Here is a 144,179-nt window from a genome sequence, read left to right on the forward strand (position 1 = left end):
TTTTTTTTCAGGCAAAAGAGCTGAATTCTTTAGGGCATGCCCCGCAAAGGGCCCTGTTCAGGGCTGGTAAGGTAAAAGAGCTTTGAACTTTAGTAATTTAGAATAGGGTAGGGCATTTTTTTATTTTGGGGGGCTTTGTTATTTTATTAGGGGGCTTAGAGTAGGTGTAATTAGTTTAAAATTGTTGAAATATTTTTCTTATGTTTGTATATATTTTTTTATTTTTTGTAACTTAGTTCTTTTTTATTTTTTGTACTTTAGCTAGTTTGTTTAATTGTATTTATTTGTAGGAATTGTATTTAATTAATTTATTGATAGTGTAGTGTTAGGTTAATTGTAGGTAATTGTAGGTAGTTTATTTAATTAATTTATTGATAGTGTAGTGTTAGGTTTAATTGTAACTTAGGTTAGGATTTATTTTACAGGTAAATTTGTAATTATTTTAACTATTTTAGCTATTAAATAGTTCTTAACTATTTAATAGCTATTGTACCTGGTTAAAATAAATACAAAGTTGCCTGTAAAATAAATATTAATCCTAAAATAGCTATAATATAATTATAATTTATATTGTAGCTATATTAGGATTTATTTTACAGGTAAGTATTTAGCTTTAAATAGGAATAAGTTATTTAATAAGAGTTAATTAATTTTGTTAGATGTAAATTATATTTAACTTAGGGGGGTGTTAGTGTTAGGGTTAGACTTAGCTTTAGGGGTTAATACATTTATTAGAATAGCGGTGAGCTCCGGTCGGCAGATTAGGGGTTAATAATTTAAGTTAGGTGTTGGCGATGTTAGGGAGGGCAGATTAGGGGTTAATACTATTTATTATAGGGTTAGTGAGGCAGATTAGGGGTTAATAACTTTATTATAGTAGCGCTCAGGTCCGGTCGGCAGATTAGGGGTTAATAAGTGTAGGCAGTTGGAGGCGACATTGTGGGGGGCAGATTAGGGGTTAATAAATATAACATAGGGGTCGGCGATGTTAGGGCAGCAGATTAGGGGTACAGAGGGATAATGTAAGTAGTGGCGGTTTACGGAGCGGCAGATTAGGGGTTAATAATAATATACAGGGGTCAGCGATAGCGGGGGCGGCAGATTAGGGTTTAATAAGTGTAAGGTTAGGGGTGTTTAGACTCGGGGTACATGTTAGAGTGTTAGGTGCAGACGTAGGAAGGGTTACCACATAGCAAACAATGGGGCTGCGTTAAGAGCTGAACGCGGCTTTTTTGCAGGTGTTAGGTTTTTTTTCAGCTCAAACAGCCCCATTGTTTCCTATGGGAGAATCGTGCACGAGCACGTTTTTGAGGCTGGCCGCTTGCGTAAGCAACTCTGGTATCGAGAGTTGAAGCTGCGTTAAAAATGCTCTACGCTCCTTTTTTGGAGCCTAACGCAGCCTTTATGTGGACTCTCAATACCAGAGTTATTTTTATGGTGCGGCCAGAAAAAAGCCGGCGTTAGTTTTTCGGGTCGTTACCGACAAAACTCCAAATCTAGCCGATAATGTTTATAGTAGTTTGTTAGTTTGTAAGTCACAATTATCACCTGTATCCATGTTAATGACATCCATTCTTGACACCTGCGTTTTGCAGTTAATAAATATGAGAGCTATTTTGTCTCTCTAAAAAGTTTTTATGTGCTACTTTCGCTTTCTTTAAAGTGATAGTATTGTATATCACCTTTCTTTCTATAACTAAAAGTGTGTATATTATTTAAAAGAGTTGCACTTTAAACTAATTATTTATTAATAGTATTAACTCCTCCCTCCTACCCCAATACATATATATATATATATATATATATATATATATATATTAATAAAAAAGTAGAATCCTAGAAAAAAATCCAGGAAGCTCTGGGTCCACTAGCGCTCCAGAAAAAAAGGGGGTTTAAACCAAAATGACCCTTAAAATAAAAACAGATGATTAAAAATGTAAATGCAAATGGCTGCAGCTAACCTAGATCGCGGGGCGATTCTCTATATCACCCTTCTATGTAAAAAACAAATAATAAAGAATAAAAGGTAAGCGCTGCCTAGCATAAAAATACAGATGTAAAAAGAAAGTACATACAATACAATAAATCAGGGTAAATAATGTACAAAATAAAAAACAAAATTCATAAGTACATAGATAAAAACAAGAATAAAGTTCATGAAGTTCTTAATAATCTTAATTCATCCAGTCCCCATAAGGATGTGCACTTACTTGAATTTACCTCAATCAATATGAGGTAAGTAAAGATGTAATCACTTGTATGTTTCACACTGTTTGGAACAGCCTCTTGTATGGAGTTAGATAATCTCTTTTAAACCTTGCCGAATTCACAGGTAGAGAAACTTTCAGAACCTCTAATCCTTAGAGTGAGGTAGATACTCGAAAGGATGGCATGCAAGAAAATAAAAGGACACTAATAGTGCATTAACCTTTTATTAAATGTGACAAATAACACATCAGTAGAATATGCCTACTCACAAGTGTACCCTCAATAGATGAGGTAAATCAAGAGCGAAAAACAAGTTAAGGCCGTAGCTGAAAAATCACCTTACGCGTTTCAAAGGCATGTAAGACCTGCGTCAGCCTTCTTCATCATAAAAGGTTAATGCACTATTAGTGTCCTTTTATTTTCTTGCATGCCATCCTTTCGAGTATCTACCTCACTCTAAGGATTAGAGGTTCTGAAAGTTTCTCTACCTGTGAATTCGGCAAGGTTTAAAAGAGATTATCTAACTCCATACAAGAGGCTGTTCCAAACAGTGTGAAACATACAAGTGATTACATCTTTACTTACCTCATATTGATTGAGGTACCTTCAAGTAAGTGCACATCCTTATGGGGACTGGATGAATTAAGAATATTAAGAACTTCATGAACTTTATTCTTGTTTTTATCTATGTACTTATGAATTTTGTTTTTTATTTTGTGCATTATTTACCCTGATTTATTGTATTGTATGTACTTTCTTTTTACATCTGTATTTTTATGCTAGGCAGCGCTTACCTTTTATTCTTTATTATATATATATATATATATATATATATATATATATATATATATATATATATACCTTTGAACCCTTATAACATTTTTTTTTTTATATTTATATGAATAATATTTATCATATAGGCCCTGATATTCAAAACCTCTCCAGTCAGGTGAGATTTTCTAAAATGATCCTTCAGCACTGATTTTGCTTTGTTTCTCTAAGAATTTCTGTATGTGTAGGAAAGACAAGCCCAGTGCAATATAGCACTGCATGACATGACAGTTCTGCTTTATTTCCTTTTGTGGTTTCTATTTTATATTAATTTACACTTCCGATTAAATTTTATTACATTTAAACTTTGCACTTTCTATATGTATGCAGCAGTGTATTTGGGATTTGGATTTTTCCAATTCTGATTATGCCTTCACAGTTTCTATATATTTATATATACTGTATGTATGTATGTGTGTGTGTGTGTTTGTATCTTTTAAAAAATAAGATTGCACTTTACATGTCTTTTATTTAAATGAAAACTGAAAAACTGTCAGCTTCAGTTTCCCAGAGAGCATCATTACTTTCTATGAGAAAGATAATCAAACAGTCTCTAGTTTAAAGAGAGAGCATATAGTGTAAGAACAAAATGCCTTATCAGAGACGAGGGAGGTTTAACAAAATAGACGTGTAAACTTTGAAACAGTGGACATCAGTGGAGGAGATTCCTCTGGGAGTGAAGTCACTGGTGTACAAAATGTGGTACCTTCCACTAGTGGAGTTAGTACAAGATCTTCTCAGAGATTTCCTTTACCCGCAGGGTCAGACACAGACACCATAGGAGGGGTGGTAGGAAACACCAAAAAAAGGGGCACCACACGCAAACAGAAATTATGGTTTTCAACCTTAGCTCCGGAATATTATCTACAGATGAACACTCACTACTCAACAAAGGCCTTACCTTTGTTCCCACCACCAAATGTGATTTCTTTGACTTACAAGTTGACTTGCATCGCTTTCATTGTCAACTTAAACTTTAAGATTTTTTCATCAGGATAGCCTGATGAAACAGCCCTGAGTAGGCTGAGAAACTAGTTGCTGTGTTAATAAAGACTTTTTATACTTTTATACACTTGCTATTGTGTGTATTTTTTTTTCACCTCCTGTGATAAATTATATCGTTGATCCTGGTTCCTGTTGAGGATTGCTGTTTTAAGTCTACTGGGCGACGTTTTGGCTCCAGTTTGCTGAGATTGCACCTGCAGGTGCCCACCATCTTGTAAGTGCAAGCAATTGGTAATATTTTCCCCTTGTCTTGATGATATTGGGCCATGTCGTGTTGCTTTTTCCTTTATCCATAGGCACATATACATTGGAGTGTCAGAGGATTCCTGACTGTCTCTGCGCTTTGGATACAGTGTGCTGAACCACTGAGAAGTGTCAGTCTGCTCTACTAGCACCAGTGGGGTGCTTTATGTTTGTGAGTATTCACATTCTCATATTGCTGCTAATTTTACCTGTACTGGCGATATTAGGCCATGGTGGCGCCTCTGTTTTTTATTCTCTTTTTTTAATATATGTTGTTTAGCAACATTATCTAATAGGATCATTGGACTTATTGAACAGGTTTCTATCAAGTTCAGTATGAGTCTTAGTTTCCTTTTTTTTGTTTTGCATTGTTGAATTATGTTATGAAAACTCCAATGTTGCGATTTACATCTTGTATATATGATACTAATAGTTTGCACATAAAAACTTTACCCGTTTCGCCTTATTTCCAGAATAATTTATACACGCTGAGCATATGCTATTAGATGTTACTATTGGGCCCCTCGTTGCCATGCCAACACACATCAACTATGCTAACATAAGTGGGCGCTATGAACACCAGGAAGCGCGACCGAGTTTGGGCAGCATGTCAGAGTGATGTGTGATGGCGTTGTCATGACAACGGGCGCACTTTGCTGACGCATGTGTGTCTAGACCCGGTACAGCTGTGCACCGGGTTATTTGCGGTTTAATGCGACCAATCAGGAAATTATTAGGGGAATATAGGTAACTACACTCGGGGTATGTTGGATAAATGTTTTGTCTGTACATGTGACCAAGGCCTCTGTGAGGGGCCGAAACGTTATGTGGTTTCTTTGAACACAATAAAGGTGTTGGAACTTTTCTCTGAGTGCCTGCAATTTTGTGAAGATCCAATTGGATATATATGTGTGTGTGTGTGTTTGTATCTTTCATAAATTAGATTGCACGTTGCATGTCTTTTATTTAAATTAAAACTGAAAAACTGTCAGCTTCAGTTTCCCAGAGAGCGTCATTACTTTCTATGGGAAATATAATCAAACATTCTCTAGTTTAAAGGACCAGTAAACACAGCAGATTTGCATAATCAACAAATGCAAGATAACAAGACAATACAATAGCATTTACTCTGAATTTCATATGAGTAGTAGATTTTATTCTAACAAGTTTCAAAGTTATGTATATTTCCACTCCCCCTGTACCATGTGATAGCAATCAGCCAATCACAAATGCATATATGTATAGTCTGAGTTCTTGCACATGCTCAGTAGGAGCTGGTTACTCAAAAAAAAGTGTAAATATAAAAGACTGTGCACATTTTTTTTAATGGAAGTAAATTGGAAAGTTGTTTAAAATTACATGCTGTATCTGAATCATGAAAATTTAATAAAACCTGAGTGTCCCTTTAAAGAGAGAGAATATAGTGCTGATTTCACAGGGGCAGAACTCTATATGAAATTTTGTATCCCAGAGGGCTTCTCTCTGGGATAAAAAAAATTCCAATGGGAGAGAGAAGGTAACTGGAGAACCCCTGGGGCAGATATAAAGGCTCCATTTGCATCAACTCAAATTAAACTGAAATTTTTTCACTACAATTTAATTTGCTTTGTCTATATTTTAGTATATATTACTATTCTGTTAATTAAAATAAGTCTATTGTAAATTTTGAGCAAAACTGAACTGCATAAAGCTGGCGAGACAAATCAGTGAGACCAGTTTGTTTAAAATGCTTAGAAAATTTCACAAGACTTGTAAGAGAGAGCTTCAGATGTATGCTGGGAACTCCCCTGTTAGGCCCAGGGAACTGATCTGTCCCTTCCACTTTCTGAAACTGTCAATTTACCATGGAGAAAATACAAAGTGCAATGTCATTTTATACAAAGTATGATCCTAAGTTATTAAAGTAACACAGAAACTTTAAGAGCATAATCAACATGTGTAAAATAACTGCTAGATCAAAATGTAAATGTATTAAATTTCAAATGAGAAAGTGCAAAGTTTAAATGCAGTAATACTGAAAGGACCCAATCTGAAATGTATAGTAATATAGCATACAATGTACAAAGTATAACTGTAACAAAAATCTCATATCATGAAGAGCTATATTGCACAGGTCTCTGCTTCACATACATAAATGAGAGAGATCTCGCCGTGCTGGAGAGTTCCGCCCTTTTTCTTTTGAAAATTCAGGGAGTTCAACCTTTATTAAAAATTTGTCCAAGCTGGAGAATCTCTTAATATTAAGGCCACCAACCAGCAAGCGCTACTCATGTGAAGAACCAAAAAAGCTGCTTTTTCAAATAAAGATACCAAGAGAAAGATGACAAATTTATAAAGGAGTAAATTACATAGTTGCTTAAAATGGTATGCTCTATCTCAAAGGTTTTCAAACCTGTGCCAAGGCCTCCCTAACATTCCACATTTTGAGATTATCTTAACTGGAGCACAGGTGAAATAATCAGCTGATTAGTAAACCTAGTTATTTTACCTGCTCTCATCCAAGGTAATACTGAAAACCTGGCCTGTTGCGGACGCCTGAGGGCAGGTTTGAAAACCAGAGCTCTATCTGAATCATGAAAGAAAAAATGTGGGTTTCATATCTCTTTAACTAAAATGTATATCTAGGTCATGATTAGGGTTTATTGCACTGGAGATAAAGTCACAGTTAATTATGATACAAGGTTTTTGGTGGTAATTAGGGTTTGTTGATGTGGGTTCATTTTTAGAGATAGATATGGTTGGGGACTAGGTTAACCAGGTGTTAATTATCTGTCATGGGATTGAAATCAATATAATATTTTTTTGGGGGAGGGGGAACCAAGTAATTGTTAGGAGTGATTATAGTTGAGGATATGTCTCTTGCACATTTCTAGGCAATTCATGGTTAGTGATACTGAGCAGTAACTCTGATAACAATATTACAATACTTGAATTATTAGGGGGTGTCCTAGCGCATCACTGCTTTGTTTGTTTGAAACTACATTTCTCATGATGCTTAGGAACTCTGCAGTCTAGCTGAGAATCATGGGGATTGTAGTTCTGAAACATCAGAGGTGCCATGGTTAGCCATCACTGCTCTACGCTATTATAGGTTGATCTTGGGCCCTGATGTTATGGCCTCAATAGATCTCATATCTATTTTATTAATATAAGCTTTAAGCCTGACATCTACTTCGAGCATTACAGGTGTAAGGACCTTGCCCTTACCCAAGATGGCTGCTGTAATAGTTGTATTGAGGAAGAGAAATGCCATCTGGGAAGGGGGAGAAGTTGTTAGTGCTGAGGAGATTTCTTAGGTGTTAAGAGAAGTGTGGAGCTTTGCACAGACTTGGAGATGGGGGAAGAAAGTTGCTGTTTCCAAGCTGAAAGAAGTTATTCAGACTAATGCATGGATTCCAGAGACAGTTCAGACATTGCTACATGTGGCTGCTACAGACAGTAGTTTGAACCTATTATTTGTACTGTGAGTGTCAGCCATTATCTGCTGTTTTAAGATCTCCATAACTTCATGTTAACTAAATGCAAGAGAAAAGATATACTAGTCATATCTGATGTGCTGCAGAGTTGTTGTATATTAAAGCGATAACCCAGAGAATATTCTAGAAGTTATTCTGTTTAAACAGTTTGCATAAATACACTAAATGGATTGCACAGCTGCATTACATAAGGAAGTAACTGAGTGTGATGTGCTGCAGAGTTGTTGTATATTAAAGAGATAACCCAGAGAATATTCTAGAAGTTATTATGCCTAAACAGTTGCATAAATACAGTAAATGGATTGCACAGCTGCATTACATAAGGAAGTAACTGAGTGAGATGTATATTAAAGAGATAACCCAGAGAATATCCTATAAGTTATTCTGCCTGAACAGTTTGCACAAATACACTGACTGGATTTATAAAGCTACATTACATAAGGGCATAACTATGAGATTTCTGCAGCTGTTTGTAGTAAAAGAGTGACTGACTTTGCAGTATAAGGCAAGTGGATTGCTGAAATTCAGTAATAAGGTAGAGACTTATGTTATTCAGTATTTCTGAGGAGAAGTTTTCTTGAGCACTGCATCGATCACAAGCAGCGCTCTCTAGCTTCGTTCACAAGCAGCAAGGGATAATTGCCTCATCTAAATTCTATTTAGTATATGAAATTGCATTGTACAGCACCACCTCAAAGTATTTTACAACAACAGTTATGTTATTATTTCATGAGCTCATGAAGGACTTCTGAGTTAAAAAAAAGGTATACTGATGTCATAAGAAGATATTGTGATTAATATTATTATTTGTATTTGTTGCACTGTATGTTATTGGTTAAACACTTTATAATAATCAAAGCAACATTTTATTTGAAGATTTCTTGTGTGGTTATTACTTGTTTTCTTTTTGTACTAAAATCTTATAGGACCCCACACCCTATTATTCTAGGGTGTCCCCTATAGGTGGAGGCACTGCGTCATACAGGCATCACTTATATACCTGATTTCAACCCCCCTCCTACTCCCACTCTGCGGAGGCTTAGTTCTCATACACGAAACAGGTAGACAGCATTACACTATCACCCACCTCAGGGAAGGTCAGGAAAGGGTGTTACAGATGGAGGCACTGCTGAGATCGAGAGGCGGGGCAAAATCAGAAGAGATGCATCTTTTAAAATTAGAAGAGGTGAGAGAGTGGGCAATGCAGAAAAAGGCACCAATTGAGCAGGCAGTGGCTGTTACTTGGATACAAGTAGGAACCAGTCGAGATAAACTATGTGAGTCACTCCAGAGAGCACTTCAACTAAGAGAGTACCCTAAAATAGTAGCATTCAAAAGAGTACCAGATGACACTTGGGGTAGCATATTAATAGACACCAACCAATGTTTCTTAGAAGTACTCAACCCCTCTGAGCTATAGCTACTAGGGCTACCTTCAGCCAGACTACCCCTCATTTATGCCATAAAATCAGAACTGCATATAGTCAAGGAAAATGAAGTTCAGGGTGTTAGAGGATCTCAAAATGAATCTAATATGGAGTCTAGTCTATCTGAAGTTCTGAAGATGTTGGCTACAAGCATCACAGACAGCTCACATACATACAGTTACCGGAAACTAAAGATATTTTCAGGAAACCTTCCTGTACCCCTAGGAGAGGAGGGTATTGCGGCATGGTGTGATCATGCTAACATGGTGCTGCAAGAATGGAGTTGCCCAGAGACAGTGAAGTGTGTCCGCCTCTTAGAAAGTGTTAGGCCACCAGCACAAGTATTGTTGCAACACCATAGAGAGGAACACCCTGAAGCTACTGCTGTAGAGTTAATCTCTTTCTTAAAGACCTTATATAGTCTATTTGAAGATCCAGAAGATCTCTTGTATAAGTTTTGGTTACTTAAGCAGCGAGAGACAGAGAAGATGTCTGACTTTCTATTAAGATTACAAGAGCAGCTTGTATTATTGGTTCGAAAAGGGGTAGTCACCCGACAAGATATGAATAAATGGAGGCAAGATCAGTTCCTTCGTGGCATTATACCAGACCACCCAATAGCCATCTTTCTTAGAGCCCAATTGCACTCTCAAGCACCAAAAGAATTGGAGGCCCTTATGCCTATGATAAGGACTCAAGAAGAGGAAATGAGTTTCCACACTGTGTGTAAGTCTGGTGAAGCTTGCATAGGTAAAAGTGAGACTAAAAACAATTAGAAGACTCCAGAAATGCAGATTCTTTGTTGAAAGAGCTTATGGAGAATGGACTGCCTGACCAAGTAAAGGCTGAGTTGGAGAGAGCAAAACTACCTGTAAAACTCCAAAATACTACTCGACCAAAAGGGAGTTGTTTCACTTGTGGAGAGATAGGCCATTTCTCAAAGGATTGCCCCAGCAAAATACATTCATATGCTGGTGATTTTTTGGGAAGCCTTACAGTCCCTCAGAAGAAGGGAATGACTGATATTTCCTTTGATTTATCTGAAGATGATGTAGCTGGGCCAAGCGCTTTTATTGGAGTAAAAGTTTGTAACATTTCTACACAGGCGCTGTTGGACACTGGATCTCAGTGCACCATAATCTATCGTAGTTTTTATGATACTTACCTTAAACATCTTAAAATCAAGCCTCCCTCTCAAATTGATTTTAGAGGTGTGGGTGGAAATAGGTGTGCTGTTGATGGAGTTGTCACTGTAGTCATTAGTATAGTCCAGTTACATACTAGTATGATATACCCCATGAAAGTGAAGGCTTTAATCTGCCCAGAAACCTGCAAAGATTCCGAAGCCCCTATAATTCTAGGGACCAACACAAAATATGTACAATCTTTGCTATGGAAATTCATGATGGAGGTTGGGGGGCAAGATATAGACAAGTCATTACACCCAACTTTACGTCAGGAGGTTGAAAAGATATCTTTGAGACAATATGCTGGTCAGTGCTACAACCGTTCTGCCGGAGTGACTTACATTTCCCCAGGAGGGATGAAAGAGTTAAAATGTTTGGTGGTGTACCCTGACGGCAGACCCAAAGAGGACTGTTTTATTCTTGAAACGCCAGATGAAGAAGCAACCAAGCAGGGTTGGATTTTGGTACCTGAAATCTTACACAGAAGAAAGGATGGGCCTCCACCACAGTGGCTAAGTGTTAAGGTCCAAAATTTGGCCCCATACCCTGTTGGTATTGATTTTAATCAGACTTTGGGATATCTTTATCCAGTAGTAGACTCATCATTGGCTATTCGTAAATGTTTCTCTCTCTCAAAAACAGAAACAGAAAAACTACAATTTAACTTTGAAGGATCTACAATGCCTAAGGAGGCATGTGAGCGGTTGCAGAAGGCTATGAAGGCCCGTGCAGGAGTTTTTTCTGCCGCAGAAATGGATGTAGGACGTTCAAAACATATGCTTCATACCATTCGCCTAACAGATTCTGCCCCTTTTACGGAACGCTCTAGGAGATTGCCTCCTCGTGATGTTGAGGATGTTCGTGCCGTTTTGGCTGAGATGGAAAAAGCTGGAATAATTGTTCCTTCTCGCAGTCCATGGGCTTCACCCATTGTAGTGGTTAGAAAGAAGAATGGGTCTATATGTTTGTGCATTGACTATCGGACTCTCAATCGAAGAACTATACCTGACCAATATGACCTACCTCGAATTGAAGAGATTTTACATTGTCTTAATGGCAGCCGCTGGTTCAGTGTTCTGGATCTGAGATCCGGCTATTTTCAGGTAGGGATGACTGAAGAAGACCAAGAGAAGACAGCTTAGATGACCTTATTGTATTCGGTAGTACTTTGGAAGAACATGAGACAAGGTTGCTGAAAGTATTGGATCGTCTTCACGAAGAAGGCCTAAAGTTAAGTCCGGAGAAATGTAGATTTGGGCAATCATCTGTGACCTATGTAGGTCATGTGGTCTCGGCAGAAGGGGTGTCTACAGACCCTGCTAAGGTGGAAGCAGTAACCGCATGGCCACAGCCTAACAACATTGGTGAACTTCGATCATTTCTTGGATTTTGTGGATACTATCGAAGATTTGTGAAAGGATACTCCCAGTTAGCTCGACCCCTAAACGACTTGCTGAAACATAGTGAAGATGATCCTAAAAAGCCACTAAATGCAAAAACTCCTTTGGGAACTCGGTGGACATCAGAGTGCTCCAAAGCGTTTGAGAATTTAAAGAAAAATTTAACTGAGGCACCTGTCTTGGCCTATGCAGATCCCGAGAAACCTTATGTGCTACATATAGATGCTAGCTATGTGGGTTTGGGGGCAGTTTTACACCAAGAGTACCCTAGAGGGTTGAGACCTGTTGTTTATCTAAGTAGGAGTTTGTCTAAGAGTGAACAGAATTATCCAGTCCACAACCTTGAGTTCTTGGCTCTGAAATGGGCAGTAGTGGATAAACTCCACGATTACCTTTATGGAGTAGAATTTGAAGTTCGAACAGATAATAATCCACTTACCTACATCTTGACTACAGCAAAGTTGGATGCAACTGGTCATCGGTGGTTGGCTGCACTATTAAATTACACTTTTAAGTTACATTACAAGCCAGGGCCTAAGAATATAGGGGCTGATGCAATGTCCCGACGACCAGGACTACCAGAACAAACAGGTGATTCTCAATGGGAAGAAATTCCTTCACTTGGTGTGAGAGAATTCTGCCAAACCAGTGTCTTCAAAGACGAAACCTCTGTTTTTTCAGATTTGAGAGCAGTAGATTCATTGGGATGTCATCCACAAGCTCTGCCTGTATATTATTGTAAACCATCTGTAGTGGAATTAGCCAGATGGTCTCGAATACCTCCTGAAGAATTAATAAATGCACAGGAACAAGATCCTTTAATTGGACTACTTCGAAAAGCTGTTCAAACTGATAGCCCACACTTACTGAAGAGAATTCCTAGGGAATGGTCTGGTCCACTAAATAGAGAGTAGGATAAGTTTCAAATTCAAGATGGACTTCTGTTTCGAGTAGTTCAATACCACAATCATCCAGATCGAAGACAGTTGGTGTTACCTGCCAAACTAAGAAAACTTGTTCTGTCATCTTTACATGATCAGCACGGACATCTTGGGATAGAAAAAACGTTTGGCCTCTTGCAGGATAGATGTTATTGGCCAAAGATGAGAGAGTATGTAGAAGACTACATTCATAAATGTTTTAGATGTGTACAGAGGAAAACTCTTCCAACTCGAGCGGCCTCTATGGGTCATCTGAAAAGTGAAGGCCCCATGGATCTTGTTTGCATGGATTTTTTGTGCATTGAGCCAGATTCTCGTGGCATTGGAAATTTTCTTATTGTAACAGATCACTATACCTGTTATGCTCAAGCCTTCCCAACAAAGGACCAGAAGGCTAGTACAGTGGCTAGAGTTCTTTGGGAAAGGTTTTTCATTCATTATGGTCTTCCTAAGAAACTGCATTCTGATCAAGGTAGAGACTTTGAGAGTCGCCTCATTAAAGAAATGATGAATGTTTTGAGAATTAAGAAGACAAGAACTTCTCCCTATCATCCAGAAGGAGATGCTTTGCCTGAGAGGTTTAACAGAACTTTGCTAAATATGTTAGGGACCCTGCCAGAGTCTGAAAAGAGAACTTGGAGTCGTCAAGTAGAAGCACTAGTTCATGCCTACAACTGCACTCGACATGATTCCACAGGTTATTCACCATACTTCCTTATGTTTGGGAGAGAAGCGAGACTACCTATAGATCTCCAGTTAGGGGTGTCATCAGATGGAGTTTCTCATAAGAGTCACTATCAGTATGTCAGGCGATTGCAGGAGAGTTTACAAACAGCTTATAAATTGGCTGAAGAAGCTACTGCTCGATGAAATGAGGCTAATAAGCAACGATATGACAAGAGAATAAAACATCTGGTTTTGCAACCAGGAGACTGTGTCCTTTTACGGAATTTAGGGATACCAGGCAAGCACAAGTTAGCTCCTAGATGGAAGAATAGTATCTATAGAATAGTCAGACAATTGCCAGGTCTTCCAGTTTTTCAGATAGCAGATGAAAATGGTGTTGTGAAGACATGGCATCGGAATCATTTGTTGCCTATACCTCAATTCCAGCATGATGTTACATATCATGAGGACCAAGGCCCAAGCATGTCAATTAATAATGAATATAGTATCCCACATGAAGACTCATCAATTCAATCGGACCCTGAAATGAGATCTCCATTGCAAAGAGAGACCTATAATGATGAGCATGCCTCCTCTGTTGCCCCAACCTCTGAACCTGATATGCCATCCTTCCCTAATAGTCCTATAACAGATAGGGAATCTCCAAACCCTATACATTATGATAGTAGAAGTCCCTATAGAGAGAAAAGACCAGCAAGAAAGAGACATCCCCCAAAGAAATTGACATATGATACACTAGGAAACCCTGGTTATAATGTTGAACCCTTGTTGCCTGCTCTAACATCTGCTGTACGATGTGTTTTGAAAGATGTATACCTTAACCATAATTTGACTCATGATGAATATGTGATTTTGTTAGTAGACTTGCTAAAGAAAATGTATTGATGTGTTGCTCTTGTACCCCTTGCTGGGGACAGCAAGTTTTTTTTTGGGGGGGGGAGTATGTAAGGACCTTGCCCTTACCCAAGATGGCTGCTGTAATAGTTGTATTGAGGAAGAGAAATGCCATCTGGGAAGGGGGAGGAGTTGTTAGTGCTGAGGAGATTTCTTAGGTGTTAAGAGAAGTGTGGAGCTTTGCACAGACTTGGAGATGGGGGAAGAAAGTTGCTGTTTCCAAGCTGAAAGAAGTTATTCAGACTAATGCAAGGATTCCAGAGACAGTTCAGACATTGCTACATGTGGCTGCTACAGACAGAAGTTTGAACCTATTATTTGTACTGTGAGTGTCAGCCATTATCTGCTGTTTTAAGATCTCCATAACTTCATGTTAACTAAATGCAAGAGAAAAGATATACTAGTCATATCTGATGTGCTGCAGAGTTGTTGTATATTAAAGAGATAACCCAGAGAATATTCTAGAAGTTATTCTGTTTAAACAGTTTGCATAAATACACTAAATGGATTGCACAGCTTCATTACATAAGGAAGTAACTGAGTGTGATGTGCTGCAGAGTTGTTGTATATTAAAGAGATAACCCAGAGAATATTCTAGAAGTTATTCTGCCTAAACAGTTGCATAAATACAGTAAATGGATTGCACAGCTGCATTATATAAGGAAGTAACTGAGTGTGATGTATATTAAAGAGATAACCCAGAGAATATCCTATAAGTTATTCTGCCTGAACAGTTTGTACAAATACACTGACTGGATTTATAAAGCTACATTACATAAGGGCATAACTATGAGATTTCTGCAGCTGTTTGTAGTAAAAGAGTGACTGACTTTGCAGTATAAGGCAAGTGGATTGCTGAAATTCAGTAATAAGGTAGAGACTTATGTTATTCAGTATTTCTGAGGAGAAGTTTTCTTGAGCACTGCATCGATCACAAGCAGCGCTCTCTAGCTTCGTTCACAAGCAGCAAGGGATAATTGCCTCAACTAAATTCTATTTAGTATATGAAATTGCATTGTACAGCACCACCTCAAAGTATTTTACAACAGCAGTTATGTTATTATTTCATGAGCTCATGGAGGACTTCTGAGTTAAAAAAAAGGTATACTGATGTCATAAGAAGATATTGTGATTAATATTATTATTTGTATTTGTTGCACTGTATGTTATTGGTTAAACACTTTATAATAATCAAAGCAACATTTTATTTGAAGATTTCTTGTGTGGTTATTACTTGTTTTCTTTTTGTACTAAAATCTTATAGGACCCCACACCCTATTATTCTAGGGTGTCCCCTATAGGTGGAGGCACTGCGTCATACAGGCATCACTTATATACCTGATTTCAACTCCCCTCCTACTCCCACTCTGCGGAGGCTTAGTTCTCATACACGAAACAGGTAGACAGCATTACACTATCACCCACCTCAGGGAAGGTCAGGAAAGGGTGTTACGCAGGGTTTATATTTATGGTACATTTTTCATCAGTTACGAAAAAGAAAACTGAAAGATTTTTTTGGTAAGGGATTGGGTACACACAATTGAAATGTCATTTCTGCAGCCCAGGGGAAATACATATGTACATTTAAATGCAAATTATCTTAGCTATCATCAAGAAATCCATCCAATCAGGGCTAGATATGACATCTTTAAATAAGAAGCCTAATGGAACTGCACATTATGAAAAAGCCAGCCAAGGTGACACTTGTAGATGTGCCCAGTGTATGAGAACTATTGAGAGGAGTAGGTACTTTATGAAAATACCTTATAGGTACTTTATGAAAGACAGTAGAACAAAGTTTACATATACGTGGAGCGCAGTGGACAGTATCGAGTGAGCTATTGAGTTTTCTGTTAAGTCCTGGGCTTGAAGTGGGAGAGACGAGTAACCGTCCTCTATTTATTATTATTATTATTATCAGGTACTTGTAGAGCGCCAACAGGTTCCGCAGCCCTATGAACACAGGTGGTATATAAAAAACAATTACAGGGGTCAAATGGGTAGAGGGTTTTGCACTTTTGTAGTCGGCTCTTATGACGGTGAACTACAAACAGCTGGGCTCATAGGCTTACATGCTATGGAGTGTAAGGGGATAGCAGTGGAGATAGGTTAGTGTAGGTTGTATGTGTCCCTGAATAGTAGAGTCTTCAGGGAGCACTTGAAGATTTTAAAACTAGGGGAAAATCTTGTGGAGCGATGAAGAGAGCTCCATAAGTTGGGAGCCAGTCTGGAGAAATCTTGTAAACGGGAATGTGAGGAGGTAACAAGAGAGGAGGAGAGTAGGAGATTATGAGCAGAGTCAGACATAGACAGTGAAGGGATTGGCAGAGAGGTGTGGCAGATGAAGAGCGACATGTAAGGAAGATGAGCCTAACAGAGGCATTCATTATGGATTCTAAAGGAGGTAGGTGGCAGATAGGGAGACAAGAGAGGATGGAGTTGCAGTAGTCAAGGTGGGAAAGGATGAGAAAGTGGATTCAAATCTTAGTTGTGTCTTGTGTAAGGAAATGTCTAATTTTAGTGATGTTTTAAAGGTGGAAGCAGCAGGCTTTAGCCAAGGACTGAATGTGAGGAGTGAAAGAAAGATCTGAGTCAAGTGTGACCCCAAGAAATCGGGCATATGAGGTTGGGGTAATGATGGAGTTATCAACAGTTATAGAGACATGGGGGGTGGAGATTTTGGAAAAAGGGTGGAAAATAAGGAGCTCAGTTTTGGAGAGATTTAGCTTGAGGTAGTGAGAGGGCATCCAAGATTAGATATGAGAGAGACAGTTAGTGACACAAGTTAGCAAAGAAGGAGATAGTTTTGGTGCAGAGAGGTAGATTTGGGTGTCGTCGGCAAACAAATGATAATGAAACAATATGGTAAATGAGAGGGCGCTAAAAGCTGGGTATACTTAACACACCTAATTGGTTTAGATTTATATAAAAAGTAAGAATTCATCAAAGACAGTATTAATTTTATCAATCATTTACTGGTGGGAATATTCCCTATTCGGTGCAATACATAAATTCATAAAAACAATTTCAGACACATAAAATATTTAACACGATATCTTCAACTTATACTTTATGGAATACCACCCTGATGAAAAATAATAACAAGCGCTTAAAAATGATTAAATGCTTAAAACCTTAAAATCAATTTATTCCAGAATATAAAAGACCGTCTCTATAGTCCATATTATATCTTCAGCAGATGGAATCCCTTTTGTTTGTTAGGGTATATTACGTATGAGACTTGTCTCCGTGATTATAATCAATATAATGGGTAAAAACGACAAAATGTTTCTTATTTTGGATACTTTGTATCTTTACTTTGTTATGTGTGTAGCTTTAACTCACAGATAGTTGCAGCAGCTGTAACCAAATGCTGCTGTAATCCGTCCAAAATTCTGTGGTCCTTTGTCGCAACACGCTCCTTGAGTGTGGGCAGCCTTGTATACTGCAGCTCCTAATGTAACCAAATGCTGCTGTAATCCGTCCAAGATTCTGTGGTCCTTTGTCGCAACACGCTCCTTGCGTGTGGGCAGCCTTGTATACTGCAGCTCCTAATCTCCGGCACAGGATTCACCACTCCCTCCGTGGGGAAGTGACCGGCTAAGGCACGCCGCTCCCTGCGTGTGAGTAACCTGACGGACTGTTGTCTTCGGCTTCCAATACTCACAGCTCCCTGCTTGTGAATAATTATCTGGATCTTCGTCAGTGGTATCGCAAACAGAGGCAATACTGGAGGTGGAATGAGCACCCGCTCTTAGCGTGATATACGCGCGGGCAATTACTAGGTACCTAGTGAGTTTTGTTCTGGTAAACAAGCAACTTCTTACTTCTACGCGTTTCACCCGTGTATGTGGGCTTTTTCAAGATATCAGTTGCTGCCAGAACTTCGATTTAAAAAGTCGTTGCTTACTTCTCATTGGTTAATCTGTTGTTTGGTAATTATTTCTTAAGGTGGATTTCTCAGGTGAATGTCTCTTAAGGTGGAATCACAGTAATGTATTATTTTATTCTTTTGTAAATCATATTTTCCGTGTCTTCTCATTATATTTCATTGGCAATAAGATTGAGGAATGATGTGTTAACAAAAGTCTTTTAAAAATCAAATGAATATTATTGTAAATTATAATTAAAATTAGAAATTGTTATTGTCTCAGGGTGGTAATTCCAAAGGGTGGTATTCCATTTATTTTAGAACAGAAGACAAAAACAAAGAACAAAATACTACATATTCCAAGGAAATACTGCTATTCTGTACTAAATTCTATCTTACTATTGTTACGACTATAGTTTTTTTTTACGTATTTTTGAAGAAAAATATCTACGTATCTAGATAAATTGCATGTAACGGATCCAATTCCTGAGATGATTGGTCTTCCGGGGGTTTTTTCTAAGCTTTTATGTACCTTTGGCAAGAAGTAAAAGATGGGGGTTCGTGGAAATTTTGGATATAGATATTGAAATTCGTTCCACGAACCCCCATCTTTTACTTCTTGCCAAAGGTACATAAAAGCTTAGAAAACCCCCCCGGAAGACCAATCATCTCAGGAATTGGATCCGTTACATTCAATTTATCTAGATACGTAGATATTTTTCTTCAAAAATACGTAAAAAACTTAAACACCTATCTAAGAGATTCAACACAAGTATTGCAACTGATGGAGAACATAGAGTGGGAAGAAAATCTAATTCTCGCAACTAGTGATGTCACATCACTGTACACAGTTATAGACCACACCAAGGGTCTCCAGGCAGTAGAAACAATCCTGAATCAAGATAGTAATATCAACACACAATTAAATAATTTTATTTTGAAGGGGATCAAATTTATTTTAGAAAATAATTATTTTGAATTCAACGGAAAGTACTACTTACAGCTAGAAGGTACCGCGATGGGCACGAGGTTCGCACCAAGTTATGCCAATATATTCATGGGCCACTGGGAAGATAATTTCCTCAGGACACAAGAATTTGGCGCGGACCTCGTGCTCTTTAAACGATACATAGATGACATTCTTATTGTGTGGAGAGGCTCTGAAGAGAGACTGAAGCTATTCTTTGAAACAATGAATATTAATGATAGGGGCTTACACTTTACTTATGAGTATAGTAGAACATCCATTTCTTTTTTAGATCTAGAAATATATGTAGAAGAAGGTAATATAGAAACAAGAACATTCTTCAAAAAAGTAGATTGTAATAACTACATACATAAGAAAAGCTGCCACTATGAAAAATGGAAAGGGAACATACCGACTGGACAGTTCCTTAGAATTAGAAAAAACTGTTCCAAATATACCGACTTCGAAACTCAAGTTAAAGTTCTACAACAAAGATTCTATGATAGAGGTTACTCAGAACAAGAGATCGAAGGGGCTATAAATAGAGCAAGTACAACAGAAAGAAGTTCACTCTTACAATATAGAAACAAAGATATTATGACTACCACTGTGGAAAAGAAAGAATATGATATAGCTCTCATCACAGATTATAGTGAAAACCATCAACTAATAAGGAAAATAGTCAGTAAACATTGGCATATAATTAAAAAGGACCCCATAATAGGAGATCTATTAGCTCATAAACCCAAAATCATATTCAAAAAAGTGAGAAATCTTAAACAAATTTTAGCACCAAGTGAATTAAAGAGGGAGAGTAAAATCCTGGTAGATAAAGATCTAAAAGGCCATTCCCCTAAGGGTTTTTTTCCTTGTAATTTATGTAGAGCGTGCAGATATAGTAATAAAAGTAGCTCTGTACACATAGATGGAATAGGAGAAGATTTCGCCATAAAAGATATTATTAGATGTTCAAACAAGGGGGTCATATACCTCATTAAATGTTCCTGCAATTTAGTTTATATCGGAGAGACCACCCGAATGTTACGTGACAGGATCCGAGAACATTTATGTAACATTGATAAACGCAACCTCAACACCCATTTATACAAGCATTTTAGGGAAACCCATAACAATAACTTACAACATTTTAAGTTTTGGGGGATCTGTATAGTCAGAGGAGATTGGAGGGGGGGGATTTTGAGGCTAAATTCCTTAAAAAAGAATCGGAATTAATATACAAATTGGACACCCTCTATCCTAGAGGTTTAAATTCAGAGTTAGATATATCCCCCTTTTTAGTAGTATAATCCGTTAGAATTTATTTAATTTACTTTACTATTCATTTGTAATATAGAGCACTGAAACAACCCCGTAATAAATAATAGATCCATTTTTAAGGAAATAATCAAAGAGAAACAATGGAACAATAAGAAGCCTACTATATCAGTATAAGAGATAAACTATATACAAACTATAGTCGTAACAATAGTAAGATAGAATTTAGTACAGAATAGCAGTATTTCCTTGGAATATGGCGAATAGTATTTTGTTCTTTGTTTTTGTCTTCTGTTCTAAAATAAATGGAATACCACCCTTTGGAATTACCACCCTGAGACAATAACAATTTCTAATTTTAATTATAATTTACAATAATATTCATTTGATTTTTAAAAGACTTTTGTTAACACATCATTCCTCAATCTTATTGCCAATGAAATATAATGAGAAGACACGGAAAATATGATTTACAAAAGAATAAAATAATACATTACTGTGATTCCACCTTAAGAGACATTCACCTGAGAAATCCACCTTAAGAAATAATTACCAAACAACAGATTAACCAATGAGAAGTAAGCAACGACTTTTTAAATCGAAGTTCTGGCAGCAACTGATATCTTGAAAAAGCCCACATACACGGGTGAAACGCGTAGAAGTAAGAAGTTGCTTGTTTACCAGAACAAAACTCACTAGGTACCTAGTAATTGCCCGCGCGTATATCACGCTAAGAGCGGGTGCTCATTCCACCTCCAGTATTGCCTCTGTTTGCGATACCACTGACGAAGATCCAGATAATTATTCACAAGCAGGGAGCTGTGAGTATTGGAAGCCGAAGACAACAGTCCGTCAGGTTACTCACACGCAGGGAGCGGCGTGCCTTAGCCGGTCACTTCCCCACGGAGGGAGTGGTGAATCCTGTGCCGGAGATTAGGAGCTGCAGTATACAAGGCTGCCCACACGCAAGGAGCGTGTTGCGACAAAGGACCACAGAATCTTGGACGGATTACAGCAGCATTTGGTTACATTAGGAGCTGCAGTATACAAGGCTGCCCACACGCAAGGAGCGTGTTGCGACAAAGGACCACAGAATCTTGGACGGATTACAGCAGCATTTGGTTACAGCTGCTGCAACTATCTGTGAGTTAAAGCTACACACATAACAAAGTAAAGATACAAAGTATCCAAAATAAGAAACATTTTGTCGTTTTTACCCATTATATTGATTATAATCACGGAGACAAGTCTCATACGTAATATACCCTAACAAACAAAAGGGATTCCATCTGCTGAAGATATAATATGGACTATAGAGACGGTCTTTTATATTCTGGAATAAATTGATTTTAAGGTTTTAAGCATTTAATCATTTTTAAGCGCTTGTTATTATTTTTCATCAGGGTGGTATTCCATAAAGTATAAGTTGAAGATATCGTGTTAAATATTTTATGTGTCTGAAATTGTTTTTATGAATTTATGTATTGCACCGAATAGGGAATATTCCCACCAGAAATGATTGATAAAATTAATACTGTCTTTGATGAATTCTTACTTTGATATAAATCTAAACCAATTAGGTGTGTTAAGTATACCCAGCTTTTAGCGCCCTCTCATTTACCATATTGTTTTTTCCATTTTTCTATCTTGGGGAGATAGTGGAGAGTGGCTTAGGTATCCTTTTTAGATTTTAGCGCTGAAACACCTGTGCTATTTTGTAAATGATAATGAAACCCGTAGGACTTTATTAAGGAACCTAATGAGGATGTAGATTGAGAAGAGAAGGGGACCGAGGACAGAGCATTGCGGTACTTCAACATAAAGAGGTAACGGGGCAGAGGATGCCCCAGAGAAGGCTTCACTAAATGTACAGTTAGACAGATAGGAAGAGAACCAAGCAAAAGGATTGGAGGGTATGGAGCAAAAGAGGGCGTTCGACAGTATCAAAGGCTGCAGACAGATCAAGGAGGATAAGTAGAGAGAAGTGGCCTTTGGATTTTGCTGTAAGTAGGTCATTGGTAACCTTAACAATTGCTGTCTCTGTTGAGTGAAGAGGGTGAAATCCAGATTGCAGTGGGTCAAGGAGGGAGTTTAATGTAAGGAAATGGGATATACATGCATATACTAGCTTTTCAAGAAGCTTTGAGGCAAGAGGGAGTAGGGAAATAGAGTGGTAATTGGATGGGGAGGTTGGATTGAGAGAAGGTTTTTTCAGGATAGGTGTGACTAATGCATGTTTAAGAGATGTGGGAACTATACCAGTGCTGAGGGAAAGGTTGAAGATGTGTGTGAGTATAGGGGTAAGGGTAGAAGCGAGGGAGAGGAGTAGTTGTGAGGGGATGAGACTAAATTGAAACTGAACAGATTGAAGTCATCCACCTTACACCCCTGCTAGTCCCCCTAAGGAGCTTGATTTGTGCTGAGAGCAAAGGAGCACCATACTCATGCATTAGGGAAACTACTAGGGAGCTATATAGGAATCTGTCAAACTGCGGCATTTGGAATACCTAAGTGTTTTACAAGGGGGTGTTTTGAATTACCTGCCCCACCCCCAAAACCCATGTGGTCAGTAATGTGAAAGATGCCAAGGCAGTGGGTGAGTGGAGCGGTGGGGTAAGTAAGTCCCTGTTTACATTTGGGATAGCATGGGACTAGCACAAAGACTGACATTGATTATCTGCAGAAAATTTGTTTGTTTTACAACTTATTGCAACGTTTTACAATAAGAGGGAGAATCCCTCCATCACTATTAGCAATGAGTTTTTAGTGATTAACTTTTTTGACGTCTTGTATTTGTAATAAATAAATGTTTTAGACAATTTTATTTGTGCTAGCATATTCCATCTAGAAATTTAGTTTCAAAAGAACTGGGGTGCCAAGGTTAGCCATCACTGGCATAGAGCCAGTACAAGGGGTCATGGCACATGGCAGGCAAAGATAATCAAATTTAAAGGGACATGAAACCCAAATGTTTTCATTAATGGTTCAGAAAGAGCATGCAATTTTAAACAACTTTACAATTTACTTCTATTATTTATTTGCTTCCTTCTCTTGTTATCCTTTGCTGAAAGGTTTATCTAGGAAAGCTCAGGAGCAGCAAATAATCTAGGCTCTAGCTGCTGATTGGTGGCTGCATATATATACCGATTGTCATTGGCTCACCCATGTGTTCAGTTAGAAACTAGAAGTGCATTGCTGCTCCTTCAACAAATGATAGTAAGAGAATTAAGCAAATTTTATTATAGATGTAAACTGGAAAGTTTTGTAAAATTTTATGTTCTACCTAAATCAAGAAATAATGTTTGTGTTCCATGTCCCTTTAAGGTTGGTTGAAATTAAGTTTAGTAGAGATAAACATGCAAGGAACCATACGCAGAAATAATTATCACAGTTACAGAATTCTTTTTAAATTATTCTTACAATGAAATAAACAATTTCTAATTGAGTTTAACTGCATGCTTTCATTTAGTTATACAATATTCATAGGTTAATTTCTTGGTGCAAATGCCTATCATACAAGTCACAGGAGATATCATCACGTAAAATAAATGTGTACAAATAATCTGAAGTTTATAAGTGTTGTCTGATTGACTCCCATACTATTTTGCAGAGAACCATAATATATATATATATATATATATATATATATATATATATATATATATATATATATATATATATATATATACTATTATATAATTCACAGCCTCACAACACTTCCTATTTTGGATTTATTGGCCTCTAGTTATGAAGCTCCGTACGTACCTGCCTTCGCCAGCCCCAATACGCTCGCCTCACATCGCCGCCGCGGACCTGAATACACTCGCCAAAGTTATCAATAAATCCGTCAAAAAGCCGCGCACCAAGTACGGGGTGATGAGCAGCGCACTGTGATAGTTATCAATCATCAATCTCGCTGGTCTTCGGCTTTTTTACAGCTTTATTGATACCCCTGTCACTAAGCACTCACACTATACTATACTGTTCTACCCCCTATACCGGCGCCCCCGGAGCCCCCCGCAACTAAATAAAGTTATTAACCCCTAAACCACCGCTCCTAGACCCCACTGCAACTATAATAAATATATTAACCCCTAAACCGCTGCTCCCGGACCCCGCCACAACTATAATAAATATATTAACCCCTAAACCACTGCTCCCGGACCCCGCCTCAACTATAATAAATATATTAACCCCTAAACTGCCGCTCCCGGACCTCGCCGCAAATATAATAAATATGTTAACCCCTAAACCGCCGCTAGTTACAATGTAATTATTAGTTATATTGGAGCTATATTAGGGTTTATTTTATAGGTAAGTATTTAGTTTTAAATAGGATTAATTTAGTTAATAAGAGTAATATTATTTAGATTAATTTAATTAATATTTAAGTTAGGGGGGTGTTAGGGTTAGTGTTAGACTTAGGTTTAGGGGTTAATAAATTTATTATTTTCTGTAATTTAGTGTTTGTTTTTTTGTAATTTAGTTTAGTTTATTTAATTGTATTTAATTGTAGGTATTGGTAGCTAATTTATTTAATTAATTTAATGATAGTGTAGTGTTAGGTTTAATTGTAACTTAGGTTAGCATTTATTTTACAGGTAATTTTGTATTTATTTTAGCTAGGTAGCTGTTAAATAGTTATTAACTATTTAATAGTTATTGTACCTAGTTAAAATATATACAAAGTTGCCTGTAAAAATTATTAGTTATATTGTAGCTATATTAGGGTTTATTTTATAGGTACGTATTTAGTTTTAAATAGGATTAATTTAGTTAATAAGAGTAATAATATTTAGATTTATTTAATTAATATTTAAGTTAAGGGGGTGTTAGGGCGGCGGTTTAGGGGGTAATAACTTTATTTAGTTGCGGCGGTGTAGTGGGGGCAGGAAAGGGGTTAATAACTTTAATATAGGTGGCAACGGGGTCTGGGATTGGCGGTTTAGGGGGTAATAAATTTATTTAGGTGCGGCGGTGTAGTGGGGGGCAAGAAATGGATTAATAACTTTAATATAGGTGGTGGCAGGGTCCGGGAGCGGCGGTTTAGGGGGTAATACATTTAGTTGCAGCGCTGTAGGGGAGGCAGATTAGGGGTGTTTAGACTCGGGGTACATGTTAGGGTGTTAGGTGCAGACATCTCCCATAGGAATCAATGGGATATCGGGCAGCAGCGAACATGAGCTTTCGCTATGGTCAGACTCCCATTGATTCCTATGGGATCCGCCGCCTCCAGGGCGGCGGATTGAAATCCAGGTACGCTGGCCCGGAATAGTGGCGAGCGTACCTGGTAGTAGTTTGATATCTACCAAAAGTAGTCAGATTGTGCCGAACTTGCGTTCGGAACATCTGGAGTGACGTAAGCATCGATCTTTGTCGGACTGAGTCCGGTGGATCGAAGCTTACGTCACTATATTCTACTTTTGCCGGGCAGTAGGGGTTGATAACTAAGGCGAATCAGCCTCGCCACAAATACGCTGCGGAATTCCAGCGTATTTGCGGTTGACGGCTTGATAACTAGAGGCCATTGTCTCATATATATAGCTCCCATAGGCTCAGGGATAATCTTAGTCCCTAAAGTAGTTTTATCAATCTTTCAATGATTCATCAGTCTCCTAGCATTACTTAGAATATCAGATGTTTTGTGAGAGCAGTTGCTATGCATCTCTTAAGCAATGTTTTAAATCAGGAGTTGGCAAACCTTTTCTGTAAAGGGCCAGATAGCAAATATTTTAGAGTTTGAGGGCCAAGTGGCAATATCAAGGATATCATGTAGGTTCTTCTGCAACAAAATAGAAAATCAATTTCCACAAATTTATATTGATGACATTTAAAATACCGTATATATCACAAGCAAATGAGTCACTCAGAAATTTTCTTTAGTTACAGCTTTATTTAGTTTTTATTTTTTTTTGTGAAGAAATTCTGCTGTGAAGGGATTCCTTTTTATATTTCCTAATTTTCACTTGTATTTGGAATATTGTGGTGTCATATATTGAAGTGTAGCAAGCAGGAGTGCAAAACTCTATCGTTGTAGTGTGAAATCTTAGAAATGATTTTGTATCTGTTCCAATAAAACTTTATTTATGGACACTGAAGTTTGAATTTCATATAATTTTCATGTGTCAGCAAACGAGATTTGGCCTCAGGGTTGAAGTTTGCCTAGCCCTGTTTTTTTATTAAATGTATAAATCTAGGACGTGTAATGACAATGTCAAGCCTGTATTCTCTGTATTACTTACAAAAGAGGCTAATATATATATATATATATATGAATGTTAGATAAATCTAATGGATAGATAAAATATACAACTTGCTGTTGAACTAACCAAAATGTCTTCCTTGATTAGTATTACACAATTTTCCATCACCTCCGAATGTTTTTTTTTTTTTTTTAAATAGCACACAACATCTTATTATTCCTGGACCCTTCTAATTGGAAAGTTAGTGGAGAACCGACATAGTAAAAAATGATTAACTAACTTAACAGTAGTGTAATGTTGCATCTACATTGTTTATTTAATATATCCTGTTGCTGTCAACAGGAGTAGCTACATTTCGTAGCCCATCTGGCTTCCTCACTTTCTCCAAATATACCGCTTTAATTTTGGGGGACTTCAGCATCCCCATTGATTACCCATCTGCCCCTGTTGCCTCTAAACTTCTTTCACTAACATTGTCTATTGGTCTCTCACAATCCACCCTATTCCCTACTCACCACAACGGACACTCTATTGATATGGTAATCTCCTACCTCTGCTCTATATCTGACATCACCTGTCACACATTTCCCCTTTCAGACCACCACCTGCTCACCTAAAATCTTAATGTACCAGCTAAACCCACTTCTCCATCTTGCCCCCACACCTGTAGAAATCTACTCACTGTGGATACTCTCCAATTTTCCAAATGTATTTAACATCTCCTCCCTCAGACTTCAATGATAACCTGCCCTGACCTTGCTATAGCCCACTACAACAATAATCTCTCCTCTGCACTAGACACTCTTGCTCCTCCCCAACTATGCCAAACCTCATGTCGTCCATTACAGTCTTGGCACTCTCAGCAAAAGTGCTACTTGCAAAAATGCTTGAGCACTGCTGAGCATGCCATTAGGAAATCTCGCTCTGAACCTGATTTCATCCATTATAAGTTCCTTCTTCATTCATACACATCTTCCCTTTACTTAGCCAAGCAAACCTACTTCTCTTCTCTTATATCTCCTTTCTCCTCAAACCCTAAGTTCTCTTCTCTGCTTTAAACTCTCTCCCCTACCCACCTGCACAACCCCCTTTGTTTGTCTTTAGTGCTCACGACCTGGAAGACTACTTTCTAAACAAAAAGCATACTACCCAAAGCAACTTCCCGACACAAGCCTGCAATCTTCCATTTCCACCCCTGGTCACCCCCGCCTGCCACTCTCTGCATCTTTACCCCAGCCATTGAGAAAGAAGTGGGTTCCTTACTGTCTTCCTCATGCCTCACTACCTGCCTGCTCAACCCTATCCCTTCGCATTTAATACCTTCTCTGTCTTCCACCCTTTCTCCAGCTTCTACTGACATCTTCAACGTATCCCTTTCTACCAGTTCATTTCCAGCTTCTTTCAAACGTGCAAAGATCACTCCGATACTAAAAAAAAATACCTTGACCCCAATTCTCCTGCAAACTACTGCCCCATATCACTTCTTCACCTAACATCCTGGAATAACTAGTTTACGACCACCTAAATCATCTTTCTGCTAAAAGTAACGGCAACTACTCTATACTTATCTTACTTGACCTCTCAGCTGCCTTCGACAGTGTTGACCACCCCTCCTCCTACAGATTCTCAGCTCTCTTTGTCTATATTAAAATACCCTCTCATGGATTCACTCTTATCTTTCTATCAGGTCATTGTAGTGTCATTTTCTGGTGACTCCTCCCCTTCAATGCCCCTGCTGGTTGGAGTACCTCCAGGCTCTGTCCTGGGTACTCTACTCTTGTCTATTAATACTTCTTCACTGGGTAAACTTTTCAACAGCTATGGATTCAAATACCTCCTCTATGCTGATGACACTCAGGCCCTCTCCACCTCTGTTCTATCTCTCTCTCTCTGTCCTTTCTCATGTTAGCGACTGCTTATCTGGCATTTCTTCCTGGATAGCCTCTCACCACCTAAAGTTTAACATGTCCAAAACTGATCTCCTTCTAATCCCCTCTTCTAGCTCTACTCAAATTTCTGACTTTTCTATCACTGTTGGCTGCATCACTATCTCCCATCACCCCATGTACGTTGCCTCAGAGTTACACTTGACTCCAATCTGTCCTTCATCCCCCCCACATCCAATTACTCTCTGCATCCTGTCGCAACCAACTACATAAAATCTGTTCTTTTCTGAGCTCTGACACCACTTACAAAGTAATCCACTCCCTTGTAATTTCCTGACTTGACTGCTGCAATAATCTACCAACTGGGCTTCCTCTCTGCCACCTCTCCATCTTTCAATACATCCTAAATGCTTCTGCCAAGCGGATCCATATTTACCACCGCTCTGCTTCTGCTGCACCTCTCTTTGATTCCCTTCACTGGCTCCCCATTCATAGCATAATTAAATTCTCACCCTGACCTACCAAGCCCTTGCAAATACTACTTCCAACTACCTGTTCTCACTAATTGACAAATATGCTCCAGCCCGCCTCCTAAGGTCTAACAGTGACCTGCATCTTCTATCATCACTTCTTCTCATGCCAGACTGCAGTTCCCATGGAAATAGGACCCTAAATTCCTCCTGTATTTGTTTGATAAATGTTGTCTTGTCTCATAGAAATATTGTATCATCATTGTACTTTTATCATTTGCACCGATAGACAGCACTGTGGAATTTCTTGGAGTTTGATAAATAAAGTATAATGATACTAATAAACTAACTATATACATCAATCATCTTTAAAGCAACAAAATAAATTAATGGGATTCCAAAGGCTGGCAACAACCATTTATGTAATTATTTTTATAGCCCTCCCTCCTCAAAACTATAAGTTAACTTTGATTCAATGTCTAGCTCTTTAACCAGTCTTTTAGTGCATCATTAAGCTCTTCTTTTTCTTTATTCCCTCTGAAACAAACCAACTACTCCAAGCGAGTCTGTGATGTAGTTTTATGGCTGCAACGGTTAAAAGTAAATCACTTTCTGTCTGCACTAGACCTAAAAAAATATTTCAAATACCCTTTTACAACCACCCACACTAATTCTACTAAATAAGCTGCACTGCCAGGATACTTTTAGCACAAGGAATCCTTGGTAGCCCCAACCTAATAGAATATATATATATATATATATATATATATATATATATATATATACTGTATATATCATTTTGTAAAAAAAAAAAACTATATAAAACCAATACTAATAACAGTCTTCTAAGTAATGTGCATCTTATATCAAACAAAGGCAGAACTCAATAATACAACTTTTATTATGAACAAAAAAGGTAACTGTGCATAGCAAAAAGATGTTAAAAATACAGAATTACACCAGATAGACCATTTAAAATAAAAAGTGAAAAGAAAATGCCCCAAGAGATCTGTGGTTAAGAAATGGACATCCAAACATCACAGGTTGGCTCCCCACTGAAAGACCATATTATTTTCCTGAAATCACAATTATATACATTATTTCCTTAGGTCAGGTTTCCGACCAGGTCTTTTCAAGAGTGGGCATGCATGATAGCCCCCCCCCCTTTTTATGGTACACCAAAAACCACATTGCAAGCCCCTACACTTATAAGTAATTTATTTGTGACTTCATGAGGAATAGTTTAATACCAAACATGGCATGTCTGTCATATTTGATCACCCTGTAACATAAAAGTGATTAAAACATTTCTTAAGATATCCTAGAGTGTCTCCTCAGATCAACCTCAGGTTTGTGTCTTGATAGAATCACTCTTTTCTGTCACTCTGTGTTGACATATAACTGACTTGAGGCACCAGGTCTCTGGATGTCTGTAATTAAAGTTTACTCAAGTCTATTTTTTTAAATACATTTTTATTGAGGTTTTTTAGAATGTACAACATGTAACATGTATATAATTACAGCGAGAATCAAAAGACAAGATACATTTCAAATGAAATGGCAGAATATACTGTTAATAGTGCTCTTATGTGTTACTCTGTATAATATCTAAGTAAGTAGTAGGTATAATAACAACAGCTGTGTGAGAAGAGTCTGCTTCTCAAATTAATATGAAAAGGGTGTCCCATACTCAGGATTAACAGAATAGGTGAATAACAAAGACAATGGGTGGAATATAAGTCCACAATAAAATTGAACATTGTAAAAACAGATGTAAAGGTATAACCATGGGTAATGTAAAGAAAAAAATACCTACTACTGAAACACATAATAGGGAGCAAGCTGAAATGACGTAGCTGTCTTATGTGTCAATAATGAAGTGTTTTTAGATATAGAATAATAGAAGAATTTTTAGATATAACAAATAGCAATATTGTGCAGGTATGTGCATTTTTAAGGAACCCACTAGTGAGAAGTAATGCATATTGCTAGCTCAGGACGTATAAAGTATACTAAGAAGAAGAAGACGACCCTGGGAGTGCGGGGCAATCAGCCACCTTTAATGAGTTGAAGGTGGAGAGTTAGGTCAGTGATGGGCACACCTGCATGTGAATATGTGAATATAACCAATAAGCAGATAGTTGTTGCGTTTAAACGCTATAGCTGGGATGATCAGCGGGCAAAAGCCGCTCTGAGTTGAAGGGGGGGGGGGGCAGAGCTTTTTAGCATGAGGAAAGATTGGGGTGGAAGGGAGGTTGGCCAGTAAATTATGACATATAACAGGGTAAGTAACCACGGCTATCAAGAAGGGTTGATCACATGTGAGGTCTAATTAAGAGCGATAGATATAAATAAAATTTGCTAGATCTCATATACAATGAAAATATATGCATACAAAGAAAACAAGTTAGGTACAACTGAGACCTCATCATTATGTTTATAAGAAACTCCCATAAGATCAATTGGCCACTCTTGAAACTATATATAATAACTAACAATGGTAAATTAGGATGATGTATAGCCACTCCTGGGCAAGATATAGGGTAAAATTGTACTCTGTAGCATTGTACATCAGAATTCCAATGTTTGTCAAAACCAGTAAATAATTCTAAGGTGGTAACAGGAGTGTATCTAGAGTAGAAATTACTCTTATAGGTATATACATATCAGGAAAATCTGGGCAGAGCATTGAAAGATTAGTGGGTTGGGGTTACCATTAGTTCCAAAAGGGCTCACAACAGTCTCCATTTACTATGAAAGGTGGACCGTGCTAAACATGAGAAGACTCATAAAATACTGAATAGCAAAGTACAGAGCTTACTACTTATACCTGAGCGATGACACTTAATTTACTAAATGTAATTTAAATAAAAGGCATTATACTGAGAATACATTATCAGGTGTACAACCTTCATGATAGTCAGAGTTGCTCGAGTCCGAATTAGAAAGGAGGTAAGGTGAGGTATCTCATTCTCTGAGCTTAAACCTTCTTAACCCACTGGAGTCAGCTTCAGTGTACCACAAAGCTCCTCGCTCAGCCCCACCCTCTTCAATATCTACATGGCCCCTCTCACCACCATCATCCAACATATCCTACGCTGACAACGCCCAACTAATCATCCCACTCACCCAAGACCCCACCACCGCCAAGAGAAACATCCAGAAAGGACTGACAGCAGTCGCCACCTGGATGAGAGATAACCGCCTCAAGCTAAACACAGACAAGACAGAAGTCATCCTCCTCGGACCCACTAAATCTGCCTGGAATGACTCCTGGTGGCCCTCAGCCCTCGGACACCCTCCATCCCCAACCGACCACGCAAGATACCTAGGCTTCATTATGGACTCATTGCTCTCCATGGACCAACAAATGAATGCTGTCTCCTCGACATGCTTCCACATACTCCACCTGCTGAGAAAGATCTTCAAATGAATTCCTACTGAAATCAGGAAAACTGTCACCCATGCCCTCGTCAGCAGTCAACTGGACTACGGCAATGCACTCTACGCTGGCACCACCATGAAACTCCAAAAGAGACTCCAGCGTATACAGAATGCCTCAGCAAGGCTCATCCTCCACATCCCTCATCATAGCCACATCACCGAACACCTAAGGGACCTGAACTGGCTCCCCATCAACAAGAGAATCACCTTTAAGCTTCTAACCCACACCTTCAAGGCCCTCCACAACATCGGTCTCGAATACATCAACCACCACATCAATTTCTACACCCCCTCCAGACAACTTAGATTGGCCAACCAAGCCCTCGCAGTCATACCCTGCATCAGGAAAACTGCATCAGGCAGCAGATCCTTCTCCTACATAGCTGCAAAGACATGGAACACCCTCCCACTGCACCTCAAACAGTCCTCTACCCTCACAAAGTTCAGAAAGGACCTCAAGACCTGGCTCTTCGACTGAACTTCATCCCTATCTCCCCGCCACTCTTCGGCAGCCCTTAGCGTCTTTAGAACCTCACGGGTGATTAGTTTGTGATCCACATGTATCCTATAGATAGATTATACTGATGAGTAGAGGACTAGGCTCCCAATGTTTAAGAAGGTGTAGTTCCATAAGAGTCTCAAAGTGTAATTTAGGGTAAAATGGACAAGATGATCAGGGTTTGCATGGTCCCTGTTCTATGAGTGATATAAAAGAGAGTTACCCCACACCAGTTCTCTTGAGAGGTTTAAAGCTCAACTTGGTGTCTCGGTATAGGTTGCTCTTAGGTCTATATATAATAACTAGCATCAATGCATCAATGGGAGTAAATACTCTTGGACCTTAGAGTATAATCTGAGAAATTAGCAACTGAAATAATTTAAATATTAAACAAGGTGAAGCAACATACTAACGCCTAGATTTAGAGTTTTGTCGGTAACGACCCGCGTAGCTAACGCTGGCTTTTTTCTGGCCGCACCTTTTAAATACCTCTGGTATTGAGAGTTCACAGAATGGCTGCGTTTGGCTCCAAAAAGGGAGCGTACAGGCATATTTACCGCCACTGCAACTCTTGATACCAGAGTTGCTTACGGACGCGGCCAGCTTCAAAAACGTGCTCGTGCACGATTCCCCCATAGAAAACAATGGCGCTGTTTGAGCTGAAAAAAAAACCTAACACCTGCAAAAAAGCCGCGTTCAGCTCCTAACGCAGCCCCATTATTTCCTATGGGGAAACACTTCCTACGTCTGCGCCTAACACTCTAACATGTACCCCGAGTCTAAACACCCCTAACCTTACACTTATTAACCCCTAATCTGCCGCCCCCGCCATCGCTGACCCCTGCATATTATTTTTAACTCCTAATCTGCTGCTCCGTACACCGCCGCTACCTACATTATACCTATGTACCCCTAATCTGCTGCCCCTAACATCGCCGACCCCTATATTATATTTATTAACCCCTAATCTGCCGCCCCCAATGTCGCCTCCACCTAACTACACTTATTAACCCCTTATCTACCGACCGGACCTGAGCACTACTATAATAAATGTATTAACCCCTAATCCGCCTCACTCCCACCTCAATAACCCTATAATAAATAGTATTAACCCCTAATCTGCCCTCCCTAACATCGCCGACACCTAACTTCAAACATTAACCCCTAATCTGCTGACTGGAGCTCACCGCTATTCTAATAAATGTATTAACCCCTAAAGCTAAGTCTAACCCTAACACCCCCTAAGTTAAATATAATTTAAATCTAACAAAATTAATTAACTCTTATTAAATAAATTAATCCTATTTAAAGCTAAATACTTACCTGTAAAATAAACCCTAATATAGCTACAATATAAATTATAATTATATTATAGCTATTTTAGGATTAATATTTATTTTACAGGTAACTTTGTATTTATTTTAACCAGGTACAATAGCTATTAAATAGTTAAGAACTATTTAATAGCTAAAATAGTTAAAATAATTACAAAATTACCTGTAAAATAAATCCTAACCTAAGTTACAATTAAACCTAACACTACACTATCAATAAATTAATTAAATAAAATACCTACAATTATCTACAATTAAACCTAACACTACACTATCAATAAATTAATTAAATAAAATACCTACAATTATCTACAATTAAACCTAACACTACACTATCAATAAATAAATTAAATACAATTCCTACAAATAAATACAATTAAATAAACTAACTAAAGTACAAAAAATAAAAAAGAACTAAGTTACAAAAAATAAAAAAATATTTACAAACATTAGAAAAAAATTACAACAATTTTAAACTAATTACACCTACTCTAAGACCCCCAAAATAAAAAAATGCCCTAACCTATTCTAAATTACAAAAGTTCAAAGCTCTTTTACCTTACCAGCCCTGAACAGGGTCCTTTGCGGGGCATGCCCCCAAGAATTCAGCTCTTTTGCCTGTAAAAAAAAACATACAATACCTGCCATAGCGTCTAATGTGACCTGTCCAGGGCTGATGATCTCCTTTGTGCTATTAGAGCTGATTGTGCACTTACAGTTTTACTGTTTCGGATGCAGCCTAATGCCAGCCCTGAGCTCGTATTTTAAAGCGCTTCTAAATGTTGCTAAATTCAGGGTGCTCACTTGCCGACTTTGTCCGTTAGCATCTTGAAGGTGTAATAAGACTTTGGCTGGTTGTAGGACCAAAATTATTGCCGGAATGCTTGTTATTGCTGTAATATTAAGCGGCTGTTTCACGGAGCTCCGTGATTACACAGCCTTCATGGCCGTTGTGAAATCCCCCCCCTCCGGAGGTCTGTTTTTTAAGGATTAAACACAGTAAAATACTCATCTGGAAAAAAAAATTAGTAACACACAGAGAAAAAAGTTAACCCCTCACAACCTAAACTCATGAGTTCTTCATAACACCCTCATTTAGGATATCACTATGTTCAATTCTAGACATGTGCAACTTTCTTTTTGGCAAGTTAACCAGCTACGTTGGTTTTTAATACCAAGTCTACACCAATGAAAGTTAAAATGTATATTTCAACCTTCCCTTGATGATGAAAATTTCAAAGACAAAGCTTTAACTGGTCCCAATTTTTGTAGAAAGCATTCTCCTGCTATCTCATTTATAGCCAAAACCTTAAAAAAAACTCCTCAGGCCCTAAAGAACACTAACTTTTTTAATATTTGACTCACCTTTACCCTATTTCAACTCATACTTTAATTCCTGTTGTGCCCACATGTAAATAATCTCCAAATCTATCAATTCCTTACCTGGCAAAGTCAAGAATGCTATTTATTCTCATGTCATATAATTCCACAACTACAGCAACTCCTTAACATTCCATTCTCCATACTCTCCAAAGTCTAATCCATGTCAAATGGCCGTAAAAGGTTCTTCTATCAAACTAGAAAATATGCATTTGTATTTAATAGCCATAAACGTGATATCTTGTACCACTAACAAGATCTGTAGGAAGTGCAAGATAACAGTAATCACGGCCCCAAAATCTACTTCTTAAATTTTTTATTTTTTTTTATTATTTTATATTCTCATTTTTGTGATTTAAATTACAGTACTATGGGCTCAATGTATGAAGCAGGATAAGCTGTTTTTCAGCCGTTGCGGGGCACATTGTAAGAAGCAGGGGTCAGCAGACTGCGTTTTTTTACACTCTCCACCACCTTTGAGTTGGCGAACAGAAATCTCCCCAAACACGATTGCTCTGTGTGATAGACAGGCCCTTATCTTACGCAATTGGTTGTGCAAGAGAAGGGGGTGGCATTACATACTTACGTGAATGTGTAATGATACATCTAGGCAGTGAACGTACAGGGTCTGCTGCCCGTTATATGCGAACCTATGGCCTTAGTAAATAGGGCACTATGTCTGTTTAAACAGGATTTCTATCTGCAATTAAGTTGCTGTGATCAAGATTTAACCGTTTGCCATTCCGTCTTTTTTGTTTGGGAGCAAGATTTACAGTATATAGAACATTGTGTTGTCATCTTCTTGCGTTATTATTCTACAAAGACAAACCTCATTCTGTGTAGTGAGATTTGGAACTTATGGTAATATTTTACAGCTTGTTACTTTGTAGTTTCATGATATACAGTATGAGAGAACTTCTAAAACCCCATTATAGAAGATGATATCAGTTGTGGCCACTTTCTTTATATAGAAAATAATTTCCTGAAGTGTTTTTCTTGATTTCCGATGAAATATTTCCCAAATCATAAAACAGTTTTTTCACAGTCAATTGGAATATTAAAAGATGTTTTGTTTTTGCGTACCTAAAATCAACCAAATCCACCATGCTCATATACAAATGGCATTTATATTGTTTACCACTTTTAAGAAGGATGGTTATTTTTATATATGTAAATTATTATTTTTTCTTATATGCTGTACAAAGGGATCAATCCAAACACCTCAATGTTTTAATAGTGTTTTCTAAAAAAAAAATCACATAATTTCCCTAACCTTTGTGCCTAATTACCATCTTCTTTTGTGAGACATAAGTTATAAGCAAAGTTTGGTAGCAATAAAACAATAATTTGTTTAGAGTAAATGTGGTGCAATTAATCATAACTTGTTGATTTTAATGAGAGCTGATCAATATTTCATTTGAGAGAAAAATGTACTACATAAACTGCCAAGAGACAAGCATTTAAAAGAAAAAATAATTCTTAATGGACACTGTAGGTTGTCATCATGTCAGCAAAAACAAAGAAGCCAAGGGGACACAAAAACATTATAAAATGTATACATTGTTGTACTTTACATAAAGGTAAGCAAACAGCAATGGTTATAGTTGCATAATTGGAGATGCAAGGAGAGGAACAGGCACTACTAGGGACGGACTGGGAATAAAAAGTAGCCCTAGAAACTTTGGAGACCAGCCATATTTTTTGTTGAGTCAGAAGAATGCACTCGTCCCATTTTTCTCAAAGAGGATTACTGGGATACTCCTTCCCCCAATATTTTTTTTCAGAATTATGTTTTATAAGTTTGTATTAAATACAGGTTTCAGACTGTTGTTATATAGGCACCCTTCCCCCCTAAATGCATCCATTAATCACCCATTTAAATTGCAACGTTCCAGCCCCAGCTGCTGCAGACCCACCAGGATATCTCCTGGTGTCCTGGTAGGACAATGCAGCCTTGGGCACTACTATGATATCTACTTTTGCATTACTGTATTTCTGAGAAAAATATATCTCTAGCACATAATACCATAAATAAAGGATGTTTTAACATTTAGAATTGACCATTAAAACAAAATTATTCACAGTTCAAGTACATAGTTTTCATCCAAATAATTTCACACATTGTACTATATAATTTATTTTTTAATCCTGAACAGAATCATTCATATAATTGCATACAGAGTACATTAAAATATATTTAACAGCCAGTGGTCCAAATATTTTATGAATTAGATTTATACTTTATCACCTACCAATATTCAGAATAATTTCTGTACTCGAAAAATATATTATTTATGTATATAAATAAATATATGTGTGTGTGTATGCATGTGTGTATGTGTGTGTGTGTGTGTGTTTCAAGAAGAGTATTTTTTTGAAAGCTTATTTTAATTTTTTAAAGGGACATGGAACCCAATATATTGTATTCTCTATCTGAATCATGAAAGAAAAATGTTGGGTTTCATGTCCCTTTAACTGTGTTGAACTCCTTTGTGAATTACTACTATAAGGAAATAATTTAAGATGTGGAGTAAGTATAGAATTTGTATGTCCTTTCTGTGTGTAAAGCATTGCATGATTATTATTATTATTATTATTTGTAGTAAGTAATAAATTACACACCTATATATTTATTGTACTTGGGAAATACTTTGTCACAGAAGAGACGGAGATGTTTATTCTCATAAACTGATACAATGACACCAGTATATACTTCATGTTCCCATGCAAAAGAATGTGAAACTAATTTGCAGCTGTAAGTGATAGTCTTAGCCTGCTTGGCCACATACAATCTGACATCATTTGATCCCCTCATCTAAGATCAACACTGATGCATAATTTCTTTATTCCAAACATTAGACCTTGGTATCAAGTGCTCTACTGTAATATGTGTTGGTTTTTTAGCCATTCTCAAACCAAAGATAATTTAGTTTGTCATACTTTACACTTTACATAGGGTTAGCTTATGTAGACAAATCTGTTCATTTATGTTATCACACAGTAATTTCAAGGTTAATACTAAATTATTTCACTAAAACAGTAACAGCATATTTTAGCAGTTGCATTTCTGTAAAAAGACCCATTTAAAGAAATATATTCTTTTTATTAATCCAGAACATTTGGCATAACATGTTTATAAACATAAACAGAATTTTTTCCTATCTTGTGATTGGAATGTTAGAAATTCGTATTGGCATATAGACCGGAAATAATGAAGTGTTTAGTATTAGCAAGTTTAAAATAACTTTTGTTATGTTGCTTCCGTTTCATATTATCTCCATATTGTGAGATATTAATGTTGAAGTTTACTATATCATGCAACTTGAGTATATTCATACAAGTGGTTTAGCCTATTATATATATATATATATAGTTGTAGACAAGCCGTTAAGATCTTTAATACATAATCATCATATAAATATTAACTGCCTTAAGTGTGAATCTGAATGTAACAAAGTACAGCAGCACTGTAGTAGTATGCAATTTATTGCTGCAGAGTGAACAAATATAATGTTTCGGATCTACTGATCCTTAGGGGCCTATTTATCAAAGCATCAATTTAAAATATACTGGAATTCCGCATCGTAATTGTTGAGAGATTTATCCGCTGTAGTTATCAAACCGCCAAGATCGGCAAATGTTGAAATTTGTGACGTAAAATACAATCCCACGATCTCAATCCAACACAGGTCGATGCAAGTTGAAAACCCGTGGTATTCGAACAGAATCGTGTTCATTTGTTCTCCTATTCAACACTATTTGAAGCTCTCACAAAGTTATCAAAAATTCTACAGTTACGCTCACGTCTTTTCCAAATCAGGGTACCTAGTTTTCAATCCGCCACCCTTGCAGTGGCGGCTGGTGAATTATGAAGATGGAGGTGCACGTAGCCCCTCCCCTGACCACACCCCTTGAAATAAAGCCCCGCCCCTCAGATTGCTCATATATATATATATATATATATATATATATATATATATATATATATATATATATAAATATAGGACAAGCGCACTCCAATTGACTTAGCAAAAATCACTTTAATCAGTGTTATACAGCACAGTATAAAGAGTCTTATAACATATAATGTAGGCACCAATCATTATTCACAGGGATTGCACAGACCGCAACATGGTTGCCATAGCAACCTATATAACAATAAAGTTAGCGTGGAAATCCCAAATATGTACAAACCAGGTGATATAATATGTACATGAATACCTAATAGAAACCAAAACACTGCAGTAAATAAGACAAAATTCTAAGCAGTAAGAGTGTTACACATGAGCAGTACAGATCACCCAAGGTTGCCATAGCAACCTAAAACGTGCAGAACATACGGTACACTGCATGCTGTGTTAAATGCCATGGTCAACAAAAAATCATAAATATAAGTGCCTAAGATACATCATACAATAATTACAGGGTCTAAACCACAATAAAAATTATTATTATTAAGTTACAGAGTTAGCAAGATGTTGAAACGTATTTGTCTTGGGCTGCAGACTCATTTTATTACTTTAAGTAATAATAAAATGAGAGTGTCTGCAGCCCAAGACAAATACGTTTCAACATCTTGCTAACTCTGTAACTTAGACACCCACGACACCACACACAAACATATTCCAGAGGCGTGTACTGGGGGAGGATATACATTGCTCTCTGACTTCAATGCCTCCCTGGCCGGTCCGGTGCAGTGCTAGCCCACAGCAGGGCTAAAAGTAGAAGATACACTTACAATTTAGATGCCCATTTCTCCCGGGAGTCCCGGCCAAACCAGACTCCAGATGAGATCCAACTGGCTGCCTGCGCACTGAAATTTTTGGCGCGACTGAGCCAGCAAAAAAAAAAAGAAAACTTAATAAAAAAAAGTGCTCCCTCTGCTGGCCGCCCATACAAATAGCCCAATTAGCACACTAAATAGTGTGCGATTAAGAGAGGTATAGGCTCAGTTATGGGCTGCACTGCAAGCATAGAGGAAAAATATGCAAATTTGTATGACAGGCTATACTTCTCTACCGCACGTGCGGTAGAGAAGTATAATAGAGCATAGATGTATATAAAAGGTGGGTTTTTTTTAAATAAAACTTGACAGTCTAGACTAGAAAAATTTTGGCTGAATAAATATAATTTTTCCAATAGGAGAAATTATATTTATTCATCCAAATAAATTATTTTCTTTCTTTTTCCCCCCTTTTATTTGGGTGTTCACGTGCGGGAGTGCTCAAATGGAGGAGCCTCCACTGCACCCTTGAGGTCGTGGATGCCATAGAACTCAATGGGAGTCGGAAAACACAGAAAGCTTATGTTCGATGCTGCAAGAGAATGAAGTATATTACATAATAAAAGTAAATTAGAAACTTTATTCAAATTGTATACCCTTTCTAAATCAAACAATATTATTGCTCCACATTTGGTGCACTAGTAGATATAGGGATAAAGATGAAAAATACATTACTACATATGGATTATGCTACAACTTTGCCTCTCATTACAAAGCAAGGCGACATTATTATTTCTACATATTTGATGTAAAGTTTTGCCTCAGACTTGTCACACTAATAGATATAGAGATAAAAATGAATTAAATACACAACATAATATAGCTAACTTCCTTTTTATTTGTTGGAAAAATCTATGTGCACCATGTTTAAGCCATGTAATACTGGTCCCACTCTCCACTTCGCGCCATATTTGACTCAACACTTTTCGTACCAATTATGATGCAAACTCCTAAACAACGCACACACTAGTGAATTTTTTCACCACTTTTGATTGGAATATGCATAATCACATGATTTATGACATCAGCCAATCAGATTCAAATACACATTATAAACTATAACTAACGAATCAAATTGCTCGATACTTGTGTCATTGATCACTCATCAGAACTTGTAAGTGCCATTTGTTACATTGTGCATTATACTTAGAAAGTATGTATATATGAAATTAGTATTAAAGATAAACATTGATGCTGACATTAGGAAACACAGTGTAATATATTAGAAAAGGATTTCAAAATTCGAATTGATGTTTGATTCAATAGAATCTTGAGCTGATAACTCAAAGGAATAGCCCACCTAACTTTAAACTGTCATGATTCAGATACAGCAGAAATTAAAATCACCTCTTTACCGGCAGACTATTTTCAATGTATTTCTTCCTTCTCTTGAATTTCTTTTTCAGTAAGAAATGTAATCTTATATGCAGGCCCATTTTATAACACATGTGAAGGGATGGTTTTTAAAAATAGATTGCAATCAGGAGGAGTTAGACAGGTACAGAGAGAAACCTGGCCCAGCTCTTAAAGAGACAGCAAACTCCAAAATATTATTTCATGATTTGAATAGAACATACCATTTTAAACAACTTTCCAATTTACTTCTATTATCAAATTTGCTTCATTCTCTTGTTATCCTTTGCTGAAGGAACAGCATTGCACTACTAGCAGCTAGTTGAACACATCTATTTAGCCAATCACAAGAGACAAATGTGTGCAGGCACTAATTAGCAGCTAGCTCCCACTAGTGTAGGATATGTGCATATTATTTTCCAACAAGGGATACCAAGAGAACAAAGCACATTTGAAAATAGAAGTGAATTTTAAAGTGCTTCAAAATTACATGCTCTATCTGAATCATGCAACTTAAATTTTTATTTTCCTATCCCTTTAAAATATCCATTGATTGCAAATAAATACATATGATACTCTGATTACAGGTTATATTCGCAATTATTCCTGCTCAGAATAATAATACATTTACAATATATACATATAGTGGTATAAATAAACACAGAGATATGACAGACAACATTGTTTAGAACAAAAAAAGGAACTTAGGGACATGTAAATATGTTTGCAAAAGATTTCTGACATAACACACACACACACACACATATATATATATATATATATATATATATATATATAGTATATGCAAAGATATATGTACAAATTCTAGCATTAATAATAATTTAAAAAATAAATAAAAAATATGACTCCTAGAAATACAAATACACATTCGTTTCTATGAAAGTATCATATAACAAATAAATATAAAAAAAACTTTCTATGAGATATTGTTTGTTGAGGTATAAATCAATATTTTTAGGGGAGTTTATAAAAATATAACAACTCATTTATGATTTAAATAATTTGGTACCATTTGCAAAAGATAAGTTCTGTTTTTTTCTTGCATGCAAATGCACATACCTCATTGAAATATGATTTTTCCATTCTAATATTTCAGCAAATTTTTTTTCCAAAGCAACCTAAACATAATAAGCCCTGTACGTGATATTCACGTTATTGCCAAATTGTTGCAATATTATCTCAAATTCTCACATTTTGTTTTTTCCAAAGTTTTTGTATTTAAAAATTTTCTTCAATAGTTTTCCAGTCAATCACAGGTTTTTACTTTATTTTTCGATTTTTTTTATTTAAATAGCCTTACTTTATTTTAACCTTTAGAGTGTGGAGGACAACAACATGGCCTATTTAGAAAAAAAAAGACAGATGGTTGTAAATAGATGTGTCAAAAATATACACAGATATGACAATGCACAAAAGTTGTGGTTCATTAATGTATATACATTGGCACACTCTGACAATTATTATTAGTTAAAAGCATATTATAAAATATCTAGCCTCAGTATTATATGTATTCCTTGCTCAGTTATAGTTATAGAGTAAAATGGGCATGTATCTTTGCCAAATCTAACGCTTTAGTTGCCTAGAATAGGTGCTGTTAAAGGGATACTAAACCCAATTTTTTCTTCATGATTCTAATTTGCAATTTTAAGCAACTTTCTATTTTGTTCCTCTTATCAATTTTTCTTCGTTCTCTTGGTATCTTTATTTGAAAAGCAAAAATGTAAGCTTAGGAGCCAAACCATTTTTGGTTCAGTACATTGGTAGCGCTTGCCGATTGGTGGCTAAATGTAGCCACCAATCCTCAAGTGCTACCCACGGTGCTGAACCAAAAATGGGCCGGCTCCTTAGCCTAGATTCCTGTTTTTTCAAATAAGGATAGCAAGAGAATGAAGAAAAATTGATAATAGGAGTAAATTAGAAAGTTGCTTAAAAAATGCATGCTCTACCTAAATCATGAAAGAAAAAAAAATTGGGTTTAGTATCCCTTTAATATACAGTGCATTCACAGGAAGTAATTTTCAATTCTGTCGCCCCCCACCAGTCATGTTATAGCATATTGTAAATGTTGGCTAACAATTGGTATTTGCTAAGCCAGCAGTAATATATTGGGGGGGGGGGGGGGGCAGCTCTTATCATTGCCTTCTTTATTTAGCAGTTTTCAGCAAAGCACTTGATTATGTCACTTCCTGCTTTGGCTAGGTTGGGAGATTCAGGGGGATAATCCATGCCAGTTACGTGTCAGATTTAGTAGTAATGAGATCTTTGATTTATAATGCTGCAGTGCATATATCATAATTCACATAAAAAGTAAAAGGGTTTGTAAGAGCTGACCTGGAGACACCTGTTATTATGTTAGTGTGTTTGTTTCAGCCATACTACAATATTTGTAACTGTTTTTTAACTGGGTTTGGGAAATTGCTACTGCAATGTTTTCTTTCTGGGTATTTCTGGGAATTGTAGTCTTCTATGTTCTAGAACATGATCTCTCTGGTTCCACTCTTCATATAACTCTTTAATTAGGCAGTTGTAGCATCAGGACCCCATGTCAAGCAATAAATTAGTACAGTGCATGCAGGGAAACGTTAGCTATCCTGTTTTTGCTTTTCAGCAACAGCTCTATGCAAAGTTATGTGCCTCCAATGTGTCTCAATATGTACCGCTACAACAAAACAAAGATAAAGAGCATACAATTTATAAAAAACTTTCCAATTTAATTTCATTATCAAAATATGCACAGAAAAAATATTTGAAGAGAAAGGGAGGGATGGCATGCTACACTACAGAAAAATTGGGAATCAGAGGGTAGGCCCTATATAATGATTGCGGTAAGGTAGGGGGAACCCCTACACTACAAAAAAAAAAAGAAAATAATAATAAATAAATAAAAAATATATATAAATTGGGTACTGGCAGGTAGTCACTAGTGGGAGGTAGGGGGGAGAGTTAGAAAGCTAGGGGGGATCAGGGAGGTGAAAGAATTGAAAAAATAATAATAAAAAATAATAATTTAATTTCTTTTTTTTAAAAAAGCCATAATTTGCCTACTGTCAGACTGTCTGCCAGTACCTAAGATGTTGGTAAGGAGTGTGTGGGGAACGCTGTTTGGAACGGATTAAATGGGGATCAGGGAGGTGGGTGGCAACACGTTGGAGGGTAATCCTTACACTAGACTACTACTAACCTTGCCAGCCAACTAATTAGCCCCTTCAATGCTGGGAATTTAAGAAATAAGGTGCACAGCTGCAATTAGGGGCCTTTAATTACCAAAAGGCAATTGCAAAGCCATTCATGGCTGCTATTTCTGAGCATATAGGATCACAGAGAGGCTTTTACAACCATTGTTGTTATGACTGCACAAGCAGTATGTAAATAAATTCAGAGAGAAACCCAAAGTTTGAGAAAAAGTGAAGAATTTATTTTTATATGATCGTATTTATTGGCGAAATGGTGGCATATATACCAAAATGGGCCTAGATCAATACCTTAGGTTGTCTATTTAAAAGAAATATATAGTTTTGATAGGTAAGTAAAAAAAAACAAAAAAAAACAAGGATCTATATCTGTTTAAATGGAGTGATAGCAAAAATGCTAAAAAGTCTCTGGTACTTTGAACACGTTTTTCTCTAAAATTCCCAGTACTGAAGGGTGTATTAAACAATTGCAGAATTATTCCAAATCATCTTGGAATACTCGCAAAAATGTTGAAAGGACAGTTTTGCACCATATCAATATACTTTGTCTGTTGAATTCAAAGCTTCCATTTTGTTGTCAAAATATAGTGCAAAACTTGTGGTCGAGTGGTTTGTGATCTAAAAAATCAGTGGGGCATCATAAGGGGGACTTTTCCAGTATATGCTCAGATCTAATCCAACATCTTCCCAATATGGAAATACTGTTGTAGTTTTTTATTTTGATCACTCTGAACTTACAAAACACATGGGGGTCGATCCGATATAAAGCGTCGCCCGCAAAAGCCGGCGACGCCAATAATTGCGCGGATTTGGTATCCTATATACGGCGTAAGCTAGAAGTTACGCCCGTATATTTCTGCCGTCGCCCGCAGTTTTTTGGGCCATAGGCAGGTATACCAAACCCGCGCAATTTGGTATCCAATATGCAGCGTAAGGACTTACGTGGCGAGAATGGAGAAAACTTACTCCATTTTCACCTCGCCACAAAAAGCAGCCGTAAGAAGCCTTACGCTGACTATTGGAGCCCCGTAACTCCCTAAACTAGCTGCTAAAATAAACCTAACACCTAACGCATGCGCAATGTCTATCTCCCTGTCAACCGCGATCTTCTAAAATAAACCTAACACCTAACGCATGCGCAATGTCTATCTCCCTGTCAACCGCGATCCCCCCCCCCCCCCGAAATCCCTAATAAAGTTATTACCCCCTAAAACGCCGCTCCCGTACCCCGCCGCCAGCTATATTATATCTATAACCCCCTAAAGTGAGCCCCTAACACCGCCGCCATCTATATTACAATTATTAACCCCTAATGTAAGCCCCTTACACCGCCGCCATCTCTATTAAAATGATTAACCCCTAATTTAATCTACCTACCCCGCCGCCAGCTATGTTATCTATATTAACCCTAAGTATATTATAGTTAATATAGTTATTACATTATATATATTAACTATATTAACTCTATCTAACCCTAACACCCCTAACTATATTTATATTAAATTAATCTAATTAATTTATAAACTAAAATATTCCTATTTAAATCTAAATACTTACCTATAAAATAAACCCTAAGATAGCTACAATATAATTAATAATTACATTGTAGCTATGTTAGGGTTAATATTTATTTTACAGGTAAATAGTTAATTATTTTAACTAGGTATAATAGATATTAAATAGTTATTAACTATTTAATATCTATCTAGTTAAAATAATTACCCAATTACCTGTAAAATAAATCCTAACCTTAAGTTACAAATACACCTACACTATCAATAAATTAAATAAACTACAAACATCTATCTAAAAATACAATTAAATTAACTAAACTAAATTACAAAAAAAAAAAAACACTAAATTACAAAAAATAAAAAAAGGATTACAAGATTTTTAAGCTAATTACACCTATTCTAAGCCCCCTAATAAAATAATAAACCCCCAAAATAACAAAACTTCCCTGCCCTATTCTAAATTAAACAAATTTCAAAGCTCTTTACCTTACCAGCCCTTAAAAGGGCCTTTTGTGGGGCATGCCCCAAAGAATTCAGCTCTTTTGCATTCAATAAATACAATCCCCCCCCCCCATTACAACCCACCACCCACATACCCCTATTCTAAACCCACCCAAACCCCCCTTAAAAAATCCTAACACTACCCCCCTGAAGATCTCCCTACCTTGTCTTCACCACACCGGGCCGAACTCCTGATCCGATCCGGGCGATGTCGTCCTCCAAGCGGCAAAGAAGAAATCTTCCTCCGGCGATGTCGTCCTCCAAGCGGCAAAGAAGAATTCTTCCTCCGGCGACGTCTTCCTCCAAGCGGCAGCAAAGTCTTCATTCTTCCGGCGGCATCTTCAATCTTCTTTCTTCGCTCCGCCGCCGCGGAGCATCCATCCCGGCCGACTGCTAAACTTGGAATGAGGTACCTTTAAATGACGTCATCCAAGATGGCGTCCGCCGAATTCCGATTGGCTGATAGGATTCTATCAGCCAATCGGAATTAAGTTAAAAAAATCTGATTGGCTGATTGAATCAGCCAATCAGATTCAAGTTCAATCCGATTGGCTGATCCAATCAGCCAATCAGATTGAGCTCGCATTCTATTGGCTGTTCCGATCAGCCAATAGAATGCGAGCTCAATCTGATTGGCTGATTGGATCAGCCAATCGGATTGAACTTGAATCTGATTGGCTGATTCAATCAGCCAATCAGATTTTTTTAACTTAATTCCGATTGGCTGATAGAATCCTATCAGCCAATCGGAATTCGGCGGACGCCATCTTGGATGACGTCATTTAAAGGTACCTCATTCCAAGTTTAGCAGTCGGCCGGGATGGATGCTCCGCGGCGGCGGAGCGAAGAAAGAAGATTGAAGATGCCGCCGGAAGAATGAAGACTTTGCTGCCGCTTGGAGGAAGACGTCGCCGGAGGAAGAATTCTTCTTTGCCGCTTGGAGGACGACATCGCCGGAGGAAGATTTCTTCTTTGCCGCTTGGAGGACGACATCGCCCGGATCGGATCAGGAGTTCGGCCCGGTGTGGTGAAGACAAGGTAGGGAGATCTTCAGGGGGGTAGTGTTAGGATTTTTTAAGGGGGGTTTGGGTGGGTTTAGAATAGGGGTATGTGGGTGGTGGGTTGTAATGGGGGGGGGGGGGATTGTATTTATTGAATGCAAAAGAGCTGAATTCTTTGGGGCATGCCCCACAAAAGGCCCTTTTAAGGGCTGGTAAGGTAAAGAGCTTTGAAATTTGTTTAATTTAGAATAGGGCAGGGAAGTTTTGTTATTTTGGGGGTTTATTATTTTATTAGGGGGCTTAGAATAGGTGTAATTAGCTTAAAAATCTTGTAATCCTTTTTTTATTTTTTGTAATTTAGTGTTTGTTTTTTTTTGTAATTTATTTTAGTTAATTTAATTGTATTTTTAGATAGATGTTTGTAGTTTATTACATTTATTGATAGTGTAGGTGTATTTATTTTACAGGTAATTGGGTAATTATTTTAACTAGGTAGATATTAAATAGTTAATAACTATTTAATATCTATTATACCTAGTTAAAATAATTAACTATTTACCTGTAAAATAAATATTAACCCTAACATAGCTACAATGTAATTATTAATTATATTGTAGCTATCTTAGGGTTTATTTTATAGGTAAGTATTTAGATTTAAATAGGAATATTTTAGTTTATAAATTAATTAGATTAATTTAATATAAATATAGTTAGGGGTGTTAGGGTTAGATAGAGTTAATATAGTTAATATAAATACTATATTAACTATATTAACCCTAATATAATTAGGGTTAATATAGTTAATATATATAATGTAATAACTATATTAACTATAATATACTTAGGGTTAATATAGATAACATAGCTGGCGGCGGGGTAGGTAGATTAAATTAGGGGTTAATCATTTTAATAGAGATGGCGGCGGTGTAAGGGGCTTACATTAGGGGTTAATAATTGTAATATAGATGGCGGCGGTGTTAGGGGCTCACTTTAGGGGGTTATAGATATAATATAGCTGGCGGCGGGGTACGGGAGCGGCGGTTTAGGGGTTAATAACTTTATTAGGTTGCGGCGGGGTAAAGGAGCGGCGGTTTAGGGGTTAATAGCTTTTTTATTGTTAGGCTAGTGAGGGGGGATAGCGGATAGAGGGTTAGACAGTGCGGGCTATGTTAGGGAGGCGTGTTAGACAGTGCGGGCTATGTTAGGGAGGCGTGTTAGACAGTGCAGGTGTTTTAGACTTTAGTCAGGTTTTATAGGCGCCGGCAGATTCTAACGTGCCGCAAGTCACTGGCGACGCCAGAAATTTGTACTTACGCAGATTTCTGGACATCGCTGGTTTGTGAGACTTACGGCACGTTAGCATCTGACGGCGACTTATATGGGATGGCTCGAGTTGCGAGCTGAAACTGCGGGCAACGCCGGTCTCCTCGCTTGCGCCGCAAACTGCGATCGATATCGGATCGCGCCCATGAGGAGCCATAAAACAGCCAAAAAGTGGGAAGGGAATTTACCCTTTGCGTTATTTTGGTATCCATTGGTTAAAAGCATACCTAGGTAGGCTCAGGAGCAGAAAATAACTAATGGAAAATAGCTGGTAACTGGTGGCTATACACATATGCCTTCTGTCATTGGCTTACCAGAAATGTTCAGCTAGCTCAGAGTAGTGCATTTATTCGTTGGAGCTGAGTTTAACTATGTGTTTAACCCTTTTTAAGCATTAAACACATATTTATATGCAGATAATAATGTACATGCACTTTTTATGTCTGTTAAAATTACAGGAAAAGGGGGTTGAATCAATAATTCATATTGCAATGTTTTTTTATTTTACATAATTGTATGTTTTATAGTACAAACTCAGTGTTATATTTCTCATTATAAATTCAACTTTATTGAGAATATGAAAGCATAGAAGTAATATGGAAACTAGGTTAAATGACTGTGTAGATGGCCATGTACTAATGGTAGAAGGAGATTGAATGCATCCCCCAAGTTGTTATTAATGGTCACCGTGGTCCACAATTTCCATATATTTACACGCTTGTAGGCATATACAATACCCATGAGCAATGTTATTGATCTAATTACAAGTGAACCTGCCTGTGCAATGAGTCATTTATGAAAGAACTGACCGTGGACTAACAGATGTTTGTCAACTGGCATTTATGTGATGAGGTTTACTGTTAAGGAAACAGCTAAAGAAAGGACCACCTTGATATCATGGAATCATTAATAATGAAGTCATATTAACCTTGTCTTTAGGGATGATGATCAAGATAAATAAGGGTTAACAAAATCTACACCTCATCTGTAAAAATCCATAATGTTCCTTGATATTAGAAACAATTATGCAGATTAATACAATAGCAGGGTATCCAGGGAAGGTTGTAAAATACATTTTGGAAATTAACAAACATTTTCCACCATATCTATTAAAATATGATGGATGGATTTTTTAGTTCTGGGCTACCATGTTGGCAATTTTCTTCAGTAGTGATGTCGCGAACATAAAAATTTGGGTTCGCGAACGGCGAACGCGAACTTCCACAACAGTTTGCGAACGGGCGAACCGCCATAGACTTCAATAGGCAGGCGAATTTTAAAACCCACAGGAACTCTTTCTGGCCACAATAGTGATGGAAAAGTTGTTTCAAGGGGACTAACACCTGAACTTTGACATGCCGGAGGGGGATCCATGGCAAAACTCCCATGGAAAATTACATAGTTGATGCAGAGTCTGGTTTTAATCCATAAAGGGCATAAATCACCTAATATTCCTAAATTGTTTAGAATAAGGTGCTTTAAAACATCAGGTATGATGTTGTATCGATCAGGTAGTGTAAGGGTTACGCCCGCTTCACAGTGCGCAGTGTAGGTGATATACCTGCCCTGACCATGCTTTGCAGACCAGGTATCAGTGGTCAGATAGACCCTTGCCCCAACACTGTGTGCCAGACATGCCATTATAGCAGACTTATATGGCTTTGGCGTTGCTTTTTGGTAATTAGAAGGCTGCTAAATGCCACTGCGCACCACACATGTTTTATGCCCAGCAGTGAAGGGGTTAATTAGGGAGCATGTAGGGAGCTTGTAGAGTTAATTTTAGCTTAAGTGTAGTGTAGTAGATAACCCAAAGTATTGATCTAGGCCCATTTTGGTATATTTCATGCCACCATTTCACCGCCAAATGCGATCAAATAAAAAAAAATGTTCACTTTTTCACAAACTTTAGGTTTCTCACAGAAATTATTTACAAACAACTTATGCAATTATGGCATAAATGGTTGTAAATGCTTCTCTGGGATCCCCTTTGTTCAGAAATAGCAGACATATATGGCTTTGGTGTTGCTTTTTGGTAATTAGAAGGCTGCTAAATGCCACTGCGCACCACACGTGTTTTATGCCCAGGGAGCACGAAGGCAGCTTGTAGAGTTAATTTTAGCTTAAGTGTAGTGTAGTAGACAACCCAAAGTATTGATCTAGGCCCATTTTGGTATATTTCATGCCACCATTTCACCGCCAAATGCGATCAAATTTAAAAAAAACTTAAATTTTTTCGCAATTTTAGGTTTCTCACTGAAATTATTTACAAATAGCTTGTGCAATTATGGCACAAATGGTTGTAAATGCTTCTCTGGGATCCCCTTTGTTCATAAATAGCAGACATATATGACTTTGGCGTTGCTTTCTGGTAATTAGAAGGCCGCTAAATGCTGCTGCGCATAACACGTGTATTATGGCTAGCAGTGAAGGGGTTAATTAGGTAGTTTGTAGGGAGCTTGCAGGATTAATTTTAGCTTTAGTGTAGAGATCAGCCTCCCACCTGACACATCAGACCCCCTGATCCCTCCCAAACAGCTCCCTTCCCTCCCCCACCCCACAATTGTCCACGCCAACTTAAGTAATGGCAGAAAGTCTGCCAGTACTAAAATAAAAGGTTTTTAAAAAATGTTTTGTTTTTTTATAGCATATTTACATATGCTGTGGTGTAGCATCCCCCTTAGCCCCTAACCTCCCTGATTCCCCCCCCCAAAACAGCTCTCTAACCCTCCCCATCTGCCTTATTGGCGGCCATCTTGGGTACTGGCAGCTGTCTGCTATTATTTCACAGTCAAAAAAGTTTTTTTTTTTTTTTAAATGTACACTACTGTTACACCAGATATGAGTGGTGGCACTGGGCAAGTGGGCACAGTATACGCTGTGAGCCTCCACACACGCTGACAGGCAGGCAACTGCAATCAGATTACACAGGAAAAAAAAAAAAAAAGCAGACTGATGTTCTAGCCCTAAAAAGGGCTTTTTGGGGTGCTGTCCTTACAGCAGAGATCAGATGAGTCCTTCAGGACTGTAGTGGACACTGAATACACTAGCCTAGCTATCGATTTCCCTATTAAATCAGCAGCAGCTACACTGTCCCTCCTCTCACTAAGAATGCAGCTTCCGAATGAATCTAAAATGGATGCTGTCCAGGAGGTGGGAGGGTCTAGGATGGAGGGTCTGCTTCTGATTGGCTGGAATGTGTCTTCTGACTGTGAGGTACAGGGTCAAAGTTTACTCAATGATGACGAATAGGGGGCGGACCGAACATCGCATATAATCTTCAGTCCTTTCTAATAACAGAAGGGGTTAAACTTTATGCATAATATAGCATTGCAATTAATCTACATAAAGGACAGTAAACTTCACAAACATTAAACAAATCAATTTGAAAACCATAAGAAATGTAAAAAAATATTTTGAATATGTTTCATAAAAATGATCTATTTAAGAGTCTAAGTAATAGATTCATCTGTTTGGGCCAGAGTTATTCAAAGAGAACATAGATTTCCCTGAGATCTGCTTCCCTTTATTAATGAGGCACAAAGACCTGAAAATGTGTTTCCTGTTAATGTGCTTCAGGTTACTTATTATATCAGCTACAAAGTACAGGTAGCCCTAGGGTTGCCACCCGTCCCTTGAAATACGGAATCGTCCCGTATTTCAGGTTAAAATACTGCGTCCCGTATTGAATCAATACGGGACGGGGTTTGTCCCGTATTTGAAGTAAGGGAAGCTGTTACCACTACCAGCCTGTGTTGAGGCTGCGAATGGGTTTGCTGGCGGCTGGCGCAGCACTGTTACCAGGGATTCGGGAAGCAGCTGAGCTGTGGAGGGCAGGCTGCGAATGCGATGATTGGTTTGCTGGCGCTGTTCCAGGGAAGCTGCAGCTGTGGAGGCTGCGATGATTGGTTTGCTGGCGTTATCTGTCAAAGTCTCTGACTTGTATCTGGGTCAGAGTTTTTAAAGTAATCACTCACGCACAGCCAGTGTCACTGTCAGTAGTTGGTTTGCAGAGTTGCAGACAGACAGTCCACGAGTTGCTTGTCAGACAGTTGCTCTGCGCGGCACAGCACTAGCCACTACTTGCATATTAGCTCAGACTCTCAGTCCTAAGCCTCCTAAACGGTAAGTTAGTCGGTATTTAGTTACCTGAAACTTCTGAAAGGCACACACGCTGACCTGCTGGCATCCCCTCCCGGGCCCTCCTCCTGTCCTGTCAGCTAAAGTACTAATACTTATTTATATAACTGTAGCACTGATGATCATCATCACATAGAGATCTACACTGCACAATCAGTTCTGATGCTCACACTCCAACTAAACCGACAAATAAAGGAGCTCTTAAAAAGGCAGCAATAGGCTTAAACTTATTACTATTAGCTCAATTCTGGTACAGAGCAAATAAAAATACATGTGTAAAATAGCAACTTAGAGCTACGATAAGTTATATGAGAGTAATCTGACTGGTTGCTAGCTCAGAAATGGCATTGGGCTACTGATTATGCTGCTGTACGGCTGCAAATGTACCTACTGATAGGTTGCAGGCTGTGAGAGTAACGCAGGTAATTACGCAGCAATGCCCACTCCACTGTTTGTACCTTGAAGCAGCAGGAGTATACAGTAGAAAGCCCATCCTGTACTGTAAGCAGTGCGTGCTATAAAGTACTAATACTTATATAACTGTAGTACTGATGATCAGATAGTGCTCTTACACAATCAGTTCTGATGCTCAGCGTCACTCACCAGCATTACCGTTAGGACTTTAAGATGAGACAGGATTTGTCAATCATTGTGTACAGTGGCATGATGACATTGAATGATGTGACAAGACACAGTGGCATTGATAGTACAGTTACAAGATGTGGTAAAGTGTGACAAGAACATGGTGTAACAAGATATGATATGGTGTAACAAGATGTAGCATGTGTTTTGACAGAATATATGGTGACAGGATTCTTCTTTTTTTTCCTTCAACATAAATAAAGTGCACAGAAAAATTTCATCTTGTCTATTTTCTGGTACAACAGTTGAATGACACTACTGTGTATCTATAGATATATACTTTAGTACTGTGCTATTACTTAAGAGTCCTTATTCTAGCTGATGAAGTATGTCCCAGAAATTTCTGCTTTCCATGTAGTAGTTAGCACAGGGATAAATAATCCATCTGATGCCTGATATAAACTGGCTGTTAGTATAAATCAGCTAGAATAAGGACTCTTAAGTAATAGCACAGTACTAAAGTATATATCTATAGATACACAGTAGTGTCATTCAACTGTTGTACCAGAAAATAGACAAGATGAAATTTTTCTGTGCACAATATTTATGTTGAAGGAAAAAAAAGAAGAATCCTGTCACCATAACATATTCTGTCAAAACATGCCACATCTTGTTACACCATGTTCTTGTCACACTATGCCACATCTTGTAACTGTACTATGCCACTGTCTTGTCACACATGCCACACAATGACAAATCCTGTCTCATCTTATCACATCATCAGTCATCATCATACCTCTTTAGGCAGTGCAGTCAGCTAAGGAGCAGACATTTTTACGATCACCTCTGAATTCAAGGCACACACACCTGACCTGCTGGCCTGGCACCCCTCCCTCCCCAGCCCCTCCTGTCCTGTCACCATTACCGTTAGGAGCAGAGCTCCTGCCATAGCATGCTCATTACCGTACCCAGGCTAGCTGTTATGCATCGCCGTCCTTCATTTATTGCTATGGCGACCAGAGTCACTTTATTGAACTGTCCAATATTTGTGCATTTCTTTCATTCCATATAAAAAACAGTTATGAATAACCTGTTCAGTATCTATATACAATGTGTGTGTAGTAACTATATATATATATATATATATATATATATATATATAATACTGTGCGCAGGTGCTTGTGATTACCATACCTATAACATGTAGATCAATAGCCATGTATAAGTACACAGTGTGTTGTGTATATACAGTCTGTGTAATAACTATACATTACCGCTAGGAGCTCCTGCCATTGCATGCTCGTACCCAGCTGTTATGCCACCCAAAAAGCATTATTCATAACGGTTCTTCCCACTCAAATACAGTCTGACACATTTTGACCTAGTGTCAAAGGACCAGTAAACACAGTAGATTTGCATAATCAACAAATGCAATAGAACTTAGTCTGAACTTCAAAGAGTAGTAGATTTTTTTCTGACAATTTTAAAAGTTATGTCTATTTCCACTTCCCCTGTACCATGTGACAGCCATCAGCCAATCACAAATGCATACAAGTACCATGTTACAGCCATCAGGCAATCACAAATGCATACACATTTATTCTGTGAATTATTGCACATGCTCAGTAGGAGCTGGTGACTCAAAGTTTAAATTATTTTTTTTTGTGTTCACATTTTGTTAATGGAAGTAAATTGGGAAGTTGTTTAAAATTGCATGCTCTATCTGAATAATGAAAGTTTAATTTTGATTAGAGTGTCCCTTTAAGTTGTGATTTACTACTGGCATGTCATTGTCATCGGTCCTGTGATCATCATCATGGTCCAGAGGGGTGTGGCCCCCGCTGTGGCAGGCGTCCCTTATTTTTTTGTATTGAAGGTGGCAACCCTAGGTAGCCCTCAGTTTACGCCGGGGTTAGGTTCCAGAAGGAATGGTTGTAAATCGAAACCGTTGTAATTTGAAACCCAGTTTATAATGTAAGTCAATGGGAAGTGAGGGAGTTAGATTCCAAGTCCCTCTCAAAATTGTGATAAGTAACACCTAATACATTATTTTTAAAGCTTTGAAATGAAGACTTTACATTCTAAACAGCATTATAAACCTAATAAAATAATCACACAACACAGAATATATAATTAAACTAAGTTAAATGAACAAAAACATTTGCTAAACAGCATTATAAACCTAATAAAATAATCACACAACACATACTTCACTTGCATTTTTCTGCAAACAGTTCTTTCTATGCATTCCAATCTGGACTGATTTATAGACAGGAAGATCTTGTTCTTTTGAAATCTGCTCGATAGCTCAGGCCTGGTTAAACTGATTAATTTCAACTTGCTTGGCTTTGCTGCAACACAAGCGGACAGCTCCACCTACTGGCTATTTTAATAAATGCACTGCTTCTCAATGCTTTTCAATAGCAGTCACATGATTGGAAAAAAAGGTTGTTATTCTGAAACGGTGTAAATTGAACCGTTGTAAACCGAGGGCCACCTGTATTAAATATTAAGGAAATTTATTCTTTGGGTTTATTTTTTTATTCTTTGAAATAGCTTGTTTTGCTTACTGGAACTGCAATCATTTGATCTCAAGATAACCCATACACATTGAAATAGAGTGAGCTTACCATGATTATAAAACCTGCTCATCATATCTTTTTTATACCACTACTTAGGTAAAGAGATTTTAATTATGGGTAGTGGTTTCAATGAGAAACTCAACAATTTAAATAGCACAACAAAACCTAAAGTAGGAAGTTGTGATACATTTAGGGACAGTCATCACATTTTTTTCTTTCATGATTCAGATAGAGTATACCATTTTAGTCAACTTTACAAATTACATCTATTATCGAATTTGCTCTATTCTCTTGGCATCCTTTGTTGAAGAAGCAGCACTACTGGAAATAAGCTGAACACATAGGGTATTCCAATGGCAACAGGCATATATATGTGTGCAGCCCCCAATTATCAGCTAGCTCCCAGTAGTACATTGCTGCACAAGAGCCTACCTAGGTATGCTTTTCCACAAAGGATACCAAGAGAACAAATAAAATTAGGGATTACAAGTAAAATGGAAAGTTATTTAAATATTACTACATGCTAAATAACTGGGAACTTGACCTTAAAGGACCACTCCATGCAGTAGAATTACATAATTAACAAGTGCATAATAAAAAGACAATTCAATTACACCTACTCTGAATTTCAAATAAGCAGGAGATTTTGTGTATGACAAATTTATTTTTTCTCCCATTGTCTGGCCCCCTGTATCATGTGACAGACATCAGCCAATCACAGACTAGTATAATTATACCTGCTTTGAGCTTGTGCACATGCTCAGTAGGATCCTGTTCCCCAGAAAGTGTGAATATAAAGGCCTAGATTTGGAGTTTGGCGTTAGCCGTGAAAACCAGCGTTAGAGGCTCCTAACGCTGGTTTTAGGCTAACTCTGGTATGTGGAGTCACTCAAAAAAGGGTCTAATTCTCACTTTCCAGCCGCGACTTTTCCATACCGCAGATCCCCTTACGTAAATTGCGTATCCTATTTTTTAATGGGATTTTTCTAATTCCGGTATTTAGAGTCGTGGCTGAAGTGAGCGTTAGAACTCTAACGACAAAACTCCAGCCGCAGGAAAAAACTCAGTAGTTAAGAGCTTTCTGGGCTAACGCCGGTTCATAAAGCTCTTAACTACTGTACTCTAAAGTACACTAACACCCATAAACTACCAATGTACCCCTAAACCGAGGTCCCCCCACATCGCCGACACTCGATTAAATTTTTTTAACCCCTAATCTGCCGACCGCCAACTACGTTATCCTTATGTACCCCTAATCTGCTGCCCCTAACACCGCCGACCCCTATATTATATTTAGTAACCCCTAACCTTCCCCCCACAACGTCGCCGCCAGCTACCTACCCTTATTAACTCCTAATCTGCCGACCGCAAAGCACCGCCACCTACGTTATCCTTATGTACCCCTAATCTGCTGCCCCTAACACCGCCGACCCCTATATTATATTTATTAACCCCTAATCTGCCCCCCACAACGTCGCCTCCACCTGCCTACACTTATTAACCCCTAATCTGCCGAGCGGACCTGAGCGCTACTATAATAAAGTTATTAACCCCTAATCCGCCTCACTAACCCTATAATAAATAGTATTAACCCCTAATCTGCCCTCCCTAACATCGACGACACCTAACTTCAATTATTAACCCCTAATCTGCCGACCGGAGCTCACCGCTATTCTAATAAATGTATTAACCCCTAAAGCTAAGTCTAACCCTAACACTAACACCCACCTAAATTAAATATAATTTTAATCTAACGGAATTAATTAACTCTTATTAAATAAATTATTCCTATTTAAAGCTAAATACTTACCTGTAAAATAAATCCTAATATAGCTACAATATAAATTATAATTACATTGTAGCTATTTTAGGATTAATATTTATTTTACAGGCAACTTTGTAATTATTTTAAGCAGGTACAATAGCTATTAAATAGTTAAGAACTATTTAATAGTTACCTAGTTAAAATAATTACAAAATTACCTGTCAAATAAATCCTAACCTAAGTTACAATTAAACCTAACACTATACTATCATTAAATTAATTAAATAAAATACCTACAATTACCTACAATTAAACCTAACACTATACTATCAATACATTAATTAAATACAAAACCTACAAATAACTACAATTAAATAAACTAACTAAAGTATAAAAAATAAAAAAGAACTAATTACACCTACTCTAAGCCCCCTAATAAAACAACAAAGCCCCCCAAAATAAAAAATGCCCTACCCTATTCTAAATTACTAAAGTTAAAATCTAACCCAAACCCCCCTTAAATAAACCTAACACTAAGCCCCTGAAGATCTTCCTACCTTGTCTTCACCATACCAGGTTCACCGATCGGTCCTGAAGAGCTCCTCCGATGTCCTGATCCAAGCCCAAGCGGGGGGCTGAAGATGTCCATGATCCGGTAGAAGTCTTCATCCAAGCGGGGCAGAAGAGGTCTTCCATCCGATTGAAGTCTTCATCCAAGCGGCATCTTCTATCGACATCCATCTGGAACGGAGCGGCATCATCCTGAAGGCCTCCTATGCGGAACATCCATCCTGGCCGACGACTGAACGACGAATGACGGTTCCTTTAAATGACGTCATCCAAGATGGCGTCCCTCGAATTCCGATTGGCTGATAGGATTCTATCAGCCAATCGGAATTAAGGTAGGAATATTCTGATTGGCTGATGGAATCAGCCAATCAGATTTAGCTTGCATTCTATTGGCTGATCGGAACAGCCAATAGAATGCGAGCTCAATCTGATTGGCTGATTGGATCAGCCAATCGGATTGAACTTGATTCTGATTGGCTGATTGATCTACGCTCCTTTTTTGGAGCCTAACGCAGCCTTTATGTGGACTCTCAATACCAGAGTTATTTTTATGGTGCGGCCAGAAAAAAGCCGGCGTTAGCTACGCGGGTCCTTACCGACAAAACTCTAAATCTAGCCGAAAATGCGCAAAATTTTATAAAGGAAGTAAATTGGAAAGTGTCTTAAAACTGTTGCTCTTACTGAATCATAAAAGTTTATTTTGTCTTGAGTGTCCCTTTAATATAGCAATTGAATTATACTAAAAGTCACTCTGAATTCTGCATGTTTGTAATAGGTTTAGAAGATATATATTAAAATAAAAGGACATTTTAGTGTAAACATATTATACAGTATATACTCTATTTCATTATAGCATTTTATTGTTAAACAAATTCTCTTCTAGAGGTGGTTTCCTATACCATTCCAGATGAGGCTACAGCTGATGAACAAATACAAATCAGGTATAAGTGGGTATGCTTCAAATCCTCAACTGGAGAAAATAAGCGTGTTCCAGAAATGCAACTTTGACTATGTGTTTAATCCTTTTAAAGCAGTAAAAAGCAACTAGTAAAAGAAAGAAATTTGTTATAGATGAACCACCAAATTTTATTTTAACCCCTTAATGACCGGACCATTTTTCAATTTTCTTACCCTTAATGACAATGGCTATTTTTAAATTTCTGCAGTGTTTGTGTTTAGCTGTAATTTTCCACTTACTCATTTACTGTACCCACACATATTATATACTGTTTTTCTCGCCATTAAATGGACTTTCTAAAGATACCATGATTTTCATCATATCTTATAATTTACTTAAAAAAAAATACAAAATATGAGGAAAAAATGGGAAAAAACACACTTTTTCTAACTTTGACCCCCAAAATCTGTTACATATCTACAACCACCAAAGGACACCCATTCTAAATAGTTTCTAAATTTTGTCCTGAGTTTAGAAATACCCAATGTTTACATGTTCTTTGCTTTTTTTGCAAGTTATAGGGCAAAAAATACAAGTAGCACTTTGCTATTTCCAAACCCCTTTTTTTCAAAATTAGCGCTAGTTACATTGGAACATTGATATCTTTCAGGAATCCCTGAATATCCCTTGACAAGTATATATTTTTATTTAATAAGCAAAAAACTTTCCTTGTAGATTGCTCCCAGACCAGAAATAAACACTGTTTAAGGCACAACACAGACACATGAATCAAGGTTAATGCAAATAGATCATACCTTTATTTTGGCATGTTGGACAAACAGCAATTAAATAAAGTTATTAACCCCTATCCCGCCACTCCCGAACCCAGCCACAACTAAATAAATGTATTAACCCCTATGCCGCCACCCCCAGACCCTGCCGCCACTAAATAAATGAATTAAGCCCTAATCCCCTGGCCTCCCACATCACTACCATTAACTAAAACTATAACCCATGTGACGACCAAGGTTATCCAACCCTCTTTGACAAAGCGCCAGAAGGGCGTGAAACGCGTCAGATGACGTCACACTCCACACACCTGTGTCTCCTGGTAGTCACACCGCTTACATTTGTCGAGTGTTTGTCCAACATGCCAAAATAAAGGTATGATCTATTTGCTTTACCTTGATTCATGTGTCTGTGTTGTGCCTTAAACAGTGATTATTTCTGGTCTGGGAGCAATCTACAAGGAAAGTTTTTTGCTTATTATATACCTGGAAAGGGCAGCCTGGTCTGCAAGTCTGGGTTTGTGCCGGGAGAGGCGCCGGCACAGTGTTTCCTGTGTGTTCCTGCATAGACCCTACCTCTTTAGTCCTTGAACTCTCACACACCTGTGTATATGTATATTTTTATTTAGAAGACATTCCAAAGTATTGATCTAGGCCCATTTTAGTATATTTCATGCCACCATTTCACCGCCAAATGCGATCAAATAAAAAAAATTGTTGACTTTTTCACAATTTTTTTCACAAACTTTAGGATTCTCACTGAATTTATTTACAAACATCTTGTGCAATTATGGCATAAATGGTTGTAAATGCTTCTCTGGGATCCCCTTTGTTCAGAAATAGCAGACATATATGGCTTTGGCGTTGCTTTTTGGTAATAATAAGGCCGTTAAATGCTGCTGCGCACCACACTTGTAATATGCCCAGCAGTTAAGGGGTTAATTAGGTAGCTTGTAGGGTTAATTTTTATCTTTAGTGTAGAGATCAGCCTCCCACCTGACACATCCCACCCCCTGATCCCCCCCTGACCTCCCTCAAACAGCACTCTTCCCTCCCCCACCTCACAATTGTCACCGCCATCTTAAGTACTGGCAGAAAGTCTGCCAGTACTGAAATAAAAATCATTTATTATTTTTTTTTATTTTTTTTTTCATACTGTCTGCAGTCTGCATCCCCCCTTACCCCACAACCTCCCTGATCCCCCCATACATCTCTCTAACCCTCCCCCTCTACCTATTTGCCGCCATCTTGGGTACTGGCAGCTGTCTGCCAGTACCCAATTTGCCCCCAAAAATAGTTTTTTTTAACTTTTTTAGATTAAAAATTCGTTTTCTGTAGTGTAGCTGGCCCCCCTTAAAACATCTACATCCCTCCCTCCCAGATCACTTACTAAACAAGAAGATCCCCATGCATCTGCATTGATTTTTTTTTTTCATTTTGATCCGGTATATTTTGCACCCGCCCCCCCTGGCCGCAACCGCCGAAATTGACAATATTGATCGTGAGTGAGACAGACAAATATGGAGCATATCCTGACCGCTCCTCAAACAAGATGCTCCCACCCACCAACGAATTAAGGATCGCCATAGTCCAATGCAGAGAGGGCCACAAAGTGGCCCTCTCTGCATCGGTGGGTAAAATAAGGGATTGCAGTGATGCCTCAATATTGAGGCATCACTACAATCCCTTGTAAGCAGCTGGAAGCGATCATGATCGCTTCCAGCGCTTCTAACAACAGAGGACGTACCAGGTACGTCAATTGTCATTAAGGGAATGTTTTTCTATGACGTACCTGGTAAGTCCTCTGTCATTAAGGGGTTAATACTTTAATGCCCCATCAAAGCAAAAGGAAACTCAATATAATGCTGTTCTTTGAATAAAAGATCAATACTGATTTAAGTTGTTTTATTAAAAAAATGATATGCCAGATTACGAGTGGAGAGAAAGCATTTGTGGGCAAGCGATGAGGAGTTTATCGTGGGTGTTTGCGCTCATTAGGCTTAGCACTGGTATTGGGAGTTGAAAGTTAACACAGAGGGGTCAATTTATTAATGTGCAAGCGGACATGATACGATGTAGCGTATCATGTCCGCTGCACATCGATAAATGCCGACAGCATACGCTGTCGGCATTTATCATTGCACCAGCAGTTCTTGTGAATTGCTGGTGCAATGCCGCCCACTGCAGATTCCTGGCCATTCGGCCGCTAGCAGGGGGTGTCAATCAACCCGATCGCATTCGATCGGGTTGATTTCTGTCCGCCGCTTCAGAGCAGGTGGACAGGTTATGGAGCAGCGGTCTTAAGACCGCTGCTTCATAACTTCTGTTTTCGGCGAGCCTGAAGGCATCAAGCTCTCAATCTCTTGAGTGCGATCACAATTTACGCTAGAATAATTACTGTGACTTCAGAGCTCTGGTTAACTGCTTTGCTAAACAAAAAAGTTGCAAAAAACACATCAAAATACATTACAAAGTATAATTACACTATGTAATACAAATTATTCACAAAAAATATTGTACACAAAAGTTATAAGGGCTAAAAGATACAAAGATATCAGGTGTTAGATATAAAAGGTAATAAAAAAGAATTTACAGGGAAACTGAACCAACATTTTTTCTTTCTTGATTCAGAGAGAGCATGCAATTTTAAGCAACTTTCTAATTTACTCGTATTATCATTTTTTTCCTCGTTCTCTTGGTATCTTTATTTGAAAAATCAGGAAAGTAAGCTAACGAGCCAGCCCATCTTTGGTTCAGCACCTGGGTAGCCCTTCCTGATTGGTGACTAAAAGTAGGTTCAGTATCCCTTTAACATAGAGATACATACCATATACATGTCTAAAGATAAATATATATATATATATATATATATATGTGTGTGTCTGTGTGTGTACATATGTATTTGATAATTTATGTATGTATATATGTATTTACAGACATATATACACATATAAACACATACATACGTATTTAAACATATATATATAGACATATATGTGAATTGTAGCCTTTTGCAGTTAAGCAGATGAAAACATGAAGCACCATATTTATGCAATATTCATTTTTAATAAAGTGTTATACTCGGTATTTACTATAAATATTTCCCATTCCAATATTCTGCACATATCAGAATACGTTCTATGTATTTATAAATAGATATTCATATATGTGTTTGTGCGAGAGTGGGGTGTTAGTTTTTTCCCCCCACTTTTTTTCCTCCTTTGACTTCTATGGGGGAATACGTGAATGTGCACGCAATATTGTAAGTTCGGCTTTTTGCGCTCGTCGGGATAGCAAGCGAGCGAAAAAAGTTTACTTTCAACTCATAATACCAGCGCAACTCGACAAGCACAAAAAGCTTACTTCCCGCTGGGTGGGAGCGTTAATTAGCGCTCCACTTGTAATCTGGCCCTATATGTATAAATATTCTTCCCATGCAATCACATATTATTTTTATTTTCAGTTCCACAAAGTTTCACAGTTTTATATTTTATTGGCTGGATGACACCTACATAATATATTGTTTTTAATATTAGTGTAATAAGGCTTTCTATTCTGGAAGATTAAGCAGTTCATCGTATTGTTTTAGGGCATAACTTTTTCTTATAAATCTGTAAGAGGGGTGGTTCAAGCCAACAATAAACAATACAAGATGCAAAGAACTTCTGCTCAACAGAGCGCGTCAATTATCCTGTAGTTCTTGGTTGCAGCAAAGGCCAGTAGGGGTTTAAAGACTACAAGCAAAATGGTCTTTGCATACGGAATGGTCACCTACTTGATATTACAAGTCGCGCGGTATGGTTTTACACGATCATTATGGCCTATACTTCATCGATCCATTCTGCATTCAAAGAACTGTATTTATGTGTTTTGCGAAACAAAAAAGTTTCACAAAACACATACAAATTTGTAACAAAGTACACTAACACCTATAAACTACACTATTAACCCCTAAAGTGCCACCCCTCACATCGCAACTAATAAATAAACTTATTAACCCCTAAACCGTCACCCCCTGCATCACAATTAATAAATAAACCTAATAACCCCTAAACTGCCATCCCCCGCATCACAACTAAGAAATAAACCTATTAACCCCTTAAACGCCATCACATCGCAACTACCTAAATTAAACTATTAACCCCTAAACCGCCATCACCCACATCGCAACTACCTAAATTAAACCATTAACCCCTGAATCCTAACCTTAAAATAAATAAAAACCTGTGAAAAACAATTAAAACCTAACATTAAACTAAAAAAAAAACAACTAACATTACTTGTTTTGAAATCATAAATAATACAAAAAATAAAAAACCCAACATTACTTTAAAATAATAAAACGTAACATAGTAAAAAAAAAAATATATAATTGAAAAAAAATATACACTAAAATTACATAAAATAAAAAAAGCATACCATTACAAAAAATAGAAAGAAAATTATCCAAATATTAAAAATTATTCCTATTCTAATACCCCACCCCAAACCCCCCCAAAAAATTAAAACCTCTAATCTAAAAACAAACTACCAATAGCCATTTAAAGGGCCTTTTGCTGGGCATTGCCCAAAAGCTAACACCAATTACCCCCTAACATTACAACCCCCTACCCCCTCAACCCCCCAAAATTAAAAAACCTAAGTAAGAAAAACCTAATCTAAACATAGCCCTGTAAAGGGTATTTGGATGGGCTTTGCATCTACTCCAATCTTCATCCATCCCGGGCAGGGCCGTCTTTAATATTGACTGGACCCTGGGCAAACATTTTCTTGCCCCCCCATTCAATTTCGCTCTCCACCCCAACATCCCAAAAAACAACTAAATAATTTTTTTTTTTTAATTATTAGCCCAGCAGTGGATTATCCACTGCTGAGCTAATCATTTAAAAAAATGAAATTAATTGCAATATGTGAAACTGGACCTAAGCAGTACTAATAAGTAAATAAATATATAAATTCCTCCACTGTGGATTCATTTAATATTCTTTTGAATGTGATTCTGTTGTGAGGTTAGCTGGTTAAAGAGATTTAGGGCAGCCAACAGGAGCAAAGCAAGGTAAAGACTGAGGAGAAAGCATGGAGGTGCAGTATAAGTTTACTGACTGGAACAGCAGAACTACTATGGGAAGCTGTGAAATCTGAGACAGAGAGAAAACTAAAACTATAAAAATAAACCTTACATTAATGTGTGAAGTATCAGCATGACACTATACATCAGCCACAGCAGCACATGTCACTTCTTTGCAAGGAACAAGTTCCCTCTCACCCTGCACTAGACAATGCTGCATGTGGAGGGTGTGTGTGCACTCACTTATTCTTCCCACTGACACCTTTCTACAAAGCACTGTTCCCCTAACAAACTTCAGCTAGTTGATCTTAGGGCCACAGCAGAAAGAGCAGGGCTAAGGGGACCAGCAGACTGGATGCTGTCTGCCCAAGGCTGCATGGATACAGTGTGAGATGAGTCACAAAGCCTCAAGACTGAAGTGAGCAGTGTATGCAGCTGCACAGATGCTCAAATCCTCACGTGCTTGCCGCTCCAGCTTTCTGCTGCATGCGCCTACAGTCAGCCCTACCCAGAAACAATCCCTACCACCAGAGTAGTTACCTGGTAACAGTGGTAACCCTAGTAGGACCTTTTATGATGCGGTGGGAATGGCTGGATGCCAAGTTAGGGCTTTGCATTCAGTGCTGCACAGTGCACATCTAAAACAGCACATGGCAATAGCTTGGCATGTCACATGACACTGGCATGGTCTGGCACAGTTTTAAAAAATATATATATAATTAGAGTACTTTTCACTGTGACAGTATTAGGACTGAATGTGTGTGTTCCCCATGTCACATCAGCAGTCTGGTTAGGACTCTTGGGCCCCTCAACAGAAACTGGGCCCTGGGCAGCTGCCCCTTTTGCCCTGTGTTAAAGACGGCCCTGATCCCGCGGTCCATCTATCTTCATCCTAGTGTCAACGGTGAAGTCCTCCGGCAATGTCATCTGCGACGTCGGTCCTCATCTACAGAGCATCAACACAAAGCTCCTCTTCATGCAGTCTCCGGCCACACACTGAAGATTGAATGCAAGGTACCCCTTTTATATGGGGGTACCCTTGCATTCTTATAGGCTGACAAATTCAAATCAGCCAATAGGATAAAAGTATCTATCTGACATCAGTGTTAGCAACATTTGTTATAGTGCACACTTCTGAGTTCAACTAGGATTACTCTTTAATAAAGGATACCAAGAGAACAAAGCAAAACTACTAAACAAAGTAAATTTGAAAGTTGTGTAAAATGGCATGCTCTATTCAATCAATGTAAGTTTAATTTTGATTTTACTATTCCTTTAATATACCTTCTAGGTATGTTGCTGGTATCATCTTTTCTGTGGCCAGCTAGGGACACATATAAATATGCTCCGGCACTGATTAATCGATAGCTGTGTAGCATGTTGTTGAGTTATTTTCTGAATTCCAAAGATGCATTCCAGTCGAGGGGTATTGAATAAAACACAATGAAAATATTTTTTCTACCCATAATTAAAGATTTGATGGGCTTTTAAGTTAATTTTAATTCCCCTTAATTGTTGTTTAATTAACATTGCATGGAAGCTCAGGTGTTTATCTAGTTATTGCTTTCAAAACAGTTCCAATCATTAAGAAGATCACCATTTGGGTTATGAAAAAATTCTATAAAAGCTTAATGAAAAAATCAATCAAACACACACTACAAGAAATATGAGTATCACAGGATAATCTTCAAATAATTTTACAGATCTATATAGAAGTAAAACATGCACAGCCAAAGCACAAAGTTATTATTTAAAGGGACATAAAACCCAACATATTCCTTTCATTATTCAGATATAGCATTTTTCCTTCATTCTCTTGGTGCCTTTTGTTGAAAGCATGAAGGGAAGCTCAGAAGCGGGCACGTGTCTAGAGCATTATATGGCAGCTGCTTTGCAAGATTATTATCCATTTCCAAGAGCACTAGATGACTGTACTATTTCCTGCAATATAATACGCCAGACACCTACTGTACCTAGATATCTCTTTAAAAAAGAATGGGAATAAAGCAAATTAGATAATATAAGTAAATTGGAAAGTACTTTAAAATTGTATGTTCTGTCTGAAAGACAAAATACATTTTTGGGGTTTCATATCCCTTTAAATGTTGATGATCATGTTTGAGTGTATTTTTGTTAAACTATTTATACTGATTCCTGACACGTGTCAATCTGAGAAATGTTCTGAACCTCCAAATATTGCATTTCAATCATAAATAAACATTTAATTTATTTTATTTCACCTGTGCAACAGAGTGGTTGGAACAATATGTTTATTAACAAATATTTATTAATATGTCAACTGGGCATGCTCAAAGACTTTATCATTAAATAAGTCATGCAAACAGCCAAGAAAAATGTCAAACACATATTTAAAAAGAGAGAAAAGAGAAGTGATCCACTGGGAATGGACAAAGCTCAGTAGCCTGGTCTATGAGTAGTGTCCCTCCAAGAAACAGCCTATGTTTCACCACACAGAAGATACTTTGGTATATCAGTTTGACCCCATCCATAAGGACAACCCTGCCCTGGAATACCTGGCAAATATATTTGTACAGCCAACCCCATAAGTGGAGTTGCATCTTTATCCCTCACAAGGGGGCACAAGGTCCTAATAAGTGATTTGCATAAAAAAGATGCAAAATGATGTATTAAAACAGGTCCAAAGCACTGAATACAAAAAAGTTCAGTTGTTTTTTTTTATAAGCTGCTGAAATGTTTTCTTATTGACTGGAATTCTGTTGTTAGACATCACATTGCAAGGTTTAAGAGGAGTTTTTGTGGCACAAATGCCTTTAAAAATCATACAATATTGACTGATTATCACAGAGTGTTTAATAATCTAGAATGGGTTTGAATATGAAACCTCATGCAGTGAGGCCAGTGTTCATTATGCTTTAAAAGCAATAGGTGGATGGTGCACTTGGAGTTGACATATTATCCATATTTTCCTATATAGCAAAAAAAGTATATTGATGATTTTGTCATATTATCAAACAGACTAGAACAATATTTTATTTTTTATAATTGAACAATGTTGCTCAGGTTGAGAAATCAATCAAAAATCAATTAATTTCTCAGAGCGTCAATCCACGAGCAATTTGAGTGTTGTAAGTCTAATGGATAGCAACTGCAATATGTTCTTTGTCTTTTTCAATTTAGATACACAGCTTGGATCAATAATCTCAAGTGTCATGGATGTGGAAAATCACTGACATAACTGTCTAATATCATTTTAAATATCATTCTCCCTGATGTATCCATCAGTGTCATATTGGTTAGGTGAATTCTAGTTTTCACTGGTAAAAATAAATGTTACACTCATAAAAGCACTGCAATACCATTTAAGAAAAAGGCCAAAAACTACCTTGAGACAGTTGAACAGCTATTTCTGCTTGTTATTGTATTAGAAGATTGCTTATAAATTAGTCTAAAAAGTGTTAAATTCAATAAATGCACCATAACTATATATAGTTGTTTGATAAACCAAATATTGTCAACAAAGAAATATTCTGAATGTTTGTGTTCACAATAGATGTATACAGAGGAAGGGTATCAGATGTTCATTTAAAATACAAATAATAAAAAAACAATTATTTAGGACATCTAATGCTTTTCATATTCCAATAGATAAGCAAGGAACAAAATGGAAATTAGGCTAGTGGTTGGCAACAGGCTTCCAGGACACAATAGGTAACTATTAAATGATTAACCACTGTTCTTATTCTCTTTTACCTATGTAAATCAATTTCACTCTCCTATCAAAACTCTAACAATATTTAGGCAGAAAGATGATTAGGTATAAGGAGTAGCCAATAATAGATTTGCAGGAATATCTACTACATTGAGATTTTTTTTCTTAAAAAGTATATGGAATGGCTTTGCCCTTTAGAAAAACATCCAAGAAGGGCGAGACAAGTAATTCAATGATAACAAAAACCTGGACTTCAAATCAGGAGGTGGCCTTGAAGTATGATAGACCTAGGGGAAGATATGTTTTTATTTAGTAACTAGAAAATGTTCAGTGATCATTAAAAACATGTTGTTCATATTCTTTTCATAAGTTGTTAGTTTATCATATATAGGCCTCAATCTGAATTTATTGGGATCGGCTTATTCTTCTCCTTTTTCTGGCTGAAAAGGCTAATTTTTTATTTGGAGCGATCCGAATTGCGTGTAAACTGGAATGATTATTTATGACCGTGAGTTCAATAATGTACGAGCTTGGACTTGTGCATGTAGGTGTATCTTTTACAAAAACCTGTTTGCGAAGGCGCAATCTCTTTTAAGGGTCTCCTAGGCAGATACAGGGCTAGATTACAAGTGGAACACTAACTTTAGTTTGCGCAATATTACAACTTGAAAGTAAATGCGCATTTTACAAGTTGAAAGTAAACAAGACCACTCAAGCGCAAACTAAAATTTGCGCTCGTCAGGTTAGCATGACTGAAGAACTTGCGTAAAAGATTAGGGCTAAAAAAAGTTCCATTAAACACTAAAAAAATACATTAAAATAAAGTGTATATACAGTACAATATCTAATAAAAATGATGAATATACATATTTAAAAAAAAAGTTGTATGGGTTAAAAGGTATATGGTATATGACAAGGTATTTGAAGGAAAGGGATATAATGGATATGCAAACATACATATATATGTGTATGTATGTATTAATGCATATGTATATATGTGTATACATGTATATTTACATTTACTTGTGTACATATGTATATACATACCTATATACACATATAAACACACACATATATATATATATATATACAGTATATATATATATATATATATATATATATATATATATATATATATATATATATATATATATATATACATACATATGTACAGTATTTATACTTTTGAGCCGTTGTTCTGTCGAATTTTGCTCCCTCATCAAGATTTCCTTCCTGGATGTGCTCCTGCTCAGAATTACATAATCACACTCTACTTATGTTTGAAAAGTGGCCACAAGACGTTAGGAAATTTTCATGCTGTCATATGTTTTTGAAATACATAACGTTTTTGACCACGAACGCCACTTCTTACTTACACCTCCATATGTAAATTATATTAACTAAATGTCATCACAATAAAATTACTCCTAATTTATTAACTTCACGCTATGTTATCTCATCTGCTTGATGAGCTCCTGTAGCACAGTTAAATGCAAGACTACATTTTCCTCCCTCATTGAAATTTGCTATCTCCATGTGCGCATGATTGTCATTACGTAATTGAATTCCACACATTCTTTTCAAACACATGTGGAGTGCGATTATGTAATTCTGAGCATGCGCTCATGAATGTAACACATTCTGACAAGGGAGCAAAATCTGACAGAAAACAGTTTCCACTCAAATACCTGACAATATGAAAAATTATTTTACTTCAATTTTAATGTTTAATAAGGTGTTTTAAAGTGTATGTACTGTAAATATTTTATATTTCAGTGTTCTTCATATAGGGGAATTGTTCTATGCATTTTTAAATAGATATTCATATATATATATATATATATATATATATATATATATATATATACTGTATATCTGTATATACCTATATATATGTTAATATACAGATATACTCCGACTTACGACCATTCATACTTACAATGAAGTCTGCCAACGGATCTGATCACACTTTTCTACCAAAGATGTGCTTGTTTTGCTGTCACATTTTTTACAATAAAGTACATATGATTCTGTACTGTATTTGTATAATGGCTACCATATGAAAGAGAAGTTTGTGGAGCAACATAAAAAGAAAAAATGAAAAGCTATCAATCTTGACACAAAAACAAAAGTTATATCACAATATAAAAGTAGAAAATATGTGTCCATGTTAGCTTGTGAACTAGGTATGACCCACTAAACAATATCTACAATATTAAAGGTCAAAGAGTGTATAAAAGGAGCTGTGAAAGGTTCCACTCCAATGAAAGCTACTTTCATAACAAAACAAAGAACTGGAGCTCTACATGAAATGGAGAAATTACTTGCCACCTGGATTGAAGACCAAACACAGAAGCACATTCCACTCAGCATGCTGACCATCCAGGCTAAAGCTAGAAGCTTGTTAACAATGCTAAAGGAACATGCAGGCCTTACTTGTGATATCCAGTTTAATGCTAACTATGGAGTGTTTTGGAGATTTAAAAATAATTTTTCCTACATAACGTTAAGGTTAGTGGTGAGGCTGCTAATGCAGATGAGAAGGCAGCTGAGGTGTTTGTGGAAGATAGGCTCATTCAAATTTTTAATATGGATGAAACTTGTTTCTTTTGGAAAAGAATGCCTTATACATTAGAAGAAAAAACAATACATGGTTTCAAGCCTTCAAAAGATCGTGTTACAACATTATTAGGAGAAAATGATACAGGTTTTAAGTTAAAGCCTCTAGTCATCTACCATAGTGAAAATACAAGGGCATTAAAGAACATTAACAAACATGTATAGCCAGTGCATTATCACAGCAATGCAAATCCTGGATGACTATGCAGATTTATTAGGACATTACCATCAACTGCTTTGTTCCTCAGATGGAGAGATATTGAAATTTATAAGATATTCATTTCAAAATGTTGTTAATTCTTGATAATGCTTCTGGACATCCTGCCTATATTGGTGACCTCCCTCATAATGGGAAAGTGGTATTCTTGCCACCAAATACCACTTCACTAATTCATCCAATTGATCAAGGTGTCATATTTGCATTCAAGTTATATTACCTGAGAAGAACATTGGCTCACTTTCAAAGTGTTTGCAAGAGATGAAGAATTTGGAAAAATTAACCAAAACATTGTACATTGGACCAACAGTTTGCAGTGTGTAGTGGACCAAGATGATGTGGAACAACAGATAGAAATTGTTGCAGAAGAACTAACAAATGAAGAGTTACTTGAACTAGAAGAGCAACATGTTGGGGAAGAAGAGGAAAGACGTAAATAACTTGAAGAACGGGCACAGAAAAATTTCAATCTGAAAGAGTTGGCAAAGGTTTTCTTTGATATGACTAGTGTTCTAAAGGCGTTAGAGGAAATGGATCCCAATTTGAAACATTTTGTCACTGTAGAAAGAAAAGTTCCTCATTCATTTGCCTGCTACAAACAGATTTATGAGGAAAAAAGAAAAGCACTGTCCAAACAAAACTGTACATTTTCCTAAAACAACAAACACCTCCTCTTTTAGAAGAGTCACATCCTTCTACTAGTGGTAGTTATGAGAATCTCCCACTTTCCTCTGACACTGAGTGATACACTGCAGTAGATAGTGTGTTCAAAATGTAAAAAACGTTAATACAGCAGTTAGTGTACTGTACAGTACTGTATTCACAAATAAAAAAAATATTGCAGTGAACAGCAGCTAGTGTACTTTACTCTATTCACAAAAATTGCAGTTATTGCAGTGTAATGTATTCAAAAATAACAAAGTTATTACATTACATGTAGTTAATGTACTGTACAGTATTCAAAAATAATACAAGTTTTTACAGTAGTTCCTGTTTGTGTTTGCTTTTTTTGTGTTTAGTTTAAACAAATACAGTATATTTTGCTCTACAGTAGATGTTCAGTAATGTAGAGTGATGTACAGTAGTATTGCACATAGCTAATTTTACTGAAACCGCTGCAGAACTCTACAGGACCAGCCATGGTGACTATATTATTACTAATTTGCAGTTATTCATCATTTTATATGCAATTTTTAACCGCAACATACGTCAAGGTTTACCTGTAAATATATTTGAACACGTACTGTATTTATAGATATACTAGTCGATAAGCCTGCCCAGAGGGCAGTCTAATTATTTTTTAAACTACAGATGTAGAAACAACGTATTTTGTAACTCTTCTTTTATATAAAAATTTAAGCTACAAGTGTAGCAATACTATAATTTTAACGGACTACTATCTTAAATATAATAAAAAATATTTTCTATATAATAAACTACAGATATAGCCACACTCTAATTAGACAAACTACTGTCCTAAATAAAGTTTCTTCTCTTTAAATTATATCTACTTTAAGTATATTTTTTTATATATACCTTGAATTCACTATTGTACAAAGAGGAGCCTCCACTCTCCATGGCTCCGCGGTCGCCGGTCTTCAGTTCCAGGGTCGCCGGTCTCCAGCTCTTCAGCACTGCTCCGTGCAGGATGTTCCTGGAAGAAGAAGAGGTTGCGCTTGGAAGAAGACTTTACCGCCTGGAATAGGACCTTATCTGCCGGACTTCAGGAACTTTTAACCTGGGGGTTAGATTTAGGATTTTTTAAGGTTTTTTGGGCGGATTTGTTTTATTTAGATTAGGGATGGGCAGAAAAAAAGCTAAATGCCCTTTTAAGGGCAATGCCCAAACAAATGCCCTTTTCAGGGCAATGGGTAGTTTAGGTTTTTTAGTGTTAGGTTCTTTTATTTTGGGGGGTGGGGGGGTTTAATGTTAGGTGGGACTTTGTATATTTTTTGTAAAAGAGCTGATTATCTTGGGGCAATGCCCTGCAAAAAGCCCTTTTAAGGGCTACTGGTAGTTTATTATTAGAGTAGGGGGTGTTTTTATTTTGGGGGGTCTTTTTTATTTTAATAGGGATTAGGTTTAATTTTGTTAAATTTGGTAAGTTTATTTTTTATTTTCTGTAATGTTAGCTTTTTTTATTTTTTGTAAACTTATTTTTTTTATTTTTAGAATGTATTAGTTTAGGTAATTTGGGTTTATTTAATGGGGTGTTAGGTTAGGGGTTGTTAGGTTAGGGGGTGTTAGGTTGGTGTACTGTACTTAGTTATTTAAATAGTTATTTGTGTTGTGGGTTTTGCGGTTAAAGGGTTAATAAGTTAAATAGGTTTATTGAGATGTAAGGGTTTTGCGCTTTAGGGGTTAATAGGGTAAGTAGGTTTATTGCGATGTAGGGGTTTTGCGGTTAGGGGTTAATAGGGAAAATAGGTGTATTGCAATGTAGGGATTTTGCGGTTTAGGGGTTAATAGGGTAATTAGGTTTATTGCGATGTAGGGATTTTGCGGTTTAGGGGTTAATAGGGGAAATAGGTTTATTGCAATGTAGGGATTTTGCGGTTTAGGGGTTAATAAGTTAAATATGTTTATTGCAATGTAGGGGTTTTGCAGTTTAGGGGTTAATAGGGTAAATAGGTTTATTGCGATGTAGGGGTTAATAGGGAAAATAGGTGTATTGCAATGTAGGGATTTTGCGGTTTAGGGGTTAATAGGGTAAATAGGTTTATTGCGATGTAGGGATTTTGCGGTTTAGGGGTTAATAGGGAAAATAGGTTTATTGCAATGTAGGGATTTTGCGGTTATGGGGTTAATAAGTTAAATATGTTTATTGCGATGTAGGGGCTTTGCGGTTTAGGGGTTAATAGGGTAAATAGGTTTATTGCGATGTGGGGGTTTTGCGGTTTAGGAGTTAATACTTCGTGTAGGATTTTTTTTTGTGATATTTCGTGCAGGCAGTGTTTTTTTTTTAATACTTGATACGGGCGGTTAGTTTTTTTAAAAAAATACTTTAATGTGGGCGATTAGGTGTTGCTTTTGTAATGCTCGGTTTGCTTTCGCTGCATCCACCGGGATTCTTTTGTCCTCGCGCTGGCAACATTCCATTTAAGATGCGTGCGCAACTGGCGCAATTATAGTATAGATATTTTTTACTGTGTATAATACAAACACAGTAGCCACGAACTTATAACACCCTGTTCGGCGTCTTGAAAATCACACTGCGCTTGCGTGTAGGTATTTTTGGTTTTCTAAAAATACATTAGATATATATATAGAAATATATATAAAATAATATATAGAACATTTTTTCAATGTGAAGAACATTGGAATGAAAAATATTCATAACTACCTTCAGGTTAGAACTGTAGTATTAACTCCTGTCGGGTTAGCGCACAAGCGATAAGAGTTAGGTTTTTTCCAGTTTACGCTCTCCTTTGAAGTCTATGGAGAAGTTAGTGTGGTTGTGATATCCGTGCTGAACTTAGCACGCATCAGCATTTATTCACAAGAAAACAATTTACTTTCCACTTGAAATACGTGCGCTAACCCACGTTTGTTAAAAGTTTTCTGCTGGCAGTGTTTGCACGCAAGTGAAAGCGCTAAATAACGTGCAACTTGTAATATGGCCCACAATGTTGCAAGACAATGGTTCCTAATTTACAGTTTAATCAAAGTTAAAATCCAGCAAAACAAGATATTATAAGTCATATCCATAGACAACTGTAGTAGCCATTTTGTTTACAGTGCACACCATAATGGAAATAGTTTTTTTAATAAATAAAATAATGAAATAAATAATATAATATATATAGTGCACAGTCTGCCCATCCTGACAACCTGAAAGATGGGTTTAGAGGGGTCAGCAGTGGTGCAGAAGGAAACAGATTAAAACAGGTTCCTATGAAAGTCACGATTAAGAGATGCCCTTTTAAAATCTGATTTAAAAAACGCCAGTATTGTTAGTGAAAATCACAACAGTGTGAGAGTGATCTACAATCAAATATCAAAATTAAAATTAAAAACACACCATTTGTAGATGTTAGTGTCCTGAAGTATCTATAGAAGTATGTCGATCACACCCTTACATCTCCTGGCAATGACAAGGTGTGGAGATGTAACTTTTTAAAGTAAAAAAGTATCAATTGATATTCTTTTTGTATTTAAGGTTTATATATATATATATATATATATACTGTGCAAGTTTACACTTTTATACTTTTTTCCACCTCCTGGAAGGATGACATAGAGGGAGTTATATTCTTTATTACCATACACAAAAGGTTTTTCAAAGTAGTATTTGTGTAAACTTTCACAATATGTATCAGACTAATTGTTTCCGGTTCTCATCAAAAGGTTATTTTATGTCTTCTGTTTGCATCTTCATAAAACAAACAAAAGCATAACCCTCTTCTATAGATTATGCATCTGTTCAGTATGATCAATGTCTGCATGAAAGTCAGCATCTGTATCATGGGATTGTTAATATTTGACACAGCTGATTCATTAAAGCTGCACAGTCTCTCTGCATGTTCCTAAACTTCACAAGGACCCATATGGTTCTCTGCAGCTTAGTTAAAGAATATCTGATCAATATCCTACTGTTAAGCTTTTTCCCCAGTCTCCTCCAATAGCCTTTGATTTGATATTCATTTCTTTCATAATAGTCTTTCTATCAACTTTGTATTTTTGAAGCTGATACTCAAATGTGGTAGAAACACCTTCTGTCTATTTAATGGAGCCTCTGTTGGAAAAAAAAACCCACAAAGCAATATTTCTTCTACACCCAAATCTCGGTATATATGTTAGTAGTCTTGGATTTAACCTGTCATAGTTCCATAACTAGCCACAATATGCTGCAGTCACATTAAACATCTTATGTAAAGAAAATAACGAAAAGCTTGCAGACCATAATGAGTACATACATTCAGCATTCATATTCCCCTCCAGAACACCATCTGTCTGAAGGGATCATCTGTTATTAAAGTAATTAGCCACACCCTATAAATATTAATCAGTTAACTTCTATATTAGAGGCAGCATACTAGTTTCTTAAATCTGCAGCAGACATGCACTAAAGTAGCACAAACTAAATTTGCACTCAATGGGTTAGCACAACTGAATATCTTGCATAAAAGATTAGGGCTAATAAAAATTGCATTAAAAATTACATAAGTAGACTATAATAAAATAAACTGTTACACTCACGTACACAATCTCTAATAAAATTGTTCATGTAAATATTTGTAAAAAATTTCAATGGTTAAAATATATATGGTATATGACAAGATATATATGTGGTGTATGACAAGGTATTTGAATGGAAAGGGCTATAATGTATACACATACATATACATGTTTAAATAAAGAAAAAAATCACCAGCGCTCAACCTAGGTAGTGATTTTGGTTTCTACACTTATATTTAGAATAAGCCTTTGTACTGCCCTAAATGGTTACCCTATATTATTAAGTGTATGTATTGGTATGACCAGTTATACTTATTTAGTGTGTACTGTGCAATACACCATTAAACAGGATTTTTAACCCACTCAGAATATGTAACAATAGAGTGCTGCCTAAAATTGATACAGTGTACGCTTGACACTGTTAAAGGTATTTGAGAAAGGAGCAATCAATAAAAATGAAAGGGTGCTCAGCTATATAGACAGTCTTTTCTGTATGCAAAAATTATAATAAAAATAAGGATAAAAAGTCTTTCATAAACAGTCTTTCGTAGATGAGACAAAAAGCTATATGCTGTTATTTCTTTAGTCAACAACCTCTCATAGTTGTATACTGATGTAAAGAATGTTTGCTTGCCAACTCAAACCTCAATCATATGAGGTAAGGTGTCCACTCTGTATGATTAAAGGTAATCCTGGCCTCAGTATAGCAACTTTGGAATTTTCTTAATCCACCCTTTTAGTAGGAAGGCATCTTTATACTTAATGGAACTCCTGGACTCTCTGCTGTTCTTTCGTAGGTAGGTGAGAATCTTTGTCCCCTCAGGTGGATGGAGAGTAATTATCCAGTGTTTCCAGAGTTATGCAGAAAAGAAAAAAGCACACATAGCATAATATTGTATAACATAAAATAAAATGTATTATGTACAAATGGTATTGTGCTTACATTAGAAAACCTCAATCCATAATGAGGAAAGATTTTAGCTTTGTCCAAAACAATGTGGTATATTCCCAGATAGGACCTAGGTGGTGCCTAGTAGTGGCTGAGGGGTTTTATATTGTGTGATATTCGATCCTCACTAGTATGAGTCTGGTGGCTTAAGACCTTAGAAATGTAAGGTTTGGATTACCCCTGTAGTGGTAGTAGCCCCCATGTACTCAATACGTGAGTTGCTGTATAAAGTCGTAAAAATATATTTACACCCCTAAAGTTAGATCAAATATCATATGGCACTGTATGCTAAAAAAGGGCTATTATTTGTGACTGAATAGCGGGTGCTGTGCCGTAAGAAAAGTTTTAAAAAATCAGCTGTAAAAGACCCCAAGCTGTAAAAACATGGACTGTAGTCATCTGCCGGTTGGAGAAGAGCCTGTCTGACCACTTGTGTCGTCCTTACGTATTTCGAAGTTACACTGAACTTCTCCGTCAGAGGAGAATGGATAGACAGGTTTCCGGCTCATTGTATTTAAAAAGGCACAAAAATGGGCGTGTTTTTGCTGTATCTCCATTACGGCTTGTAACGTGTGACGTCATACGGACTACGGTGGCCCATTTATACTGTTATGTCAGTATTTACTATGGTAACGTAGCGGTTGTTTCTTTCCTCTTTTAGAAATCTACAAAGGTCCTAATGCCTTTTGATTTTTAGTTTCTTTTGTGTTTTGGTAAAGTTTCCTTTTCTCCTACATTGGTGTGTCCGGTCCACGGCTTCATCCTTACTTGTGGGATATTCTCATTCCCTACAGGAAATGGCAAAGAGAGCACACAGCAAAAGCTGTCCATATAGCCCCCCTCTGGCTTCGCCCCCCAGTCATTCTCTTTGCCGCTCTGAACAATCAGCATCTCCACGGGGATGGTAAAGAGTATGTGATGTTAGTTGTAGTTTTATTTCTTCTATCAAGAGTTTGTTATTTTAAAATAGTGCCGGTTTGTACTATTTACTCTACAACAGAAAGTGATGAAGATTTCTGTTAAAAGAGGAGTATGATTTTAGCACCAGTAACTAAAATCCATTGCTGTTCCCACACAGGACTGTTGAAACCAGAGAACTTCAGTTGGGGGGAACAGTTTGCAGACTTATCTGCTTCAGGTATGACCAGTCTCTTTTCTAACAAGACCTAGTAATGCTAGAAGACTGTCAGTTTTCCCTTATGGGATCGGTAAGCCATTTTCTTAGACTCAGTAACAGAATTAAGGCTTATAAATTGGGCTCTATGCTGGTTGACACTTTTGTGGGCTAAATCGATTTATTTTTATCATATTTATATGACATTTGGAGTGTTTTGCAAACTTTAAAACACTTTTGGGAACGTTTATTGCGCCTGGCAGTTGTTTAGACGCCTAATTCAGTCAGAAAGGCCCCTTCACTCTGGTATGCAGAGGGAGGAGGCCTCATTTTCGTGCCTCAGTTGCGCAGTTACTTCTATATGCAGTGCATGCAGCTTCATGTGAGAGGGTCCTGTGGCTTAGAAAAGGACTCAGAAAGGCTTATTTCTGTGGTGAATAACCCCTAAGGAAGGTAAAAGCCGCAGCAAAGTCTGTGGCAGGGACTGTAGTGTGTTTTAACCAATAAATTGGGATTATTAACTCCGGTTAATATCATTTAAGGGTTTAGAGACTTGAAATTTGGTGTGCAATACTTTCAAAGCATTAAGACACTGGGGTATAAATTTCATAAAGATCAGATATTTCTTTGATAGTTTTTCGATCATTCAGAAATAAAGTGTGCTCTTTTTATTATTTAAAGAGACAGTAACGGTTTTGTTTAAAATTTAAAATGTTTTTATTGCATTAAAAGTCTGTCTAACATGTCTGTACCTTCAGATAGCAAATGTTCTGTGTGTATGGAAGCCAAGGTGGTTCCCCCTTTAAATGTATGTGCAAATTGTGCCATGGCGTCCAAACAAAGTATGGACAGTACTGTCACATTTAATAAGGTTGCCCAAGATGATTCTTCAAATGAAGGTAGTGGGGATAGTTCATTATCCTCTCCTTCTGTGTCAACACCAGTTTTGCCCACGCAGGCGATACCTAGTACATCTAGCGCGCCAATGCTTGTTACTATGCTGCAATTAACAGCAGTTATGGATAATTCTATAGCAGCTCTTTTATCCAAACTGCCAGCATTTCCCAGAAAGCGTGATTGCTCAGTTTTAAATACAGAGGATGAGCAAGTTGGCGCTGACGATAATTTATCTGTTATACCCTCACATCAATCTGAGCTGGCAGTGAGGGAGGGTCTGTCTGAGGGAGAAATTTCTGATTCAGGAAAAATTTCTCAGCAGGCAGAACCTGATATCGTGGCATTTAAATTTAAGCTAGAACATCTCCGCGCCCTGCTTAAGGAGGTGCTAGCTACCCTTGATGATTGTGATTCTTTGGTGATTCCAGAGAAGTTGTGCAAAATGGACAAATTCTTAGAGGTCCCAGTGCACGCTGATGCCTTTCCGATACCCAAGAGGGTGGTGGACATAGTGACTAAGGAGTGGGAGAAGTCAGGTGTACCTTTTGTTCCACCTCCTATATTCAAGAAAATGTTCCCCATTGTCGACCCCAGAAGGGACACATGGCAAACGGTCCCTAAGGTAGAGGGGGCAGTTTCAACGCTAGCCAAACGCACAACTATTCCTATAGAGGACAGTTGCGCTTTCAAAGATCCTATGGATAAAAAATTGGAAGGATTGCTTAAAAAGATTTTTGTTCAGCAAGGTTTCCTTCTTCAACCAATTTTTTTGCATTATTCCTGTCACCACGGCGGCGTCTTTTTGGTTCGAGGAACTAGAAAATTCGCTCCAAAAGGAGACTCCATATGATGAAGTCATGGACAGAATTCACGCACTAAAGTTGGCTAATTCCTTTATTTTGGATGCCGCTTTTCAATTGGCAAAATTAGCGGCGAAAAATTCAGGTTTTGCAATAGTGGCGCACAGGGCGCTTTGGCTAAAATCTTGGTCGGCGGATGTGTAGTCCAAAACAAAATTGCTTAATATTCCTTTCAAAGGTAAGACCCTTTTCGGGACAGAATTGAAGGAGATTATTTCAGACATCACTGGGGGAAAGGGCCATGCCCTCCCACAGGATAGGCCTTTCAAGGCTAAGAACAAATCTAATTTTCGTTCCTTTCGCAATTTCAGGAACGGACCGGCTCCTAACTCTGCAGCCTCTAGACAAGAGGGTAACACTTCCCAGCCTAAACCAGCATGGAAACCATTGCAAGGCTGGAACAAGGTTAAACAGGCCAAGAAGCCTGCTGCTGCTACCAAGACAGCATGAAGGGGTAGCCCCCGATCCGGGACCGGATCTAGTAAGGGGCAGACTTTCTCTCTTTGCTCAGGCTTGGGCAAGAGATGTTCCGGATCCCTGGGCACTAGAAATAGTCTCTCAGGGGTATCTTCTAGAGTTCAAGGAACTTCCTCCAAGGGGACGGTTCCACATGTCTCGCTTATCTTCAGACCAGATAAATAGACAGGCATTCTTACATTGCGTAGGAGACCTATTAAAGATGGGAGTGATACACCTAGTTTCAACAGCGGAACAAGGTCTGGGTTTTTACTCAAACCTGTTTGTAGTTCCCAAAAAAGAAGGAACTTTCAGGCCAATTCTTGATTGAAAAATTCTAAACAAATTCCTCAGAGTTCCATCATTCAAAATGGAAACCATTCGGACGAATTTACCAACGATCCAGGAGGGTCAATATATGACTACCGTGGACTTAAAGGATGCGTACCTGCATATTCCTATCCACAAAGATCATCATCAGTTCCTGAGGTTCGCCTTTCTGGACAAACAATACCAGTTCGTGGCTCTTCCATTCGGTTTAGCCACTGCTCCCAGAATTTTCACAAAGGTGCTAGGGTCCCTTCTAGCGGTCCTAAGGCCAAGGGGCATTGCTGTAGCACCTTACCTAGACGACATTCTAATCCAAGCGTCATCCCTTTCCAAAGCAAGGGCTCATACAGACATTGTTTTAGCCTGAACATAGAAAAGAGTTCCCTGTCTCCATCCACAAGGGTTCCCTTTCTGGGAACAATAATAGATTCTGTGGAAATGAAGATTTTTCTGACAGAGGTCAGAAAGTTAAAGCTTCTAAACGCTTGTCGAGTTCTTCAATCTATTCCTCAGCCTACCATAGCTCAGTGCATGGAGGTAATAGGACTAATGGTTGCAGCAATGGACGTGGTTCCTTTTGCTCAAATTAATTTAAGACCATTGCAACTGTGCATGCTCAAACAGTGGAATGGGGATTATGCAGACTTATCTCCCCAGATTCAAGTGGACCAGGTAACCAGAGACTCACTCCTCTGGTGGTTGAATCAGGATCACCTGTCTCAGGGAATGAGTTTCCACAGACCAGAGTGGGTCATTGTCACGACCAATGCCAGTCTCTTAGGCTGGGGCGCGGTCTGGGACTCCCTGAAAGCTCAGGGTCTATGGTCTTGGGAAGAGTCTCTTCTCCCGATAAACATTTTGGAACTGAGAGCGATATTCAATGCGCTCCTGGCTTGGCCTCAACTAGCGAAGGCCAGATTCATAAGATTTCAGTCGGACAACATGACGACTGTAGCGTACATCAATCATCAGGGGGGAACAAAGAGTTCCTTGGGAGAGGTATCCAAGATCATCAAATGGGCGGAGGATCACTCCTGCCATCTATCTGCAATTCACATCCCAGGAGTAGACAACTGGGAAGCGGATTATTTGAGTCGTCAGACTTTCCATCCGGGGGAGTGGGAACTTCATCCGGAGGTCTTTGCCCAGTTAACTCAACTATGGGGCATTCCAGATATGGATCTGATGGCGTCTCGTCAGAACTCCAAGGTTCCTCGCTACCGGTCCAGATCCAGGGATCCCAAGGCGACACTAGTGGATGCATTGTGGCGCCTTGGTCGTTTAATCTAGTTTATGTGTATCCACCGTTCCCTCTCCTTCCCAGGCTTGTAGCCAGGATCAAACAGGAGAAGGCCTCGGTGATTCAAATAAATCCTGCATGGCCACGCAGGACGTGGTATGCAGACCTGGTGAATATGTCATCGGCTCCACCATGGTAGCTACCTTTGAGGCAGGATCTTCTAGTACAAGGTCCATTCGAACATCCAAATCTAGTCTCTCTGCAACTGACTGCTTGGAAATTGAACGCTTGATTTTATCTAAGCGTGGGTTTTCAGATTCGGTTATAGATACTCTGATTCAAGCCAGAAAACCTGTGACTAGGAAAATTTACCATAAGATATGGCAAAAATATATCTGTTGGTGCGAATCCAAGGGATACTCGGAGTAAAATTTAAATTCCTAGGATACTTTCCTTTCTCCAAGAGGGTTTGGATAAAAGTTTGTCAGTTAGTTCTCTAAAAGGACAGATATCTGCTCTGTTTGTTTTGTTGCACAAACGTCTGGCAGCAGTGCCAGATGTACAGGCATTTGTACAGGCGTTAGTCAGAATCAAGCCTGTCTACAGACCTATGACTCCTCCAGGGAGTCTAAACTTAGTTCTTTCAGTTCTTCAAGGGGTTCCGTTTGAGCCTTTACATTCCATAGATATTAAGTTACTATCTTGGAAAGTTCTGTTTTTGGTTGCTATTTCTTCTGCTAGAAGAGTTTCTGAATTGTCTGCTTTGCAGTGTACTTCACCCTATCTGGTATTCCATACAGATAAGGTAGTTTTACGTACCAAGCCTGGTTTTCTTCCAAAAGTTGTTTCGAACAGGAATATTAACCAGGAAATAGTTGTTCCCTCTCTGTGTCCGAATCCAGTTTCGAAGAAGGAACGTTTGTTACATAACCTAGATGTGGTTCGTGCTTTAAAATTCTATTTAGAAGCAACAAAGGATTTCAGACAGACATCATCCTTGTTTGTCATCTATTCTGGTAAGAGGAGAGGGCAGAAAGCTACTGCTACCTCTCTTTCCTTTTGGCTGAAAAGCATCATCCGATTGGCTTATGAGACTGCCGGACGGCAGCCTCCTGAACGAATTACAGCTCAGTCTACTAGAGCTGTGGCTTCCACATGGGCCTTCAAGAATGAGGCTTCGGTTGAACAGATCTGTAAGGCAGCGACTTGGTCTTCTCTGCATACTTTTGCCAAATTTTACAAATTCGATACTTATGCTTCTTCGGAGGCTGTTTTTGGGAGAAAGGTTTTGCAAGCTGTGGTGCCTTCCGTTTAGGTTACCGGACTTGTTCCCTCCCTTCATCCGTGTCCTAAAGCTTTGGTATTGGTTCCCACAAGTAAGGATGAAGCCGTGGACCGGACACACCAGTGTAGGAGAAAACAGAATTTATGTTTACCTGATAAATTTCTTTCTCCTACGGTGTGTCCGGTCCACGGCCTGCCCTGGCTTTTAGTCAGGTTTAAAATTTTTATTTTTTGTACACTACAGTCACCACGGCACCTTATAGTTTCTCCTTTTTCTCCTAACCATCGGTAAAATGACTGGGGGGCGGAGCCAGAGGGGGGCTATATTGACAGCTTTTGCTGTGTGCTCTCTTTGTCATTTCCTGTAGGGAATGAGAATATCCCACAAGTAAGGATGAAGCTGTGGACCGGACACACCGTAGGAGAAAGAAATTTATCAGGTAAACATAAATTCTGTTTTTTATTATGTATATTAGAGGAAATACTTGGAAAATTCATTGAATCCCTTTGTGGGGCTGATCATCTCAGCAGCACAGTAACGATCAATATGAAACTTGTCGTTGTCACCAAAATGAAATAAAACAAAATAGGGGGGGCACACTTCTATGTAATAATCCTATATCGCTTTAGCCATCTACAGTAAAGATATTTAGTCTTCATTTTCTGTTAGATAGTGGATATCATGTTATATCTTTTAATTTTTCTTACACTCATTACTAAAGTATTTGGTATACCTGTTGTGTGTGTATAATCTCCCACTGTTTGATTGTATCTGGTATAGTGAACTTGTGTTTACACCTGACCTAAACGGACATTAGTATTGATGCTAGTTTATACAATTGGCCAAAATAAAAATCTTTGTAAGATATACTATTAGCTTATTTTATTTAACTCATGTTTGATTTTTTCTATTTATTTAAAAATTAAATGGTGTGTTTTGTTGGAGGAGTGCAGCAAACAAAGAAGTAGCGGAGCACCGGTGCAAATAAAAAAAGTCTTTATTGATCCAAAATAGTTTAAAACAACATAAACGAAGGTGGTATTATCCTAGCAGGAGTCAGCTCTTACAGCTGACATGTTTCGGCGTGTTGCCATTATTAAAGCTGCTGTTGTTGGAGGAGTGGCCTTGCATGTTTATTTTAAAGTTTTTGTCTTTATAAGAATGCTACTAAATCAATGTCTTTGTTGAATTCTGCTGGGCTCATGGTTCCCATATAGTGGATCTAATATGTTTCCCATTGCTTTAGTCTTAGGAACCTGTCTCCCCCTCTGTTGGGAACCTGAACTTGTGCCAAAATAGTTCCTTTAATAAATTTTGGGTCTTGATTATGCTTTTTTTTAAAATGTCTTGATACACTGTGTCCTTTGAACCTGGTTTCTATATTTTTTAGGTGTTCCAACAGTCTATTTTTATATGGACGTTTTGGACTTCCAATATACTGTAATTTACAGGAGCATTCAAGTAAATATACAACAAATGTACTTTTACAGTGTGTTAAATTATTTATTCTACAATTTTTATGGGGAAAAGTCTTAGAATGTATTATTTTGGTTGGTTTTTTTTTGTATCATATGCATACTCGCAACCTTTACAGTTGGCCCTATTGCATTTGAAAAAGCCTTTTGTGGTCGAAGTCAACCAATTTCACCTAAAAGTTGGTTCCTTTAGTCTACTTGGTGCCAAGATTTGTTTAAGGCTTCTGTTTTTTGAAAGGTTATTTTAGAGGCAGGTCCTATACTGTTTTTTAGAAACTTATCTTGTTCTAGAATAGGCCAATATATTTTCAAAATTCTTTTTTTTCCGGTGCTGCCTCATTGTAGGTAGTTATCATCCCTAATATATTGTTGTTGTTGGTCTGATAGCCTTTCTCTTTGTTTGGAATAAGTAATTGGTTTCTATCCATATTTTTAACTTTGTTTAAAGATTTGTCTATTAGTTTTCTTGGGTACTTTTTTGTATTAATTTTTCTTTTAGTATTTGTGCTTCCTTATTGTAATCACTTTCTTTTGTACAATTTCGTTTCAGTCATTGGAATTGTCCAAATGGTATGTTATATATTCAAAGCTTATAGTGACTACTGTCCACTCTGAGATAACCATTACAATCAGTTGGCTTACGATACAATTTAGTACATATTTGAGTGTCTTCATAGAATAAAACTAGATCCAAGAATTCAATACTTTCTTTTGAAATTTTATATGTAAATTGAAGGTTGAAGGAATTCTCATTGATGTGTTGTAAAAATTTGGTGGTGGTAGAATCATCTCCTTCCCAGATCAGTATAATGTCGTTGATGTATCTGCCCCACCAAATTATATTGTGATGAAAAGGGTTATTATGGTATATGTGATTGTTTTCCCAAGTTCCCATGTAAAGGTTTGCATAGCTGGGTGCCATGGTTGTGCCCATTGCTGTTCCACTAATTTGCAAGTAGAACTGGTTTGCAAACTCAAAATAGTTTTTTTCCTAAACGAATCTTATACAATCTAAAATAAATTCTTGGTGTTCTTTAGTTAATTTGGTTTCACTAAGTATGTGTTTCATAGCTATAATCCCACATTCTTGGGGTATACTTGTATAGAGTGACGACACATCCAGTGTCATCCATCTATAAGTATCTTTCCATTTTATTTTGCTCACTTTGCCGATTGTGTCAGTAGAATCCCTAAGGTAAGAAGTTTATTTTGGGACTAATGGTTTCAAGAAATAATCTGCATATTCTGAAATTCTTGCAGTTAGGGAATCTATCCCTGAGACTATTGGACATCCAGGGGGATTTTTTTGTTCTTTGTGAATTTTGGGCAGATAGTAAAATATTGCCCTTTTGGGATATTTATGTAGAAGATATTGATATTCATTTTTATTCAACAATTGTTGATAATTTGCAGTATAAATTAGAGAGCTATAATGTTTCTGAAATATTTTAGTCGGATCTCCCTGTAGTATTATCCTCTAGGATGTAGTCAGTTTTATTTTGTATGACTAAACCTCCTCCCTTATCCGCCTCCCGAAGGACAATATCATTCATTTCCTTTATTGAATTAAGGGCAGTTTTTTCGATCCTTCTTAAATTGTCTTTTTTAATAGTATAATTCTCACATAGAGTTTCTAGTTATTTTTTTACTAATTCACTAAATGTGGGAATTGAATTTCCTTTCGAATGGGTTGGGGAAAAATAGAGCATGGTTTTAAATTTGAATGATTAGAATTTTGTGTTGATTCAGTCTGAGTGGGATTACCACTTTCTATATTTAGTTCTTCTAATATGTTGAGTACCTCTAAGTCAGCATCTGAAAGATTTTTTAGGCATTCAAGATTTTCCTTTTTATTTAATTTTTCAAAATGTCTGCAAAGAGTTAACTTCCTAATAAATTTATTGAAATCTATAAATGAATCAAAGGGGTTAAAGGGACAGTCAAGTATAAATTAAACTTTCATTATTCAGATAGGACTTTTAATTTTAATCGACTTTCCAATTTACTTTTATCATCAAATTTGCTTTTTTCTCTTGGTATTCTTAGTTTAAACTAAACATAGGTAGGCTCATATGCTAATTTCTAAGCCTTTGAGGGCTGCCTCTTATCACAGGCTTTTTAAATCTCTTTTCAACACAAAGAGACAGAAAGTACATGTGGGCTATATAGATAACACTGTGTTCAGGCACAGAAAGTTATTTAAGATCTAGCACAAAGCAATGCTAAATTTAAGACAATAGATAATAAACAGTCACAGTCATGTGATCAGGGGGCTGGAAGAAGGTTCCTAGATACAAGGTAATCACAGAGGTAAAAAGTATATTAATATAACTGTGTTGGTTATGCAAAACTGGGGAATGAGTAATAAAGGGATTATCTATCTTTTAAAACAATAACAATTCGATGGTTGACTGTCCCTTTAAGTCCTTTTGCAAGGACTTTTAATTGAATATCTGTAAAGGAGGTGGAGGATAAATTAAATATCTTTAATAACGATTCTCCTGTTTGCCCCTCTTTGGGGTTCTTAGTTCCTCTCTGTCTTCTTCTGACTCCCACCAGTCTTCCTCCTCTTCTTCCTCTTCTAGTCCTTTTCTTTTTTTTTTTATTTCCCATGGACCATTGAGGTCTTAAGTTTATGTTGTACTCTGATCTTCCTAAATCTGTGTGTGATATTGTCTCTGTAAAATTTGAAGTATTTGTTGGAAAATGGTTTCTTGCTCAACCTTTCCCTAAAAAATTATGTTTGTTTTGTTTAAGTGATCCAGTCTTGGTATTACTTGTTGCTTTTTGTTTGTGAGAGGACTTCTGAAATATCTGATTTCTGTCATGTTCCTGATTGTACCTATAGGAACTTTGACCATTATCTTCCTCTCTATTTTTATATGTTGCGCTGTAGTTATTCCCTACAAAGTGATTACCTCTATATGTTTTTTGATTGTGTCTAGGTTGTTTGGGAACAAATGTAGGTTTTGGAGACCACTTATTATTGCCCTTATCCCAAGACACCTTTTATGTTGATAGTTTTTTGCTCCCCCTTTTTTGTTATGATAGGTATTTCTAAAAATTCTATCTGTTCCCTGTGATGTCTCAGAATTTAGGCTAAATGTTCTTTTCTGATGTTGTGTGGCCCCCTTCTTGTTTGTAGAAGAACTAAACCTCCTATTATCAGATGAGAATTTCTTCTGATTTGTATTAGCAGTGTAATTTCCACTTTCTCTTCTAATGTTTGGATAATTGAATGTATTAGTGGTCTTAGAGCATTCTGGAGTATTAATTTCCTCCCATACTTCTAAATCTTTATCCATTTTTTATATCATTTTTGTTTTCATTCGTGATTTCCTGCATCTCAGGATAATCTCTTTTTTTGGATTCTATAGTAAGTTCAAATATATTCATTTTGTCTTTATTTTTTTCATCTAATTCTTTAAATGTTACATCTCCTTTATGAGTTTCTAGAGGTTTCTTTAAATCTTTAATTTCTGTAGAGAATGTTTCTACTTTATAATTTCTAAAGCGAATTGTGGATCAAAATAGTTGCCATATTCAAATTTATTTGGTTCCATGTTTGCTCTTCTTAGAGAAATAAGTGTGTTTGGGAGTAGATGTTATAAGGTAAGCTGCTAGTTAGGGTATGTCACCACTAGTGATGACAGTGTAGAAGTGTGTAAATAAAGAAAACGCAGACCGGGACCTCAAAGTCGCCCGGAAGACTCACAAAGGCAACGGCTGATCCTCGAGCCAGGCCAGGTTCCGTAAGGCCAATCAGGATCTCTGGATACTGACACACCTTCCTCCTTGTATGCCGATAATCTGTACACTGGCGGAGGGACAGGTGAATGGCGGTAAACAGTGTTTGAAACTCCAAATTGCCGAAAACAATATAGCACAGTCCACCAGCAACAGCTGCACAGGAAGTAAATGGGAGCGTTATTACCCTATTGGCGCCTTCCTGTTTCCCTACTGAAGAAAAAAATCACCAGCGCTCAACCTAGGTACTGATTTTGGTTTCTACACTTATATTTAGTATAAGGCTTTGTACTGCCCTAAATGATTACTATAAATGTAGTAAAAAGAATCCCTATATTATTAAGTGTATGTATTGGTATGACCAGTTATACTTATTTAGACCTAGATTTGGAGTTTGGCGGTAGCCGTGAAAACCAGCGTTAGAGGCTCCTAACGCTGGTTTTAGGCTACCGCCGGTATTTGGAGTCACTCAAAATAGGGTCTAACGCTCACTTTTCAGCCGCGACTTTTCCATACCGCAGATCCCCTTACGTCAATTGCGTATCCTATCTTTTCAATGGGATCTTTCTAACTCCGGTATTTAGAGTCGTGTTTGAAGTGAGCGTTAGACCTCTAACGACAAAACTCCAGCCGCAGGAAAAAAGTCAGTAGTTAAGAGCTTTCTGGGCTAACGCCGGTTTATAAAGCTCTTAACTACTGTACTCTAAAGTACACTAACACCCATAAACTACCTATGTACCCCTAAACCGAGGTCCCCCCACATCGCCACCACTCGATTAAATTTTTTTAACCCCTAATCTGCCGACCGCCAACTACGTTATCCTTATGTACCCCTAATCTGCTGCCCCTAACACCGCCGACCCCTATATTATATTTATTAACCCCTAATCTGACCCCACAACGTCGCCGCCAGCTACCTACACTTATTAACCCCTAATCTGCCGACCGCAAAGCGCCGCCACCTACGTTATCCCTATGTACCCCTAATCTGCTGCCCCTAACACCGCCGACCCCTATATGATATTTATTAACCCCTAATCTGCCCCCCTCAACGTCGCCTCCACCTGCCTACACTTATTAACCCCTAATCTGCCGAGCGGACCTGAGCGCTACTATAATAAAGTTATTAACCCCTAATCCGCCTCACTAACCCTATCATAAATAGTATTAACCCCTAATCTGCCCTCCCTAACATCGCCGACACCTAACTTCAATTATTAACCCCTAATCTGCCGACCGGAGCTCACCGCTACTATAATAAATGGATTAACCCCTAAAGCTAAGTCTAACCCTAACACTAACACCCCCCTAAGTTAAATATAATTTAAATCTAACGAAATTAATGAACTCTTATTAAATAAATTATTCCTATTTAAAGCTAAATACTTACCTGTAAAATAAATCCTAATATAGCTACAATATAAATTATAATTACATTGTAGCTATTTTAGGATTAATATTTATTTTACAGGCAACTTTGTAATTATTTTAACCAGGTACAATAGCTATTAAATAGTTAAGAACTATTTAATAGTTACCTAGTTAAAATAATAACAAAATTACCTGTAAAATAAATCCTAACCTAAGTTACAATTAAACCTAACACTATACTATCATTAAATTAATTAAATAAAATACCTACAATTACCTACAATAAAACCTAACACTACACTATCAATAAATAAATTAAATACAATTCCTACAAATAACTACAATGAAATAAACTAACTAAAGTACAAAAAATAAAAAAGAACTAAGTTACAAAAAATAAAAAAATATTTACAAACATCAGAAAAATATTACAACAATTTTAAACTAATTACACCTACTCTAAGCCCCCTAATAAAATAACAAAGACCCCCAAAATAAAAAAATGCCCTACCCTATTCTAAATTAATAAAGTTCAAAACTCTTTTACCTTACCAGCCCTGAACAGGGCCCTTTGCGGGGCATGCCCCAAGAAATTCAGCTCTTTTGCCTGTAAAAAAAACCATACAATACCCCCCCCCCAACATTACAACCCACCACCCACATACCCCTAATCTAACCCAAACCCCCCTTAAATAAACCTAACACTAAGCCCCTGAAGATCTTCCTACCTTGTCTTCACCTCACCAGGTATCACCGATCCGTCCTGGCTCCAAAATCTTCATCCAACCCAAGCGGGGGCTGGCGATCCATCATCCGGTGCTGAAGAGGTCCAGAAGAGGCTCCAAAGTCTTCATCCTATCCGGGAAGAAGAGTAGATCCGGACCGGCAACCATCTTCTTCCAAGCGGCATCTTCTATCTTCATCCGATGACGACCGGCTCCATCCTGAAGACCTCCAGCGTGGATCCGTCCTCTTCTTCCGACGACTTCCCGACGAATGACGGTTCCTTTAAGGGACGTCATCCAAGATGGCGTCCCTTGAATTCCGATTGGCTGATAGGATTCTATCAGCCAATCGGAATTAAGGTAGGAAAATTCTGATTGGCTGATGGAATCAGCCAATCAGAATCAAGTTCAGTCCGATTGGCTGATCCAATCAGCCAATCAGATTGAGCTCGCATTCTATTGGCTGTTCCGATCAGCCAATAGAATGCGAGCTCAATCTGATTGGCTGATTGGATCAGCCAATCGGATTGAACTTGATTCTGATTGGCTGATTCCATCAGCCAATCAGAATATTCCTACCTTAATTCCGATTGGCTGATAGAATCCTATCAGCCAATCGGAATTCGAGGGACGCCATCTTGGATGACGTCATTTAAAGGAACCGTCATTCGTCGTTCAGTCATCGGGCCGGATGGATGTTCCGCGTAGGAGGTCTTCAGGATGCTGCCGCTTCGCTCCGGATGGAAGACCATAGAAGATGCCGCCTGGATGAAGACTTCAATCGGATGGAAGACCTCTTCTGCCCCGCTTGGATGAAGACTTCGACCGGATCATGGACCTCTTCAGCCCCCCGCTTGGGCTTGGATCAGGACATCGGAGGAGCTCTTCTGGACCGATCGGTGAACCTGGCAGGGTGAAGACAAGGTAGGAAGATCTTCAGGGGCTTAGTGTTAGGTTTATTTAAGGGGGGTTTGGGTTAGATTAGGGGTATGTGGGTGGTGGGTTGTAATGTTGGGGGGGGTATTGTATGTTTTTTTTTACAGGCAAAAGAGCTGAATTCTTTGGGGCATGCCCCGCAAAGGGCCCTGTTCAGGGCTGGTAAGGTAAAAGAGCTTTTAATTTAGTAATTTAGAATAGGGTAGGGCATTTTTTTATTTTGGGGGGCTTTGTTATTTTATTAGGGGGCTTAGAGTAGGTGTAATTAGTTTAAAATTGTTGTAATATTTTTCTTATGTTTGTAAATATTTTTTTATTTTTTGTAACTTAGTTCTTTTTTATTTTTTGCACTTTAGTTAGTTTATTTCATTGTAGTTATTTGTAGATATTGTATTTAATTAATTTAATGAGAGTATAGTGTTAGGTTTAATTGTAACTTAGGTTAGGATTTATTTTACAGGTAATTTTGTTATTATTTTAACTAGGTAACTATTAAATAGTTCTTAACTATTTAATAGCTATTGTACCTGGTTAAAATAATTACAAAGTTGCCTGTAAAATAAATATTAATCCTAAAATAGCTACAATGTAATTATAATTTATATTGTAGCTATATTAGGATTTATTTTACAGGTAAGTATTTAGCTTTAAATAGGAATAATTTATTTAATAAGAGTTAATTAATTTCGTTAGATTTAAATTATATTTAACTTAGGGGGGTGTTAGTGTTAGGGTTAGACTTAGCTTTAGGGGTTAATCCATTTATTATAGTAGCGGTGAGCTCCGGTCGGCAGATTAGGGGTTAATAAGTGTAGGTAGCTGGCGGTGACGTTGTGGGGGGCAGATTAGGGGTTAATAAATATAATATAGGGGTCGGCGGTGTTAGGGGCAGCAGATTAGGGGTACATAGGGATAATGTAAGTAGCAGCGGTTTACGGAGCGGCAGATTAGGGGTTAATAATATAATGCAAGGGTCAGCGATAGCGGGGGCGGCAGATTAGGGGTTAATAAGTGTAAGGTTAGGGGTGTTTAGACTCGGGGTACATGTTAGAGTGTTAGGTGCAGACGTAGGAAGTGTTTCCCCATAGGAAACAATGGGGCTGCGTTAGGAGCTGAACGCGGCTTTTTTGCAGGTGTTAGGTTTTTTTTCAGCTCAAACTGCCCCATTGTTTCCTATGGGGGAATCGTGCACGAGCACGTTTTTGAGGCTGGCCGCGTCCGTAAGCAACTCTGGTATCGAGAGTTGAAGCTGCGTTAAATATGCTCTACGCTCCTTTTTTGGAGCCTAACGCAGCCTTTTTGTGGACTCTCAATACCAGAGTTATTTTTATGGTGCGGACAGAAAAACGCGGGCGTTAGATTTTGGGCTCGTTACCGACAAAACTCGAAATCTAGCCGTTAGTGTGTACTGTGCAATACACCATTAAACAGGATTTTAACCCACTCAGAATATGTAACAATAGTGTGCTGCCTAAAATTGATACAGTGTACCCCTGACACTGTTAAAGGTATTTGAGAAAAGAGCAATCAATAATAATGAAAGGGTGCTGAGCTATATAGACAGTCTTTTCTGTATGCAAAAATTATAATAAAAATAAGGATAAAAAGTCTTTCATAAAGTCTTTCGTAGATGAGACAAAAAGCTATATGCTGTTATTTCTTTAGTCAACAACCTCTCATAGTTGTATACTGATGTAAAGAATGTTTGCTTACCAACTCAGACCTCAATCATATGAGGTAAGGTGCCTGCTCTGTATGATTAAAGGTGATCCAGGCCTCAGTATAGCAACTTTGGAATTTTCTTAATCCACCCTTTAGTTCCTTTTAGTAGGAAGGCATCTTTATACTTAATGGAACTCCTGGACTCTCTGCTGTTCTTTCGTAGGTAGGTGAGAATCTTTGTCCCCTCAGGTGGATGGAGAGAAATTATCCAATGTTCCCAGAGTTATGCAGAAAAGAAAAAAGCACACATAGCATAATATTGTATAACATAAAATAAAATGTATTATGTACAAATGGTATTGTGCTTACATTAGAAAACCTCAATCCATAATGAGGTAAGATTTTAACTTTGTCCAAAACAATGTGGTATATTCCCAGAAAGGACCTAGCTGGTGCCTAGTAGTGGCTGAGGGGTTTTATATTGTTTGATGTTCATTCCTCACTAGTATGAGTCTGGTGGCTTAAGACCTTTTTTTGTATTGTTTTTAGTTTGAGTTTTCCAATGAAGTTTATAAGGAAAAAAGTTAGCTTGGTCTCTATGTCGGAAGTCCTGGAGTTAGCGCACACTAACCGTCTCCCTTCTGATGGTGTTTGAGTGCAAGAGAAAGCACTAAGTAGTACGCCACTTAGAATCTGGCCCAAAATTTATTGTGTAAAATTATGTGTAAGTCTGGTAAGCAGCATTGTGATTTACTTGTAATACCAGAGCACATTATCATGCACTGGTATTACAAAGTTGAGCGCTAATATCACTAGCGATATTGAGGGTTCTACTTGTAATCTAGCCCTTAATAACAAGCTAAGTAACCTATGTTTGGGTTTAGAATTTTGTGGACAAAATAATTAGCAAGCTAAGGTTAACCATTCATTTTATGCATGAAATGCAAGGTGCTAAGTTTAACAAAAACTTGACTTTTTCCCTGTTATTTTCTTTTTTTGTATATATAGAGAAACATAGAGATATATTCTGGATTATTTTAGGGTTACCTAATAAATTAATCTTGAAAGGTTTTCAACTACAAAGATTAAAAAAAAGATCTGTATCGTAGGTTTTCAAAATTGTGAAAATTTCCAAACTAGCTGTTTGATATTAAGCATTTTTCAAACCTAGGTTACAGAATATGCTTTTCGGATTCTCTAGAATAGGGCAAGAGTACAAGTGGAGTGCAAAAAAATATTAGTGCTATGTTTCATTAGACATTTAACTTTTTTTTTTTTTTACTAAAAGTTACTTTTCTATAGTTAAATTACTTTGCTTATATGGATAATATATGGTCAGTATATATGATATATTTTATGGAGAACTTAATCAATATTTTTACACCATTAGTTTTTGCTTCTTGAAATTACAGACATTGGGGTCTATTTATTAAAGGTCTTGCGGACCTGATCCGACAGTGCAGATCAGGTCCGCAAGACCTTGTTGAATGCGGAGACCAATACGCTCTCCGCATTTAACATTGCACCAGCAGCTCACAAGAGCTGCTGGTGCAACGCTGCCCCCTGCTGACTCGCGGCCAATGGGCCGCCAGCAGGGAGCTGCCAATCAACCCGATCATACTCGATTGGTTTGATTTCCAGCGATTCCTGTCTGCTTGCTCAGAGCAGGCGGACAGCGTTATGGAGCAGCGGTCTTTAGACCGCTGCTTCATAACTTGTGTTTCTGGCAAGTCTGAAGACTCGCCAGAAACACGGGCCCACAAGCTCCGTACGGAGCTTGAGAAATGGGCCCCATAGAACTCTCATAATTAGCAAATCTCAATAAATATTGACCTATTTTTTTGGCAGGGATTAAGCATAAACTTTTCTCTAGCCATAATCATCTGCACATGCAGTTTATTTGTAAACATGTTTCCAGATGATCCAGAATTACAACATATTACTTATTTTCTATCTTGACTTAAAATTATATATGAAACACTTAAAGGGACAGTCAAGTCAAAATTAAACTTAAATGGATTGGATAGAGCATAACATTTAAAACAACTTTCCAATTTACTTCTATCATCAATTTTGCTTTGTTCTATTGGTATCATTTGTTAAAGAGAAATCCTAGGTGAGTTCAGGAGCGTAGCCATCTGGCAGCAATGTTTGCAACAATGTGTATACGTATTTACAAACACTGCTGCCATAGAATGTTACAGACACTGCAGCAGAGTTTGCAACTATGTATAACATTGTTTAAAATATTGTTGCAATCATTGCTGCCAGGTGGATAAAGACTGTCAGCACGCTCATCAGCTCACCTAGGATTACTCTTTAACAAATGATACCCAGGGAACTAAACAAAATTGATAATATTGATAAAGTAAATTGGAAAGTTGTTTAAAAGTGTATGCTCTATCTGAATTGTGAATATTTCAATTTGACTTTGCTGTCCCTTAAATAAACTGCTATCAACATTTATAGTTAATCAACAATTCAATGAAATTGTAATGAGTAGTTTTACTAGAAGTAAATGACAACATTGCAATTTTTCTTTCTTGATTCAGACAGAGCATACACTAAAACAACTTTCCAATATCCTTATATTATCAATGTTGCTTCATTCTCTTGGTATCCTTTATTGAAGAAGCTGCAATGAACTACTGGAATCTGGCTGAACACATTGGTAAGCCAATGAGAAGATGTATATTTATGCAGCCATCAATTAGCACCTGGCTCACAGCTCATGAGCCTTCCTAGGTATGCTTTTCAAAAAAGGATACCAAGATAACAAAGCAATATTAGATAAGTAAATTTGAAAGCTGTTTTAAATTGTATGAATCATGAAAAAAAAAAAAGATATTTGGGTTTCATGTCCCTATAGGATTGTTAATCCGTCTGACTCAGGTCAGGTCTGATCACGAGTAAAGCTTAAATTAGCAGTCTCCTTGGTAGATCTGAGATTAGGGAAACTATATTAAAACACATGTTCTATATTAATAACACATTTGTTACAGTTTAGTTGCAATATTAGAAGTCAAACACATTCAGTACAGTGTGAACTTCTATTGGCTGTAAAAATAGAATATTAATAAAGCCATCAATTCTTAAAAACACATTTAACGTAGCAAAAAGCAGGAAAAACGCATTTTGGTAAAACAAAAAAGCTTCCGCTTCCATAGATTATTAATATTCCGTCCAAAAAATCTTCCCTAAAAAAGGTAAAAGCACATTGATTTAAATAACAAATAGGCTTTCAAGGGACATAAAACCCAACTGTTTTGTTTCATCATTCAGATAGAGCATGTGATTTTAAACAACTTTACAATTTACTTCTATTATCTAATATGTTTTGTTCTCTTGGTATTCTTTGTTGAAAGCAATACCTAGATAGACTCAGGAGCTGCTGATTGGCGACTCATATTTGCTCATGTTATTGGCTCACTCAATACATTCAGCTAGCTCCCAGTAGTGCATTGCTGCTGCTTCAACAAAGGATGTAAGAGAATGAAACAAATTATATAATAGAAGTAAATTGGAAAGTTGTTAAAAATTGTATTCTACCTGTATATCTGAATCATGAAAGAAGAATGTTGGGTCACATGTTCCTTTAAATACATATATAGTATTTCACAGTATAATATATACATATAAATCATTAAAGCATGTGATTATAGTACTACTAAACCTGCAAGTTTATGGGCTAGATTACAAGTGGAGTGCTAAAATATTGCGCAACCCCCAAACCACTAAATTTGCCCGTTTGCGGGCACGCAGTAAATAAGTGGCTGGTTATTGTTACTGCGAGTTTTCCAGTAGCAATTGGTGCTTATAAAATTAACCCCTTAATGACTGAGGACGTGCAGGGTACGTCCTCAAAAAAAAGGCAGTTAATGCCTGAGAACGTACCCTGCACGTCCTCGGTTTGGAAAGCAGTTGGAAGCGATCCTGCTCGCTTCCAGCTGCTTTCCGGTTATTGCAGTGATGCCTCGATATCGAGGCATCCTGCAATAACCATTTGTAGCCATCCGGTGCAGAGAGAGCCACTCTGTGTCCCTCTCTGCACCGGACATTAACGGCTACGTTCGTTGGTGGGTGGGAGCCGGTATGGGAGGTGGGTGGCGGCCATCGATGGCCTTTGTGATGCGGAGGGGGGCGGGATCGGGGGCGGGGACGACCGGGGGGACGCGCACGGACGCACGCGCGTGCACGGGGAGGCCGGGCGGGCGCGTGCACGGGGAGGGAGCGGGTGGGAACCACTACCTACAGAAAATGTTTTTGTTAGAAGTGGGGATCAAAGGGGTTAATATGTTTATTTTGGTGATCGGTTTGGCTGGTGGGGTATTGGACTGTGGGGGGGAAGCTACACTACAGAAACAAATAGTAAAACATTAAAAAAAAACATTTTTATTTGCAAACTGGGTACTGGCAGACAGCTGCCAGTACCCAAGATGGCCCCAATAAGGCAGAGGGGGAGGGTTAGGGAGCTATTTTGGGGGGATCAGGGAGGTTGGGGGCTAAGGGGGGACCCTACATAGCAGCATAGCAGCTTTTTTTATACCTTTTATTTTAGTACTGGCAGACTTTCTGCCAGTACTTAAGATGGCGGGGACAATTGTGGGGTGGGGGAGGGAAGAGTGCTGTTTGGGAGGGATCAGGGGGTGGGATGTGTCAGGTGGGAGTCTGATCTCTACACTAAAGCTAAAATTAACCCTGCAAGCTCCCTACAAACTACCTAATTAACCCCTTCACTGCTGGCCATAATACACATGTGATGCGCAGCAGCATTTAGCGGCCTTATAATTACCAAAAAGCAACGCCAAAGCCATATATGTCTGCTATTTATGAACAAAGGGGATCCCAGAGAAGCATTTAAAACCATTTGTGCCATAATTGCACAAGCTGTTTGTAAATAATTTTAGTGAAAAACCTAAAGTTTGAAAAAGTGAACAATTTTTTTTTATTTGATTGCTTTTGGCGGTGAAATGGTGGCATGAAATATACCAAAATGGGCCTAGATCAATACTTGGGGTTGTCTACTACACTACACTAGAGCTAAAATTAACCCTAGAAGCTCCCTACATGCTCCCTAATTAACCCATTCACTGCTGGGCATAATACACGGTTGGTGCGCAGTGGCATTTAGCAGCCTTCTAATTACCAAAAAGCAAAGCCAAAGCCATATATGTCTGCTATTTATGAACAAAGGGGATCCCAGAGAAGCATTTACAACCATTTATTCCATAATTTCATGAGTTGTTTGTAAATAATTTCAGTGAGAAACCTAAAGTTTGTGAAAAAATTTGTGAAAAAGTAAAATAATTTTTTTATTTGATCGCATTCGGCGGTGAAATGGTGCCATGAAATATACCAAAATGGGCCTAGATCAATACTTTGGGATGTCTTCTAAAAAAAATATATATACATGTCAATGGATATTCAGAGATTCCTGAAAGATATTAGTGTCCCAATGTAACTAGCGCTAATTTTGAAAAAAAGTGGTTTGGAAATGGCAAAGTGCTACTTGTACTTATAGCCCTATAACTTGCAAAAAAAGTAAAGAACATGTAAACATTGGGTATTTCTAAACTCAGGACAAAATTTAGAAACTATTTAGCATGGGTTTTTTTTGGTGGTTGTAGATGTGTAACAGATTTTGGGGGTCAAAGTTAGAAAAAGTGTGTTTTTTTCCATTTTTTCCTCATATTTTATAATATTTTTTATAGTAAATTATAAGATATGATGAAAATAATGGTATATTTTGAAAGTCCATTTAATGGCGAGAAAAACTGTATATAATATGTGTGGGTACAGTAAATGAGTAAGAGGAAAATTACAGCTAAACACAAACACCACAAAAATGTAAAAATAGCCTTGGTCCCAAACGGACAGAAAATGGAAAAGTGCTGTGGTCATTAAGGGGTTAACCAGAGATCCTGTTTATTTTTTATAAATGTCCACCAAATGCCCCCAAAATCAAGTGTAATATACTTTATTTAAATAAAGATAGTAGCATCTTTATTTTTTATAAAATAACTGCAATAAGCAGTTATGAGGGTTTAAAGTTGTTGGGTGTGGGGTGTTATAAAAAAAATAGCACTAAGAAAGTGCCTTTACATAGCGGTCAATGGGAACTGTGTGTTCCCTGTAATTATATATCTATATGCTTATATACATATATACTTATGTGTTATTATGTGTATAAACATATATACTTATGTGTTATTATGTGTATATACATATATATTCATGTGTTATTATGTGTATATACATATATATTTATGTGTTAATATGTGTATATACATATATATTTATGTGTTATTATGTGTATATACATATATATTTACTAGCTGTTGCCCGCGGTTTCGCTCCTGTGGATTTTGTGATTTGTAAAAAATAGCGAAAAATGCGACCACTTGCAATGACGTGTGCCCTCATGTGTGTGCCCATTCGGGTTGCACACTCTGACATGAACTTCATGAGTTTTTCATAAATTTCCCATTGTTTCTCGTACATAGGAACCAATCAGCTAAGTTTTGGGCAGGGTGTCCATCCAACACATGATAAATATGTTATTATTATTCTGTTTACAATTACTTTATATTAATTTGTAATTATACATTATGGGGCCAAATTACTATTGTGCGAGTGGACATGATCCGATATATAGCGGATCATGTCCGCTTCACATCGATAAATGCCGACAGCATACGCTCTCGGCATTTATCATTGCACCAGCAGTTCTTGTGAACTGCTGGTGCAATGCCGCCCCCTGCAGATTTGCTCACTAAAGAACAGCTCGCTTTTGTCACGACTTACTCCCCTGACCAATATCTGATTATGAGAGCAATCAAAGATGAGTGGAAGCTGATTGAATCTGACAGCACTTTACCATCTTAACAATGGGAAGTACCACGTCTGGCTTATCGGAGAGGAAGAAGCCTAATGGATTCCCTCATGGAAACTGATGTGTCACCATTGACAGAAAAACAACTGTGGCTGAAGAAAAAAATGGCTGCTACAAATGCTTGAGTTGCGTCACCTGCAACAGTATGCACACTGGGAGTTCTTTTCAGCATCCAGAGAGGAAGAAGAAATATAGGATTCACTGGTTCCTGACCTGCACAACTACTCATATCATATATCTTCTGAATTGCCCATGTGGGATGTTTTATATCGGAAAATCAACAGATGATGCCAGGGCTAGGATGGCCAATCACCGTTCTAGCATAAGAACCGCACTGAAGAGTGGAAAATCTGAGCAACCAGTGGCCCGACATTTTCTTGAGAATTGACACTCAGTAACTGATCTTAGGTTTCGCCTAATTGATCATGTACCAAATCTCAGACGAGGTGGCAATAGGGCAAAGATCTTGCTCCAGAAAAAGGCTTGCTGGATTCACGAGTTGGGGACTTTGGTACCCAGAGGCTTGAATGTACAGTCTGGATGGCAAGCCTTTCTGGGATAACTGTTCTTGAAGTCAAATTCTGTGGACTGTAGCTAAGCTGATGGGAGTCCGGATCTGTTTTTTCTGTTTTTGGTGATGAGAGTTTATGATCCTGATGTGGAGTCATATACTATTTCCGTACATAGATGTATCCTCTTATGATTCTAGGCATCTTGGAGTTTATTTTATCATTTACAACCTGAGTCTCAGATTTGCACTTGGGGTTCATTTTAAGAAGTCTGAACCAGTGCTTTTTCATTGTGCAAGGATAGACATATTTGCTTTTAAGTTTTTTCTTAACTTTTCAAAAATCCTTTTAATTTTTGTTATATTACATATACATTTTTTAACTCACAAGTAGGTACACGTTGTGCACTTCTAGTATACGTCATGTTTAACACTATTATATTTGAGCCTGATCTTGTAACTTTGTCCACTAACCTGCATCTGCCCCCTGATAGTAGTGTTTAAGTGGCGTGATATGTGGTTGAGTCATGGTTATTGGGTTTTTTATTTTTTAGGAGCTGACCCCAGTGGCGGTATACTACTCTTTCAAGGTTTATGGACTAGCTCTCAAAGTGCTTATGGCGATCTAACAACAGTCCTTTGGTGTCTTGGTACACACAGACAGATTTATCGTTATCCCTTTTGTTTGAGTCTATTCTGTAGACTTTTTTCTCCCCCGGTCATAGTTGTAGTGTAATCTTTTAGTGGGAGGATGTGATGCTGCCCTGATACGTGTATAACATGTGTAGGAATGTCATTCGTATTGTTGGGATCGCACTTTTGGTAGTAGTTAGGCATACTGACACTACACTCAAAATGGCTGTACAGAGAGGAGCATCCTAGGATAGTGAGGAGTTGGTTATATACAGTAGCTCATCTGTCCAACAAATTTTGATGCCAATGACAGTGAGGTAACGACTTATAAAATTATTACCCTTGCACATTGTGATTATGGTATTGCGGACTTAAGGCATTATGAAATAGTAATATGTGCTTTATTGGATTGTCCACATGTAGGTACTCCTTCTATACGATCACTGTTTGCGCATTAAATAGCCCTGAGCAAGGATCTGACAGACGGAAGGATTGACAGTGGTGCGTTATTAGCACTCGATTGGTGTCTAGACTCCGAGTAAGGGGGTCGGATGTTTAGCAATAGGTGACAGCGGATTGGCTGGACTTATATGTAAATGTGTAAATGTGTATACATTGAAGCTCCGTGAGCCAATCGGCATGGAGGTGTGTCTGCAATAGCCTATCAGGAGGCGAATGGAGGGGACAACATTTTGCTATAGTGACATCTCTGTGAAGTGGGATCGAGACCGGTAGTGCTTTAAATATGAAGGGGGAGTGAGGCTGTGGTACTGTGAGCCCCCTGTGTGGAGGTTGGCTGTGATGGCAGTGGCCGATGAGGAAAGGTTTGCGAGTGGGCTGATGGATTTGTTTATTTCTATTATTATGAGCCTACGTTTGACCAATCAGGTTGGAGGTGTGACCCGTTTAACCTATCATTATGCGAAGAGAGCGGGGTCTGTTTGACAGTGTGATATCGGTTAGGGCCTGCTCCGGTGTATTTAGGTGCTTTTAAAAATGATTTATGCTGTATTGGTTGTGGTGTGATACGAGCTGGGGGCTATTTCTGGTGGATGGTTGCCATTGGTTTTGACATGATTGAGAGGATGGCTTGAAACACTTGAGTGTATATACTTCGTGGCAAGTATTGCTTAACCTATTAGGAATGAGGGGCAGTTTGTTTAATGCTTTCAATTGTTTCATGATGACATGTGTTGTGGAAGATTCCATTTAACACAGTGGGGTTTATTTTCGTTTTTTTGGACATTAATTAAGTAAGAAAGATCAGTGCCACAATATTTTATTGTCACTTTTATTTGTTTATATCTAGAACATCACGCAATATGTGTTGGTTACATTTCACTATATACACATTATAACTTATGTCACTATTTTGTGTTATTATATTTCTAAACAGTATGATGGTTTAGTCTTGGAGTTTTGCACACGTTCTCCAGTGATTGGAGGCTGGCCAGGGGAGGGATTGTTAGGCCTTTATAAGTTTGTTCATTTGTACTTTGTGTTTGTCAGAAGAAGGGACGCTATATGTCCCGAAACATCACTTAATAAATTTTTTCAAGTTTGATGGCAGAAGACCAGCGAGTGCTTTGAATCATTTGCTAATATATATATATATATATATATATATATATATATATATATGGGGCCATTTATCAACCTTTAAACTCGCCAGAAACACCAGTTATGAAGCAGTGGTATAAAGACCGCTGCTTCATAACCTGTCCGACTGCTCTGAGGAGGCGGATAGAGATTGCGTGAAATCAACCCGATTGAATACGATTGGGTTGATTGACTCCCCCTGCTAGCGGCTGATTGGCTGTGAATCTGCAGGGGGCAGCATTGCACCAGCAGTATACAAGAGTCATGTTTCTGTAAGAAAGATACACATATTATATACATGTATGTTTTTTTCAGCAAACCCAGCAGATTCAACTAGATCATTAGTTTATTATATATCATGATACATGAGAACTGTATAGCAAAAGTGTAACAAAAGGTGCATATTTTGAAAACAAATTTAAGGTTGCAAACAATAATAGTGTGTGCATTTTTTTTTTTTTTTAAAGCTCCATTGTAAAAAAAAGGAGTTATCATCTTATAAATAAGGTACTTTCGGTATATTCATATAGCTTTGATGTGCAGATAGCGGCTCCCATGTGCCTTTTCTAAACTAATTGCATATTTATTCATGCCAGATGGTCATTGTTACCAAATTGATCACCTGGTTATTAAAACCCATATAGGGGACTTATTTTAAAAAGGGGCTTAGGGGCTTTTGGGCTTTAAAACAAGGGGTCTTGGGGGATTTATTAAAAAGGTGTGTATTTTTGGGGGGGCGGAGCCAACGTCCGGAGTGAGCAGATGTGCATTGCTTGAGCTCCTGGGCCTCAACTCAGGAAAAATGCTTATATATTAATCAAAGATTGACCTAAATGTATATATGAGCTCTTATTAGTCAGCCTGTCAGCAACAGATATTCTATCTAAGCAGATTTCTGCACCTAATTGGATATCTTGCACTTTATATTGGAGGAGGGTGTCTGGGCCTACTGTCACTACTTCTGACTCTGTAACCGAAAGCTGCTAGCAAAATGGAGGATGGTGTGCTTCTACATTCTCTGCTGAAAAACCTAGAACAGCAGATGGAAAGCTGTTTCTTTGATATTTCTGCCACGCTACGATCGACGTTGGGAGGTGTCTCTGACTACACTCTACCTGATGAGAGGCCTGAGGGCGCACAGATCGAGCTGCTTCAGGATGGCGTGATTGAGGTACCTTACCCTTCCCCTCAGCCGAGTATTTCTGCCGCAGCTTTGGGAGACATGTCGCTGGCATATAGAGCTCCATTTCTTCCCGACAATATCACAATTACAGTGCACGTCCCTACAGTGTCAGACCGGTCCTTAGCTGAACTACGCAGCGAAAGCAAGCCTGAGACACCTCACCTTCTGCTCAGGAGAACGGGCATGGATTGTAAATTACCTAACAGCTCTCCCTCACGCTCGAAAACCCTGCCCTTAAGAGTACTGGGTGCCGAGTTCTGGCTAAAGATACTCTCTCAACAGCAGTGCATACCGCTTGGCATTTCAGACACCTGGACTTACACCCATAACGCACTTGATAACAGCCTTCCTGCTAGCACTTGCGGCATGATGTTAGTTGCACAGATACCTTATGAGATGCGGATTTGGCAGACCAAGATGGCAGATACTCTGCACCTCACTGACCGTCCTAGAGGAGTTGTGACATGGGCTTGTGCTTGCCCACACGCAGATAATGAGCCCTTAGTTCTAAAACTTTTAATCATTGGTATTTGCAAACTGGGCATTGGATAGACTCAGGTTAATATCCCTCATGTGTGAAAGGTCCGTACTGCTACTTAGGACTTTTCTATGTGTGCCCTCATGGGGACTATGTTCCAAGGTTTGCTACGATCCCCTATCTACACAGAGACTATTTTTACAGATATTATAGCAGAGACTTCTCTCCTGGATAAGGCGTACTGTGCCAGTGTGAGCTGGAAGACTTGCACTTATATGCTAAATCCTACAAGTCATGTTGTGTATATGAGAATATAGAAAACCTCATCATCACATAGACATAGACGTCCCTTTAAGTATATAATACTGAGTAATATCCAACGTGCAGCTAATATAGTATCACATCTTATCTTTTTGTCTGCTAGGGTGTGCCTGAGATATTATTACTACCAAATTACTACTCTTAATATGTGAATACTTTATTTAATGTTCCCCTTCTAGAATATAAAGGCACTTAGATATTAACCTGTTACATTAAATGCAAAAAAGATATAGGGTCTGCAAAAACCATTATAGCTAATACCTATATTTCCCTATATTTAACTTAAATTGCTTGTTTTCATTGACTTGCTCTAGGCATCTCATGTAGTCTCTAAATAAAATAAAAAAAAATAAAAAAAAATCCTAGGAACTGTATTGAGCCTGAGGGACTGATATCCCTTTACACTGTTTTGTTGAATAATTTCACATTGGGATAGAATATGGAAGCTGCACATATAACCAAATAAAACTACTATAGCTTCACCGATAGCTCCTAAGCTACTTCTTATACACCTGGGTATACTCTTCTAGCTGATAATTAGAGTTCTTGATATAGAATGATTAAAATAGCATTGCTTTTATATTTCAGTACCCAGCCTTATAGGGCCAGAGTATGTATTAAAGACCAAATAATATAGATAGAGTTTGCAATATAATGTTTGAGTTTTTTATCTTTAGAAACCTATGACCAGAACGCTTTCTCATATAATGGGTCTTATACCTTCTTCCCAAACGAAGCAGCCCACAACCAGTTTAATAGAGCTCTATCCTACATTAAGTAGCTATTTAGAAGCTGTGCAGTTAGTCTATGCTTTGGGAAATCCTACTTTAATACAGAGGCTTACTCAATGCTCTTATGATATGATTAACATACCTTATATTAGCCCATTGTCACCTGCTATTCTTGCATGTCTCTATAATATATTGCGGTAATACCACTAACTGGTTAGCTAGTTCCTATGCATATAGTTATAATCAAACTACTATGGTTCTACAGATAGCTTATAAGTTGCTTTTTATCTACTTAGGCATACTACTCTGGTTGACATTTAGTCACTGATGTAGAATGATAAAAGTTGCATTGCTTTGTTATTTCAGTATTCAGCCATATAAGGGCAGAGTAAGTTTTGGAGACAAATCATTACAGATAGGGTTTGTAATCCAAGGTTTCAGTGTTTGTCCTCAGAAAGACATTAGAAGTCCTTTAGAAATATATTGATGTTATGCGTTATACTGTACCTTACGTATGCTTTAAATATATTTTATGCCTTGCCTACCCCCATTAGTGTCATTGAGGTTTCAACACAAATGACATAGCTAACAGTGAGTCTTGTAAACATATTATAGTTACGTAATCCATAATTCCCACCAGCCAACTGCCTGAGTACGAGATATTGACCCCCTGAACCTGTGGTTTCTCTTACGTCACTGTACAATACTAGAAGCCAAATGTCATATGACATATGCTGAGTCTTAGATATATTCTTAACTCTCCAATATATATCCTAGAAGCCCCCTCATGTCTCTCCGCCTGTCCTCTTCTAAGGCTCCGCCCCTCCACACTCCCCCATATTTGAATAGCGGTGCTTACCCGCTGAATCTCCTCCTCCCCTTATATTTCTGAAGCTAAAAATGTCATACTATTTCTCCTCCACTCTACATTTGTATTTGTTTTTCTCCGGGTCCAAAAGTGGCCGGTTGTTATATCTGAGGAAATAAGTAAAGAATATAATATGAAAATAGAGGTTTCTAATATATACCTAGCACAATACTATTATGTTATTTCATGTATAAAAATAACTACTGTAAATTTGACTATGTTTTTGTTTCTGTTGTGAGGTATTCTATACCTTTTGTATGTATCAGCATAACCTCAATAAAAAAATTATTTAAAAAAAAAAAAAGGTGTGTATTTTTATTTTTAAAAATGTGTTTACAGATTGTGTCCCCAAGTTTCAGTTTGAAAGAGCAAGCGACTGCCTTTCAAAAAGTGTGGCTGAGGAATTGAATACCCCCCCATCCAGCTCCCTTAAGCTTCCTGCAGAAATTCCTGGTTTCCCATTTGGTGAAGACACCCTGTCCATCTATGGGCCTGTAACTCAATCATACCTGAAAGCCCCCCTTACCATGGTTTTCATCTGCACCTAATGCATTTTCTGCAGTTAAGGGGTTAATAGCATAGAAAAAATGTACACTAGTACCTAGTAACTAGTACTACAGACACAAGTTAATTAGACATTTCCTGTTATTTCTAGTCATGATTAACATGCACTCATTATTGTAAATATATTTCCTAAAGAAGAACTTCTACAGGTCACACATTCCATTTGGCTGTATTTGGCATAAAATGTTAAAAAAATCTGAAAGTAAGATGATTGTTTGTTAATTGCACTTTTTTAATGCTTACCTCTAAGAGAAAGTGCCCATATAATCTGAAATTATTTTAGTAACTCATTGATTATATATATCTTTCATTTTTTTACACATGTATCTAAGTAGAAAAGTGTATGTTTCTCTGTCACTAAAGCTGTCATAAATTGGTACTTTTCCTTTGAGAGTTAAACTGTGATTACATGCAAATTAAAGAAAGCTTTGCTATCCTAAAACCTCTAATCAGAGTCAAACGTTTATCCCACCAAAAGCTGAGCTAATTTGTAAAATTCTGCAAATGCTGCTAAGAGTCTGAGACATATTTCTTAAGCCATAAATGAGATAATATTGGATGTTTTCCAACTTCCTTGCAGAATCCTTGACTAGCATAAATCTGATGTGAGCACCTATAAACTCTCAAGTGGTAACCACTACAGTGTTTTGATATTATTTATAAGAACCAAAATTAATAAAATAAAAGATAAGATAGAGAAGATTAGACGAGTATTAAATCTGTACAAATAACATTAATGAATAATATATATAAAAAAATGTTTTATAGGGGGGCATTTTCATTTTACAAAACAGTAAGAAAGCTTTAAATACTCAGTGTCATCAGTGATTATTTCAAGTTAATGCTTTTAGAAACTGTTGTGCTTGTGTGTAGTGAGTCGTTATGACAACCGTGCATCATCCATGGCATCACGTACCTTAATACAACCAACATTGAGTGGTTGAAAATGTATACATGTTATGGAATATTGCTACTTCATTTGAAAAAGGGGAAATGTTTGCCCCCAAATAGAAAAAAATAAATAAATATATATATATACATAAATTATTATCATGAATGAAGAAATTCTTACATGCCCATAAAATTGTAAATTAACACGAGTTACCAAAACTGCAACTTCAATTTCTGTTTTAAGACTATTTATCAGCTATTTCTCTTATAGCTTTTGTGGCTCCCACACTTTCATCTGAAACAGAAAAACGTGTGCCAATTTTGCTACTAAAATATGATATCTTTCATATCAAACTTCATATTAAACAATATATTGTATTATTTTAGCATCAATGCAGGCTTTTACCAATTTTTACTTTCTTGTAAAAAACTGTATGTGTGTTTATGTGTTATGTGCATGGGTATTGTGTGTGTTTATGGTGTTCATGTGTGTGTATAGTATTTGTAAAGTGTGTTTGTATGGTATGAAGTGTGTAGTTTATGTTTGTGATGTGTATCTATCTAGCTTGTGTGTCATTGTTCAGTGTTTGAATAGTGTATGTAGTGTGTAATCTTTGTTTAGTGTGTGTATGATGTGTGTGCAGTGGGAGTAGTCTGTAGTTATTTTATGATGTGTGGTATTTGTGCATTGCACATTTGTTTAGTGTGTGTGTGAGTGTAGTTTGTGTGTGGTATATGTATGGGTGTAATATTTTACAGTGCGATAATGTCAATGTGCAGTAGTATATACACTATGGCCTAGATCAGTGGTTCTCAACATGTTTGACATGTAAACTGCAACATGTAAATATCATAAGCTTAACAAAAAAAATGATATTGATATCTAATATTTTTTGTCAGTTTTCAGGAATTTACTTTAGTATTAATGAATGTGACATGCAGCAAAACATTGAAATAGAGCAATAAACAGTAAACAAAGCAGTGAATAGAGAAAACACACACAGCACACATATAGCTTTTTTCACATTGTCACTTAAGTTTTACAAAAATATGATGAGGGAAGTAATATTCATGCAACCACATTTCTACTTAATCACATACACATCTATTTGGGCTCATTTCATTGTGGCATACTTGGGTATATAGAACAATTTTGCCTGGTACATTTCACCATGATACCATTTCTTTTGATATTTCACTATGGCACTATATCTGGCAGATGTCTTTTGAGTACTTGTTTACAGTGATATAAACTTTACCTAGCACCTTTATGTCTCTGCTATTTTAATTTTTAAAAAATGGATATAGTAAAACATTAGTCTTCAGTTTCAACCATATAACTACTATACTCTTTGTTTTTTAGAATCTGAACAGGAAACAAATGTTACTGTTTAGTATGACTTATCTCTAACTAGGATTGGGCGAATGTTTTGCAACAATCGAAAAATATACAACAAATATTAACACATTAATTTGTTTGTTTCAAGTTTTGAATGTTTATACAACATTCTAACATTCCTTTACTGTAATAGTATTTCTAATGCTTTCTTTTAATCTAATATTTGAATGATGGAAAATTCGAAATAGAAACATTCAAATTGATATATTTTTATCTATTATGTATCAATCTACTAAATTCCCTACAACATCAACTATTGAACTTCTGAATAATATTTGTTAATTCAAATGCTACAGTATCTCACAAAAATGAGTACACCTCTCACATTTTTGTTAATATTTTATTATATCTTTTCATGTGACAACACTGAAGAAATGACACTTTGCTACAATGTAAAGTAGTGAGTGTACAGCCTGTATAACAGTGTAAATTTGCTGTCCGCTCAAAATAACTCAACACACAGCCATTAATGTCTAAACCATTGGCAACAAAAGTGAGTATACCCCTAAGTGGAAATGTCCAAATTGGGCCCAATTAGCCATTTTCCTTTCCCGGTGTTATGTGACTCGTTAGTGTTACAAGGTCTCAGGTGTGAATGGGGAGCAGGTGTGTTAAATTTGGTGTTATTGCTCTCACACTCTCTCATACTGGTCACTGGAAGTTCAACATGGCATCTCAGGGCAAAGAACTCTGAGGATCTGAAAAAAAGAATTGTTGCTCTACATAAAGATGGCCTAGGCTATAAGAAGATTGCCAAGACCCTGAAACTGAGCTGCAGCATGGTGGGCAAGACCATACAGCGGTTTCACAGTATGGGTTCCACTCAGAACAGGCCTCGCCATGGTCGACCAAAGAAGTTGAGTGCATGTGCTCAGCATCATATCCAGAGGTTGTCTTTGGAAAATAGACGTATGAGGGCTGCCAGCATTTCTGCAGAGGTTGAAGGGGTGGGGGTCAGCCTGTCAGTGCTCAGGCCATACACTGCACACTGCATCAAATTGGTCTGCATGGCTGTCGTCCTAGAAGGAAGCCTTTTTTAAAGATGATGCACAAGAAAGCCCGCAAACAGTTTGCTGAAGACAAGCAGACTAAGGACATGGATTACTGGAACCAACTTATTTGGTAAAGATGGTGTCAAGAATGGTGGTGGGAGTGTCATGGTTTGGGCCTGCATGAATGCTGCTGGCACTGGGGAGCTACAGTTCATTGAGGGAACCATGAATGCCAACATGTTCTGTGACATACTGAAGCAGAGCATGATCCCCTCTTTTCAGAGACTGGGCCGCAGGGCAGTATTCCAACATGATAATGACCACAAACACACCTCCAAGATGACCACTGCCTTGCTAAAGAAGCTGAGGGTAAAGGTGATGGAATGGCCAAGCATATCTCCAGACCTAAACCCTATTGAGCATCTGTGGGGCATCCTCAAACAGAAAGTGGGGGAGCGCAAGGTCTCTAACATCCACCAACTCCGTGATGTTGTCATGGAGGCGTGGAAGAGGACTCCAGTGACAACCAGTGAAGCTCTGGTGAACTCCATGCCCAAGAGGGTTAAGGCAGTGCTGGAAAATAATGATGGGCACACAAAATATTGACACTTTGGACCCAATTTGGACATTTCCACTTAGGGGTGTAGTCACTTTTGTTGCCAAGAGTTTAGACATTAACAGCTGTGTGTTGAGTTATTTTGAGGGGACAGCAAATGTACACTGTTATACAGGCTGTACACTCACTACTTTACATAGTAGAAAAGTGTCATTACTTCAGTGTTGTCACATGAAAAGATATAATACAATATTTACAAAAATGTGAGGGGTGTACTCACTTTTGTAAGATACTGTACATTTGAAATTTCGAATGTGAATAATCAATCTAATTATGAACATTCAAAAGCAAAAGTAGCTTTATAAAACCAGAAATAACATTTGATTACCGAATTGTAACGGATTTTCATTCTTATCAACAGTCGATTGACCAAAACAAATGTCCACAGGACTATTCATTCTACACTTTCAGCACATTTGCTTATCTCTATCTCTAACACAACCCCTGGAACAGACAGAAGAATTACAGTTCAATTCTGAGAAAAGTCACCTTTTTCATGCCAATGTAAACATGAAAAACACAGTATTTTTTTTATATTTGCATAGAAGTTTATAATAGAGATTGTTATTTATTTAAATAAACAATATTTGATAAATAAACAATATTTGATAAATATGTTCATCATTGTTATATTTTTTAAACCACTTTATGGTGTAAAAGTTAGCTTCTTTAATATCCATAATTGTGGCCATGAAAATGCGGAAGTCTTGCAGTCAAACAAATAATATAAGATGTTAATAATATGTTGATAATATGAGCAAGAGGTAGTCACTAGGAAAAAATAGCTCAGTATCTTCCTTTCTGCTAGGATGTAAACCTTCAATGTGACCTTTTTTAGCCCATTTGTGTCTTTCATAGTTGAGGACTCTTTTGAAGTTATTATTAGTGAGAGCTAATCTGTAAGGGCAATCAAGCCCTAACCTATCAGATAACTCTGATCACCAAAGACTTGGGGTCACACTTATGACTATTTGTACTGGGGCAGGTTGCGCAGCAGATGAGTGCCCTGGTCAACAGTGGTTATTTTAAATTGTGCTGGGACCATGTCATGGAGAGCTTTTATTGCTGAATGGATTGTCGGGGATTAGGGTTAAATTAAGTTTAGGGGCTGGAACAGACAGAAAGATAGATAGATAGATTTAGACACCTCCTGTAAATATACATTTACCAGGAGGTGTCTGAATCCAGTCCAGGGCAAATCGCATTTACCAGAGATTGGTTAGCGCGGTCTTCATAGCCAAAGTCCTGAATTTAGCGGGCCTAAGTCTTTTGCTCACATGCAACCTTTTTTACTTTCGACTTGTAATATGCACTCTAATGCGACTGAGCACATTTTTGACTTTGAGCAGAAAACAAATTAGAGTGACACTTGTAATCTGGCCCAATATCATTTATTAAGTGATATATTTTACTTGATATCCTGAGTGCAACCATGATTTTGTATACTAAATTGTGTTGAGACATATTGAATTATCATTTTTCTTTTTCCTGGGTATTTGCAACATATTTTCTTTGTAAAATGGAGTTTCAGAAGTTCCTCTTTTAAATAATTTTCAATGTCCGAAACACTAATTTTGCATCCAAACACTTTCAGAAAGGTATAAGAAATAAAAATCAGTTGGTAGCATATTTTTTGTATAGTTATTGTAAATCCCTGCATTCCAAATTTAACAGTTTATTCTGGAATCTACATGCACATTTGTTTTTCTTAAAACCGTACTAAAATCATATGTAATGTCTTATGTAATTTCATATTATAATAAGCCCAAAGGCAGCAGTTAAAAAAATAACCAAGGGAGGTTCTTTTTATTTTCACCAGACGCACAAACCTGGATCGCAGCCAGAGGTTACTCCACATTGACAATGTCTAAAATTTTTTCAATAATTATAAAATGTAAACTCTATTCATCACGCTCAAACTGTGGCACCAATTTTATTTATTTTGCTTGTTCCTTTTCCTTTTTTTAAGAGACTAATTTAAATAGTATTGCTGAAATAACTGACAGTGAAATCCATTGTTCTATAAAATCATAGCACCTCCATGAAATGCTAGCTTTTGCCAGTATAACTGAGTGTATTATTAATATGCACAGATATGATTGTTCATTGTTATTGTAATGTGATAGCATAAGTTGGATACGTTTTGGACGTGTTCATTTCTTTGTTGTTGATGTTGCTCTTCTATCTGTGTATGAATTTATCTTCCAGTAATCAGCACATCATTAGAAAACCACTAGCCATTTGAAGTTGGAAAGCAAAACACGATCAACAGTGTTCAATTTTTTCCATTACTCCTTAATCAAGTAATCACGTAAACCTCAGATGACTATGTGGTTACATGCAAAGCAATTTGATTAAAAAGTGCTATTCGCTCTAGCTCCAAGGCATAAAGAACAGTCACCAGTAAGGTTTTGAATTATATGGGGGCCAATACACTTTCCTTTTTTATAACTGTTGTCATAGTAGTGTATTTGTATGTAATGAATTTAACTGAAAACAAGTACATTTTTGAGCACATGAAAGTGTCTCAAAGGCAATAACTCTACCATGTGTCATTTCTAAAGCATATGTTACCAAAATCATTATGCCAGTGTATATATGTAAGTCCCCAGGACTAACCACTTTTAGGTCTTAGGCTGCCTTTGGAGAATGGTGAGTTAATCATTAATTTCACTTAATCACTGCTAGAACACACCTAAGTGTATTATCTTTGATGGGAACTATTTAAGGTTGCTCCCACCCAAGCTCTGGATTCTGACTTTCAGTTTCCTTCTACCCTACCTAGGCCTTTTGCCCAACCCAGACACAGGCGCCCAATTAACAAGCTCCGTAGTGAGCTTGTGGGCCCGTTGCTCCATAACCTGTCCGCCTGCTCTGAGCAGGCGGACAGACATCACCGGAAATCAACCCGATCGAGTACGATCAGGTTGATTGACACCCCCCTGCTGGCGGCACGTTGGCCGCGAGTCTGCAGGGGGCAGAGTTGCACCAGCAGCTCTTGTGAGCTGCTGGTGCAATGCTGAATACGGAGAGCGTATTGCTCTCCGCATTTAGCGAGGTCTGGCGGACCTGATCCGCACTGTCGGATCAGGTCCGCTAGACTTTGTTAAATAGAGGCCACAGTCTGCTGTCTTGTTCGTGTGGGCTATCTGCTTAACTTGCTGCAGATTACCAACCAGTTTTTGCAGTCTCGAACCAGTGATACCTTAATGTCAGAGTTTAGAATCTCTATCAAATGTTAAAGCACATGGACTTTTCTAAATTAAACTCCTTTTATAGCTTTTATTCAGAATTTGCATGCTTTGCTTTTTTTAATGATTGACGACTTAATTTCTGGCATTAGAATGGGTGTTTTGCATATGTAAAAAAACTTGGTTTAACACTAAAGACCTGGTTATCAAAAACTCACCGGCATGGAGAGAAATCACAAAATCACAAAATATTTGTTTCTTTTTTTACCTTTATGTTGCAATATACAGTATGTGTCTCCCAGATCCCTGTATAGCAAGGTAAACAGCTCTAAAGCTAAAATTTAATTTCTAAAATTCTTTGAGGTTCCTCATACTACTAGTGAGACTTCTTAGATCTCGACAGACCAGAAAACTTTATAGAATCGGGACCATAGTCCAGCTCCAGAGCAGCAATGCATTATTAGAACCAAACAAAACACATCCGGTGAGACACACCAAGTGCTCCTTACCTGTCCTGAAGACCGGTGGAGAAGGTCCTGTTCCAGGCAGTGAAGTCTTCTTCCAGGATCCATCCGGCGCGGAGTGGAGGAGTTGAAGACCGATGACCGCGGAGCTGAAGACCGTCCATCTGGAACTGAAGACCGGCGATGCTGGAACTGAAGATCGGTGACGCTGGAACTGAAGACCGGAGCCGGAGCGTGGAGGATTCTCTTCATACGTTCGCCGCCGTACACTGAATAGGAATTCAAGGTACGCAATTAAAAATGGTGTCCCTTGAATTCCTATTGGTCTTCAACTCCTCCTCTCCGTGCCGGACAGGTAAGGAGCACTTGGGGGTTAGACTGGGTTTAGAATAGGGGTGTGTGGGTGGTGGGTTGTAATGGGGGGGTGTTCTTTTTTTTACAGGTAAAAGAGCTGATTACTTTGGGGCAATGCCCCACAAAAGGCCCTTTTAAGGGCTGGTAATAGAGCTGATTACTTTTTGTAATTTAGATTAGGGTAGGGAATTTTTTTTTATTTTGGGGGGGCTTTGTTATTTTATTAGGGGGTTTAGATTAGGTGTAATTATCTTAAAATTCTTGTAATTTTTTTTTATTTTTTGTAATTTAGTGTTTGTTTTTTTTGTAATTTAGTTTAGTGTATTTAATTGTATTTTAGTTTAGATATTTGTTGTTTATTTAATTAATTTATTGATAGTGTAGGTGTATTTGTAGCTTAGGTTAGGATTTATTTTACAGGTAATTTAGTAATTATTTTAACTAGGTAGCTATTAAATAGTTATTAACTATTTAATAGCTATTGTACCTAGTTAAAATAAATACCAAGCTACCTGTAAAATAAATATAAACCCTAAAATAGCTACAATGTAATTATTAATTATATTGTAGCTATCTTAGGGTTTATTTTATAGGTAAGTATTTAGATTTAAATAGGAATAATTTAGTTAATATTATTAATATTATTTAGATTTATTTTAATAATAATTAAGTTAGGGTGTGTTAGAGTTAGATAGGGTTAATATAGTTTATATATAATATAATAACTATATTAATTATTAACTATCCGCTAGATTTAGAGTTCTGCGTTCAAAGGGGTGCGTTAGCTACGCATGCTTTTTTCCCCCGCACCTTTTAAATACCGCTGGTATTTAGAGTTCACAGAAGGGCTGCGTTAGGCTCCAAAAAGGGAGCGTAGAGCATAATTTACCGCCACTGCAACTCTCAATACCAGCGGTGCTTACGGACGCGGCCAGCTTCAAAAACGTGCTCGTGCACGATATCCCCATAGGAAACAATGGGGCCGTTTGGGCTGAAAAAAAAAAAAAAAAAAGGCAAAAAAGCAGCGTTCAGCTCCTAACGCAGCCCCATTGTTTCCTAGGGGGAAACACTTCCTAATTCTGCACATAACACCCTAACATGTACCGCAAATCTAAACACCCCTAGCCTTACACTTATTAACCCCTAATCTGCCGCCCTCGCTATCGCTGACCCCTGCATATTTTTTTAACCCCTAATCTGCCGCTCCATACACCGCCGCCACCTACGTTATCCCTATGTACCCCTAATCTGCTGCCCCTAACACCGCCGACACCTATATTATATTTATTAACCCCTAATCTGCCGCCCCCAACGTCGCCGCCACCTACCTACACTTATTAACCCCTAATTTGCCGACCGGACCTCACCGCTACTATAATAAAGTTATTAACAACTAATCCGCCTCACTAACCCTATAATAAATAGTATTAACCCCTAATCTGTCCTCCCTAACATCACCAACACCAAACTTCAAGTATTAACCCCTAATCTGCCGACCGGACCTCACCGCTACTCTATTAAATGTATTAACCCCTAAAGCTAAGTCTAACCCTAACACTAACACCCCCCTAAGTTAAATATAATTTTTATCTAACGAAATAAATTAACTCTTATTAAATAAATTAATCCTAATTAAAGCTAAATACTTACCTGTAAAATAAACCCTAATATAGCTACAATATAAATTATAATTATATTATAGCTATTTTAGGATTAATATTTATTTTACAGGCAACTTTGTATTTATTTTAACCAGGTACAATAGCTATTAAATAGTTAATAACTATTTAATAGCTACCTAGTTAAAATAATGAAAAAATTACCTGTAAAATAAATCCTAACCTAAGTTAATAATTAAACCTAACACTACACTATCAATAAATTAATCAAATAAAATACCTACAATTATCTACAATTAAACCTAAAACTACACTATCAATAAATTAATTACATAAAATACCTACAAATAAATACAATTAAATAAACTAACTAACTAGTACAAAAAATAAAAAAAGAACTAAGTTACAAAAAATAAAAAAATAATTTACAAACATTAGAAAAATATTACAACAATTTTAAGCTAATTACACCTACTCTAAGCCCCCTAATAAAATAACAAAGCCCCCCAAAATAAAAAAATGCCCTACCCTATTCTAAAATACAAATAGAAAAGCTCTTTTACCTTACCAGCCCTTAAAAGGGCCTTTTGCGGGGCATACCCCAAAGAATTCAGCTCTTTTGTCTGTATAAAAATACATACAATACCCCCCCCAACATTACAACCCACCACCAACATACCCCTAATCTAACCCAAACCCCCCCTTAAATAAACCTAACACTAAGCCCCTGAAGATCTCCCTACCTTATCTTGACCACGCAGGGAGCCTCCAAAGTCTTCATACAAGCCCAAGCGGGGGCTGAGGAAGTCCATCATTGGGCTGAAGAAGTCCATCATCGGGGTGAAGGGATTAGATTAGGGGTTAATATATTTAATATAGGTGGCGGCGGTGTAGGGGGATTAGATTACAAGTAAAAGAGCTGATTACTTTTTGACAATGCCCCGCAAAAGGCCCTTTTAAGGGCTGGTAATAGAGCTGGATACTTTGGGGCAATGCCACGCAAAAGGCCTTTTTCAGGGCTATTTGTAGGGTTAGACTTAGGTTTAGTGGTAGGGAAATTTTAGTATTTTAGGGGTTAATAAATTTAATATAGGTGGCGGCGGTATAGGGGGATTAGATTAGGGGTTAATAATTTTAATATAGGTGGCGGCGGTGTAAGGGGGTCAGATTAGGGGGTAGTACATATAATGTAGGTGGCGGCGGGGTAGGGGGTTCACATTAGGGGTTAATATAGTTTAAATAGGTGTCGGCGGTGCAGGGGGCTCACATTAGGGGTTAATATAGTTTCAATAGGTGGCGGTGGGGTAGGGGGCTCACATTAGGGGGTAATAATTTTAATGTAGCTGGCGGCGGTGTAGGGGGTAAAACATATGTAGCTGGCGGCGGGGTCCGGGAGCGGCGGTTTTGGGGTTAATATATTTATTATTAGGAGTGAGAGGGGGGATTGCGGATAGAGGGGTATATGTGTCGGGTTATTTTTGGGAGGCGTGTTAGACAGTACGGGAGATTTAATACTTTAGTAAGGTTTTGTAGGCGGCGGCAGTTTCTAAAGTGCAATAAGTCACTGGCGACTCCAGAAATTTGTACTTACGCCGATTTCTGGACATCGCTAGTTTGTCAGACTTACGGCACTTTAGCATCTGACGGCGCCGTATATGTGAAACTACGGGCGGCGCACGCTTCCACGCTTGCGCCGAAACCTGCGCTGTATATCGGATCGCGCCCTTGGAGTCTCAAGACTGCTGCTTCTTTACTTGTGATTATGATTACATGTAAACAACCCTGCAATGCAATGGCTCTAGTGCTGTAAACACAGCTTAAAAGGACAGTCCAGCCAAAATTACATTTGATTCTGATAGGGCATGCAATCTTAAACAACTTTCATTTTACTTTTATCATCAAAATTACTTTGTACTCTTTGTGTCCTTTGTTGACAGTTACACTTAGGTAGGCACATATGCTAATTTCTTAGCCCTTGAAGGCCGCCTCTTATTTCAGTGCATTTTTACAGTTTTTCACAGTGTGTGTAATATAGATAACATTGTGCTCACTCCCGTGGATTTATTTATGAGGCAACACTGATTGACTAAAATGAATGTCTGTCAAAAAAACTGAGATGAGGGGGCAGTCTGCATAGGATAAGATACAAGGTAATCACAGAGATAAAAAGTATATTAATATAATAGTGTTGGTTATACAAAACTGGGGAATGGGTAATAAAGTGATTATCTATATTTTTAAACAAAAAATAATAATGGTGTAGACTGTCCCTTTAATAAATGGAGTCCAGAGTATGTAGTTTTTTTTAATCCAATTTATTCATCATGCACATTTTTTGTTTAACAAAATTGATGAGTCTAAATCATCTAGCTTTGTGGCCCCTGATTGGTTGAATAGATAGTTGCTTTGTTAAAAAATATATAAATAACTAAATAAATAAATAGGCTCAATAAATAGGGGACTTTGCAGAAACAACGGCTGTGTTTTGTAAGCAAAAATAAAAAGTAATTTTTTTGTTAAAACAATTTGACTTTCCAGTGGAAGTAATGCGCAAAAGATAATGAATTAAACATATGCCACTTAACTACTATTGAAAATATATAATTAAATAAATATGATTAGTGAATATTCCTTAAAAAAACATTAAAATGCTTTAATGACAATCGCCTAGATTTAGAGTTTGCCGTTAGCCGTCAAAACCAGCGTTAGAGGCTCCTAACGCTGGTTTTTACCGCCCGCTGGTATTTAGAGTCAGTCATTAAAGGGTCTAACGCTCACTTTCCAGCTGCGACTTTTCCATACCGCAGATCCCCTTACGTCATTTGCGTATCCTATCTTTTTAATGGGATCTTTCTAACGCCGGTATTTAGAGTCGTGGCTGAAGTGAGCATTAGAAATCTAACGACAAAACTCCAGCCGCAGCAAAAAGTCAGGAGTTAAGAGCTTTCTGGGCTAACGCCGGTTCATAGAGCTCTTAACTACTGTGCTCTAAAGTACACTAACACCCATAAACTACCTATGTACCCCTAAACCGAGGCCCCACATCGCCGCCACTCTATTAAAATTTTTTAACCCCTAATCTGCCGACCGCACACCACCGCCACCTATGTTATCCCTATGTACCCCTAATCTGCTGCACCTAATACTGCTGACACCTACATAATATTTATTAACCCCTAATCTGCTGCCCCCAACGTTGCCTCCACCTACCTACACTTATTAACCCCTAATCTGCCGACCGGACCACACCACTACTATAATAAATGTATTAACCCCTAATCTGCCTCACTCCCGCCTCAATAACCCTATAATAAATAGTATTAACCCCTAATCTTCCCTCCCTAACATCGCCGCCACCTAACTTCAAGCATTAACCCCTAATCTGCCGACCAGACCTCACCGCTACTCTAATAAATTTTTTAACCTCTAAAGCTAATTCTAACCCTAACCCTAACACCCCCCTAAGTTAAATATAATTTTTATCTAACAAAATAAATTAACTCTTATTAAATAAATTATTGCTATTTAAAGCTAAATACCTGTAAAATAAACCCTAATATATCTACAATATAAATTATAATTATATTGTACCTATTTTAGGATTAATATTTATTTTACAGGCAACTTTGTATTTATTTTAACCAGGTACAATAGCTATTAAATAGTTAATAACTATTTAATAGCTACCTAGTTAAAATAATTACAAAATTACCTGTAAAATAAATTCTAACCTAAGTTACAATTAAACCTAACACTACACTATCAATAAATTAATTAAATAAAATACCTACAATTATCTACAATTAAACCTAACACTACACTATCAATAAATTAATTAAATGAAATACCTACAAATAAATACAATGAAATAAACTAACTAAAGTACAAAAAATAAAAAAGAACTAAGTTACAAAAAATAAAAAAATATTTACAAACATTAGAAAAATATTACAACAATTTTAAACTAATTACACCTACTCTAAGCCCCCTAATAAAATAACAAAGACCCCCAAAATAAAAAAATGCCCTACCCTATTCTAAAATTAAAATAGAAAAGCGCTTTTACCTTACGAGCCCTGAAAAGGGCCCTTTGCGGGGCATGCCCCAAAGAATTCAGCTCTTTTGCCTGTAAAAAAAAAACATACAATACCCCCCCCCAACATTACAACCCACCACCCACATACCCCTAATCTAACCCAAACCCCCCTTAAATAAACCTAACACTAAGCCCCTGAAGATCTCCCTACCTTGTCTTCACCACGCCGGGTTCACCGATCGATCCAGAAGAGCCTCCGATGTCTTGATCCAAGCACAAGCGGGGGGCTGAAGATGTCCATGATCCAACTGAAGTCTTCATCCAAGCGGGAGCTGAAGAGGTCCATGATCGGCTGAAGTCTTCATCCAAGCGGGAGCTGAAGAGGTCCATGATCGGGCTGAAGTCTTCTATCAAGCGGCATCTTCAATCTTCTTTCTTCCGGATCCATGGTCATCCCGTCGACGCGGAACATCCATCTTTACCGACGACTTCCCGACGAATGACGGTTCATTTAAGGGACGTCATCCAAGATGGCGTCCCTCGAATTCCGATTGGCTGATAGGATTCTATCAGCCAATCGGAATTAAGGTAGGAAAATTCTGATTGGCTGATGGAATCAGCCAATCAGATTCAAGTTCAATCCGATTGGCTGATCCGATCAGCCAATCAGATTGATCTCGCATTCTATTGGCTGATCGGAACAGCCAATCGGATTGAACTTGAATCTGATTGGCTGATTAGTGTTAGGTTTAATTGTAACTTAGGTTAGGATTTATTTTACAGGTAATTTTGTAATTATTTTAACTAGGTAACTATTAAATAGTTATTAACTATTTAATAGCTATTGTACCTGGTTAAAATAATTACAAAGTTGCCTGTAAAATAAATATTAATCCTAAAATAGCTACAATATAATTATAATTTATATTGTAGCTATATTAGGGTTTATTTTACAGGTAAGTATTTAGCTTTAAATAGGAATAATTTATTTAATAAGAGTTAATTTATTTCGTTAGATTTAAATTATATTTAAGTTAGGGGGTGTTAGTGTTAGGGTTAGACTTAGCTTTAGGGGTTAATACATTTATTATAGTAGCGGTGAGGTCCGGTCGGCAGATTATGGGTTAATAATTGTAGGTAGGTGGAGGCGACGTTGGGGGCGGCAGATTAGGGGTTAATAAATATAATATAGGGGTCGGCGGTGTTAGGGGCAGCAGATTAGGGGTACATAGGTATAATGTAGGTTGCGGCGGTGTACGGAGCGGCAGATTAGGGGTTAAAAAAAAATATGCAGGTGTCAGCGATAGCGGGGGCGGCAGATTAGGGGTTAATAAGTGTAAGGTTAGGGGTGTTTAGACTCGGGGTACATGTTAGGGTGTTAGGTGCAGATTTAGGAAGTGTTTCCCCATAGGAAACAATGGGGCTGCGTTAGGAGCTTAACGCTGCTTTTTTGCAGGTGTTTGGTTTTTTTTCAGCTCAAACTGCCCCATTGTTTCCTATGGGGGAATCGTGCACGAGCACGTTTTTGAAGCTGGCCGCGTCCGTAAGCAAGGCTGGTATTGAGAGTTGCAGTGGCGGTAAATTATGCTCTACGCTCCCTTTTTGGAGCCTAACGCACTGAAAACCCAGCCATTCTGTGAACTCTAAATACCAGCGGTATTTAAAAGTTGCGGAGGGGGAAAAAGCATGCGTTAGCTACGCGGGTCGTTACTGACAAAACTCTAAATCTAGCCGAATGTGTTGGAGAAATGTATTATTGTATTATTACTTGCATCTAACTATGAATTTGACCTATGCAAAAGGGGTTAAACACATAGGGTTATATTTAACAAATGTCTGTCAGACCTGATCCGACAGTGCGGATCAGGTCCGACAGACATCGCTGAATGCGGAGAGCAATACGCTCTCCGTATTCAGCATTGCACCAGCAGCTCTTGTGATCTGCTGGTGCAACGCCTTCCCTGCAGACTAGCAGCCAATCAGGGGGTGTCAATCAACCCGATCGTATTCGATCAGGTTGAATTCCGAAGATTCCTGTCCGCCTCATCAGAGCAGGCGGACAGTGTTATGGAGCAGCGGTCTTTGTGACCGCTGCTTCATAACTGCTGTTTGGCTCGCCAGAAACACGGGCCATCAAGCTCCATTCAGAGCTTGTTAGATAGGCCCCATAGTTTAAACTTATCTCCCGAGCAGCATTACTTGGGGATAGCTGAAAACATCTATTGCAATCACCAGCTTGCTCCCAGAAGTGCATTGCTGCTCTTGGGCCTACCTAGGTATGCTTTTTAACAACAGAAGGAAATTAAAGGTCTCTTACAATTATACACTGTATCTGAACCACAACTATGTATTTGTGACTAGCATGTCCCTTTAAAGGGACAGTCTAGGCCAAAAAAAACTTTCATGATTCAGATAGGGCATGTAATTTTAAACAATTTTCCAATTTACTTTTATCACCAATTTTGCTTTGTTCTCTTGGTATTCTTAGTTGAAAGCTTAACCTAGGAGGTTCATATGCTAATTTCTTAGACCTTGAAGGTCACCTCTTTTCAGAATGCATTTTAACAGTTTTTCACCACTAGAGGGTGTTAGTTCATGTATTTCATATAGATAACGCTGCTCGTGCACGTGAAGTCATCTGGGAGCAGGCAATGATTGGCTAAACTCCAAGTCTGTCAAAAGAACTGAAATAAAGGGGCAGTTTGCAGAGGCTTATATACAAGGTAATCACAGAGGTTAAAAGTGTATTAATATAACTGTGTTGGTTATGCAAAACTGGGGAATGGGTAATAAAGGGATTATCTATCTTTTAAAACAATAACAATTCTGGTGTAGACTGTCCCTTTAAATAATTATAAACAATACATTACGTTTGATCTCTTATCTGGCAATATCCTGAAACAAGATAAGTAAATTATAATTGTCTTTAAGTCCCAGTTTAGCAGTAAGGATTTTTGAACTCCTTGAGCTACTGTCATAGTATATCACATTGACAGTGGTCAACAAGCAAAGTCTGGCAGTTACTCTGAGGCAGTGATAAAACTTCCATATGTTTATCAAACTGGAAACTAGGTGAAACACATGGATATCATTACTTTTGTTTCTGCCCTACTGAAATAAAAAGCTTCAGCAAATAATGTCAAAAAACATGACCTCATGGCAAATTTCATTTATTCAACCTGGTGAACTTTCTATAACCTTCAGATGGGTTCTAGATATTGTAGCTGATAGTTTTACACAAACCATGTTTGAAATTCACATTATTTAAGAAATAACCATTATGGAGCTTGTTAAGGTTTCCAACTTAAACCCCCAGCTATCCAGTCACAGACATTAATGAAATAATCAGTTACATCAAAGAACTCACGTCTAAGTGGCTTTCTTTGACATGATTATTATGATTTACTTTGAAGAATTCATACATGAGAGAACATGGATTTGCTCACATATGCTGCAAGCACAGTAGGCAGATAAGTACATTGTAGTAGGTGATGAAACAAGGTAGTGAAGAGACACAAAAGAAAAAAATACCTCATAACATTTTTACTGGTTCAGATGAAAGGGACATTATAACCAAATGTTGAAGCAATTGAAACTGATGCAGCATAGCTGTAAAAAGCTGACAAGAAAATATCAACTGAACATCTCTGTGTAAAAAAGAAAGTTATTTTACCTCAACATTTCCTCAGTAGCCACATCCCATTTGTCATGGACAGGGGGTACTCATTGCAACAATACTATGTCTGCCCATGAGGCTTTAAAGGGACAGTGGGTTAACAAGGGGCTAATTACTCTTAAACCCCTATTCACTATAGCCAGTATCACAAGTGTACAGCACAGGGTTAACTAAACTTAACAGTCTATTAACTTCAGACATGGCTAAATGCCAGCCTCTGCCTCCAATTTTCCTCACAGGACTACTTGTCCAACTAGGACAGTCGGGAGAAAGGGGTTTAACCACACAGGGTCTACAGCAACAGTATCCCAATTCACTACCACACAATTTAACCGCCAAAACGTACCTACATTACCCCAAAAATCTATGTACACAAATATTTACCTCTGCTACCAGCTTGCCAAAGACAGAGCTACCTTCTCAAATATAACAACAGGGAGTGTGCAGGCATTACGGGGTTAACCTCACAGAGTCTTAGGGCTAGATTTATTAAAGCCCTACGGCTGCAAGTTCTCATAAGAACTTGCTAGCCGTATTTATCAAGCAGCGGTCACCAGATCGCCGCTTCCCTAACCTATTCACCACCTGTAAGGTGGTGAAATTCAATCTCCTCGGTCTAGTCAGGCCGAGGAGATTGACAGTTCCTGCCCACGCTTGATTGGCTGTGCGCGGGCAGGGGGTGTGATTGCACAATTGCGCTTGTGTGCAATAGCGAATACCTGCGGGTAATTTCACCCCGCCACAGGCGAGCTGAGGCATATTGCGGAGCGTATACGCGCCCCTGTACGCCTCAGCTTTAATAAATCTAGCCCTTAAGCTGCTTTATCTGAAATCCCTACCACGAAATAAGAGCTAACCCACATGAATCCCCAAAACCCTACTTACACTTCCCCAACCATGAACACTTGATGCCACCACCCAAAAACTTATTACTTAGGGTTTTTTGGGCTATCCCTAAATTACAATTATATTAACACCTAAAGAAAAACAAATATATAAAAATAACAGTTTGATAACATTATGCACAAGCTCCTGGAACCTGTGAATTCAGTTTCTAAAGATAGATCTGATTAATATAGAAAATATATTATATATTTATAGAAAAAGGTAATTAAACCAAAGGCAATAGACAAACACAATTGCAAAATACTTAGTATAAATAAAATAAAAGGAACAAAATACATAGAAATCCTAAACTTACAATTTAAAAGGACATCGGTGGAGACTTCATATAATCATTTCAGTTGGTATATTACTTGATGTAAAAAGTGAAATAAAGTCACACACTATATTATAGACCAGACATCCTCAAACTTGTCCCTCCGGAGGTTTTGGAACTACATTTCCCATGATGCTCAGCAAGCATATCAGCTAGCTGAGCATCATGGGAAATGTAATTCCAAAACATCTGGAGGGCCAAGTTTGAGGATTTCTGGTTCAGGTCACATGACCCACTCACCCCCAGGGGTACATTGAACTACCCAGCTTGCAGTAGCTTTAGGCAGTTGAATTTGAGATATTGTGCCTAGCGGAACAGACCATTACCTCAGTGTGGCCCCTACATGAAACATTATGGCATATCATTTTTCATGGCTTTATTAAACACCAATATACACCAAGCATCCTACATCCTAGTTTAAGTGGCTAGTATTTTCCATGTAGTATAAATGATTTAAGTAATAAAAATATGATTGATAAATTATTTATATTATAAAGTTCCAGAAAACGTATAATTCCAAATATGATTTTTCTCTGCAGAATTTACCAAGGGTTCTCTTCCACTCTAAGTACAGTTTTAAACCCATTATTGTAAATTCAGGAGATTAATGTTTAGTTTATACAAACAAAATGAAGGACTTAGGTGAAAAATCCTGTAAAATTACAGGGAAACTTTCCTTTGAAATAGTTTACCACTAAAAAATACAGAAGATTGTAGTAATTTTGTTATTATGATTATGTAAAATTTGCTGACCATATAAATATAGCTTTTATGCTTCATATATTTAATATATTTAATTCACAGGCTATCATTTAAGAATACATGTTGAAATAAACTGAGTTTTTGGATTCATCAAAAAAATAAAAAATAAACAAGAACATATTGTGATAAAAAATTATTTTTTTAGAAAAATGTGGTTAAATAAAGAACCAAATTAGAACAAAGATATGTTGGCATAGTATTAATAAAGGGCTTTGAGACCCCCAACATTTCTTAATGAATTCCAAAATCAATTCCTCTAGCCCACTGCACAAACAGCAATTACCACAAGACACTAAATAACTGTGGGAAATCATTTAAAATGGCCATTCTTGGCATCAATATGGTCTTTGTGGGCATTTAAAGAATGCCAGTGGCTCATCCTTTTGCTGAGCAAGATTTTTTAATTATAGTAAATCATTACATTTACATGCAATGAAGGACTATGAAGCTTCAGACTGATCAACAAGAATAAAATGAGGGTAACGTTGCTTAATCCAGGAACCATGATGGTCATTTTTACCAGCATATATTTAACTGCAAAATAAATAATGCCAGTTAAAAAAAAAACATTCACTTGGAATTTTTTTTTTTTTTTTAACTCTGCAAATATATCTGTTCCTTAAGAAGTATTTTTAGCAAACATATAAGTCTAAAATTGTCCTTTATATCAATACAAAATTGTATTTTTATTTTTTATAACTTTATCAAACATTAACATATGTACACAATAAAATTATTTATTTTCTGAGCTATTCAAAATGGGAAAGAAAACGAGTAGATAACCAAAAGTAACTTTTTTTTTTCTGTAGAAGTACAGGATCTATCAAACTATTGTTGTGGCCTTTCAAGTTGAATTAGTGAAAACTATATAATAAAAAAATGAATACATATTGAACAGGAATGATAATTATCATTCTCAGGCATCCATCATAGATTATAGACTGGTTGCAGTGAACAGGAATATGGCTGTACTGAAAGGCTCACTAAACACTAAGGGCCAGATTACGAGTGAAGTGCAAACATTTGTTATACGGAAGGTCTAGCGCCAATGGGGGATGGTACCTGTAGCTCGGAACGAGTTGTATCTAGCTTACCAGTGGGGGATTGCATTAGAACAAAGGTGGCAATAATCTATTGCCATGCAAAGTGACAAAACTAAAACAGCTGGTAGAGTTAAAACATGGATCCATGGACAATAATAGAAAAAATCAAAAAAATAAAATTTGAAAGGAAGAATTCAAAATAACATCCTAAGGGGCATTCTGAAATCAAAGCAAGCTCATGCTTAACGATCTTGCTAGCCTTAAATAAGCTTGAATATCCTGTAGAAACTTATTTAAATTAGGTGATGTACAAGGTATAAAAACACAAATGAAAATAGATAAATTATAAATTATAGTTGAAAAAGTGTCCAATGTTAGTGAAGATATCCTGAAAAGTAATGTGTCAATAGTGTTTTAAATTAGTGTCTTCAGTGTTGGCATAAATTGAAATGAAAATAAAATTGATGTCCTCGGTGTTGGAATCAAATGTGGGTGAAAAAATTCTAAAAGTGAAAAACTGGTATTCAGGAGTAGAAAAAATAATATATATATATATATATATATATATATATATATATATATATACACTTTGTTTCTTATTGTATACTCGACTCTTCACGTTGATTCCAAACACAGTGTTCCAGATAACTGTAACCGGCCGGTACAGTTCTGAGTATACTTTTAAAGCTGCAATTTCGTAACTTTCACTTTACATACGCTGGTGTTACCTCATATCATTGGGGTCATACATTGTAAGTGTTTTTAATCTTCTGTTTATTACTCTATTCTATTAAATAGAATTACACTATTTTTTGCATCTTTTTCCTTGCTTTTTCCCCTATACTCATTATTCCGGGGCCACACAAAGGGAACGGAACAAAGATTCAGGAGCATATCAAATCATCTTACCTACATGTAAAAGGACCGACTGAATTACAGATTCCACCGCTTCTAAATTACCTAATGCTATTGGGGTATGAGTCTTTAAGTAGATTCACAAGAGGGGAAGAACTGTGGGATTTTTCAACCTATGTGTATTTGGTCCCATATACTTCTGAATTCTATATGGACATGTTTGAACATTTATAACTACCACGGTCCATCATTATACTTTTATTATATATTTATATATTAGTAATTATTGCTCTTTTAAGTACATTATTTTACTGTTACAAGTTACCCAGTTTTTCTTTTGATACTAACCCGAGCTAATTCACTTCACTTTATCAGTTTTATCCATATGGGGCTATAATCTGTATTGTGTCACATTATTAGGTATTTTTAGGAATTATTCACATATTGGAGAGATTATATTTCTGTTTTGTATCTTGTTCATTTCTATCTCCTTGATTAAAGCCAGCGCTCAACACCCCAATACCTTTGTAATACATATATATATATATATATATATATATATATATATATATATATATATATATATATATATATAAAATAAAAAATAAAAAATGAAAAATAAAAATAAAAGAAAAAATTATGAATAGTTGAAATAAAATGCAAACTTGAATTCTTATGATGAGTCTGCTGGATGTGTACAGTCGCTTAGTTATCTGTGAAACTCCTCTTAAGGTCCTCTAGTGTAAAGATAAGTGCAATAGTGTAGATTGCTTCTTACAATATCAGCTTTATCAAAAATAGGCTTACCAGTTCAGAGTCAACGTGTTTTGACCCCTTTATATGGGCCTTTATCATGTGACTCTTTAGTGCTACAAGGTTTCAGGTGTGAATTGGGAGCAGGTGTGTGAAATTTGGTGTTATCGCTCTCACACAGTCTCATACTGGTCACTGGAAGTTCAACATGGCACCTCATGGCGAAGAACTTTCTGAGGATCTGAAAAAAAGAATTGTTGCTCTACATAAAGATAGCCTAGGTTATAAGAAGATTGCCAAGACCCTGAAACTGAGCTGCAGCATGGTGGGCAAGACCATGCAGCAGTTTCACAGGACAGGTTCCACTCAGAACAGACCTCGCCATGGTCGACCAAAGAAGTTTAGTGCACATGCTCAGCGTCATATCCAGAGGTTGTCTTTGGGAAATAGATGTATGAGTGCTGCCAGCATTGCTGCAGAGGTTGAAGGGAAAGGGGATCAGCCTGTCAGTGCTCAGACCATATGCCGCACACTGCATCAAATTGGTCTGCATGGCTGTCATCCCTGAAAGAAGCCTCTTCTAAAGAAGGTGCACAAGAAAGCCCGCAAACAGTTTGCTGAAGACAAGCAGACTAAGGACATGGATTACTGGAACCACGTCCTGTGGTCCAATGAGACCAAGATAAACTTATTTGGTCCAGATGGTGTCAAGAGTGTGTGGCAGCAACCAGGTGAGGAGAACAAAGACAAGTGTGTCTTGCCTACAGTCAAGCATGGTGGTGGGAGTGTCATGGTCTGGGCCTGCATGAGTGCTGCCGGCACTGGGGAGCTACAGTTCATTGAGGGAACCATAAATGACAACATATACTTTGAATAACTGATGCAGAGCATGATCCCCTTCCTTTGGAGGCTGGGCCGCAGTATTCCAACATGATAATGGCCCCAAACACACCTCCAAGATGACCACTGCCTTGCTAAAGAAGCTGACAGTAAAGGTGATGGACTGGCCAAGCATGTCTCCAGATCTAAACCCTAATGAGCATCTGTGGGGCATCCTAAAAAGGAAGGTGGGAGAGTGCAAGGTCTCTAACATCCACCAGCTCCATGATGTTGTCATGGAGGAGTGAAAGTAGACTCCAGTGGCAACCTGTGAACTCCATGCCCAAGAGGGTTAAGTCAGTGCTGGAAAACAATGGTGGCAACACAAAATATTGACACTTTGGGCCCAATTTGGACATTTCCAATTAGGGGTGTACTTACTTTTGTTGCCAAAGGTTTAGACATTAATGGCTGTGTGTTGAGTTATTTTGAGGGGACAGCAAATTTATACTTTTATACAGGCTGTACACTCACTACATTACATTGTAGCAAAGTGTAATTTCTTCAGTGTTGTCACATAAAAAGATATAATAAAATATTTACAAAAATGTGAGGGGTGTACTCACTTTTGTGAGATACTGCAAGCGACATTAGTGCTTCACTTTGTAATACCAGCGCACAATAATGTTGGAAATGATAAGGTTTTAAATTTTTAGCCTGTACTCATATGTAAAAGAGAGTAGTCTAGCTGACCATCTAGCAATGTGGTTTTCTGCTCGACCCAGTCTCTTTGTTGTTAGTTAGTAAAGTTGTTAAGGGCCTATGATCAGTAGACAGTTTCAATACATGTCCTAATATATACGTTCTCCACTGCTCACTGTACATTTATCTTTTATGACTCCATGATCTCTTTATCTCCCACTCTCTTAACCTTCTGGTTCTTACAGAAACCTGGCTCTCTGTTTCAGACACAGCATCCACTGCTGCACTGTCACATGGGGGTCTCCATTTCAGACACACTCCTAGGTCTGGCAATAGACAAGGAGGTGGTGTTGGTATTTTACTTTCCTCTTGTTGCACCTTTCAACAAATACAGCCATTCTTTTCACTCACATTTTCAACATTTAAAGCACACAAATCTCAAATTTGGCAAACTCCCCTTTTCCTCTCTCTGACCACCATTTCCTAACTTGCAACATCACTTCCCTACCTACAACTCCCCCTCCCTCTACCCCTCACACCAAACTTCACAGAAGCACTAAGTCACTAGATCTGCAACAGCTCGCTAGCTCTCTCAAACCTCTCCTCTCATCCATCACCTCCTTTTCCTGCCCTGACCAATCTATCTGCTACTATAACTCCAACCTTACATCAGTCATTGACAATCTGGCCCCTCCAACCATAGCTCTGAAACCACACTCTCATCCTCAGCCCTTGCATACTCCTCTGACACGGTACCTATGCAGATGTTCCCATACTGCTGAGCGACACTGGAGGAAATCTCGGAGTTCAGCTGACTTTCTTCACTACAAGTTCATCCTGAACTCCTACTACTCTGCCCTTAATCTCTAAAAGCAACTGTCAGGATTTATATCTGCTTTTCCTGGAAAGCAGAAAAGAACAGAAGTTTGAACCTCAACTGCAGGTTTAAATTATATTCTTAGATGTTGATAGGCAAAATGTCAGATACAGTATTCAACTAGGAGGCAACAAGTGTTAGACTGCATCAAGACATCTGCCTGGCAGATATTATAGGTTACAGTTGAACAAGCATCTGAGTAACATGAGTGACATGAGTAACATGAGTGTGAAACTCTGCTCAGTGTAGTTCAATATACCAATGACTAATGCAATTGCAGAAAATGAACATATTCAGTTAAAACAGAAGTTAACGTAAGGGGTTACGTTTTAACAAGTTTGAGCCTTAAAGGTTAAATAACTATATTATCTTTTAACAATCGATATGTACATGTGAGTAATAAAGAGCCTAAGCGTTTCAGTAATGCAAATCTGTAGCGCAGTATTGTTACAAAGAGTAGCAGATGGTAACGTTACTGTTTTTGTTAAACATTAGCAGATGGTAAGTAAGTGACTTTGTAATCTTACCATATTGGAGTAGCAAGTAAGTCCTTATGGGGAATATGATGGATTGGCTGCTAGCGTTAGCCATTACCGGAGGAGGCTTTGCAGAAGTCAATCCGGAATTGCAGAGGTAAGTTCTGTTGGCGTGTGACGTCACAACCGCCTCGGACTTAGGAGAGAAACAAAACTCTTTCAAGTGTAGTGCCAGGTAATGAATGCCTGTTCCTCAAAAGATGTGTTGCGGCAGAAACAAAATTCCAAGCAATTATCAATTGGCTTGTTGAAAACTTTATACGGTGGAAAGTGGGTGGAGTTATAAGATAGGTGCAAGGATATGAACTTCAAAGGATAAACAGAGAGTTAGGACAACATAGAATCATGACAGCAACAATACTTCTCTAATCTCATCTCTACTCTTTCCTCTAACCCAAAACATCTGTTCTCCACGTTCAATACTCTTCTCCACCCACCCCCACCTCCTAATACAACCTCTCTCTAAGCTCAAGATTTTGCCAGCCACTTCAAAAACAAAATTGACTCCATCAGAAGTGAAATCAGCTCTCAACATACTACCAATCTCCCACCCCCTCAAAAGCTCACAATCATCCAAAACCCAAATATAAAAAAATGCAGCTCTTTTGCCCCTGTTAACGAGGATGAAGTTTCTGCCCTCATACTGTCCTCCCACCTCACAACCTGTCCCCTCGACCTCATCCCCTCACAGCTACTCCCCTCCCTCTCTTCTACCCTCACCCCCAAACTCACACACATTTTCAACCTCTCCCTCAGCACTGGTATATTTCCCTCATCTCTAAAACATGCACTGGTCACACCTATCCTCAAAAAACCTTCCCTCGATCCAACCTCACCATACAACTACCACCCTATTTCCCTACTCCCTCTTGCCTCAAAGCTCCTAGAAAAGCTAGTATACGCACGTCTATCCCATTTCCTTACATTAAACTCTCTTCTTGACCCACTGCAATCTGGATTTCATCCCCATCACTCTGCAGAGACAGCAATTGTCAAGGTTAACAAAGACCTACTTACAGCAAAATCCAAAGGCCACTTCTATCTGCTTATCCTCCTTGACCTGTCTGCAGCCTTTGACACTGTTGACCACCCTCTTCTGCTCCAAACCCTCCAATCCTTCGGCATCTGCGACACAGCTCTTTTGTGGTTCTCTTCCTATCGAACTAACCATACATTTAGTGTAGCCTTCTCCAGAGCATCCTCTGCCCTGTTACCACTTTCTGTTGGGGTACCTCAAGGCTCTGTCCTCGGTCCCCTTCTCTTTTCAATCTACACGTCATCATTAGGTTCCTTAATAAAGTCCCATGGGTTTCATTATCATTTGTATGCCGATGACACCCAAATCTACCTCTCTGCACCAGACCTACCTCCTTCCTTACTAACCCGTGTCACTAACTGTCTTTCTCATATTTCATCTTGGATGTCCTCTCACTACCTTAAGCTAAATCTCTCCAAAACTGAACTCCTTATTTTTCCCCCTTCTTCCAATGTCTCCACCCCCAAAATTTCTATAACTGTTTATAATTCCATCATTACTCCTACCCTGCATGCCCGGTGTCTTGGGATCACACTTGACTCAGATCTTTCCTTCACTCCTCACATTCAGTCCTTGGCTAAAGCCTGCCGCTTCCACCTTAAAAACATCGCTAAAATTAGACATTTCCTTACACAAGATACAACTAAGGTTTTAATCCACTCTCTCATCCTTTCCCGCCTTGACTACTGCAACTCCATCCCCTCTGGTCTATCTAGCTGTGCATAGCTCCTTTACAATTCATTATGAATGCCTCTGCCAGGCTCATCTTCCTTACTTGTCGATCTTCATCTGCTGCGCCTCTCTGCCAATACCTCCACTGGCTTCCTCTTGCCTCTAGGATTAAACACAAAATCCTCACTATGACATACAAAGCTCTCAACTGCACTGCTCCCCCCTACATTTCAGAACTTGTCTCCAGATACTCTCCCTCCCATCCCCTTTGATCAGCTCAGGATCTTCTCCTCTCCTCCTCTCTTGTTACTTCCTCACATTCCCGTCTACAGGACTTCTCCAGACTGGCCCCCATCTTGTGGAACTCCCTGCCTCGCTCCACAAGACTCTCCCCTAGTTTTAACAGCTTCAAACGCTCCCTATAAACTCAGGGATGCTTACAACCAACACTTACCTTTCCTAACTCCATTGCTTTCCCCTTGAACCCCTTAAAATGTAAGCCTATGAGCCCAGCTGTTTGCAGATCGCCTTTATAAGAGCTGACTACAACAGTGAAACTCTCGGCAGGGCCCTCTACTCACTTGATCCCTGCAAAAGCTATCCTGTATAACGACTATGTTTACAGCGCTGCGGAATCTGTTGGCGCTCTACAAATACCTGATAATAATAATGACAGAGTTCTAAGTATCCAAAATATTATTTTCCTCTTGAGTGACAACTAAATACAACTTTGCCTGAAAAAAATACACATGATCAGCTACATACCTAAATTTTATGGTCATAATAATGGAATTATCCTTTTCAAACCATTTTTTACGTCTGGATGCAAGCTTTTACTGAAAAAAAGTTTTTCTGGAGACACTTAAGCCTCTTGACAAGTGCTGCTGTTTCACTTACTTACTGTGCCATTAGGAACCACTTCACGATTTTCGAGGAAGCATCCACCTTGCTCAAGAGATGGCTGAACAACACAAAAAATTATTATTGTAGCTCTCCGACAAATAAGATTCAGTGGTATATTTATCATAGTGCGGGTGGACATGATACGATGTAGCGTATCATGGCCGCTGCACATTGAGAAATGCAGACAGCATTTGTGAACTGCTGGTGCAATGCCGCCCCCTGAAGATTTGCGGCCAATCGGCAGCTAGCAGGGAGTGTCAATCAACCCAATCATATTCAATCAGGTTGATTTCTGTCCGCCGCATCAGAGCAGGCGGATAAGTTATGGAGCAGCAGTCTTTAGACCGCTGCTTCATAACTTCGGTTTCCGGCGAGCCTGAAGGCTCACGCTGAAACAGAAGCATCAAGCTCCATACAGAGCTTGATAAATTGGCCCCTCAGAGACCAAATCAAAACATCTATTATTATTAAAATCAAAGTCAGAAAAACGCTGGCTTAAAGAGAAATCTATGAAGAGATGCCCTAATAACCTGCTAAAACAATGATGCAAATATCTTAGTAGATGACTAAAAGCAGTGTAGTATCACACTATCAAATAATTAAAAATATTTAATATATCTAGGACACATATCCTTAATTGTACATAAAACATACATTTGTGCACAAATAATTAACACATTTAAAACTTAAATACACAAATGATAAATATCAAGGCCTAAAAACAATAAAAAGTTCTGGAAGTCCCAAAACAGCAATACATTGTTTTTGATAGAGGCAAACAGTGATGATCCTGGAAACAAAGATAAATATATCCTCTTACAGGCTGCAATAATATTTCAAATATTATGTATTAAACTACTTACACCGTGGTAAGCAGTGTTATGTTCCATAAATAATTGCCACTCCTGACAGTAAGGCAATCTCAGAGGATTCATACAGAGCTGTAATCCGCTTTTGTCCTATGCCCTGGGAGAGACCTCAGATACCTCCGGTGTTATTCCATTTTGCAAGGTCTGTAGGGTATTCCCGGGCTGAAATCTGTAGTTATAGGTGCTCCTGAGCTTGAAAAAGGAGGTTTGTCCTCAGAAACGCGCTGCTCGAAAGAATTAACTTTTTGGCTCTAAGGAGCACCTATAACTACAGATTTCAGCCCGGGAAAACCCTACAGACCTTGCAAAATGGAATAACACCGGAGGTATCTGCGGTCTCTCCCAGGGCATAGGACAAAAGCTCTGTATGAATCCTCTGGGATTGCCTTACTGTCAAGAGTGGCAATCATTTATGGAACATAACACTGCATACCACGGTGTAAGTAGTTTAATACATAATATTTGAAATATCATTGCTGCCTGTAAGAGGATTTTTTCTCTTTGTTCCGAGGATCATAGCTGTTTTTCTGCATCTATCCAAAGCAGTTTATTGCTGTTTTAGAACTTTAAGAGATGACTGAATAAGGCTATGGCCTCTATTTATCAAGCTGTCTACTTAACTGCATTCGACGGCCCCAATACGCTCGCCTAAGATCGCCTAACATATGAATATGTTTGTCAAATTTATCAAGAAAGCTGTCAAAAAGCCACGCACCAAGTACGGTGTGATGAGCAGCGGACTGTTGTTAACTAACAGTCATTCATCTCACTGATCTTCGACTTATTCGCAGCTTTCTTGCTATACTGTCACTAAGCACCCACACTATACTGTTTACCCCCTAAACCGCTGCTCCCGGAGCCTCCCGCAACTAAATAAAGTGTTTAACCCCTAAACCGCCGCTCCCGGAGCCCGCGGCAACTAAATAAAGTGTTTAACCCCTAAACCACCGCTCCCGGAGCCCGCCGCCACCTACATTATATTTATTAGCCCCTAATCTGCCACCCCTACACCGCCGCCACTATAATAAAGTAATTAACCCCTAAACCTAAGTCTAACCCTAACCCTAACACCCACTAACTTAAATATAATTTAAATACATCTAAAAATAACTATAATTAAATAAATAATTCCTATTTAAAACTAAATACTTATCTATAAAATAAACCCTAAGATAGCTACAATATAACTAATAGTTACATTGTAGCTAGCTTGGACTTTATTTTTATTTTACAGGCAACTTTGTATTTATTTTAACTAGGTACAATAGTTATTAAATAGTTATTAACTATTTAATAACTACCTAGCTAAAATAAATACAAAAGTACCTGTAAAATAAATCCTAACCTAAGTTACAATTACACCTAACACTACAATTAAATAAATTAAATTAATTAACTACAATTAACTACAAATAAATACAATAAAATAAAATAAAGTACAACCCCCCCCCCCCACTAAATTACAGAAAATTAAAAAAATATTACAAGAATTTTAAACTAATTACACCTAATCTAAGCCCCATAATAAAATAAAAAAGCCCACCAAAATAATAAAATTCCCTACCCTACACTAAATTACAAATAGCCCTTAAAAGGGCTTTTTGTGGGGCATTTACCTGTAAAAAAAGAAATACAACCCTGACAACATTAAAACCCACCACCCACACACCCAACCCTACTCTAAAACCCATCCAAACCCCCCTTAAAAAACCTAACACTAACCCCCTGAAGATCACCCTACCTTGAGCCGTCTTCACCCAGCCGGCACAAGTGGACCTCCAAAAAGGCAGAAGGCTTCATCCAGGTGGCATCTTCTATCTTCATCCATCCGGAGCGGAGCGGGTCCATCTTCAATCCATCCAAGCATCCTCTTCCATCTACGTCCTAACGAAGAATGAAGGTTCCTTTAAATGACGTCATCCAAGATGGCGTCCCTTGATTTCCGATTGGCTGATAGGGCATTAAGGTAGGAAAAATCCTATTGGCTGATGCAATCAGCCAATAGGATTGAAGTTCAATCCTATTGGCTGATCCAATCAGCCAATAGGATTGAGCTTGCATTCTATTGGCTGTTCCAATCAGCCAATAGAATGCAAGCTCAATCCTATTGGCTGATTGAATCAGCCAATAGGATTTTTCCTACCTTAATTCCGATTGGCTGATAGAATCCTATCAGCCAATTGGAATTCAAGGGATGCCAACTTGGATGACGTCATTTAAAAGAACCTTCATTCTTCGTTAGGACGTCGATGGAAGAGGATGCTCCGAGTGGGATGGATTAAAGATGGACCCGCTCCGGATGGATGAAGATAGAAGATGCCACCTGGATGAAGGCTTCTGCCCATCTGGAGGTCTTCTTCTGCCCGGATCGGATGAAGACTTCTGCCCCTCTGGAAGTCCACTTGGGCCCAGCTGGGTGAAGACGGCTCAAGGTAGGGTGATCTTTAAGGGGGTAGTGTTAGGTTTTTTAATGGGGGTTTTGGTGGGTTTTAGAGTAGGGTTGGGTATGTAGGTGGTGGGTTTTAATGTTGGGGGGTTTGTATTTCTTTTTTACAGGTAAAAGAGCTGATTACTTTGGGGCAATGCCCCGCAAAAAGCCCTTTTGAGGGCTATTTGTAATTTAGTGTAGGGTAGGGAATTTTATTATTTTGGTGTTTTTTTATTTTATTATGGGGCTTAGATTAGGTGTAATTAGTTTAAAAAACTTGTAATATTTTTTTATTTTCTGTAATTTAGTGTTTAGTTTATTTTATTTAATTGTATTTAATTGTAGGTAATTGTAGTTAATTCATTTAATGTATTTAATTGTAGTGTTAGGTGTAATTGTAACTTAGGTTAGGATTTATTTTACAGGTAAATTTGTATTTATTTTAACTAGGTAGTTATTAAATAGTTGATAACTATTTAATAACTATTGTACCTAGTTAAAATAAATACAAAGTTGCCTGTAAAATTAAAAAAAACTAAAATAGCTACATTGTAATTATTAATTATATTGTAGCTATCTTAGGGTTTATTTTATAGGTAAGTATTTAGTTTTAAATAGGAATAATTTAGTTAATAATAGTAAATTTATTTAGATTATATTTATGCTAGGGGGGTGTTAGGGTTAGATTTAGGTTTAGGGGTTAATAAAATTAATATAGTGGCGGCGGTGTAGGGGGGGCAGATTAGGGGTTAATAAATATAATGTAGGTGGCGGCGGGGTCCTGGAGCAGCGGTTTAGGGGTTAATAACTTTATTTAGTTGTGCCGTGTCCTGGAGCGGCGGTTTAGGGGTTAATAAGTATAAAGTAGGTGGCGGCAGTGTGGGGGGGGGCAGATTAGGGGTGTTTAGACTCGGGGTACATGTTAGGGTGTTAGGTGTAGACATTTCCCATAGGAATCAATGGGATATCGGGCAGCAGCGAACATAAGCTTTCACTGCTGTCAGACTTCTATTGATTCCTATGGCATCCGCCGCCTCCAGGGCGGTGGATTGAAAACCAGGTACGCTGGGCCGAAAAAGTGCTGAGCGTACCTGGTAGGATCTTGATAACTTCCAAAAGTAGTCAGATTGTGCCGAACCTGCGTTCGGAACATCTGTAGTGACGTAACCATCGATCTGTGTCAGACTGAGTCCGGCGGATCGTATGTTACGTCACAGAATTCTACTTTTGCCGGTCTCTAGCCTTTGATAACTATGGTGAATCAGGCTCGCCACAAATACGCTGCGGAATTCCGGCGTATTTGCGGTTGACAGCTTGATAAATAGAGGCCTATGTCTTGACCAACATTGACAGTATTTTTTACCTTTCAATGCTGAATCATAAGAGGACTGCTGGCCGCTGTTTTAAAGGGACTGTAGGGATGCATTTGTCCTCCTTATCCGTTGGATGTGTATGTGACGTACAAGGTTAACCAAACCTGCAACAATAACCAGTGAATCACAGAAAGGGTTAAATGGCCAATTCACTCAGTAGCTGCATTTGCTAAGCTGAAATAACATGGCTTTGCAAAATAAAATCTATGTATAAGCATGAAGTTATCAATATAATAAATTAATCTTTTTTACCCTTTTAGTTTGCATCGTAGCCTTTGATTTCAATGCTGCTGGACCTAATAGATAAAATTGCTGGGAAACAAAGATCTATTGTCAAGTCCCCTGACCAATCAATTACTGCTATTTTAATATATGCAAATGTTAAGTACTCTGTAGTGTGCATGTGCAATAGCCATATAACATGCATGCTATGGGGCCGAATTATCAAATGTCTTGCGGACCTTATCCGACAGTGCGGATCAGGTTCGCAAGACCTTGCTGAATGCGGAGAGCAATACGCTCTCCGTATTCAGCATTGCACCAGCAGCTCACAAGTGCTGCTGGTGCAAAGCCGCCCCCTGCAGACTCGCGGCCAATCAGCCGCCAGCAGGGGGGTGTCAATCAACCCGATCATTCTCGATTGGGTTGAATTCCGGAGATTCCTGCCTGCCTGCTCAGAACAGGTGGACAGGGTTATGGAGTAGCGGCGGCTTCATAACTGCTGTTCTGGCGAGTCTGAAGACTTGCCAGAAACACGGGCCCACAAGCTCCGTTCGGAGCTTGATAAATGGGCCCCTATATCTCTCCTATCCACGAGTGGGCTTAATCTGTTATTTTGGATTATGTATGTTAGATGCAAATTTTTGTTTTTTATCACTATTAGCATGCAGTACACATCTGATAAGTTTCCATTATAACCTCACACACAGAGGCATATTCATGAAATGTCTTGCAGACCTAATCCAACAGTGCGGATCAGGTCCGCAAGACATCGCTGAATGCGGAGACCAATACGCTCTCCGCATTTAACATTGCACCAGCAGCTCACAAGAGGGGGGTGTCAATCAACCCGATCGTACTCGATCGGGTTGATTTCTGGCGATTCAGAGCAGGCGGACAGGGTTATGGAGCAGTGGTCTTTGTGACCGCTGCTTCATAACTGCTGTTTCTGGCGAGTCTTCAGACTCGCCAGAAACATGGACCATCAAGCTCCTTTCGGAGCTTGATAGATAGGCCCCACAGTCTCTTTATAATATCTAGATGTTACACAGGTCTGCTTTGCACCAATGCTGATTGTGATGAATATAACATATAACAGTCTAGACAGAACCCAGAAATCTCTGCCCCGGAACTCAATACTACAGTAGCTATTACAGAGGCACTTCACCAGTGTAATGAACTTACAGCTTGTATGAATTTTTAAATACATATTTACTATACATGTAGAGTGCAGATCCTTCTGGCCACCCACACAACATGTAAACTATGGGTGATGCACACGGACCGGCTTTTATTGAGCGCAGGTCTGTGTTCACACTTGTGCTGACGTCACCGTGAGAACAGGCACATGTAAAATGTGATGAATAGAGCGAGAGCGACGAAACGTTTATATAGAAAATATTTTCGGGAGTATAGGTAAGTCACACGCAAAAGGGATATTTGAAAAAAAGAATATTTATAAATAATGAAAGCAAACTTTAGTGATAACTCAGCACTTAAATACTTTGATTTAAAACTTGTTCTCATTTTGAGTAAACTGTCCCTTTAAATGAACCTTTCCACCATAGGCAGTTTGTCACAGTATACCACACCAGGCAAGCCTGTTATTTCATTGGGTGCAATGGTTAACAAACACTCTCAAGTCTAGTGTTTCTCAACTGCAGTCCTCAGGACCCTTAAAGGGACAATCTACACTAAAAATTATATTATTTAAAAAGATAGATAATGCCTTTACTTCCCATTCCCCAGCTGTGCACAATTAACATTGCTATATTAATATACTTTATAATCTTTAAAATTCTGCCTGTTTCTAGAGTTATTTAAGAGTTAGCACAACACAGTACTATGTGCAAGTCAATAGATAATAAATAAAAATTGCATGTGATCAGGGGGCTGTCAGAAGATGTTTACATACAAAGTAATCACAGAGGTAAAACGTATAATAATATAAATAGTGTTGGTTATGCAAAACTGAAGAATGGATAATAAAGGAATTATCTATCTTTTAAAACAATAAAAATTCTATTGTAGACTGTGCCTTTAACAGGCCAGATATTCATTATATCTTAACTAGAGCACAGGTGGATTAATCAGCTGATTAGTAACCATGGTTACTACCTCCTCTCACCCTTCAGATAATTATTTCACCTGTGCTCTAGTTATGATATAATTAATATCTGGTCTATTAAGGGTCCTGAGGACTGGAGTTGAGAAACACTGCTCTAGTCTCTACTAGACCAAGAAAAATGCCCAAACTCCCCTTCAATGCCGCCCACACTAAACTATCTCTGCTGAGATAAAAATCACAAAATCCAATCACTTCAGTAGCATGGTTCAAATATTAGATAAAGACAAAGCCCTAATAAAGGAACATTTATTATGAATGAAAAAAGACACAGTGTATTTAAATAAAACATAGGAATCAACAAACAAAATTACACATAGCAACCATTTAAAATAAAACAGAGAAATATTACAGTACCTATAGATTTACCAGGCAGCGAGATGGAATGAAGAATAGTCACACATGCTGTGCATGCAGCCTCCCATGCAGAATGAGAATATTATTTTGCGGATATCCCAGTTAAATGTTTTTTTTTCCAACATCCATGATAGCGAAAATACCATTCTTAATAGTAAGAATGTAACAAACATACATGGAACTAACAGTGAACTACCTAGAATAAGTGGAGTTTCGCAATAATTTTTTTATTCAGCAAGATTCACATTTGAAAAGCCCAACAGCTCTGGCTGAAATTATAGAATAACATATTTTCAATTATGTGACATTGTGAGGATTATATTCATACCAAACATAACATGTCTATAATATTTTGTCATCTAGTACCATAAATGTGATTAAAACATGTTTCAGAATATCCCAGAGTATCACCTATGATCGATCTCAGGCTGGTGTCTTCTTAGAAACACTCGGCTAGATTACGAGTTTTGTGGTAACAGGGGCACAGTGCTAACTTGCCGCTTTCTCACCGCTCACTTACCTACAGCGCTGGTATTACAGGCTTTTACAAAACCAGTGTTAAAAGGCAAGAAGTGAGCGTAGAGCAAAATTGAGCTCCATACTGCACTCCAATACCAGTGCTGCTTAAGTTAGCGGTGAGCTGGTTGTACGTTTTCGTGATAGACATCAATAGGGAGAGCTGGCTGAAAAAAGTATAACACCTGCAAAAAAGCAGCGTAAAGCTCAGTAACGCAGCCCCATTGATTCCTATAGGGAAACACATTTTATGTTTACACCTAACACCCTAACATGAACCCTGAGTCTAAACACCCCTAATCTTATACTTATTAACCCCTAATCTGCCGCTCCGGACATCGCCGCCACCTACATTATATTTATTAACCCCTAATCTGCTGCCCCCGACATCGCTGATACCTACATTATACTTATTAACCCCTAATCTGCCGCTCCGGACATCGCCGCCACCTACATTATACTTATGAACCCCTAATCTGCTGCCCCCAACATCGCTGACACCTACATTATATTTATTAACCCCTAATCTGCTGCCCCCAACATCGCTGACACCTACATTATATTTATTAACCCCTAATCTGCTGCCCCCAACATCGCTGACACCTACATAATGTTATTAACCCCTAATCTGCCGCCCCCAATG

The sequence above is a fragment of the Bombina bombina genome, chromosome 5 (genome assembly GCF_027579735.1).
Source record: "Bombina bombina isolate aBomBom1 chromosome 5, aBomBom1.pri, whole genome shotgun sequence".
Lineage (NCBI taxonomy): Eukaryota > Metazoa > Chordata > Amphibia > Anura > Bombinatoridae > Bombina > Bombina bombina.